The sequence below is a fragment of the Orbicella franksi genome, chromosome 1 (genome assembly GCF_964199315.1).
Source record: "Orbicella franksi chromosome 1, jaOrbFran1.1, whole genome shotgun sequence".
Classification (NCBI taxonomy): domain Eukaryota; kingdom Metazoa; phylum Cnidaria; class Anthozoa; order Scleractinia; family Merulinidae; genus Orbicella; species Orbicella franksi.
Window position 1 is genome coordinate 21,413,949 of NC_138145.1, and position 125,630 is coordinate 21,539,578.

Sequence of the window (125,630 nt, forward strand, 5' to 3'; positions counted from 1 at the left end):
AGTTTTAAGAACTGACGATTATCGAGGTATAGATCCAACCAACTACACTGACATCCCCAGGTAAGCAAAGCCTGCTTTAAAAAATTTACCACAAGCTTCCTTTCAATTTGTAAAACTTGCGCAAAGATTTCTTGGGCATCTGAAGCGACATCGCGCAGATTAAATCTTGTATTTAATGGCTTTTGTAGTAGTTTAAAATTATTATTTTTGCAAAAGTCCACCTAACTACATTTTTTGGTTCTAATATTTTCATACCGTCAAACCCACCAGCAGTCCTCGTTATGCTTGTGGCATGTAGAAAAAGTTCTTACACTGCTTGAAAATTCAGCGACGCCTCTCCACGAGATATGTAGCTGCTGTGACCTGCAGATTTTAATATTTTCTGGAACTCGCTAAGGGCTTAGAACAACTACAGCTAGTAAAGCTTGGCTTTTTCCCCCAAGTACCCTAAATTAGCTAAAGATGCAGCCATTTTGTAAGAAACTAATCTGAAAATACGCCCCAGCGTTAATTCCAAAGCAGGTGTCAGTTTTGCGAGTTTGGCCAGTCTGCAGACAAGCAAGCTAGGCAGACCACTTCTCGTACAGAATAATCAGCGAAATTCTCAAATCATAATACAGTTGTAAAAGTTACCCTTGAATTATTGTTCTAAAAATTCTAATAACTTTGCATTTTAAAGTTTTAGGAAATAATTTGAAGGAAAACACTTCTGAAACCAAGCCCAAGGCAGGTTGCCATGGGAACCACAATGAGCTCGGTGGGCTTGGCCAATAAGCCACCTGCGCTGCCACCAGTAAAACAAAACAACAATACGGTTAGTGGCTGGTTTGCTCTCAAAATATTGTTCATTTCACCAACTAAAGCTGACATGCATGACCTTCTTATTGTCATTTCAATTTGTTTTTGCCATATTATGGCTTCACAGTCTTAATACGCAACCCTTAAAAGTTTCTTCGCAATCAGCCTTATATTCACCTGGCGAATTTTATCAAGATTACCATCAACATAAAAATCATGTTATTTTCTCGAGTGTCAAGAGTTCGTAGCAGATCTGTCTGTTTGCCAATGCTATTTTCATTCCAAGTTCTAGTTGAAAGTTGAGCATTTAGAACACTGGTTTACAGAAGTTGTCGCTAATTTAGTTAAGGTCTGTTAATTCAAATTGAATTTTCGAACTCAAACCAAAATCGGAAATAAATACGGCTTGTCTCACATTCAGAAACATAATATCTAGAATTAGTATGGGTAATCGTATGAATGCGGTTGCAATTAAGGATTGATAAAGTATGACTGATATTGGGTAATTTTCTCAAAATTGCCAGAGCCTTAAGGGATGATTTTCACTAGCGTACATTAAGCATAAGCAACACACGCCGTAAGGTGCTGTTAAGTAGCGCCTTTTGTTGGGAAATTTTCCTAACAAAAGGCGCTAATTATCAGCGTCTTATTGCGTCTGCGTATGTCGGCTTATGCTTATGCGCTAGGGAAAAACCAACCTTAAGAGCCTTGTTCCGTTTAACTTCAAGACATTCAATATTAAAATGCTGCAAACCTTTGGCGTTAAGGCTTAAAGATTCCATAAGATTCAAATTCTCCAGAATACGTTTAGTGGAATATCTCGCCATTTAATCAAAGCAAACCGTTCAGAACTCATGTAACGGGGTATAAAATGCATAAAATGTCTCCATGGTTTCAAACTTAGAGTAACTTTGAAGACCCCATCGTGAAGGTGTGTATGTTCGTTTTGTTTGTTACTTAACGTGTGTTTGAAGTTGTGTGTTGCAGCCATTTTCATGTTCATTCTGTGACTGACTAACTGACCAATGACAAGACAAGGAAAAGACAGCTTCCTTCAATGTTGTGTGGACAGGTGTTTCAAGTGTGTCGTAACGTTATTGTCTGTGTTTTGAGATTGTTGTTGTTAATGTGATATAATATAACTGTGACACTGGTAAGTTTCTCTTGGCGTCTTGTCAAATTCACGAGTTAAAGTAAGTTGTGTTCTCTACATCCACTAAGTCACTAGTTTCCATCATACAACGCGTTCTGAATTACTAGGTGCAGATTAGTTAAACGAGGCCGTCAGTCTTTGTTAGACCTGATGCAATGCTGAGTTGTGGATCTTAGTATAGGCCTACAATACAGTTTTATCTCACTTTTTCATTCAAGTCTTATGAGGTCCCTTCTTTAAACCAGTTTTAGTGAAGTTGGCTTCCCCAATAGAAACTTACCGTAGTTAATTACACTGGTGTGCGTCAGCTCACTTAATACTGCATTAAGGCAACGCGTGGTCATTTCTTAATTAACTCTGCCAATCGAAATAGTGTTCCTAACAGGCCTTCTAAGCCTTTTTCTACTGACAAACCTTCTTAAGGTTATCGCCACCAGCTGTATTCCGTGCATATCATGACACATTCCTAGCCAATGTAGTTTTTACTTTCGTTTTAGGGAGTCTGGACGCGATACCTTTAGAGAGACCTTCCCAACATTGCCGTTAATTTACCTGATTACCCTTGCAAGAACAATCTAAATATTGTAATTTTTTTATATGTACTATAGGTAATACCCACTGCACAATCTCCTCCGGACTACAAGTTTGAACACTTTACCAAGCTCTGCCAGCAGTATCAAGAACAGAAGAAAATCTTACAGGTACAAGAAACTTATTTCTCTCTAGCTCGTAAATTAATAGCTGAGTAGATTAAAACAGAGCATCCGTCCCTACATTCCCGATCCGCACATTATGTTCCTTGAAGCAGCTTGGTTTGTTTCGCCAAATTTAGAATTTCTGTGAGTGCCGTGAACGTTCTTCCCAAGTAAAAGGAAGAGAGAGTGGAAGTGTGAACATTTTTCTCGTGGATATGCACATGCATCAGTAGTGCAAGTACATTTTCTTCGAAATACGTTTGCGTCCCTGGCTCTTCATATAATATATAGATTTAGGCCAGCCTAAAAGCGGAGCTCCTCAGTTATTTTTCGGAATGTTGTTACTAATGAAAATAATCCAACATGTATGAGGTAAATTGCGAATGATTTAATAGTTTCAGCCGGAACTAGTATTATATCAGCAGATCGAGGTGTAAGATGGTGTGATTATGAAATATAGAGCCATGATTTCAAGGATTTCTTGGAAGCCACCAAAAATCTTGATCACATAGGGGGAAAATGCATTCTGTGACTTGAGTTCAATACCGAGTTATTAGCCTCATCTAGAACTCGCAACTAGCCAACTCCCACTGACTGCGCAGGCTTAAAAATTCAGTTCCGTCGGCAGGAAGAGGTTTGCAACGCTGACTTTTCCAGCTAAGGATCTTTCGCAAATTTCGCAGGTACAAGTTCGGACCGAAGTACATAACTGGCAAAAGCTGGCAAAGAACGGTGATGAAGGAACAGAATGTCGTGAGAAGATTCTGGGCTTACTGAGCAAGTTTCGCGAGGCACAGAGACAGCAAGACTTGTTAATAGAGAAAGAGAAGCTAAGGCTTGACGCATTCAGAAACTGTATCAACGAGGACACGACAAACAGAATAAAAAAGAGATTAACTTTCTTCCAAAAACTGAACAAACAGCATGAAGCGCTGTTAGAACACGTGCGGCAGGACATTCAAGATTGCAGAATGATTTGTAAGAAGTTTAACGATTCAAGTGGAAAGTAAGTCCTTTGGCTCTTTTAGGTTTCTCCCATAATCTTCTGGAGTATGGAACGCTTTCTAAATATTGTCGTAAACTGGCATTGCCTGAGAAACGTAGTCACATGCCCAACTACCGTCGTTCTGATTGGTTAAAACATGTGTTGTACATGTGTTTAGCAGACGCAAGATCAATGCAAACAATTATTTTGGGTACTCCCATCTGTTGAAAAAATGCTTATCTAACTTCATTGCGGCTAGGCTCGATTTCAACCACTTTCTCAAGTCTGGTCCACGTTCCACCCCGAGAGTGTCTTCAGGTTAGAAGCGCGGGCTCCCGAATAGCGGCTGGCTGGTAATCGAGCCTACATTGCGGCTAGAATATAGAAAATTAAAATAAAATCAAAACAAAGGCGCCCACAACATTTACGCGTACGCTTATCATGTTTGAGCATGGTATAGTTGCCCATATACTATGATGTCTAAGCCGGTGAAAACTCTTGAATTGCATTATCCAATCTAATGTTTATATCGACTTACATAGTCCTCTTTTCGAAGATCGAAAGGATTCGAGACTTGGATAAAGTGTCCTGCGAGCCCAGCCTATGACTACGGAAGCATTGGAAGCTTATGAGGTGAACTTTTCAATATTTGTTTGTCCTGTTTATTTTTAAACAAGTAGTTCGGCTGAGTTAAAGAGGGTGTGTGGTTGTCACAGTCCTATTTGACAAAAACCGATTAAAGGTGTGGCGTTTTTTTCTCTCGAATTCAAAGTCAGCGGCGTCATTAGTCAGACGAAAGTCCCAGTCACTAGAGTGACAGTAGGCCCAAAGATACCTACAGCGATCCTAGCAGTACAAGACCCCGGTCAAAGTGTGTACCACTCAACAATTATAAGAATGATAACTAAATATGTTCAAGTTATTAAGAGAAGGATCCAAAGGTCGGAGAGTAACTCCCAGTCCCTACATGCATGTTTACTCTTGCCGTTAGTAATCAACCACACATGTATAAACCGTAGTTTTCTTTCCTCTTGTTCCTATAGGATACAAAGAAAAGTCATATTCCTCTTGACTTTGGATTCTAGTGTAAGCTAGCTGGAAGAGTCGGGATACAGGTCATAGAGCGCAGGTGACAAATCTGTAGTACACAAGAACACGGATAAAGGGTAACCTCCAAATCAATCGAAGTAAAACGTCACAGGATAATGAAGAGAATCTCGACTGTTGTAATTTGAGTGTAGGTAATTGGCGTTCTCCATAACGGAACTTGCTTGACCTCGTGTGGTCTGGTACACCACAGACAATCGAAGGGCCGCTCAGAGGAAAGGATTTCGAACAAAATTTGAATAAAACAATCTCATCTCACTGTTAAGTTGCAGTTTGTATGGTGTAATCGTCTGTGTGAGGGTAGTTCTTTAAAGAACTGTTGTGAGTGACTGACGTTTCGACAACCTAAGCGGAAGTCATCTTCAGAGTCAAGTGAATGTGTTTGTCAGTCGATGGTGTTGTAAGTCTGGTCCGTTGAAACTGATTGCTCTGTTACGGTGTACTGCTTCTTCTTTATCATCATCGATCGTCCTCAGCGTCATCATCATCATCATCATCACCATCTTCATCATCATCATCACTGCATATTAGTTCTTCTTTAGGCGAAGCATAGCTGGAGCAGTTAAACATCAAAGATAACTTTGCACTCTATTTGTCACCATTTAAAACATGTAGCTGAGTAAAGCTAAGGGAATTGTGATCCGGAAAAGTTCATTCAAGACATAGCACATTACTGTACTTTGAGTTTAATTTATAAAAAAAAAAAACAAATATTGTAAGCATTACAATGCTGCTCCTGTGTAGGGTACCTTTCAGACTCTCAATGACGTGGTTACGATGCAGACATCTCACTGCTTCCTATTTGATAGTAGCCAATCGCTTCTTTACATGCCACGAGGGCTCGTTATATATTTATCGAACAAAATTATTCAAAACATCTTGCCTAGTACTTAGACTTCTTAATTAGCCAGATGGTAAACTGAAATTCGTTTCCGGTCACGTGAAATTATAGAGAATAATTCACGGTAAAGGCCTCGAAAATGCTGCCTGTGCGTTGAAAAAGCAACGCACCTCAAAACAAGCCTACCTTTGACAAACGGGTTAAATTAAGATGGCATCTGACTGCATGCATTGTTCATATGTTAAAATGTTAATATAGCATTTTAAAGATACAAAATGTAAAATAATTTTTAGCTAATAGAAAGTCGAATGTACCCCTGTGCACCCAACAGTCATTTTCCTCATCCGTCCAGGGTTTATCGCGGTCTCTTTTTCTTTGGATCTACAATCAAATACATTCTACAGCACTACAGAGGAGATCGGATTGCACCACACGTTAATCTTTGTTCTTATCTTTATCTTTTTTCTTCGGTCTGATTCTTCGTTGAATCCAGCGCATGTAATTTTTCAGTTGTGTGTACACACCGTACTTTCCTTGAGTTGCACAACCCTCTCCCCAGCTCGATAAACCAACCACAGCCCAGCTGTCATCTGCAGAACGTCTGACCTGCAGAAACAGAAAGACGTTTATGAATACGATTACAAAAATTGACTAACAACGAGAGACGAAGGTTTGCTTCAACTCTCATGGCCGGACAATCACCAAACCCAAACAAAGGATCTGAGAGAAGCGCAAACTCTCGTCGAGTTGTTAAATTTTGAGCAGGGTTCAAATTTGAGAGAGTTTCACAGATCTCACCTTAAAGGCTAAGTAGCGCGAAATTTCTTAAGGCAAAACTAGACCTTCTGACCAGTGTCTTAACGTATAATGGAGAAACGTGAACGGTGGACGAAAATACGACAGAACGTTTTTTCCTAAATACCTTTTCAAAGTTCCCTTCATGGGCTTTAATTAAACTTAACTTTACACCTGCTTGCAGTTAAACGTACCACGAGAGGTGAACCACTGTCTCCTTTGCAGGCATCCTTCTCTCCACTAGAGTTTCCCGCGCAGACGACTTTATCGTTGATTGCGGCAGCATTGGTGGCATTTTCCCGGCAATCCTTGTGAGATGCGAACTTGATTTGAATCTGCTGAAGCACGGCGTTTGGAGGCCCTGCCAGATCATCCGGAGAAACCTGAATGAAGGAATCATGAAAAACGTAACAGCTATAAAAGAGGTAATCCCTCGCCTAGACTTTATTCCCAAGGTAATCCTCTCGAGTTATTTTAAGACATGGCACCCCGTTCGTCTGCGTATAGAACTTTACCACACGTCTTTGGATGGTTTCATGGAGGATGAAGTCAGGCGTGTAACGCCGCTGCTGTTCATGTGAGCAACGTCCGTGTCACATGCAGGATCAAACTTTAAATATATTTTATAGCTCTATTTTTTAGGAGAAGAGATACAGGCAAAGTAAACGTGCACCAGAATCCAACGTCCTGCTACCTTCTTCTAGCCATCCGCGGGTTCTAAGACTAGAAAAAAATAAACAAGCCGGTACATCTTATCCTGTAGTGTAGACGGACGTAAAAAAACTCTCGATAAAATGCTATTCCGATCTATAAAGGCGAAGTCGGCTACAATAAAAACCCGCGTGTAAGAACCTGGTGGTTTAAGGACCTCTCGGCAGAAATTAAATTTGCCATAGGTTCCTACACACGGGTTTTGACCGTATCTGTGACGTAGGCTAAAACAACCTAAGGTGTATGTAGGATTACGCATTATCGTTTAGCTTTATCTATTTGGAGGGTGTTTCCACGTTGCTCGGCGTGTCTTCGATTTTATACAGACCTAGACATGCTTCTAATATATTAGTTTTCGTTATGCTACACTTACCCGTCTAGAAGACCCCCACCCCGCTATAACACATGACTTGCCCGGTCTAACGTAGAACACATCCGTTGGTTGAGGTAGACACACTGTTCTGACAAAAGGTGAGAACTTCACCCCATGCTTCAAGCGAATCAGGGCCAGGTCATCCCCTAGACTTGCCAAGCTTGCATTTGGATGAAAGATGAGCTTGTTGGCTCGTATATTCTGCTCTCTTCCCTCTTCTACGAATCGTTCGTGCTCACCTAGCAAAGCATAAGTGCCGAAAGCCGTTTAAAAAAAAAACTAATGTACAGTTTTGGAGGATGACTGAGACGTTAAACGGACTTTCGGTTTCTTAGACAAGCCAAGCATTTCGTGCGTTATTGAACTTGCTTTATAGGCACAAAGTATCGCTGTAAGTCCATTCTCATGTTTTAAGAAAGCCATGCACCGAGCATTGTTCAATCTAGGTTGGAATCTTACTGTATAAAGACAAACCTGGATGTTTGTGGTTTAAGCATCTATGAATGACAAGGTTAACGTTGTCCGGTCTAAGTTTGCCTGTAATGAGCACTTAAACGGATTCATTGGAGGCGCACCCTAATCTTACAGTGAGAGACCCCTAAGTCGAGTGTTAAATGTATTGGAATTGTTCTATTCTTACCCATTACAACCATCACGTCTCTTGGCTCCACCTTTCCATCGTAAAAAAAGCAATGAGCCACAGTTAGTACCCAGTTCTCTTTAATGAGCACACCGCCACACCGGAAGTTGCTTTTTACGTAGACAGCAGCTTGCCAAGGCCAGGCTCCTGGTTTAGCTTCACGGCCGCCTACGATTCGGAAGTTCTGTCTGTCTCCATTTCTCATCTGAGTGTCTCCAGCTATACCACATTCACTGTAATCTGAACATAAAGGAAACCAAAGGATTAAGGAGTATCATTCAAATCAGTAATATAGATATTCTCTGGCTATAAGTTATAATAGTTATATTTTGCTTTTGTCTTTACAACAACAAACAACAACAAACTTAATTAACATGGTCTACGCCCTTGTAGTAGAAACTCGTCTTGGTCTATTGCAAATCCACGTATCTGAGTGGTTCACTCATCGTTGACTGGTTTTAATACGCTGATACAACACGATCGCGTTCGCTTGCCTTGGAACGGAAAACGATTTTGTAGATCTGGCTGAAAAATACCAAAGCCTTTAGCTTTTAACTAACAACTTGTCTCTACGAAAACAATTGTACTACTCGCCATCATTGTTTTAAGCGATAGTCAACTCGGCTACACCTCATACCAAACACCGGTTCCGCAGTCTAGTAGTTAAATTCATGATATCATAAGAAAGTCCAAACTTATTTGCAACGAGGAGGGAAGCGATTTTCAATAACATCACAAACTGACTTAATACGAGTTCATGAGTACGAAAAAACAAAGCACCAGACAATAAACATCTAGTCAAAGTGACTGCTTTCTAACTCACCAATTCCTTTGGCAGTTATCAGCTCTTTAAGCTTGGTCAGATCTTCAAAGTTTTTAAGAAGGAAGACATGTGTCCTGAAGGGTTCGGAAGCAATGCTTCGCAGCTCCTGTTCATCCACACTGTCTGTCACGCCAATAGTATAGATCTCGAAATCACAGCTGTCACGCAATATCATGGCATCAGAGGCGGGGTCACCGCCGATATTGGATCTGCCGTCTGTGATTAGGAACAGCGCTTTCTTGCTGCGCTCGCGGGTCTCAGGCACAATTTCTTCAATGGTCTTATTCAGGGCAAGACGTGTAGCAGTTCCTCCGGCAATAAAGTTCAAGTTTTCTAAATCATCAAGAAAGACAAAGTTAGGTTTGACACCTTCATAATGGAGCGAAGTGACCTGTAGGTTATTCATTTTCTCTTTCTGTTGTCATAGTTCGGTAATTCAGTGCACGGGACACGCCCAACTCTCAGTTTAGTGGGGCACCATGATGGCGTCAATACAGAGGAAGAATTCGCAACCTTACACAGAAAATTCCCCCATCAGCACATCAGCAGGCTAAAACTCGCCCTCATTAGGGAAGGGAATTAAAAATATTTTTTCTTAAGTTCAGTCGTGTGTAGTTAAAATCAAGCAAGTCGCTGTGTGCAAATGAAATACACCAACTGTAGCTTAATCAACGTCAAACGCCCTGTCAGCCTCCAATAATTTAAACATACCTGGCTATTGTAACTTCATTCGTTGTATATATATATTGGCACATATAGACGGTTAAAAGTGCTTCCTGAGCCAACAAAGATGCGAACCAAAAGGATCACGAGGATTGACAGTCCCGATTCGGTGAATAATAAAAACTGGTTAAAAAGAGACCGAAAATGGACAACTCTTGGTTTAAAAAGATAAAAAATGTATAAAAATTTATAAAACGTTTCGGTCTCTCGACCTTCGTCAGCTACCCTGATACATATATTAGATATATATATTGGTATCCACTGTGAGAGGGGGTTTCACACGAAGCTGCAGTGGTGTAACCTTTTGACAAATGACCTCGATTTTACCATACTTCTTTATTAGTCTAACTGCTGACTACTAGTGGAGGCGCGGTGGCCTCATGATTAGTTCGTTCGACTCCGGATCGAGCGGTCCGTGTTCGAACCCTGGCGGGGTACAGTGTGTTGTGTTCTTGGGCAAGACACTTTACTCTCACAGTGCCACACTCTCCACCCAGGTGTTTAAATGGGTACCGGGGAATTTAATGCTGGGGGTTAACCCTGCGATGCTCTAGCATCCCATCCAGGAGGAGGTGGGGCGGGGGTGTAGAAATACTCCTAATCGCTTCATGCTATAGAAAACCGGGATAAGCTCTGGCCTGATGAGCCACTTGGCTCATATGCAGAATTAACGTTACCTACAGTCTAACAATGCAGAAGACCTGACTTACCAAGAGTTGCAATAGCCTCGTTTTTGTTGGGCATGGCATTTGTTTTCAGATTGAAAATAACTTTGGCTGTCGAGCTGAATGTAACAACAGCAACTCTTGTCCCCATTGCAGAGTTGGATATTCCAAACTCGTCGATGATCGTTTTGGCGAAAGCGATTCCTTTTTGGAAGTTCTTATTTCCGACGCTTGCCGAGCTGTCGAGCACAAACACCAGATCGAGGCCACCAGCACCGGAGGATAAACCTGCCCGAGCCAAGCTGTCAGTTGTCGTCCAACTCAGTTTGTCGATGAAATGTTTACGCAGGTTTTCTGCAACCTTCTTCAGACTTCTCAAAGGATCTGGAGAAAAAGCGTCGTCAATGACTCATTTGCCTCAGGAAATAGCCGCTAACAATACGAAAATATCGAAAAATTGATTTGTATTACGGTTTAAGCGATTTTTTGGTCATGCAAGAATAAGCAAAGCTAAGGCAAGTGAATGAAAATTAAGCAAAAGCTAAAATAAAAGTTAAACGAGATGCTAACAAGAAATTATAAGCAAATCAAAACAATATTAGTGTCTTGGACTGACTGACTGACTGACTGACCGACTGACTGACCGCCTGCTTGCCTGACTGACTGACTGACTGACTGACTGACTCATTGACTCACTGACTCACTGACTCACTGACTCACTGACTCACTGACTCACTGACTCACTGACTCACTGACTCACTGACTCACTGACTCACTGACTCACTGACTCACTGACTCACTGACTCACTGCCTCACTGACTCATTGACTCACTGACTGACTAACTCACTGACTCACTGACTCCCTGATTAATTGACTGACTTCACGGATCAATATTTGCAAAACTGGCTTGAAACCCAGAATAGGTCATCAACTAGTTCAAGGGAGAAATTTACACAAAAGGAAGTTAAAAATAATTATCAATTTGAAAAGTACATGACATTAATTACAAAGCCAGCCAGTATTAGTCTGACACGGGTTTAGATTAGGATGTCATGCATTACGAAGACAAACTGGCAAATATGAAAATGTTTAGTATGCAAAGAAAATTGCATAGAACATGAACAGCATCTCCTTGGGGTAAACCACTTTAAGACGTGAACTGCATTCGCATATTTTAAACGCAGATACTTGTTACACCAGTTTAAGTGATAACGACAGGACCGAGTATTTACTTACAGCAGACAATAAAGTTACATCTAAAATAACAGGTAAATATATCCATGTTTCGAAAAAGAAAAGAGATTCTTAATTTACAAATGTAATAAGCACTATGAGTTTTCTAATTAATTGTTTACGGATATGGTAAATGTTATTTTGTATTTTTATTAGTTAATGTAACCAGACCAACACCTCCCTTTGGAAAGTAAGGCGCAATAAAGATATACTATTACTGACTCACTGGCTCACTGACTGACCGACTGACTGACTGACTGACTGACTGACTGACTGACTGACTGACTGACTGACCGTCCGGCTGACCGGCTGACTAAACTGCTGACTGACTGACTGACGGACGGATGGACGGACTGAATTACTGATTGATCGACAAGCTGGCTGGCTGGCTGAATGACTGAATGGCAGTTCTAAGACATACGTCATTTATACGCACAAAGACTTAAATGGAGTTACCTATTTTCCGGCAGGTCGGTGTAGTGCCATTCCATTGTACGGTCTTACACGCACGACACTTAGGAACGCATCTGAGTGCACCAAGGCCGACAAGTTCATATCCTTCATTACAGGAGAAACGAACTTGAGTTCCTTCTAGAAACAAACTTCCATCACGGCGACCATTTTTCGGGCTACCTGGATCTTTGCATTTCGTTTCTGAATAAAAGCAACATTAAAAGATGGTTATCAGGTTTATTAACAGTCAAATGCCGTATCAAATGTCAGCGTTTTTATCTTCGTTTTGGATTCCAGTCACAGAGAGAAGTTTGACTACTATTCAAAAGTAAATTATTGCCTTTGGTAACTTTTTCCAACATGGAAATCGTAACTGTTTAAAACTGCACGCCCAAGATCAGTCTAAAAAGTTGCAAGAATCTGGGACACGGTGACAAAACGAGACCTTTATGCATTAACCGAGAGGACATTAAAAAAAATCGATGCTAAGCGGAGAGAATATGAAGTAACCGATATCTCAATTTTAACAACGAAGGTGGCTCCATAAGGTTATCGTTTGTAGTGTTGCCCGTGTTAGCGTTTTATTTCGAAAGTTGTTTTTGGGGTTTGGTTTTACTTCTAGTTCATAATTCAGAATTAGTAGACTATGACTATATTTAGTTACATTGCCTGTGAAAATAATCACTCCTCTATGCAAAAATTAACCTTTAATCTACATGAATGAAGAGACTAGATATTTCTTAAATAAGGTCTTTCAGTTACTTTTTGTACAACGGGGTAGCTTTGTCGGCGACCACTTTCCATCTTTAGTGCACATCAGCTCAGCATTGCCTCTGAGACGGTACTTGCCGTTACAAACGTACTTGACAATTGAACCAACAGTGAATTCATCTTTTTGAGGCTCAAAGTAACCCTGCCTTATACCGTCGGGTCTTTTACATAATGAGCGTCTTACTCCTGTTGTCAGAAAGACGAAAAACAATTCCAGTTTTAGAAACCTCTTAAACGTGTAAGCTATTGAAGTCAGTAAGTCCAAACCAGTTCAAATATCAAACTATCTTTCACGCAGTTCAAGCTACGGAACTAAGCTAGATCTACATTGTATATGGATGTGTTAAAATGTGTGAGTAAAATTTCCGAGCATTAATACAGTTTCGTACCATATATAAAGAATAGCCTCCCTTTAATTGGCGCCAAAACATGCTCGGATATTTGTGTGCGAACATTATTTGTTCCGATTGAGAGCGTAGCTCGAGGAAAACTGTGAGCTTCGAAGAACAGATAATTTCCAAGGACAAATATCACGCATTTTTTCAAAGTTAAATGGAGGCTATTGTGTTCATCATATTTCAAATATTATTCGCAACACGCGGGATCTTTTCAAAATTGGCGAATATCACTAAGATATTTCACACTTTTGGCTAGGGCATACTCAGCCACGAGACGCTTTTAAACCAATCGCGTGCGAGCGAAAATATTATTGTATATTATTATGGCTTTACGTGCCAGCCGTGCGTGTTCTCAGATGGTGCGTGTCCAGAGATGTGTTCCTTACCCCTTTCTTTCTTGTGGCGTAATTTTTCTTGGGTGCAGACTGTCTTGTCATTAAGCACTTTCACACAATATATATCTGTGTCTGGATTTATGGAAACAGTGTTAAAGAAATCACACCCCGCTGAAGCGGTTGTTCTCGTCAGAGAAAGTAGACGATATAAAAATTACAAGGAATGTCAGTCTTTTTTCCTTCACTCTCTTATCTCCCCTTTCTTGATCTTCTTTTTATTTTGTTATTTTATGTTATTTTTCGTCGCTTGGAGTGATTTTAAGGCCTTCAGAAGTCGTGAAATTAAGGTGCGTATGGGTGATTTGGTGCAAAATACTGACACGGTTTTCATAAATCCAGTTATATATGTATCGTGACAACTTTGCACAGCTCACCTGATTGACACGTGGGAGACTTTCCAATCCACTTGCCATTGACACACCTGATAACGCGAATCCCAATTGTCTTGTAACCTCTATTACACGTGTAAAAACCGTATGAATTTCGTAACCTGACTGTTCCATTGACTATGCTTGGTGGATCAGGACAATCCCCAGTCCGTTTTCCACAAGTCTCACCAGTAAATCCACGAGCACAGGTGCATGTGAAGGCATCGACCCCGTTTGTACATGTTCCGCCATTTTGACATGGAGTAGAGTCACAACGGTTGTGATGCAGTTCGCATAATCGTCCTGTCAGGTCAGGTTTGCACACACAAGAAAAACTGCTGTTATGATCCAAACACGTTGCACCATTTTTGCATGGATTCGAATCGCACATCGTAGCGTTACACAGATTTCCTGTACAGGACGAGACTTGGAAGAAACGATTCACATTGAGTATCGTCAAGCATGTTACAAAAAGTCGAACCACTTCTTCACGACGGCCTGGAGTTTTGTCCAGCTGCCCGATCAACAATCTATATGTTCGTTACACCTTTTCACAAAATAAGCCTGTCGCTATATAAAAAAAAGACCTAGTTCAAAGCTATGTATTTCATAATATACAACTGCCGTATATTTTTGATAGTAGCTTCTCTCCAGTTACATGTACCCCTTCCCTACCATTTCTATTTATCTGCCACCTTTACTCCCTATCTGAAACATGTTTAATCATAAGCATCAGCTTAACACGTGAGACACATGGTTCATTTTTGTATCTCTGGAATAATCAAGACCTTGCAGTTTACTGTATTGCTTAACTCTATCAAACAATATGCAAAATCAAGTTCTTTTCTTACCTGCAGCAATGGCGTAAGTAGAAAATCCTGCTAGGAAAATTGTGCTAGGAATCAGTATGGATGTGAAAAATGTCATCTTCTTTATCATCTAAAGAGCAGTAAGAACAGCTTAGATTTGCAATAAAGAAGACAGACTGAACCTAAAATGAAACTGAACCAAAGGTAATTCTCAAATAACGTCGTTACGAATTCACACAAGACCAACTAAAGACACCCCCTTGACCTCGCAGTGGAAGTCGTAACTTTTATCATAGACGAAGTCCCAGTGAAGAAAAGGATACCCGAAGTATGAAGATATCGTGTTATGTCCTTCTAAATTGAGACTCGGTTCTTAATTTTCCCGACCTGACTAGTAATCAACAACATAAGTTTGTCGATTGTCACCGATTTCCGACAGCAGTCGAAAATCGTTTGTTAATTGATTATCGATTTACTGAGCAACTACGCCAGACAGAACCAAGAGGGTAAAGATAGTCATCAACAACGGGACCATAACAAAGGAATTGTCTTGCAGTTGGCATGGTAAATTATATCTAGAGATTTTTCGAAATCTTGGGATCAGTGCGGACCGAGTGAAATCAGGTAAACAGAATGCCAGGAGATCGTCGCTTGATTGTACTGCATGAAATATCTTGCGTGCCTTTCCCTTTTAGCTGACTACAGTGCCATGTAAAGTTACTTGCTATTTCTGCGGATATACAGTTGTGTAGACTTGAAGGGCAATATCTTCGAAGACATAGTCAAGTACTGATGAACGCAAGATGTACTCGGTAGGCTATAAATAAAAATTACGATTACAGCTTAGCCATAACAGATGAAGCAAGACGTTTATAACTGAGCATACACATACCAGTTACAGTGGACGATCGTGGACGCTTAAAACGTAATCCGAGCTTCGGTTTCAGTGAAAATCTTCAGAAACGTGTGGGCTCTAGTCTTCCTTCAGCTCTTGTTTCGATGACGCGTTCAGCTGAATCCGGTCAAAGACTATCAGTTATCTGTCTGACACGTGCGTCACGCCATATTTTTGCTGTAACAATTTCAAACACCATGCTGTTGCAAACAGTCGGGTCGCTTGCTCATCCAAGATTAAGACGAGTTCCATGTTGAAAGCCAATTTCCCAAGTATGACAAATGCAACCTAGGAAGTTTTTTAGTGAAAAATGATGGATGAAAATCAAGAGAGAAGTTGCGAGATTCACTTAGACATTTGTATCTCATGAGGCATTAGCCCCTCGCCCGTTTGTGCCGTCTAGAATTTCTTTTATGTGCTGGGTTGTTTGTTTTAGGGTGATCAGTAATGGTTCCGTTTTCAACAACCTTCACCCAGGTCGGGTTAACAGGTCAGTTCCTTAAACAAATAATAAAAACATGATGTTTCATTTATATCAGCCTGCAAAACTGACTACGTCTTGAGTGGTAACTTGAAGTTTCGTCCCATGCCTAGAGTAATTTTTCAGTTGAACATTACTGCCAGATCCCGGCGAGGGAGAGGGGGGGAGGGGAGGATCTAAAAAAGAAACAGGATAACAACACACTTTTTCATATACCGGTAATTATCATTATTTCTGGTCAGTACCCAAACCAAAGGAAATACAGTTTTGAAACCGCGTTACAAAACCTTTTGATATGTTCTTGTTCTTGTTTTTTTTATGTTTTAGGCTTCATTTTTATCACATGCCGTGTCAACATCTCATTTGAAAACAACTACTCAGCTTGTAAACCCAATGCACCTTTATTTCGATAAGAGATAGTGATTATACTTAACGTGACGCCCTTCATTTTAACGGTGAAAATAGTACATTCCTGCTGTGAAAACAGAGGATACCTTTATGTTAAGTGATAGCCTCAAAACAAGGTCACTATAAAATGTGTAGCTATAGCCAACGAGTATTACATTACATTTTAGGAAGTATCTAAGTTTCACAGAAATTACTGTTCACCAATCGTCTCCCGTAGAAGTTCACTTTAGACCTATCTATACAGATATTGAATAACTAACCTTTTAAAAAAGGTTTATAGTTGATAAAACTGTTATGTAGTATTTCACACGAGGTAAACTGAAAGAAAAACAGATGAAACAAGATCTGATAGCTATTTGATACACCATGAAAAAAAAAAAAAACATTGAATCGAATATTAAAACAATTGTATATACCGCACGTGGTTGCCTACTAACATTACTAAACCTTTGGTCCTTAGGTACATGTAGGAACCGACTAGGGCGTTTTTAAGGCACAGACGTGTTAGAGAAGGACGTGAACCGGCAGTTGAACTTTCTCTTGTTTGGTCCGTATTATTAACTTTTCGTTAAAAATTTCAAGTTCTAAATGATAAGCTGAGAGTTTTCCATCTCACATGTGGAATGTGAATACGCGCCAACAGCAAGAACATAAACTTCCGATGTACCTAAACAGATGTTGAATAACTAATTTTAAGGTTTACAGTTGATGAAAGTAGTCACCACCTAAATTATTCAAAAATCCTAAAAAAATTCAAAAATCCTAATAAAAATTCAAAAAGGTTTTAAAAATGCCCACAACATTTGAAGTGGGATATAATTATATTTGTATTCAAACAATATCACCTGGGCATGTTGCGTGATAACTTTCTTAGAAAACATCAGTTGCCATTTAACTTAAACTGATCTAGGTTGAATTAGTTGTAGAACCTTAAAGCTTGTAACCTCGAAAATTCAACCGATGAAATGATTGTAAATCAATAATAAAAACTTAATTATTTTATTTCCCACTGAAAAAATCCAACCAGGTCATATTTTCAGAAATATGTTATACCGTAAACTGCCACTTATACAACTTCGTAAGGGGTTTTGTGGGGGCTTGGAAACGGAGGGGCTTATAAGTGGAATAAAAAAAAACCGTTTCGAAACGAGTTACAGCAGTGTTAATCGAAATACTTTTTGCATATACGGGTTCTTAATTAAGCTTTAAAACATCGTAATAAATCGAATTCACTTTATTTTAAACTAGAGGGGGGGGGGTTTAAGCGGAAGTAATATTTTAATCTACAAGTAGAATGGTCTATAACCGAAGGGGCTTATAAGCGCCAGTTTACGGTAGATAGAAATGAGTGCACCTTGTCACGCGCACAGTGCACATTAATTGTCACGTGCAGTGCTACGTGGACTAACTGGTGATTGCTATGTAAAACGTTTAGTGTTTGAAATCAAAACTTCAGGATAAACTCAAAGGTAGATTTAGTGGTAGTTCTCCGAGAAACAACTATACTGTTGAAATATGTAATTTGATTCAGATAATAAAAGTTCAATTACCATAACTGAGTCTCAAACTGGTGAATATTTGTAACACATGTTGACGGGTTATAGCCTTCAAATGCGTCATCCTTGTTCCACATTGTAAAGTAGAACTCAATGATCCAACAAACTGAAATGATAATTATATAAGTCTTGCGTGTTCGTGTTTCTATCATTGCTGGGTTCTGAGACTCAAAACTACCAAGAGCCTAGCTAGAGGTTTCAGTAATATTGACACTCCAGACTGTCCTACAGTTAGCATGTACTCGTAACTTTTAAAGCCATTTAGAAATAGTAGTTAGGTCCAGGTGACGAGGAATCGTTGCGTCTCTGTTGGTAGCTTGTGCTGCTGCTGTACACGTGAACTGTGTTTGTCACAGATGAATTTCCTCCTGAATAAGCTGTTTGGTCATCAGCCTGTTAAAGAAGAAGACATTTTCACAGGAAGCAAGGAAACAGTGAACGGTGCAAGTAATTTCCGGCATAAGACTAACACCCAAATTGTGAGCTACTGTTTGTGACGCGCAATTAATCATAATCAAAATCGTAGTCTACTTCTGTTTAATAAGAGAATGCTCCTGGAAAAAAATACTTAAGGAGCTAACCATGGTATCTAACTGAACGGAAAACAGAGGTCGGCCAATGTTTTCTAACCAAAGAAGGTAATGACTTGGTTTTATACGAGTATTTCCCGGCACGTAACACCGGCTACACGTGTTTGTTCCGAGGTATAAAAAGGTCGCATTTTAACTCCTGTACAACTCTTGAACCACAACTCTTGTGTCGCTGGTATGATTTCTGGCGATAGTTTGGATAAAACAAGTCTTTGTGTGTGTGAAGGACATTCATGTTACCTCCTGCATGACTTCAGTTTTCCTGTCATTCAAGTGATCCAGCTTTTCACCCAGTTTCTCAAACTCTTTCTCCAGTCGATCATTGTTTGATTGTAAGGTGTCGTTGTTAGAGTACTTTGAACTTCGATCGGAAGCCTTTAAACAGAATAAACACTAAAAGAGTTAAACATGCATATATTGATTGAATAGAAGATTTTGCTGGTGTTTCCTATTGGAAAGTACAAAAAAATAATCGTTAGAAATGCAGGTATTTAAAATAGTTTTTGAGAATCTGACAACCCCGCGCCCCTCACCCCACGGGGGATTACAACACTTTAAGGGGCGGTTTCTAAGCCAAGCCACATTTGTTCTGCTGGGAAGTAATGATGTCGGCTTGGTTCTTGGTGAATGAAATCTTCGTTTATTCTAAAGACATCACTCCCGCTACAGTGTATTCAAAGCATTAGGAATTTCGAAAGACTATTTCCGACATCCTTGGAGCAAAATTTTTTAAAGAAATGGGTTTTTAAATCATTTAAAAATCGAACACAATGGTTTCGAGCAACGCCAGCCATCACGAAAGGTGTCAAGTTGACACTGAAATCACGAGTGCTTATTTCTCCTCAGACGGGAGCAACGCATTCCAGACGATAACTACAATTGTTCATGAAGTCAGCAAAGATAAATCAAAGGTACCTGATGATTTTTTTCTTTTTCATAGTCCGTGTTTTGCTTATTTTACCGCCTAAGATTAATTAACAATTATTCCATGAAACCGCGTTGGATATGAAGTGATAAATAACCAACGAGCGCGTAGCGCGAGTTGGTTATGATCACTTCATATCCAACAAGGTCGAATGGAATAATTGTTTTAGTATATTCTTAATCGGGTTTTTGCCGCCGATTTTTATTTCAACAATTTTACAGAGCGGAAAATTTTTAAACTTGGCGCACTGTTTTCCATATAAGGTAAAACTCCGACTAATGGCTCATAGTCGGAGTTTTTGAGCCAATCAGAGAGCTAGAAATGCAATAGTCGGAGCTGAGAATATACTAATATGTAAATGGTTTGCCATTGCTGCAACTGCTTAAAGTAAGCTTACATATATAGCTAACATGTATGCAGGCGATTACATGTTCGTTTAAGTACTATTTTCCAAGTTTTTGCTTTTTTTCGTAGGCTTTGATATTTACTTCTGAAAGTTATACTGAAACAGTTGTTCGTCAAAGGGGGAGTGAATAACTGACATTCCCTTCGCCGAATAATGACCAATAATTTGTTAAATAAGTTCTTGCTCTAGTGTACCTGAATTATAATGCCATTTATATCTCCCTTTTTGAACTATTGCAATGTCTGCTTCGAAATCCATATGAACAAACTGTCCTTTATTTATCAGGCCATTCCTCGATTATTAAGTTTGCTTATTTTGAGCTGCTCGTCATTGTTATGGCTAATAAAAAGGGGGTTACATTCTCAAAAAGCAGCTTCACAACCTTTGTTGCCCGCGGCATTTACATTTTCATTCAGCCGCGTTCGCCAAAACCCTTGTTATTATTCCACTGGCACTTGGTCTAATATGTGCTTAAGGCATACCGTAATTTAACGGTACGATTTTAAAGTACATGTATTTACCTTTTGATCTCCGTTGGTGTGTGGTTCAAAGAATGACACAGGAGGTTTTGAGGCTGTTGCTGCATTCAACTCCTGCGCAGTTTTCAACACTGGACAATTCTTTGCACTGTCCCACTGGACGAGCTCTCTGTTGTAGAACTGGGCCTCTTTTGTTGCGATTTTTAACTTCTCGTTTTTGTGTCTTAGTTCTTGGAGTTCTCGTTCCAGGAGACTTTGTTCTTGTCTTCTTGGACTCGTCGCTTGCGGCTCATTCTTAAGCGTATTGATGTCTCTCCCAAGGCTATAGGCAATCAGTTGTTGTTCGGACAAGACGCGTTGAAGTCGCGTCTTGCTTTCCTGGAGCTCGAATATTTCGCTTCTTAAGGTCGACAAGGTATTCTCATAAGTCTTCCTTTCGTCTTGTGATCTCCTGTAAAATTCTTGTTCGAGGAAGATCTTCAGCTCTTTAGTAATCTTTTGTGTGTTTTGCTCGATTTCCATTTTCTCGTGCTCGAATTGGTGCTCCAGCTTGCTTTTCTCCTTCTTAAAGTGTTCTTCTAATTCTGTGACCTTTCGTTCTGCCTTAGCAAGTTTATCTTTTAGCTCGGCAATTGTTGCATCTGTTGTCCTCTGATAAGCTTGAACAACTTGCCTGTTTTCTTCGCGTAGTCGGGTCACGAGTTCTTGTTTTCCTCTTTCGACTTTGTTCTTCCATTCTGCCATGTCCGCTTCGTATTTCTTCTCTAGCTCTCGTTTTTCCCTCGAGAAGGAGTCGGAAAGATGCGTCTTTTCTTCTCTCAGCTTCGAAAGTTCTCGGGACATAGCCTCGAGCGTGACATTTAACAATTCTTTCTCATGTTCCAGTTTTCCTGACAGTTCATCTTTGTCTCTCTGGCTTTGTTGAAGTAAAGCATCCTTCTCTCTTAACAGCATCTCGTTCTGCGTCCTCAATTTCCTTTCCTCGTCCAGCAACTGCTCTTTCTCTGTGCGGAATTCTTTCTCCAGTTTGTAAAGGGAATCTTGCAGTTCCTTCTCACGAGTTGACACTTCCGCTGTTATCTTAGCCTGGTATTCAAGACGGAGTTTCTCTTCCATTTCCTCTCTGTAGGTTTTAAATTTTGCCTCCATATTCAACTTGTCTATTTCAGAACGTTCTATGAGTTCAAGCCTGTGTTTTTCTCTCACATCTGTCAACTTCATTTCTAACTCATACTCTATCTTTCGGCGTTCTTCAGTATAACGGTAGGTCAATTGCTCTTTGGTCCTTTCAATCGTCCTATCTAAGTCGTGGATCCTGCTCTCCAGTTCCGACTTGTTCCTTGTTAGGGTAAGTATCTCGGAGTTATACCTCTCCTCGATTTGAGTATACCTCTTTTTCTCTTCCTGTATTCTTTTGTTGTAGTCCTCGATAAGCTGCTTCTTTTCTGCCAGCAATTGCTGTTGCAGGTCGTTCTTCTCCTTTTCAAGTTCTTTCCGTACCTTCTCTATCTCCTTGCTGGTAACCTCTCTGAAGCACTGCTCGCGCTCATAGCGAACTGTGTTTATCTCGTGTTTGTAGGTTTGTTCGAGTTGGTTCAGTTTTCTTTCACACAGTTCTCTTTCATTTGTTGCTTCTTCTTTCAAATCCTTTAACTGCTTTTCGTAATCTTCCTCTAAAGTTTTCTTTTCCCTTGTAAGAGTTTCTCTTTCTTCTCGATGTTTGAACTGGATCTCGTCTGTTTTTCGTTTCCATTCTCTGCTCTTTTCTTCAAGAATGTAAGACTTCTGTTGCAGTTCTGATCTCAACGTTTCAGCCTTCTTTCTTTCAGTCTCGTACTTCTCCATTAAGCTTTGTAGCTCAAATTTGAAATGCTCCTCGTTTCTTTTCTTTTCTTCAGCAGCACACTCGACAGAATCTTTGAAGCGTCTAATAACGCTCTCTTGCTCACTAATGACCTTTTGCAGTCGTTCCACTTCCCCAAGTGCCTTGTCTTTTTCACTGACGAATTTTCCCCTTTCGGTCTCGTGAGTCTTTTTGAGTTGTTCTATCTCGCGTTTAGACGTTTCCTCTGAGTCTGAAAGCTCTTTAGCAAGTGAATCTAATTCTTCTGTCAGCCTTCTGTTCAGATACTCAAGCTCTGTTATCTTTAATTTTAAGTCGCCGTTTTCTTGGTGAAGCTTGTTCTCCTTGGCTGTCAAACTCTCAAGTTGAGAACGTGAGCGGAACATTTCGTTGAGCATCTCACGGTTTGCTATTTCCAGCTCCACAGAAACCTTTAACTTCGTCTCGTAGTCTTTTATTTTCAAGTTGAGCTCGTTAATCTCCGCCTTATTTTGCTGTTCATTCTCGTTAGCAAGTCGTTCAGCCTCTTCTAATTGCAAACGCAACTGTTCTGATACATTATTCAACTTTCTGTTTTCGTCTTCAAGCTTCTCAATTTTGCTTTTAAACGCGAGGAGTTCCTTCTCCCATTCTAGATTTTGTCTGGTAGCTTCCTCTTCGAGTCTTGCCACAGTTAACGTCAGCTCTCCAACCGTCACAGTAAGCTCCTGCTTCTCTTTTTCCAACATCTCATTAGTTGATGTCTGATCTTCCAGTTTCTTTTTCAAACTAGCCACAGCATCCTCGTGTTCACTTTTTCGGTCATTCATTTGTTTTTCGTGACTGTTCTTTAAATCTGTCATGTTGTTTACATGTTTTTCCTCGGCATTGCTGTACTTTCTTTTCCAATTTGTCACTTCCCTCAAAAGCTCTTGAATTTCATTATGTAGCTTGCCTTTCTCCTGGACTTCTTTGTTCAGCTCGTCTTGAAGTTTCGATACCTGTGACTGACACTTCGATTCTGTCTCCTTTCGCTCTTTGATAATCCGTTCTTCGTAATTACTTATAATCTCCTTCTTGGTCATTTCAAGACTTTGTATCCGACCAAAGAGACCCTTCTTTTCCTTTTCCAACTCGGAGATTTTTTGCTTTAGCGCGGCTACCTGAGCATCAAATTCTTCCTGACTATCTGTTAGGTTGTTTCGTACTCGATCCAAATCTTTTTCTGTTGCTGCCAGTTGCACGTTTTTCTGTTCAAGCTCTTCTTTCATCTGCCCAATAATTTCCTTGAGATTGGCCAGTTCTCTCTCATATTTGATCTTATTGTCTTCCATCCACTTCTCTCGTTTCTTTGTTTCTTCTTTCAGCTCAGCTGTTTCTGTTTTATGACGAGCAGTTTCTTCTTTGTTCTTCCTATCCAGATTTTGGCAACTTTCTGCTAGTCTCTCGTTTTCTTTTGTAAGCTCTGTTATCTTCAGATCATTCTGGTTTTGCAACTCCCTGATCTTGCTCTCGAGATCTCTTACGGTTTGCTCTAGTTTAGAGATGACAGCCTCTTTTTCGCTTTTCAGTTGCTGTAACTTCTGGTTGTGTTGGGTCTTTAACTGTTCTATTTCCTTTCTGAATTGTTTTTCGAGCTCGAAATTCTCTTTTTTGAACTTTTCAGTCATCTCTTCCTTCAAGGCTTTTATCGTTGTCTCATACTGCTCTCTTAATTTTAATGTTTCTTTACGGAGTTTGTCAAGCTGTGCTTGTAGTTTCTTTTTCTGCGCCTCGAGCTTGTCTTTTTCCGCTGTAAAATGGGAATTTCTCTTCTCAAAATCTTGAAGCAAATCTGTAATCTTCATTTCGTACTTCTTCACAATTTCGCTCTGTCTCTCGATTAGTTGTTGTTTTTCATGGTCGAAGTTTTCTTCAAGCTCGCTCTTTTCTTTGTCACACTTCTCTTTTAAGGTGGTTTTAATTTCTGTGATTTTAGCCTTGTAGGTCTCTTCTATTGTTGTACATTTTTTGGTCAGTTCTTCTTCTTTCCTTGAATGAATCTCTTTTAAGGCTTCTTTTTCTTCCCTTAGTTTGTCCAGTTTTAATTTCAGGTCATCTTGCAAATCGGTTATTTTCTTTTCGTACTCAGTTACAGTTTGTTCGTGAGTTTCGGTTAACTGATTTCTTTCATCAGCAAATTCCTTTTCCGCGTCTTCCTTTTCCTTCTCATATTTTTGTCGCAGTTCTTTCTTGGTGTCTTTTATGAGCTGTTCATACTTATCGATACTGTTAGACAACTCTTCCCTTAAACCTTGAATCTTCTCTTTGTACTTTTCCTCATGACTCTCCATGGCGGCTTCTAAATCTGCCAATTTCTTCTCGTATTTCTCTTTGATTCCAGCTATTTGTTCTTCGTATGCTTTCATTGTGCTTGCATTGGAAGCTTTCAGTTCCTCTATCTGTTTTGAAAAGTTTGATTCTAGTTCTGTCTTTTCTTTGTTGCACTTTTCAGTAATTTCTTCTTTAAGCTCCTTTATTTTCAATTTATGCTGTTTCTCTGACTCAGCCATTTCTTGTCTTAATGCCTCTATTGCTTTCTGGTGTGACTCCTTTAAGCTCTTCCATTCATTTTCCATCTCCTCGACTTTTGCATCCAGTTCTTCTTGGAGAATGACAATCTTTTCTTCGTATTCCTTTACCACTGCATTGTGTGATTCTATCAAGGTAGTCTTTTCTTTGGCCAATGTTTCTTCCATTTCACTCTTTTCTTTATTGAATTTTTCCGTCATCTCGTCTTTCGCATCTTTCAGTTGTTTCTCATGACCCTGTTTCAATGCCAGTATTTCTTGTTCCAGTTTTTCGATGTTGGTTCTATTGGTCTCTTCCAGTCGTTCCTTTTCTTTCTCTATCTGAGCTATCTTAACTTCGTATTCTTGCTGCATGCTAGTGATTTTGGTTTCATAAGCTTTGATCTCCATCTTATGACCTTCAATCAGTTCTTCTCGCTCTTTCATAAAGTTTGCTTCAATCTCGTCTTTCTCTTTTTCCAATTTTTCTAACAGCTCTTGCTCCAGAACTTTCATGTCTTCTTTGTCCTTTTGTTCAAGGGTCGTAAGCTTCTCCTGGCACGATTCAATTTCCGCAGCATGTTTATCTATTAACTGTGTTTTCTCTGCCTCCAATTTCGTAATAGCCAACTTGTTTTCCTTTCTTATTTCTTGGATTCGGACTTCACTTTGCTGGATGAGTTTCTTGTATTTGGCGATCAATTCTTGCTTTTCTGTATCGAACTCGTTTTCCATATCATTCTCCTTCTGTATGTACTCCATCTTTAGCTTATCCTGAAGTTCCTTCATCAATAAGTTGTGGTTTTCTTCAAGCTCTTTGCACCTCCTCTTCAACTCTGCTATTTCCTCCAAAGAACTATTGTAACTTGCCTCAAATTTATCCTTCTGAGTTTTGAGTTGTTCTAACTGTTCTTCGTATTGCTGAGTGATAGAAGTTATCTTAGCCTCGTATTCTTCTAGAGCCTTTTCGTGTGCTGCTATAAGCGACTCTTTCTCTTTTGTGCACGCAGCTTCCATCTCACCCTTTTCTGCTTGGAACTTTTCCGTAAGCTCAATTCTCAAGTTGGCCAGCATTTCTTCGTATTGCTTTTCAAGAGCAGAGCATTTCTCGCGCAGTGTTGTTACCTGTGTAGTGAGGCTAGCATTTTTCTTTTCTGATTTTTCTTTGTCGATTTTTAGTTGCCCTAGCTTCGTTTCGTAATCTTGCTGAATCTGCACTATCTTGATCTCATATTCCTTTGTGCTCTTCTGATATGTCTGCAACAAGGCCTCGTTTTCCGCTCGCAGAATCTGTATCTGTTCCTCGAAATTATCTTGCATTTCATCTTTTTCGCTCGAAAACCTTGCCTCCATCTCTCCCTTCTCCATCTTGCACTTGTTCGTGAGCTCTCTCTTTACATCTTCAATCATTCTAAGATTCTCTATCTCCATGGCGGAAATTTTCTGTTTGAGTCGTTGAACTTCTCTTTGGGACTCATTGTACTTTTTCTGCCAATCGTCTCTCTCTATTTTAAGTTGCCCGAGTTTGACTTCGTAATCCTGGATGATCTTTGTTTTGTTAAGCTCATATTCGGTGACAGATTTTTGGTACATATCGTTAAGGGCTTTCTTCTCTCCTTCCAGCGTTTTTATCCTTTGCTTGAGGGACTCTACTTCTGCACTGTTATCCATTGGAATTGTTCCCACGACCTCCATGTCCCAAGTTCCCCCTTGGTCTTCCATTGGCATTTCGTTGGTGACCACAGAGTAGTTAGTAGGCTCTACGTAGTAAGGACCTCCCCAACCATCTATTGGTTGTGACTCATGAATTTCGACTCCAGACATCTCGGTTATTTTCTTGCTAACTGAATTTAGACGATGGCAAAAAATTTATACGTGGATTCAGTAAATTTATAACGATCGTTGCAAATAGCATTATTTATTTAGAATCATTATTCTTAATCTTTGCAACGATATTCTAAAAATAGGTTGGTGTACCCTGCTACTCCTGAGAAATCCAATGAGTTAATGGCTTAAAGGGACATAGTGAGCTGGCGCACATGCTCATTAGATACCATTTTATAGCTAATTTCCAAACTGTTTTTAAGCAAATATGAAAAAATAATATCATAGGATGACCAAAAGCACACTCAAAAACAGATTTTTCAGTAAACGATTGAAAATCAAGTTAAACACTGCGAAGATTGAAGCGGATTTCTAGATGAACTCGACGGGTATCTTTGATTTTAGGTTGAGCTGAACTCTTTTCAGAAAAAAAGTGTCCAGGTCAACGCGATCCCAAAGCTGAATGTGTCCCTTAAATTGACCACATCGCGCTGTTACATATTTTAAATAGCATATCTGCGCAAAAGCAACCATCAGATGTAATGTATGAAAAAAATCAAATGTCGCCAACATCTTAACACGTACAGTGTATTCCACTAAAATCTTTTTTTTCGGTCCATCACAAATATCAAGGTTTAATGGAGGGCTTACAGTTAGAGATAGGTCTATGCTGAGATATATGTTTGATTGCATCTAAATATTTCATGGTAAAATGGTTTTTAAAAAAAAGATTTTTAGAAAGGAAAACGTCAAAAGAAAATTTAAGTGTTGAGATTAACAACAAATATTTTGTCTGAATATTTCATTAACCATTGATAAACAGTTGCTTTTTAAACAAGTATGTTCTGCGGACTAATTTTCGAGATAGGAAATGAGTACCTGTACTTTGAAATATTGATTGAAATGGGCATATTAATAAGACATTCAAAGCTAACCTCGAACCATTTTTACTCCTTCAGCTATACCAAAATCCTAACCCTAACCTATTTCGTGACATGTAAAATGATTATGTCCCGTTATATTGTACAAATGCTATACTGATGAAGCCAAAGCTTTTCGCATATTGTAGCTAACTTACCTGAGTTAAAGTTCTGGTGTTCCTTCTTTAAATTTTGATTCCTTGGCACTCTTTTTTGCGCACTATAGCTACATCTTTATCAAAACTCTCTTATCAAATGCTTTGGAAATTCAAACTGTTAAGAAAGACTCAGTTGTTTGAAACTCACGGTAAACAGCGGACAAAAAGGTCGACTCTGCTGTTACAACTGGAAAGGCTTGTTGCAGGATGTAAACAGTTCGGTTACAATTTATGTTAATATTTTTAGCGGTACCAAATTAATACAAGACATCAGCCAATCAGAATAGCGTTTGAATTCCCCTTATAACAGGTCACGCGGTGCTGTCACTTGATTATATGAATAATGATGATAATGTATTACATAAGCGCGCGGGGACTGCCTGAACCGTCAATGAAGGTTGAAAATTTCTCAAATTTCTATATTGAATCATTTTTTAATTTGTTTTTCTGATGATGAAATACGTGACGGTTTTAACAAACTTTTAAACTGAGACTGGAAGAGAAATATCTGCCAACTGAACCTCATGCAATCTAATTGAAAGCCGTAGGGTATTAAAAATACGTGAAACCACAAAGTCCTGGGGACATTTGGAAGAATAAACTAAAGCCAGTTGCTACTTTTGCTTTCCTTCCTGTTAAGGACGTTACGGAGCTTCCTCTGTACATCTGTATCATTACCCATTAGCCGGTACCATTACTGTTCCTACTCAAGGGTATAATTTCTCATGTTGACTGGTTGGTCATGATGTTATATTAAAGGGAGGTAATTGCTATCTAAAGGGGCGGTACCGGTTTCTGGATTTAGACTACAGGTGGTTTGGTTAATTCTAATTGAACCCCAGCCAAATCAACCATCCAGTGGTTAATCCTCTCCACAACTGAGAATCTGAAGTAACATATCACTATGTAGTCCAATTACCACCAACTGACGCGTTTCCGATGAGCGGACGCTGCCTCGTACGTTTTCAATACAAATAATTAGTTTTTCGTTTTGTGAGTCCATTGAAGAACTGTAAAATCTTTAGAGTTCGCGCTCTAATAGAAACTGATTGATGTTGTTAATGAAACGATTGTTGAAGGGGGACAAATTGACGTCTAAAACGAGCCGATAATGAACAAGGAAGGTGTTCGCAATTACACTTTGATATCTCCCTTTGGAAAATAAGGAAAAATCTTATCGGCGTTTTCCTAACGGTCATTGGCAAAACTGAAAACGGAATGTTTTTTAAAAAAAAATTATAATAAGGTTGGGCTGATACCTCGCACTCGCTCCAAACCTTTCCGTACATCCCAGTTAAAGCGGCTTAGGGCTGAAACTGTTTTCGGTTCAAGAACTGTGAAGGGCAATGAAAATTTGTTTGGGGCCGAAGTGTTACATCTTGCCGGGCCTATCTTGGTCTCTGCACAAATAAGCGACGTGAAGTATTTCGTCTTCCCCTCGATGGGGTGTTAGTCCTTCATAGGGTTACCCACAACATTAAAATTCGCCGGTACCCATTTATCCACCTGGGGAGAGAGAGGCAATGTGAGAGTAAAGTAACTTGCCTAAGAACATGAGGCAGTGACCCCTGCCAGGGTTCGAAGACGCACTCCTTGAACAGCAGGTTTAAGCTTATAAGACTTAATTAGATGTGGAATTGGAATAGAAAATGCTCCAATTATTTGAATTACTTATCTGCAGAAAACATTCCCAGAAATTAATTAAGTACGTAAAAAAGTAATTGATTGATTAATTGATTGATTGATTGATTAACTCGAAGATCGATAGCTACACTAGAGAAGACAAAATTACATCGATGTGACTACTCTGAAAACCCTTTATTTACCTTGAATAATAATAAAAGTAAAAGATGTCCGATAGCGCTTAACAGTGAACAAATTTCTTAACTGGTTACCTAAGCTACAAATTACAAATTATAAAACAATAAATTACAATCATATTATAGCAAAATTTCAATTCAAACAATTCAATTAGAAATGCAATAAAATCCTTGACAATAGGATGGCCTACGACTCAATTATACAATTCAATTATATATTTAAAGATATCAAGTTAATTTCAATAAAACAAGAAAAAAATAACCCATTATATTTGGAGACTGTCAATCAGAACTTGACTTCTAAATATACTAACTATTACTAGCGTAATATACCAAAAGAACTACAGTGGCTTATTTGTTGAAAGGCATTTCATAGTCAAATGTCTCAAGTTTCTAACTGAAACACAGGCATTTACGGAATCAATTCAGCAGCATTTTCACCCTGCATAACAAACCAAAAAAACGAATCTAATCAGTCTTATATTAGTCAAACTAGTCGGTTTTAAAGCGTGTACCTCAAGGAACACGTAATTTACCATCTCTAAGAAAATTCATTTTCTATTGCAAAAGGTCACGAACCACGGCTTTCTGATCTCTGTTTCTGTTCGGTTTCAGTTTTATTAATATATTTTGACAAACAAAAAAGTGTTCTACTACACCCTCACCTTCCCATAATGGCCAGTTCTGTACAACGGACGCTTCCCTCTGTCCACAAGGTGGCTGTTGTGGAAAGGTTCGACTGTATATTTATCAAGATAGTAAAACAACTCTTCAACAAATCAATTTTAACTGACTTACATTGTTAACCCTAATTTCATAACTTCCTTGACGCCTCGTTTTAAAACACTGGATCAAGATATTTATAACATTAATCGGGGCAACAAGCAAAGTTTCAGGATATCCCCAAAAAGGTAACCGAAAGATTTTCGATTGTAATTATCCTATCAGAAACATCAAGAATCATGGCTGAAGTGACACCTAAGCTCCATACCATAGCAAGAATTCTTGTGTTCAATATTTTCCCCAAAAAGAGTGCCCCAAGGCAATTCTTGGACAATAAAGTCCATCTGAGGACGGTATTTGTCTCTCGAGTGAAAAAGATCTTTTAATTGCTGTATACACTACCGAAAGGTAAAGATATCATTTTCTGGCGCTATTTCTTAAGATTAGAAATCTGTCGGAGTAGCGCGCGGGATTTGTACTTAAATAGATTCCTAGTTAATACCCACTTGCGACAAATTTTATCACGAAACGTGATGGCGTCACTAGAGTTGACGCAAAGCTATTCAACACACCCATAAGAAATACATAGAGCGATTTTCAATTGAGTGTCGTAAAACCAAAACCAAAACCAATTAGACTTCTCAGGTAATCTCAAACTGTAGTAAAACCAAAACCAAAACCAAAGTAATTGTCTAATTACTTTCGACATTCAACTGAAAACCGCTCTATAGCGTTAAACTAACATATCCTATCCCAAAAGGAGCGGAATGCGCTACTTCTCCTTCTTTTTTTATGTCTTAACAGCTGCAAGACACGTATTTCATCTTCACTTTCCATCATGAAATACATGGTAAAGTAAACAACCTAATCTATATAACCTCCTCAAATTACTGTAACTATCCAAATGGACTCGCTCAGTAGAACAAAATGAAGTATTTTGCAGACGCACCTCTTTAAAAAACATTCTCAAAAATTGAGACAATAAATAGCAAAAGCGTATCAACATGTAAAGCTCGAACAAAGCGTTATAGCTTAATAAAATTTCCTACAGAAAAATAAATTTAAATAATCTTTTAACGTCAGTGATACAATCAAAATTCCCCTTGGAGATCATCTTTGCAGAGCGTGTCAAATCTTATGTCCGGTGGTGTAGTTTTTTGACTCTACTTCCAATAATTGACTACTAGCTTTAGTTCCTTGTCATTTTTATACATCATTACTACGTTAAAATCCCGCTCTTTGTCACTGCGAGACTTAAATGGCGCCTTTTTTGTGCATTTGATGAATCTGAAGTCATTTCAGGTGGCATTGTTGGTACTAATAGCGATAATTCTCATGTGATATTTTTATTCTAGTTTTTTTTTTTTCCTGAAGAATAATTCATTCTTGTCTTCGTCCTATGTAGCTAAGCCGGAGCTTAAATTGTTGATAATCATGTTAGCTGGGGAGTCGATTGCTGATTCTCTCCTGCACTAAAAGAAGTACTTTTCATGTCTTCTGAAGTGAAATTCCCACCCTCGGTACTCTTTACAAATCGCGTATTTTCGAGATGGCTATTGGCCGAAACATTTCTGCTTCCCAGAGAAGTTCCCATTGCTTGGTTGAACGAGTCAGTGATTGTTGGCTCACTTTGCCGCTGGCCAGTACCCGTGCCTCCAACGACTCCTCCGCTGGATAGTCCACCAGAGCCTGCCAATGGCCTTCCAAGTGCATCCGAAATGCTTCCTGTTGCGTGCATGGTGTATCGAACCCTTTCTAGTATATCGCCATACGATTGTCCAGTACCTATCAAAGACTGGCCATTTGTTGTGTTAAATATGGGACAAAGGTTTGGCTGAAACACCCTGCTCTCAGATCTCATGCTACCAATGTTTGGACCAAGTGAAAAGTCGTTAGCTCCTCTGATATCTGACTCTCCGTAGTATCCTAGATTTGACCGTAGCACATCGTTTCTGCTTATGCTCTGTAGACGAACGTTGTAAAATACATTACGTAAGTGTTGACGCGACAAACCAATTTCAACATTACATAGTAGGTGCAATGTGTTACTTAATGTATTCGAACCTCAGCGTTTTTGACTTGATAAAGAAAAAGTAGACATGCATTCTGCTTCTTGTAACTTTGGTAGACAGAGAAGAGAGATTAAAACGAGTCTAAGATTTGTTTAGTTATATAAAGTGCCTCACCCACTCCTCCCTAGTAGCCGCCTCCAAATCCTTGTTACGTGTTTCCAAAGTCCTCAGTCTGTCTCCCATAACTCTGAGTTCTCTCTCAAGCCTCTCCGTTTTGGCCTGAAGTGTCATGTTCCTTTGCTCCATTAAGTTAATTTGGTCTTTATACTGTCGAACGTCGGATTGTGATGACTGATGGGATATCTCAGAGCTAGCCTGTTGAGAAACCAAATGAAAAACCTTTCAAAAAAGCATCATCAAACACTTTTAAGCAACTTCGTCTGAGTGATTTATTAGTGAACTCACCAAAGCATTTTTAATTGTGTTTGCCATCATATGTTTCCCAATAACATCAGTTCTTTTCTCCATTTCTTCCCTCGCTTTGCTAAGCTTTCGTTTCATCTCCAGTTGTATTTTCTCCAATTCGTCTTCAAGCTCTTGTTTTTCGTTTTCAAGAGTTTCTTTCAATTCAGTTCTTTCTCTCTTCAGTTTATTAATTTCTTGCTGAAGTTCTCTAATCTTCTCCTCCATTGGGCGTTTCTCGCGATCTACTCGCTCGAAGAACTCTTGTTCCATTTGAATTACTACTCTGTTTCTTGACAACTGCTCTGTTCTTGGACTGGAATTTCCCGACAACTCGTTCTTTAGCAACTTTTCCTGAATTTCTTTTCTCTGATCTTGCAAGAAAGAGATTTGCTTTGTTAAGGCCTTTACTGTTTGCTCAAATTTTTGTTTTTCATCATTCAACGTTTTTCTGTATTCCCGTTCCATTATCATCTTTAACTCTTCCTGGCTTTGGATGAGGGTCTTTTCGGCATTGCGCTTTTCTTCCAGGTATCGCGTTTTCTCACTCTTGTGTTGCATTTCCATTTCTTTGAACTTCCGTTCCGTTAATGACATCTTTCGTCTAAATTCATCGATTGTTCCTTGTAATCTTTTCCTTTCAGAAGCCAACCGTCCTTCGTTATCTTCTCTTATCCGAGATAGTTCGTCATCTTTATCTCTTGCAACTCTATCGCGCAAATTGTTCTTTTCTACCTCATGAATTCTGGTAAGCTTCTCCACTTCCTTTTTGTAACAGTTCTTTAATTGTTGTTTCTCGCATTTAAGAGCATTGACTTCCTTTGTGAGAGCATGTATTGTTTCCATTAGCTTCCTTTTCTCGCTTTGCATCTGGTGTTGCAATTCTCTTTTTTCCTCCTCAAACTTTGAATGTTGATCTCTCAGTTCACCTTGGAAATTTTGCCCCCTTCTACGCATTCTCTCATTATCGTCCGTACCATATTGCTTTCTTTGTGGAACCGACATATCAGCCATGTTGCCAGAAGCATTTTGATTTCCATGCTCAACCTGGAAAACATTTCCTTGTCTTGGCATCCTGCTTTCTTCGTTAAAACTGTATTGATTCTTCTGTGTGCCAACAACAGCATCAAAACCACTTTGATTGCCCTGTTCAACTAACCAATTTTGCCTTGACATCCGAGTATCATCGTCAAAATCATATCGGTTCCTCTGTGTGGGTGACACGCCAACCATAGCTTTCGAACCATTCCGTTCCGCAGTGCGAAGTCTTTCCTCGAAGTCGGCCCTTTCTTTGAACAGCTTGTCACTAAGAAAGTCTTGGTCTTTTCTGTGTTTTCTCTTCAAGTCGTCTATTTCGTCTTCAAGCAAACGACGATAGCTTGTGAGCTTCTCTTTGGCCTCTCTCACCTCGTCCTCTAACTTTGCCTTTTCCCTTGAGGCACGATTTAAAATTTCTCTCTTTTCTTCGTTGAATCTTCTCTCCATTTCTTGAATTGTAGTCTCTGGCTCCCCTTCCCTAGACTGTCCATTATAGTTTTCTCTTCTCGTAATACTGGATTCGAAAGCCATTGTATCCCTTGCTCCGTTATCCCTTATTCCACTGGTTGATAGTGGCCCCCAGACTGTGTTTTTGACATTGCTATCATTTCCATATGTTCCTGGGGCATTTGCCGACCTTGCATCTCCCCCCCGGATGCTAGACTCAACGTCTCGAAGCCGCTTTTGTAGACTGCTGTTTTCCTTTTCAAAGTAATCTTCTAACGACTGTTTTTCTCTCTGAAACTCTTCTGACATTCGTCGCTTTTGTGCTTCAAGGTTCCTGAGGTCATCTGCATGCTTTTTATTGACATCTCGTAGCATTGCCTCTAGGTTTTCAACTTCTTGTTTTAATTTGTCATCTTTAGAATGAACAACCTGGCTTCTAAAATCCCCTGATATACCATATGAGTTTAAAGCATGGGAAGACGATGTCCCGTTTAAGCCTCTACTCTGGGGCCCAACGTTCGCCGATATTTGGTCTTCTAACCGCTGAATTTTCTCTTCAAGTTTTCTCGTTGTGTCTGTTTGTACTTGAAGTTTTTTCTCGCAAGCCTCTCTCATTTTTGTTACTTCTTCTACAGCTCTTGCTTTTTCGTTTTCGTAATTTCTTACCAAAGAAATCTTTTCCTGTCTGAAGGAATCTTCAATATCTTGGATTTTGCGGGTGAAGCGTTCAGTTTCGTCTGTAAGCTTCCTGTTACGCCTCTCAACTTCGTCTAGAGTACGAGATAAGTGATCAACCTCGCGAGTTAGATTCCTTTGAGCAGCCAAAAGTTCATCTCGCTTTCGAGTCAGATGGGTGACCTCTTCGTCAAGATCGTCGTTTCTCCTCTTTAGCTCTTTGTTTCGCTTGGCTTCTTTTTTCAAATCCTCGAGTTTCTCCTGAAGGTCTACTATTTCACTTTGTAATTCCTTTTGCGTTATTGCCCGTTCGTTGTTATTTCTTGAAGGCACCTTCGTTTCATTTCGATTCGAAGAAGTCTCATTATTCTTTAAATTGTCAAAAACATCTTCGTTACGACCATTTCTGTTACCAGAGAGAATTTCATTCATCTTGTATAAAAGTTTCTTGTTTTCCATCTCTAGTGTTTCTCGCCGTCGAATTTCGTCGGTTAGCTGTTGCTGAAAATCACTGTTACCCCAACCAGGTGTTGTATTCACTTCCCTTTGACCGCCTGTAAAGCTGAAATTATTTTCCTGGTTGGAAAAGAGCCCACTTTTAAAAGCTTCAGCTTCTTGTCTGCGTTTAGTTTCCTCTATCAGCGACCTCTGCAATTTGCTTATTTGTGTGAGATATTCCTGGGTAATTTCGTTAGCTTGTCTTTCTATCATGGCCTTAATTTCCATTCTTTCGCGAGTGAAATCCTCTTGCAATCTTTGGTTTCTTTCTTTAAGGTCCATGATATCGCTTAGCAAGTACTTCATATCACTGGCGAGTCTCAGCTTACTTCTTCTCTCATCTTCGTACCTTTGACGAGCCATTTCAGTATCTTGGTATTCCACCTCTATCCCATGATATCGATCTCTGCCACTGGTTGATGAAGTTCTCAGCTCTTCTCTAAGTCTACCCCTCTCTTCTTCCAGCCGTTCTATTTTGGATTTTAAGTCTTTTTCTTGATTCTTTGCAAGCATTGTATTTGAAAGCTGAGTTTGTAGTCTCATTTCCATTCCTTGAATTTCGTCTGAATGTCTTTTCTTGAGGTTTGCAATCTCGTCGTCCTTCTCTTCGAGGATTCGTTCGTTGTCTTTTAAAGATCTCTCCAATTTCCGGGCTTTCTCTTTCAAACGAGACATCTCTGTTGTTGATTCCCTTCTTATCTCCTCTATCCTCTCTTGTTGATGCTTGTTTGTTCTTTTCATCTCTTTTATTGTTCCCTCTTGCCTCGCTCTTTCTCTTTTTAGCTCAATAAATTCATTTTCCCTCGCTAAACCAAGCTCGATATTTTTCAGACTTTCTTGGCTCTCGTTCTTCTTGCTCAAAACGTCAAGAATTGCTCTAAATTCTCTGTTTTCCTTCTCTAATACACGGATGTTTTTCCTATATTCTAGGATCTCTTCTCCGTCATCACCTTGGTCTAATGTCATACTACTTATGTCTAATGTGTGGGTCGTCATTCTTGACTTTGCCCAGTCATTCAGTTTGCTCTGCAACAACTCATTGTCCCTTCTTAGGGAGCGAATGGTTTCATCAAATCGATTAATACTGTCCAACATTCCTTGATATCTTTCTTCAAGATAAATCTTTTCGCCGTTTTCATTTCGATATTCTTTTTCAAACTCTTCCTTCTGCCTCTTCTCTGCTTCATATGCTTTTTCCAAACGTTCCTTCTCACGCTTTATTTGATCACATTTAGACTTGTAGTACTCATAGTCAGCTGACATCTGGTTTGAATTTCTAAGAGTTTCTCTTGCACCGCCATGGATATCACAAACATAGTTGTAACCACAGCCACGCACATCGCCGTATTCGTCCAGTGAAACCTCGCGTGAACTTGTGATGTACTCTATCAAGCTGCTGTAATCTTTTGCGATATCGCAGCAATGGTGGTGATCTTGAGGAATGGTTAATTGTTCTCTGTGTGAAATTAACTCTGTTTCTTTTTCATGGCGTAGCGCATCATAACGTGCTTCTAGGAACTCTTTGTCTTTCTCAAGTCTGCTAATCCTCTCCACAAATTGATCTATTAGTATGTCATGATGGCAGGTTACTTTTTGTGTTACGGGAGACCTGATTTCCTGTGTTTGTTTAGACGTATTTGTTTCATCTTCGGTATCCTTATCAACTTCTCCTGATTTCGGCAGGTCCTTCTTGCTCTCGATTTCTTTTCCTGGTTCTGTAATTGTTCCATTCGGTTCTCCAGTCGTTTTTGTAGTTACAGTGTTCCTATCATGTTTTTTGTCATTCTCCTGTAAAGAAGTATCTTGGATGACTTCACTGGAATCAATGAGGCCTACTTCTTCTATGCTCCAGCTTTGGTCAGGGTCTTTCTCGTCTACAGTTCCAATGACTTCCACACTCCAGTTTTGTTCTGGTTCTTTTTCTCCTATCTCTCCTATTTTCTCTATGGTCCAAGTAGATTCTGTTTTATTTGGCACACCTGAATCCTCTAGTTTCTTTTCCGCAGGCAGCTTCTCCTCTTGAATGTCATTTGAGTCTAGTGGCATTTCTTTGACTTCAATCTCTTCCATGGGCAGTTGTTGTTCTTCACTAGAATCAATAGTACCTACTTCTTCTGTACTCCAGCTTTGGTCAGGGCCTTCCTCGTCTACAGTTCCAATGACTTCCACACTCCAGTTTTGTTCAGGTTCTTGTTCCCCTATCTCTCCTATTTCCTCTGTGGTCCAAGAGTCTGCGATATTTGGCACATCTGAATCCTCTAATGTCTTTTCCGGAGGCAACTGCTCCTCTTGAATGTCATTTGTGTCTGATAGCATTTCTTTAATTTCAATCGCTTCTGTGGGCAGCTGTTGTTCTTCACTGCAATCAATAGTACCTACTTCTTCTATATTCCAGCTTTGCTGCTCCTGTGTATCTACCCCTTCCGCAAACCCATTCATCTGACTACTTTGCATATACCCTGGAATTTCCTGCATGGACATTTTTTGCATAGCCATTTCACCTCCCGTAGGCATTTCTTGGACAGTCGTTTCTCCTCCCATAGGCATTTCTTGCACAGTCGTTTCTTCTCCCATAGGCATTTCTTGCACAGTCATTTCTCCTCCCATAGGCATTTCTTGCACAGTCATTTCTCCTCCCATAGGCATTTCTTGCACAGTCATTTCTCCTCCCATAGGCGTTTCTTGCACAATCATTTCTCCTCCCGTAGGCGTTTCTTGCATCGTCGTTTCTCCCAGAGGCATTTCTTGCATCGTCGTTACTCCTCCCACAGACATTTCTTGCACAGTCATTTCTCCTCCTACAGGCATTTCTTGCACAGTCATTTCTCCTCCCATAGGCGTTTCTTGCATCGTCATTTCTCCTCCCGTAGGCATTTCTTGCATCGTCTTTTCTCTTCCCATAGGCATTTCTTGCACAGTCATTTCTCCTCCCATAGGCATTTCTTGCACAGTCATTTCTCCTCCCATAGGCATTTCTTGCATCGTCATTTCTCCTCCCATAGGCATTTCTTGCACAGTCATTTCTCCTCCCATGGACATTTCTTGCACAGTCATTTCTCCTCCTACAGGCATTTCTTGCACAGTCATTTCTCCTCCCATAGGCGTTTCTTGCATCGTCATTTCTCCTCCCGTAGGCATTTCTTGCATCGTCTTTTCTCTTCCCATAGGCATTTCTTGCACAGTCATTTCTCCTCCCATAGGCATTTCTTGCACAGTCATTTCTCCTCCCATAGGCATTTCTTGCATCGTCATTTCTCCTCCCATAGGCATTTCTTGCACAGTCATTTCTCCTCCCATGGACATTTCTTGCACAGTCATTTCACCTCCCATAGGCATTTCTTGCATCGTCGTTTCACCTCCCAGAGGCATTTCTTGCATCGTCGTTTCACCTCCCATAGACATTTCTTGCACAGTCATTTCTCCTTCCATAGGCAGTTCTTGCATCGTCGTTTCTCCTCCCATAGGCATTTCTTGCACAGTCATTTCTCCTCCCATAGGCATTTCTTGCATCGTCATTTCTCCTCCCGTAGACATTTCTTGCATCGTCATTTCTCCTCCCATAGGCATTTCTTGCACAGTCATTTCTCCTCCCATAGGCATTTCTTGCACAGTCATTTCTCCTCCCATAGGCATTTCTTGCATCGTCATTTCTCCTCCCATAGGCATTTCTTGCACAGTCATTTCACCTCCCATAGGCATTTCTTGCATCGTCGTTTCACCTCCCAGAGGCATTTCTTGCATCGTCGTTTCACCTCCCATAGGCATTTCTTGCATCGTCATTCCTCCTCCCGTAGGCATTTCTTGCATCGTCGTTTCACCCCCCATAGGCATTTCTTGCATCGTCATTTCTCCTCCCATAGGCATTTCTTGCACAGTCATTTCTCCTTCCATAGGCGTTTCTTGCATCGTCATTTCTCCTCCCGTAGGCATTTCTTGCATCGTCGTTTCTCCTCCCATAGGCATTTCTTGCACAGTCATTTCTCCTCCCATAGGCATTTCTCTCACAGTCATTTCACCTCCCATAGGCATTTCTTGCACAGTCATTTCCCCTCCCATAGGCATTTCTTGCACAGTCATTTCTCCTCCCATAGACATTTCTTGCACAGTCATTTCTCCTCCCATAGGCATTTCTTGCATCGTCGTTTCACCTCCCATAGGCATTTCTTGCACAGTCATTTCTCCTTCCATAGGCAGTTCTTGCATCGTCGTTTCTCCTCCCATAGACATTTTTTGCACAGTCATTTCACCTCCCATAGGCATTTCTTGCATCGTCGTTTCACCTCCCAGAGGCATTTCTTGCATCGTCGTTTCACCTCCCAGAGGCATTTCTTGCATCGTCATTTCTCCTCCCGTAGGCATTTCTTGCATCGTCGTTTCACCCCCGATAGGCATTTCTTGCATCGTCATTTCTCCTCCCATAGGCATTTCTTGCACAGTCATTTCTCCTTCCGTAGGCATTTCTTGCCCAGTCATTTCTCCTCCCATAGGCATTTCTTGCACAGTCATTTCTCCTCCCATAGGCATTTCTTGCACAGTCATTCCTCCTTCAACAGGCGTTTCTTGTATCGTCATTCCTCCTTCAATTGGCATTTCTTGCATAGTCATTCCTCCTTCAATTGGCATTTCTTTCACAGTCATTTCTCCTCCAATAGACATTTGTTGTTGTTCTTCACTGGAATTAATAGTACCTACTTTTTCTATAGTCCAGCTTTGCTGTGCTTCACTGGAATCAATAGTACCTACTTCTTCTACACTCCAGCTTTGTTGCTGTTGTATATCTCCTCCCTCGGCTGACCCATTCACCTGACTACTTTGCATATCCGCTGGCATTCCCTCCATCGACATTTCTTGCACAGTCATTCCTCCTTCCAAAGACATCTCTTGCATATTCATTCCCCCTTCAACTGGCATTTCTTGCATATTCATTCCTCCTTCAATTGGCATTTCTTGCATAGCCATTCCTCCTTCAAATGGTATTTCTTGCATAGTTATTCCTCCTTCCATAGACATTTGCATATTCATTCCCCCTTCAACTGGCATTTCTTGCACAGTCATTCCTCCTTCAATTGGCATTTCTTGCATAGCCATTCCTCCTTCAATTGGCATTTCTTGCATAGCCATTCCTCCTTCCATAGACATTTCTTGCACAGTCATTTCACCTTCAATTGGCATTTCTTGCATAGCCATTCCTCCTTCCATAGACATTTCTTGCATATTCATTTCTCCATCAATTGGCATTTCTTGCATAGACATTCCTCCTTCAATTGGCATTTCTTGCATAGTCATTCCTCCTTCCATAGACATTTCTTGCACAGTCATTTCACCTTCAATTGGCATTTCTTGCATAGCCATTCCTCCTTCAGTAGGCATTTCGTGCATAGTCATTCCTCCTTCTATAGACATTACAGTAATTTCACCTTCAATTGGCATTTCTTGCATAGTCATTCCTCCTTCAATTGGCATTTCTTGCATAGCCATTCCTCCTCCCATAGACATTTCTTGCACAGTTATTCCACCTTCAATTGGCATTTCTTGCATAGCCATTCCTCCTTGCATAGACATTTCTTGCATTGTCATTCCTCCTTCGATTGGCGTTGTCTGCGTGCCACATTCTCCGGAAGCTGGCAGAGACATATTCTGTATTTCCCCCTGTTGTCCATCAATCATTTGGTACTGTACACCATTTTGTTGTACATTAATCCCCTGTGACTGCATCATGATTGGCATACCTTCTCCGTTCATTTGAACCGAACTTATTTGCTGCTCACCCATCATCTGTGATTGTATTTGAGGGTCCATATTTGAAGTCATCATTTCAGAACTCACCTCAATATATCCTCCGTTTTGACTTTCAATCTGGCCTTCTAACAACTGACCCTCCACCTGAGCCGACATTGCACGAGAACTTATTTCAGAAGATCCTTTTTCCACCAGGCCTTGCTGACCCGTGGTTTCCTTTACATGTAAATTCTTTTCTTTAGGAGTGTTCTCGGTTTGAATCACCTGCAAGGTTTTGTCTACCCTTTCTCCTAGTTGTTTTTAAAACAAATAAACCGCATACAGAGAATTCACAGCAGCGGAGAGAGATTTTTTTCTTTGAAAGCACTTTGTTCCTGAACGTTAAACTGGCCTTTGACTAGCATATTCCTCTTATTTAAAATCATCCATTGAAAACATAAATCAGACCAATTATCAGAAGGATCACTTTCCCGACTTCTTATGCCATATTTAGGAGTGCATTTTGTTTCCTTCCCGATGTTTTGACTCGCCACCGGCAACGTGTTGATACGTTGCTATGTCAGCAAATGAATTACACCAAACATTTCCCAGTCTCGGTTTCTATCATTGTTTGATTGGTTTTTCCCGCTTACAAATTCCTTAAGATTTTAAGCCCATTCTACAGGTTCTTTACAAATGCAAATCAAAGGAGATAAATCACAGAAAAAAAATGTCTCATAAGGTGAAGGATTAGGTTTCCCTAATTTAAAAGTGTAATGCAAAAGACGACAAACACAGATTGGTAAACTTCTGAGCCAATATGGTCTGTTGATATTATACTGTTTTGGTTTTTGTTTGCCTTGAACCTTGAACCAGTTTAACTCTATTTTTGGTTGAAAATATTCGTTTTAATTTCAGAGAAACAGGAACATCGCCAAGATTATCAAGATAACATTTATTTTTTTGAGCTATAAGACCTATTGGCATATAGTTCTGTGGTTAACTTTTTAATTATTCAGGAGCGTCCCTTATTCAAAGTTAGAAAACGAAAGCCAGGTAGAAACCACAGAACTGCTGAGATCTATAATAATTTATGCAACATTTTCATGTCAATCTTTGATTGCCACTTTTTATTGTCTAGGGTTTGCTTGACGTTGGCCAAAGTCCAGGTTAGAATTCGTTAGGGGCAGAGAAAGTCTATTTCTTATCAGATTCATTGATTTTCCTCTCTGTGCTCATTTTGAAACTTAGCGCGTACTTATCATGACACACCTTGTCTTACAGTATCAACTCACTCGGCTCTTTCACAGGCATTCGACAAGATACGATTGAGAGACTGTCATCAAGTCTTTGCAAGAGTTGCTTGCTACGGAGATAGCGACAGGAAATATCAGGGAGTTCAAACAAGCTAAAAAACATCTGACGGAGAATTTTGTACATTACATTTAAAGTGGAAATAAACGTAACATGAAATATAGAGCAGTTTTCAATTGGCGTCATAAAACCAGAACCAATGTAATCAGACACAACGGGACACAGATAATCTAATAAACCAATCAAAACTGAAAGTAAATACATGTAGCTGACGCGAAATGCGGAAAAATGCGAACAAGTCACAATTGGTTTTACTTTTACTTCTTTTTGGATCAAAAAATGGCGCGAGTTTTTTAAGCCAATCGTGTAGCACGGTAAAACAAAATAAAACCAATTACGTTTCGACACTCAACGGAAAACAGCTCTTTGTAAATTTCGTCCAATAGTGCAGAATGCACTTGCCAGCCTTCTGACTACTATCAAAGGTATAGCCCAGCGGACTACAACTACTGCGGCCTAACAAGGCTTTTTGCGCATGGCATGACTATGAACAATTACTACTCCCTATGAATGTTACTGGTCCACCGCATGTTTGACTTACAGGTCCAAACCTAGAACCTTTTTCGAATTATCTTTCTTTAACATTTTCAAAGGAAGGTGTATACCAGCACTTTAAATTACAGAGTTTACGATATATCTTTGACACTTTAATCTCGCTTTTATGATTGCTTGTATACGTAAGCTGCTTATATTAGTGGCCATAGGAACTTGCTTTGTTGGATTGGCTAACAAGGGACATTAAGAAATAGTTAACAAGTGCAAACATTGAATCAATCAAAAATGCTTACATTTATTTTCTTACTCTAGTAGGTTACATTTACAACGTGTAGCAGTAGGTTCAATATCCACATGTTGAATTCTCAATGTGTGTGCGAGATCGCGATAATTTTGGAAAGAATGTCTCCTCCATGCTGTCATCATTAACATTTATTTCATTCCCAGAATGAAACCCTTATGCCTTGCAAAAATTGCAGATCTTTAGACTGATTCTCTCTCTTGAGCGAGTAACCCTGATATATGTGTTACAAATGTCTTTTTCAAGTACTTAGTCCATTTCAAGTACATGTATTTATATTTTGCGTAGTTATACGCTATATTTTAAAACGCTATAATGGTGCTATAATTTTGAAGCGGTGTTACTTACAAATGTTATCATACATTTGAGACGTTATTACTAACGTATTTTATCATACATTATCCAGACACTTTAATTGCCCTTAAAAAACGTTCTCCTCACTGGGGCGTGAATTAAATTATGATGCCATGTATTCAGTAAACTGTTTTACTGTGCGTAAATATTACGTTATGAAAGTTCGATCTATGTATGCAAAGACGTCATTCCCACAAGTGCACAGTATATAATATTGTGACTCAAACGAGGAAGTCTGTCTTCACGGTTTCCTTTTGGAAAAAAAGCTTAAGTACTTAATGCTTAGATTAATGAAACTAGCAAAGGGAAACACGTCTAACGATTTGCGCAGTCCTTGAGCCAAATCTAGTCTGTAAAACGCTGCGAAATCAGTATGGTCGACGCAAAAATATATATCTTTCTTTAAATGTATAGGGATAGTTAAATTAAGTTTTTACATCATGACCATTTTTTTTTAGGTAAACGTGTTTTGTGATTTCGCTGTCATATTCAACTTCATATGAAGGGAAAAGTCGTTGCAGCAAGCGATAATGCTGGGCTCCGAAACTATTAAAAACCAGCTATACTGAATTCGAACTCTCCTGTTTTAATATCTGGCTGAATAAATAAGTAGATAAGTATATAAGCCAACATTACTTGTAGCTAAAATTGTAATTAAAACTATAAATGTGCATTTAAACTTATTGTAAGTTTGCCAATGATTTTAAAGATAAATTCGATAAATTAATGATAAAATCAATAAAATGATCGTATGTTTAAATTACAACGTTTTGATCAAGCTCGAAGAGTCCGGCTTCTTCGCAGAGTTCAGACAGGACCTCCTCGTAAAACTGTTTTTGTTCCAATAATTGCCTGACTTGATTGTCCCTTCGTCGCAGTTCATGTAGTACAGTCTCGTTTGGATCACCTGCCGTGTGATCCATCGTCCTTGTCTCTACTTCCTCCGAGAAGGTGACCTGAAAGATACCACGTCTTCACCGTCATTGTATTCAAAAAAATATAACCAAAAACTATTGGGTAGAGGGAACAATTTAGGTTTGAGACCATAAGCTCTATGTTACTACAACGGTAGGCCCTTTGCAGAAACCAGATGTCACGTGATCTTGTGGGTGGAAATAAATGGCAAGCGCAAGAAGAACACGATGAAATTGCTAAAGATTGCCAATTTGGGCCAGATATCATGGGTGGTTAAATACCAGAATTTAGAGGGGTTTTAAACATATGAAGAATTTAGAACACTTAGTATGTTGGTCGATAAGCTTTGTGATCCAAAAGCTTTTCTTCCACACAGAAACTTCTTGATTTGTGAAGTTTTAAACTACCATAACAGTTTTTATTTGTACCCCAATGGTCTCAAAACTAGCTGGCCGTCTTCTGAATAATTTAGACGCTTCCTTTCTATTTGTGGGCGTTCATTTCTGAAAGGGGTCATTTATGTGAGGGAATCGAGTTTTCAATTTGCCGTAAAATGTAGTTTTGTGGCCGTCATCTGCAACTACTCAAAAGATTTTAAACTGAAAGAAAAGTGAACTTGTCCTTGGAGCGTCCGCGCAACACGAATCTCATTTTGTTTTTGGTACCCACCTTCTTTGGCATTTTTGCTTGAATTTGTTTCATCTTTTCAACCTGTGAAGCAAACAATTTTCTTTAAGTGTACTGTATGTCTAAGCATGAATTACAGTATTATCGGTATTAAATCACAAGGTGCCATATTTTATTGGAGGTGAAAGTTGCTAGATTTGTTTCAGTTCTGCATAGAAAACACTAAGTTAAAAAATCATTTTCATGCGGCTTGGAATTCAGTTTCGAACTTACTATTTCATTCTGTTAAAGCATTCTCTGACGCTCTAAATCGAAACTGCAACCTAATAGTCAGGATAAATTAAAGTACTCGAACGAACATATATTTAAAAATATTGCATAAAACGTACAACAGTTTTTAAAGACATGTTTCGGCATGCTTATGCCATCTTCAGTTTAATAGAGTGACTAATGATACGTGACACAAGTTATATACTACAAAATATGAATAAATTATTTACAATATGCATTACAAAACAGTGGAAACGGAAATTACAGAGTTAAAAAGGTGTTGAAGTGATGTAACTGTTTGTTAAGGTCAGGTTTGTTCTTACTAATATAAAAGGCTTCTTTAAGTTTAAGATCAATAGAGCTATTCGCTGAGTCTAAGATGCGAAAACAAGAAGGTGTGTACATGCCCCTGCATGAAGAAAATTGAGAAAGATGTTTAAAAATATGCGAGTTTTTATCGCTTACTGTATGTTCTTTAATCCTGGTAGAAAAATGGCGACTGGTTTCACCAATATAACAGGAATTACATCCCGCACAAGTAAATTGATAAACTACCATGGATTTTAGAGCATCAGGAGTACGATCTTTAAAACTGAACATATTCTTGATTTTGAAAGAAGTAAAAACTAATTTGATATTAAGATCCGTTTCACAAAAACGTTTAAGTAATTGCCGTAGTTTGAGTTCCGTTATTCTAGAGTACTGGCCGATAAAAGGAAGCTTAAAATAGCGTATATTGTTTTCATCATTAACGTTGCGGCTTTTTTGATCAGAAGGCTTGTTAAGATACCGCTTGAAGGTTTTTTCAATGATGTGTGAAGGAAACGAGTTACGTTTTAGAGTGTCCGAAAGCTTGATCAAATCGTTTTCAAAACCGGAAGAAGTGTTGTTGATTTTATAAGTTCGGTCAATGAGAGTACGGACAAGGCCAATTTTATAGCGAAACGGAGTGAAACTAAAAAAATTTGTTAAGAGACCAGTGTAGGTTTTTTTATGAAAAACTGAAAAAACGCAGTCATGCGAAGAGTTGTCAATCAGAACATCCAGAAAGGAAAGTTTACCGTCGTTCTGTTTCTCGAAAGTAAATTTGATGTTGGGATGTTGAGAATTGATGAATTCAAAGAAAGACATGGCATCCCGCTCATTTTTAAAGACGCAAAAAGTATCGTCAACATAACGCCTATAGAGTAAGATGTCGGCCTTGTTAAAATTATTTAGCCATGTTTCTTCGTGAAATCCAAGAAAAAGATTAGCTAAAATAGGTGCTAAAGGGGAGCCCATAGCTACCATAATATCATAATATCATAATATCATAATTCTTAAGCCCGACAAAGGTAATGGCGTAGTTATTTTAGACCGTACCGTTTATTTAGATTCTTGTTTTAATATACTTAATGATAAGACTAAGTTTAAACTTTTAGATAACGATCCTACTTTATTAAGAGAAGGCAGGCTTAAACGTTTTATTACTCAACTTAAGAAAAAGCGTTCTATCGATGATGATACCTATTGCAACATATTTCCTAAGGGTTCACAACCAGCAAAATTCTATGGCCTTCCGAAATTACATAAGAAACGTGATAATCATAGGCAACCACCTCTTAGACCCATTGTATCCTCTATTGGAGCTTACAATTATAATTTAGCTAAGTACTTAAGTTCTCTTCTTGTTCCGCTTTTGCCTGATAAATATTCGGTTAAGGATTCCTTTTCTTTTGTTGAAGAGCTCAGGAGTTTCGATTTTAACAACAAGTTCCTTATTTCCTTCGATGTTGAAAGCCTTTTTACAAACATTCCGCTAAATGAAACTATCGATACTGCCGTTGACCTTATTTTGAAACATCATCCCAAATTTTCCATCAAAAAACCCGACCTTAAGAAATTGTTTTCATTTGCCACATCCGAGACTCATTTCCTTTTCAATGGTAAATTTTATGATCAAGTCGATGGGGTAGCTATGGGCTCCCCTTTAGCACCTATTTTAGCTAATCTTTTTCTTGGATTTCACGAAGAAACATGGCTAAATAATTTTAACAAGGCCGACATCTTACTCTATAGGCGTTATGTTGACGATACTTTTTGCGTCTTTAAAAATGAGCGGGATGCCATGTCTTTCTTTGAATTCATCAATTCTCAACATCCCAACATCAAATTTACTTTCGAGAAACAGAACGACGGTAAACTTTCCTTTCTGGATGTTCTGATTGACAACTCTTCGCATGACTGCGTTTTTTCAGTTTTTCATAAAAAAACCTACACTGGTCTCTTAACAAATTTTTTTAGTTTCACTCCGTTTCGCTATAAAATTGGCCTTGTCCGTACTCTCATTGACCGAACTTATAAAATCAACAACACTTCTTCCGGTTTTGAAAACGATTTGATCAAGCTTTCGGACACTCTAAAACGTAACTCGTTTCCTTCACACATCATTGAAAAAACCTTCAAGCGGTATCTTAACAAGCCTTCTGATCAAAAAAGCCGCAACGTTAATGATGAAAACAATATACGCTATTTTAAGCTTCCTTTTATCGGCCAGTACTCTAGAATAACGGAACTCAAACTACGGCAATTACTTAAACGTTTTTGTGAAACGGATCTTAATATCAAATTAGTTTTTACTTCTTTCAAAATCAAGAATATGTTCAGTTTTAAAGATCGTACTCCTGATGCTCTAAAATCCATGGTAGTTTATCAATTTACTTGTGCGGGATGTAATTCCTGTTATATTGGTGAAACCAGTCGCCATTTTTCTACCAGGATTAAAGAACATACAGTAAGCGATAAAAACTCGCATATTTTTAAACATCTTTCTCAATTTTCTTCATGCAGGGGCATGTACACACCTTCTTGTTTTCGCATCTTAGACTCAGCGAATAGCTCTATTGATCTTAAACTTAAAGAAGCCTTTTATATTAGTAAGAACAAACCTGACCTTAACAAACAGTTACATCACTTCAACACCTTTTTAACTCTGTAATTTCCGTTTCCACTGTTTTGTAATGCATATTGTAAATAATTTATTCATATTTTGTAGTATATAACTTGTGTCACGTATCATTAGTCACTCTATTAAACTGAAGATGGCATAAGCATGCCGAAACATGTCTTTAAAAACTGTTGTACGTTTTATGCAATATTTATCATTATTGCTAGTATTACGACCTTATGGAAATATTTAAAAATGTTTTCTTTTGCTGTTTTGCACTGTATGTCATGTACAAGCACAGCCGAAACACGACGAGATGTTACAGACAATACCCAGTTGTTAAGATTCCATACCTTGATCTTCTCTGAAGACATGATTCCTTCAAAACTGGACTCCAACGCCTCAAGTTTGCCAGTCAGTTGTCTGACCTGTAATTCAAGGCGTTGATTGTCGTCTCTGAGGGTCATGTTCTCGGATCTAAGTCTTCGTGGTGAGTCTTGTGGACTATAAGGTGACTCCTGGAGTAAAAATAAAGCACAGTGTATTGCATTTGACAAAAGCAATGAACTTAAAATCTTTGCCCAAAACAAATGAATTCTTCTTAACAATACCACTATACGATATGAATGGACAACGAAAGCAGTTGTTAGACATCGTAGTATGCTGCAGAGCCGAAACTGCACCTAGTGTTTTGGTCTTTGGTTCCATTTTATGCAGAACCTTATCCAAGTTTTGTATTTTCAAACTTTTTTGTGACTAGAGTTTGTCGATTGTGAAATTGTTAAAGGTCTACGCTGCGACTTCTTGTGATCAGAGACGTCAGTAGTCGCAAAACATTAGAATATGATTCATTTTACCGACGTATATTTTAAAGCGAAATTCTGTACTCACGTTTGAAATCGGACTAAGGGCTCTGTTTACTTTGTCTTCCATGGCTCTTTTTGTCATATCTCTTTGCAATCTAGTCTCAAGCTTGTTTTTCAACTCTTCTTTTTCCCTTAAGAACTGATTTTCCATTCTTTCTCGCTCAAGATCAAGCTCTTCCTCTAGTTTGGATCGCTCCCGCCTTATCTGGTTCCGCAACTCCCAGCGTTGTTTTTTTAAATCATCGATTTCTATCTGTTGTTCTTTTATAGTCTCTTCCAGAGGCTTCTTCTCGCGAGCTATTTTTTGTGAAACTTCTTCCTCCATTTTAGACAGTATTTCCGTTTTGTAATTCGCAATGCTCTTCTCTATTAAATTTCTGTCCACGAGAGTAGGGTCCTGGTTGTAGATCTTGTCTTGAATGAGCCTACGCTTTTCTTGCAGGTTTCCAATCTCACGCCTTAAGCCTTGCAACGTTTCTTCAAACTTACGTTTTTCCTCTTTAAGCTTGCTGTCATATTCCTCCTCTAAGCTTTTCTTCACAGCCTTTAGCTCCCTTGCATGCACCTCATCATCTTTGTCAATTTTGTCACCCTTGGCTTCTTCGTAGGCTCTAGCACGTTCATTATCGAGGGCATTTCCTTTCAAACGTTCCTCTAGTTCTTTTCTCCTCTGTTCCGATTGGCCCAGCTCTTGTTTCATCTCTTCTAGCTTCGTCTCAAGCTTCGTCGTCTCGCTTGCCAATTTGTTGTCAAAGTCCTCTTGAAGTTTGCCTAGCAAATCTCTCTTGTACTGTTCCCAGTCGTCCTTAAACTTTATTCGATCCCGCTCGTAAATCTCTTCCATAGTTTCTTTCTCCTTTTTGTGAATCATTCTAATTTCTTTTCGTTGTTGCTTTAGTTTAACGACTTCTTTTAAAAGGTTTTGAATTGTGGATTCGAGGGCCTTCTTTTCGTCTTCGTATAATTTCTTTAAAGCTCCTTTTTCACTATCATTTTGTTCAATCAGCTTGTTTTTGTCTTCTTTAAACCTTTCCTCAGCTTTCCGTATATCGTTCTCCACGCCTTCGATCTCTTTGGCATGTTCCTGCAAAATTTTAGAAAGAACTTCTTGAAAGTCAGTTTCCGCAGTTATATTTTTATCAAGTAACTGTTCATAAATCTTTTTCTCGATGGTTGCCGTGATTTCCATTTTTTCTTTAGCAAACTTTTGATTCATTTCCATTGTGATTTCTTCATTCTTTTGTTTGTGCTGCTCGTCATTTTCAGTTATTTTTCTGTTCAATTCATCGTCGAACGCTTTTTGTAGTTTTTCTTTCTCGGCTCGGAAGATTGCTTGTAGTTCTTCTCTTTCCTTCGTCCACTGCTCCTCTTGGTCTTTCAATTCTGCTGAACGTCTCCTTCCCTGCCTACTGAGTTCCTCTTCTTTATCTTCAAATTCATACTTTAATCTCTTCTTCTCCCGTTCGTGTTCTGTCTCTATATCTTCTTTCAAGCGCTCCCTTTCTCTTTGAACAATGTTTTCCAAGTCTATTCGTTGCTGCTCAGCTGACTCTTTTTCTAACTGAAGCTTGTTAGCAAGAATTTCAATTTCTTTCCGCAGTTCATCCTCTTGCTTTGCTTTCTCTGTCTCTATGGATTTGATTTCGTCTTGATACTTGGTCAACGTCTGCTTAAATGCATTTTCTGTTCCGTCAAGTTGTTCTTTCAATTTCTCATTTTTATCTCTTTCGTACAGAAGATTTCTTTCGTATTCGTTTGCTTCTTTCTGCACCAAGAAAATAGTGGTTTCCTCATTGTTGTTGATTTCGGCACTTTTGGATTCGCTTTCGGTTGGAGTTTCTCCTTCCATGGATAACTTTTCACTTGATTCCTTCAGCTCTTCCTGAAGGCTTTTGATTGTTCCTTTAAGATCGTCATTCATTCCCAGCAGCTCTTGTAGCTGAGTCTCGAGTTCAAGTTTTGAAGCCATCAGCTCTTCCATCATCTGCGACTTTTCTTTCTCACAATCCGCCAATAATTTGTTTTTCTCGTCATCGTGATTAACCAACACTTCGCTCAACGCTTCTTTCAGCTCTTTGACCTCCTTATTTAAATGCCTGTTTTCTGTGTCTAGTTCTCCAAGTTTCTTCCTTAAATTGATCATGTCTTCTAATAGTTTTTCACCATCTTTCGCATCATTTTGTTGCTTTAGAAGCATTTCTTTTTCTCTCATCAAGCTATCTACTTCATCTAGCAAATCCTTTTTGCTTTCCTCTATGGAAAGTCTTCTCTTCTTTTCCTTCCTTAAGTCCTCCTGAAGTCGTTTGTGGTCCTGTTTTAACTTGATCTCTTCTTGTATCCTATTGCGCGCATCCTCTGGCGTTTCGTCGTCATCGTCGGCTGCTTGTTTCATCTTGAGGTCAACAATGTCCTGTAGCAGATCCTGAACATCTTTCTCATACTTTTCTTTCAAATGTTTCTCTTCCTCAAGTTCTTTTTCTAGTTCGTTGACCTTGTTCTTCAGACTCTCCAACTCGTAGTTATCACTTTCACTTGCCTCTGATGGTTTTTCGTTCAAGTACATTTCAGCCCACTTTGAATCTGGTTCTTCGCATTGGTCCTCTTGCTTTACTACTGGAAAATCACTGCCAAAGAGTTCTTCCATGTACTCGGAATGGAAATGCTCTTCACGCACGGTAATCTCTACTCTTATGATTTCTTCTTGAACTATTTCCTGATCCTTGCATGATTCTGATTCCATGAATGATTCTTTAGGAGGTATCATGGTTTGTGGTTTGTCCCAAATAAGATCCTCTAAAGCCGCTAGATCCAGATCAATTGGGACTATACGACCATCGGTCTCACTCCTTCCAGCACTTTTGCTTGCAGCAGCTGTGCCTTCTTCATCCTGTGCCAAGTTGGAATCAGCACTGGGAAGCTTGTATTCGCTAACGACCTCCCCCTCACGAATATCATAAATATTCTCCTCAACAGAACACTGATCACTAGGCATAGTCAAAGCTGTCAGTTCGTATTCATTGGCGCGCAGCAATTGGGCACGCTTAATGTCCTCTTTCAAAATGCGACCTTCGACAAGAGGTTTACCAGGATCAGCTTTCTCGTTTTGCAAAGTTCGCTTCAATTGTTTTTCATAGCTTTCCAACACCTGGGCTAATGTCGCTCTTTCTGTGACTACGTCATCAAAAGCATCAAGGTCCCGTACCGAAGAGAACTTGACTGCTGCATTGTATTCATCGTCTTTATCTTCTGGTGGCCTCATCAGTTCCTCTGCAAGTTCTCTGCCTACTTTCCTGGATAATCTTTCTACTTTGTTGCGTAATGTTGTGTTAACATCGACAAAGTTTTTAATTTGCTCTTGATCTGCCGGTGAAATTTCTTTAGGGTCAACAGACCGGTACAAATCAGAATCAATTTCATTCAAAACACCTCCTTGTAGGTATCTGCATTTTTCAAGTGGCTCGTCTTCTGAAACAGTAATTTCGGGCTCGCTTTCACTGACACGAACAAGCTCTGCATACTTTATATCCTCTGTGATAGGCTTTCCCGAAACTAAAGGACCGAGGTCATTCTCCTCACCTTCTCTTAGTCTCCTCTCATAGTTCTGCAGCACATGGGCTAGTGTGGTTTGGCCTTCGCTGACTGTTTTCAATGCTTGTAACTCATTTACAGGTTCCGCTGAAGATTTGTTCTGTTCATCCGGCAGTTTGAGCAATTCATTTGTCAATTCAGGTCCTACCTTTTCAGAAATTTTCTGCAGTCTCTTATTGAACTCTCTGTTCTCCTCTGTTAGTTCTTCGATTTTCTCCTCATAGTTGGATAAAATATCAAGGACTGAATTATCTTGGGAGTTTCCCTTCTCTGTAAACAGGCGAAGGGCCCCGTTTTCCCTTTTCAGTTTTTCCAGTTCGTTTTCGTAGTTAAAAATAACTTCGCCCAACGTTTTCTCTTCTATAGACATCAACTCTAAGGCTTGAAATGGAGGTTTAGTGTCGGTTTGAGAACCCTCGGGTAAATCCCCTTTTAAAAGCTCATTCACAAGATCTTTCCCAATTTTCTCGGAAACCTCTGCAAAATTATTTTCCCTGTTGCTCAGTTCCTCGTTTCTGCTACGCATCAGCCTTATTTCCTTTCCATAGTGTTCAAGAATATCAGCCAGGGGCTTTGCTTCGGCTTCCATTCTTTCCACAATTTCAAGATAAAACTGGTTTACTTCTGGTTTCGGCAGTTGATGTTGCCTTTTCATTATTTCGTCAGTTAGTTCTCTCCCAACTCTACCAGATATCAAGTCCAGTTCATTGGCAAGAATTGCTTTTACCTTCTTGAGTTCATCTATTTCACGTTCTTGGGATGTTGCTATCTCCAGGATGTCACCTGACACCAGTTCCTTAAGTGTCAATATTTCATGCTCCTTCTTTTCCAGTTCTTCCTCGTAATCTTTTAGGACATCCGCGAGTGTCGTGTCTTTGTGTTTCTCCAGCATTTCAATGGCTTTGAATGGGAAATCTTCCAGCCTTTCGCTTACATTTTCGTCCAACGTTGTCAGCTGTCTTGACAAATCTATGCCCACCTTCTTTTCCAGCAGAGCTTGTTCTCGTATTTTGTCATTTAATTTTGAGATCTCATCTTCGTACTTTGATATTCTGTCCATAAACGAAGACTTTTCTAAGTCTTCTGAAACAAGGCCTTTCAATGCGCCGATTTCTCTCTTCATCCTTGCAAGATCAGTTTCGTATTGTTCTGTGACCTCAGCGAGAGTTTTTCTCTCATTTTCCATAATATGAAGGGCATCTAGCGGTGTTGTCTGTCCCTTTTCACCTGGTCTTAGAATTGCACTTGCTAAAGATCCTCCCACTTTCTCACACAATACCCTGAGGTCGGCTTCTGTCTTACGTTTGTCATCTAGCAGTTCTTGAATCTTCTGCTCGTATTCCGAAACAAGATTTGTTAACAACTTCCCGTCCGCGCTTTCTTTGCTCGCAATAGCATTAAGCATTTCATTCTCCCTTGTCAATTTGCTAATGTCATTTTCATATTGCTCTAAAATGGCTGAAAGTTGCTTCTCCTCCTTTTCCATTATTTTAAGAGCCTTTAACGGGGACCTAGGCGTTCTTGTCTGATGATAGTGAATGCTGACAACATCATTTACAAGGTTATCACCTATTCGTGCAATCAGAACCGACAATCTCGCCTCGAGTTCTTTATTTTTATCCTTTAGATGTTCAATTTCATCCTCGTATTGCGAAATGATGTCAAGAGCAGACTGGTCGTCGCTTTCATTGTCATTCACTAGAACCTCCATGGCATTCTTTTCTCTTTTCAATCTCTCTAACTCCTGTTCATAGGTGTCTAAAATGTCAGCTAGAGTCTTTTCCTCCTCCTTCATTTTTTCAACTGCTTCCCATCTTCGTTTTGTTCCTGAGTCGGTCTCACTGAGTAGCAACAATTCGTTTATAAGGTCAACTCCAACTTTTTCTTTTAAAATATCTTTCTCTTCGGAACGTTGACTTTCTCTTTCAGAAGCACTTGTCATAGGGCTGCCTACCCTGTCAGCAACGGCATCTTGTTTACCTTTAAAACTTTCCAAATTTACCAATTCCAAACTTTTATCACCGTGTTTTGTATTATCTGAAGGCCTCGATTCAGCTTCTTTGCGATCAGTTCTAAGGGCTTCAAGTTCCCACTCATAGTTTCGAAGAACATTTTCTATCGTTCTTCCTTCGTCTGTTATCAGTGCCGTTGCTTTCAGTTCACTTGTCAATACTTCAAGAGATGGGTATTCAGTCTCTCCGGCAGTATTCGTTGCTCCTTTATCTTTGACCAACGCTATGGTAGGACTCTTAAAATCATCGGATTGTTTTGAACCGGTAACGTCTTTCATTTTGTTAACTTCTAATAGTCTTTGCGCCAAGCTATCGCCAAGTGTATCTCTTAACACTTTATTTTCTCGCTGCAGATTTTCGATTGTTTTATCGTCCAAAATGTCACGTACTTTTGACATCACATCTTCACCGGGAGCAGTCGACAAAGCCGTTTCGTATGACTGCAGAACATCTTCCAAAGTGACGTTCTTTTCCTGCATGATTCTTGGGGCTTTTAGCTTTGATTGATTGTTGCACGTTTGGGCTTCCATGTCTTCATTAGAATCATCTTTCTTTACATCACTCTTTATTGATGTAACGTCTTCTATCAAGTCAGAGCCAATTCTTTGTTTCAGAACTCCAAATTCATTCTTCAAGCTTTCATTCTCCCTTTTTAATCCCTCGACTTTGTCATGATATTCCTGCACCATATCGGCAATGGTGTATGGGTTTCCTCCTTGCTCTGCAGCAATCTTTCTAAGGGCGTCGAGTTCCTTTTCATAATTTCTTACAATGTCCTCTAAAGTTTTACCTTCTTTCTGCACAACTTTTGTTGCCTTTAAGCCATCCTCGTCTCTTTTCTTTGCGGACGCTGGGCTTTCCAAGTCAGTGACAAGATCTTGGCCAATTTTCAGTGTAAGGTTTTCCAACCTGTTTTGTAAGCTACAGCTCGCTGATTTCAAGCCTTCAATCCTTTCCTCGTAGTCTCTAACAAGTTCTGATATTGAATAGCCCAACTCTGTCTCACTTGGAATTAGCTTAGAGAGAACGTCTATTTCAGTTTCGTAACTCTTCAAGACGTCTTCTACCGTGCTTCCTTTGTCTCTCATTAATGCATTTGCTGTCAAGTTATCCCATGAAGTAGGCACCTCCCTATCAAAAGGCCTCCTGTCTTGTGCCAACTCGGAGACGGTATCATGATGCCCGGCATCTTTACCCTGCATAGAGTCGCCATCATGGCCCAAAGCTTCAAGTTCTTTCGCCTTCGCCATCTCCAGTATGCTTTCGGCCAATTGTTCTCCCAGAGTGTTTTTAAAGATTTTGTTTTCCTCTTGAAGCTTCTTGAATGTTTCCAACTGGTTGTTAGGGACTTTGGCTTTTTGTGTGTCTTCACTGGGTGAATCCGTGCTGTCGAAATTAAACCCGAGGGCCTCTTCATATATTTCAAGAATATTTTCAAGCGTTGAATTGTTTTCCTGCATGGTTTTTGGCGCGTTAAGCTGTTTTCCTGTTCCAGCAGTTTTCATTTCTCCTTTAGTTTCGTTTTCATCCTTGAAAGACGGTTCCCTTTCAATGTCATCCTCGCTTAGCCCCTGAATATCGTTCACTAGATTGCTGCCAAGTCTGTCAGTTAAAGCATCATAATGACTTTTTAGTGCGTTATTTCTGTCGTTAAGTTCATCGAATTTATCTTCGTAGTCTTGGATGATGTCCGAAATAGAAACTTGCTGACCATCCTCTTGGTTAGGAGCTAGCTTGCGAAGAGCATCAAGCTCCTTCTCGTAACAGTTTATAACTGCTTTAAGTGTTTTGTTCTCCTCTTCCATGATAGCTGGAGCCTTTAGCTCACTTCTTATACCTACCAAAACTTCCTTGTTGTCCTTCGTATTCAAATGCTTTTGCTTTTCCATGTCATTCATCAGATCAGGGCCAATTTTGCTCTCAAGAAACTCTAATCGCTCCGCCATGTTGTTTTTCTCCTCTTTGAGTAAGTCTATCTCGTCCTCGTATTTTGTCACTAGACTTGAAATAGCGTCAATTGGTTGTCCCGAATCGTTAGAAACCAGTGATTTCAGAGCATCCAGTTCTTTTTCATAACTTTTCAGGATGTTTTCTATTGTTCTCCCTTCTTCTTTGACGAGACTTTCAGCTTTCAATTCAACTGGCGACAACAGACTCGTGGCATCTTTCTGACTGCTTTCCTGAGGCGAATGTTTAGAGACATTGACGGACTCTTTGAAGTCGAAATCACTGTCCGCGTTTCCGGCCGAGATTTCAGCTGTTTCTTCTTTTTCATAAGAACTTTGCTGAGTTGCACCTTCGTCGTCTTTTGTGATATCTAATAATCTTTGGGAGAGGGCAACGCCAAGGCTATTTTTAAGGATTTCGTTTTCTTGCTTTAGTTCCTCGATAGTACTTGTTCGATCATCAATAAAATTCTCTGAGTTTAACTCATCCATGGTAGACGACGAGTCACTCAGGAGAATTCCAAGCGCATTTTCGTATGTTTCCACTACCTCTTCTAAAGTTGACTTCTTTACATCCATAATCTTAGTGACCTTTAAATCTTTAACCGGATTTTCAGTCTCCGAATCTGACTTTCCGTCTGATTGATCAGTACCTTCAATTATATCATTGCTGGTTTCTTCAAGTTCCTTAATGTCATTGGCAAGATTGGGTCCAATTCTTCTTACTAATCTTTCTGAATCACTTCTCAAACTCTCGTTTACGGCCCTAAGCTGGTCGAGTTTTTCTTCGTAGGCCTTCACCATATCGTTAATGGAACGTCCTTCTCCTTCATTTGAAAATAGACTTCTCAAGGCATCTAGTTCCTTCTCGTATGTTTTGACTACATTTTCAAGGGTTGTTTCCTCTTCTTGCATAATACCTGGAGCCATTAATGTACTCTCGTCTTCATGATCCGTATCGTCTCTTAATCTTGGGTCCGCCTTTGGCTCTCCATTCTCTACTGTGCTTAGTAGTTTCGGGCCAATCTTCTGCTCTATCTTATCTAGTCTGTTGACTAAAAGATGCTTTTCATTTTCCAGGCTTTCGATAGAGTCCTCGTACTTTGCGACCACTTCTGAAATCGAGATTCCATCATTAGTGGGAATTAGTTGCGTTAGTGTTTCGAGTTCCTTTTCGTAGTTTTTTAGAATATTCTCTATGGTTCGGCGTTCATTTCTAATAAGGGTCTCGGCTTTCAAATCACCAGGTGGAGAAGCTGTGCTAACTTCTGTCTCATCATTGTTGGTTTGGTCAAACGGTTGGGCGTACACTTTAGTTAAGTCCTCCATACTTCCTTTGTCGATACGTTCTTTTTTACGTCCCTTTCCTTTCTTTGGTAATGTCGAAGCCATTGGTTCCTCGTTGACTTGCGTATTGCTTTCGTGACTCTGAGCGTCCAAATTCTTCAGGGGAGGCATTTCCTTTTTCTCTGCCACATTCAACAGACTTTTTGCCAGTCTCGGGCCAAGTCCATCTTTGAATGCTTTGTTTTCTTTTGACAAGTCTTTGAGATCGTTTTCCTGGGAAGCCATTATGTCCTCTAAAGTCAGTTCCTTTTCGGTCTTTAGTTCTGGAGTTCCTGACCTTAACTGAGTTTCTGACTGCTTTGCTTCCTGCTGGAAACAAACATTGTCAGAAGTACTTCCTACATCATCTCCCTCTGGGTGCGATTTGTTAAGATCCTTGAAAAGATTACTTCCGATTTTCTCCTCTAGTCTATCTAGGTTCTTACTGAGATCCTCGTTTCGTTGTTGAAGGTCTTCCAGTTTGTCTTCGTACTCTTTGATAACATCTGATCTGGAGCCACTTTCACCTTGTTCAACAGGCACCAGTTTCCTCAAAGCAATCAGCTCTTTTTCATAATTTTTAACGACGTTCTCTAGGGTTCTGTCATCCCTTTTCATCACATTAACCACTTCTATGTCAACCTCTCTGTCACTGGTATAGTCTTTGGCATCGCCTTCTCTTTTATCAAGGTGAAAATTGTCTAACGCATCATAAAGGTCTTGGCCACTAGTTTCAACGAGGTTATCCAACTTCTTCGTTAACAGCTTGTTTTCGCGTTCCAAATTTTCGAACGTGTTTTCGTAATTGTAAATCAGGTCTGAAATTGACATGCCATCTTCTGTTTTGTCAGGAGTTAATTGTCTGAGTGCTTCCAGCTCCTTTTCGTAGTTTTTCAATATTTTTCCGAGGTCTTTCCCTTCCTCCCTCAGAAGATTCGTTGCTTTAATTTCATCTGGACGTGTCGCTGGATCATCCGTTGCTACATCGTCAACGACATTCTGTAACGGCTGCTTCGTATATTTGGAATTTGTTTCTTGGCTCTGCTCTTGTTTATCCGGCAGCTCTTTATTCGATTTAGAAGTAGCTGGCTGGTCGTAGGTTTCAAATTCTTCAGGAGAGTAACTACCTCTGTCCTTCGCCAGTTGCATTAAAGCTAAAGCGAGGCCTTGGCCAAGACCGTCCTTATAGACATTGTTTTCTCTCTCCAGATTAAAAAGATCTTGTTCGTATGTTGCCACGATATCTTCTAGTGGCAAACTCCTTTCGTCCATTATCTTAGGAGCTTTGAACGTTCTTTTTATTTTCATTGCGCTGGTATTCCCGTTCTCTTCTGTCTCGCTCACGCTCCCCTTCGCCTCAGCTTTGCTCTCTGCCAATTTCCTGAGATCTGTGACTAGGCCGTGACCAATTGTCTTCTCAAGTCCACATAACTCATCCTTAAGCATTTTGTTTTTGTCAGCAAGGTCTTCAAGTCTGTCTTCATAGTCTTTTATGATATTTGAAATTGCACCTGCCTCCTCACCTTGAAGTGGAACCAATTTTCGAAGGGCATCCAGTTCATTTTCATAACGTTTTATAACGCCTTCCAGTGTCTTGTTTTTATTTTCCATTAAATTGGGAGCGTGGAGGTCAAAAGGTTTCCTGCCATCCAAACTATCGCTGCCAGATTCTTTATTCGCGCTCGTATTCCCGTTGTTTTCTGTCTCCCTCACACTTTCCGTCGTCTCAGCTTTGCTTACTGCCAGGTTCTTGAGATCTGTGACCAGGCCGTGACCAAGTTTCTCCTCAAGTCCACGTAGCTCGTCCTTGAAAATTTTGTTTTTGTCAGCAAGGTCTTCAAGTCTGTCTTCATAGTCTTTTATGAGATCTGAGATTGCGCCTGGCTCTTCATCTTGATGTGGAACCAGTTTTCGAAGGCCATCCAGTTCATTTTCATATCGTTTTATAATGCTTTCCATTGTCTTGTTTTCATTTTCCATTAAAATAGGAGCGTGGAGATCCAAAGGTTTTCTGCCATCTAACCGATCGCTGCCAGATTCTTTATTCGCGCTGGTATTCCCGTTGTTTTCTGTCTCCCTCACACTTTCCGTCGCCTCAGCTTTGCATACTGCCAAGTTCTTGAGATCTGTGACCAGGCCGTGACCAAGTTTCTCCTCAAGTCCACATAATTCGTCGTTGAGAATTTTGTTTTTGTCACCAAGGTCTTCAAGTCTGTCTTCATAATCTTTTATGATGTCTGAAATTGCGCTTGCGTCCTGACCCTCGCAAGGTACCAATTTTCGAAGGGCATGCAGTTCATTTTCATAACGCTTTATTACTCCTTGCAGTGTCTCGTTTTCATTTTCCATTAAAATAAGAGCGTGGAGATCAAAAGGTTTTCTGCCATCCAAACGATCTATGTCAGATTCTTTATTCACGCTGGTATTCGCGCTCTCATCTGTCTCGCTCACACTCTCCTTCGTCTCAGCTTTGGTTACTGCCAAGTTCTTAAGATCTATGACGAGGCCGTGACCAATTTTCTCCTCAAGTTCAGATAACTCGTCCTTGAGAATTGTGTTTTTGTCACCAAGGTCTTCAAGTCTGTCTTCATAGTCTTTTATGATATCTGAGATTGCGTCTGCCTCTTCCCCTTCACCTTGGTGTGGTACCAACTTTCGAAGGGCATCCAATTCATTTTCATAACGTTTTATAACGCTTTCCAGTGTTTTGTTTTCACTTTCCATTAAAATAGGAGCGTGGAGATCAAAAGGTCTCTTGCCATCCAAATGATCGCTGCCAGACTCTTTATTCGTGGTGTTAAAAGTTTGCATTTCGTCCATAAGACCGGGCCCAATGTTTTTCTCAAGGTCATTTAGCATCTTCAACAAAGTGTCCTTTTCCTTTTCTAATTTTTCAATCCTATCTTCGTACTCTTTTACCAGATCGGACACTGGAACTCCTTCACTTGTCTCACTAGGAATTAATTTGCGTAGTGCTTCAGGCTCCTTCTCGTAGTTTTTGAGGATACTTTCGATCGTTTCTTTTGCATCTTTTACAGGTTCCTCGGCTACCAGTTTACTAACATCAGGACAAATGGCCATACCATCCTTAGGGTCTTGTTGACTTGGCTGTTTCATGTTTTCGGCAGTTTTAGCCGCCACTTCTTTATTTTTCTCTTCAGACTGACCGTTTAATTCTCCTGTCTCACCACCTTCCTTTGATGTGTCCTGTAAATAGAATATTGGATTTATATCTCCCGACACTGGTGGAGTTGCCTCTGCTGTTGCTATAAGGTCTGTTGTTAAACTCTCACCAAGGGCGTCTTTCAAAATCTTATTCTCTCTCATTATGCCGTCAAACGTGTGAATCGTGCCGTCAACAAAGCTGTCATCTGGAGGAGCGGCTTGGCGAGGGAGCAGCCCTAGTGCTTTCTCATATGTTTCCAATACGTCTTCAAGTGTTGAATCGTCTCTTCTCATAATTTCTGGGGCGTTAAATCGACCTTCATTTTTGGATTTGGATGTTGCTTGTTTTGTAGAAAAATTGCTATCTGAGGCATGGATGATGTCTCCATCAGACTCTTTGTCATCCAACAGTAACGTCTCAATATCGTCAACAAGGTCACTGCCAATTTTACTGACAAGTCTGTCGTGTTCGTTTTGAAGACTCTTGTTTCTGTTTTCAAGATCGTCGATTTTGTCTTCGTAGTCGTTAATTATATCTGAAATAGAATTGTTTTCTTCACCTTGGTTTGGAAGCATATCCCTTAGAACTTCTAGTTCTTTTTCATAATTCCTTACAACCTTCTCAAGTGACTTGCCCTCCTTTTGCATTGTCTCAGGCACCTTTATACCATCTTCCCCGACGCCATCAATACCCTCATCGTTTTCACTGCTGTCTTTATGTTCCATATTTTCTAACTTGTTTAGAAGATCGGGGCCTATGATTTCCGTTAGGTTTTTCAAACGGTCCGCGAATGCCTTGTTTTCGTTTTTCAAATCCGCCAGCTTGTCTTCGTAATTCGATGTCAGGTCTAAAATCGAGATGCCTTCGTTATTTTCATTTGGAACTAACTTTGCGAGTTCCTCGAGCTGTCTTTCGTACTTTCTTAAGATATTCTCTACAGTATTGCCGTCGTCTCGTAATAGCGATTTTGCTTTTAAATCGTCTGCTATAGAAATCCCTTCTACCATTGAAAATGATTCCCGGTCGGGTTCTTCAGGGTATTGCTGGTCTATTATTTCCTCTGTTTGGCATGGCTCTACTTCGATGTTTGGTTGCGGGAGAAGAGTATAGAAAAGGTCTTTACCAAGTTTTTCCTTTAAGAGATTGACTTCCTTCTCAAGGTTGTTAAGCTCTTCGTTAATTCTTTCTTCGTAATCTTCTATCACTTCTTCAAGAGTCTTTCCACTTGTTGCCATGATATCGGGAGCTCTTAATTCTTTTGCTGGGTAGTTTTCCTCAACGCTGACTAGGTCTACCATTTTGTCTTGGGCATTTGTTACCTCGTTATCACTTTTCACATCATTGTCTTCGTCGTCAGCTTTTCCTTGCTCCTTTTTGCTTGGTGCTTCTTCTTCTAATTCCTTTGTAGGTGTCTCTCTCGTTCTGTGGTCACTATCTTCAATTTCGCCGGTGGTTAGGTTTTCCATAGATAGCAGCGTATTTGTCAAGGACGGTCCTAGTTTAGACTGCAACGAATCAAGTCCATTTTCGTAAAACGCTATGACATCAGCAAGAGTTTTGTTATTTTCAATAGCGATACTTGGTGCCTTTAATATTCTTTTATTTGCGATATCTTCTTCAGGAAGGTTTCTCTGTCCTGAGTCGCTTTCGTCATCCATTATGATTGCAGGCTTTGTCATTGGTAAAAATTCATTACTCAGATCTTCCTTTTCTTCTGCTTCAGGGGACGTGTGTTCCTTGACTGGCTCGCTCCTTTGTGTCAATAGTGATTTTTCCTCAGCTTTTCTTTTGTCACCCTCCTTTGACTCGACAGGGCCTCCAGTATCCGATTTTATCAGATATTTTTCTCTTTCTCTGGCTGGGACGTCATCGGTCGTTGGATCATCTAAGTGATCTCCTTCTCTCTCTTCAATCAAGGCATAGACTAAATCCTCTCCAAGTCTCTCTTTCAGGAGACGCAGCATTTCACTGTTCTTCTCTTGGGCTTTAAGAATACCTTGAATCGTTTCTTCTTCTTCAGGAATGCCATCGAGAGACCTATCATCACCGCCTGTTCTTTCGTTTGCAGGTCTTTTAAGGTCGTTTTCGTACTTAGCGATGACCTCCTCAAGTGTATTACCACTGTGTCTCATTATTGTCGGCGCCTTTAAGGATCCCTTCGCCATTCCTTCCTCTTCATCGGAAATCTCGGATGAGCTTTTCTCCAATGGAGAACCAAAATGTGATTCAACAATGTTACTGAGTCTGGGACCGATGTTAGACTGTTTCATGGATGGTGCATTCCCTTTTTCTAGTCGAGTGTCTGTAACATTAAAGTGATCTATGTCTTCCACTTGCTGGTTTTGCTGTCTCTCAGGTTCTTTAATTTCTAATGTCTCGAGCTCCGGAACATCGTGACTTCCTATGCTTTCCTTCGCCGTCCTTTCTGTATCACTACCGGTGTCACCACCTGCAGCAAGTTTAGAAACCCTGTCTGAGGTTTCTTGAAATGGGAGCACAGGCCCTTCAACAAAAGATGGAGAGTTGCCACTGATTCTGACGGCTGTTGAGAGAGGTTTCCCGTCAAACTGTACTTCATCAAGACCTCTCTTTCTATCTTGTGTGCTAAATGGACTATGCGGATTCTGTTCTTTGTTGTGTATGCCCACCTGAGGTTCTGGTAGTTTGCTCATTTGTAGAAGTGCTCGAGAGAGATCTTTGCCCAGCTTTTCTTTCAGCAGGTCGTTTTCTTGTGAAAGATTATCCAGCACTTTTTCGTACACAGCAATCACATGTTGGAGATCTTCGTCGTATGTTTTCATTATGGTGGGAGCCATAAGTTCCAAAGCGGAACCTGCATGATTGCTCGTGGCAAGTGGGTCGTCTGTCCTTAAAACAGCACCTAAGAGGTCTTGTCCAAGCATATCATTAATTAAGTCCATTTCTCCCTTTTGTTTCCGTAATAAGCTTGCCAGCGTCTCCTCGTTGTCCTGAACAGCGACTATAACGTCTCTAAATTCCAACTCGTTCTCTGGCTGATTTTGCTTCAGCAGTGCTTCAACCAGTTCCTCTCCAATTTTCTCCTTGAGCGTTTCCAAATCTGAACTGAGTTCACCATTCATGTGTCTTAGTTCTTCATTTTCGGCGCTAAGATCATTGAGTATGTCACTGATGGTTGCCTCATTACCTTGTACTTCGTCTATACCTGGTCGGTATTCAGTTCCTTCGTCTGGTTGAATGTCCTCAGGCCCGATTGATGTTATAACGTTAAAAAGATCGTCACCAACTTTGGACTTCACCAAGTCAACCATATCTTCCAGACGTTCCCTTTGTCTTTGAGAGGCAGCTTTTATGTCCTCTTGCTCCTTTATCAACTCAGTCAGTGTCTTTTCATCTCTTGTCATTTCATCTAAAATTCCTGCGATATAATAACGTGGCATTTTACTTTCTCGTTGTTCCCTTTTCTCCGCCAGTCTGCCTACTACTCCCGAGCCACGTATTTGTTCGGAGACATCTCGTCTTCTTTCTTCTAGTTCGTTTTTTAGTTTAGCTAACTCCATCATCACTTCATCCATCTCTTCATCTTCAAATTCTACGTCCAACTTTGTTCTTTCCTCTCGTATTTCTTCCAGCTTAATTTCAACTTCCTTCTTTTGAGTCCGTAATTCTTCAATGTTAGTGGGAGCTGCTTGCTTGATAGCATCGGTTTGACTACTATCAAGTGTCACGTCGATTTCAGCTAAGTACTCTCTTAAATTCTCTTTTTCAATTAGCAACTTCTCAAGGTTCAGTGCATCTCCAGGAATGGCAGCTTTTCCTTGGCGATTTTCCTCCTTGAGAGCATTTAACTCTCGTTCCACTTCTTCTGCCTCTTTTCTGCATAATTCAATCTCATCCTGCAAGACCTGCAATTCTTGTTTAAGTGCCTGCTCTTCTTCGCTAGAAAATTTCTCGTGTTCACTGATGGTTGTGTTTAATTCCTCTAAGCTGGCCTCAACTACTCGTCTTTCCCCGTCGATTTGTTCTTTTAAAATTTGTATTTTTGCGTCAAGTGTTTCTTTGTCGCTGTGTAGCTCATTTAATCTTTTTTCCTTATCTGCCCTTTTCGCTTCCATCTCCAGCATTTCGTTTTCTCTACGATCAACTAACTCATTCAATTTCTTCAGCTCACCTTCGAGTTTTCCTTTCCTCTCCCAGTGGTCTTTCCAAGCGTCCTTTCCACAAAGTTGTTCCTGTAATAACGTTTCCTTCTTGTTCAACAGGTCTTCTAATAACTTTGTTTGCCGTAGCTCTTCTTTCAGCTTTACTTTTTCAGCAATCAGAGATTTCAGCTTTTCTAGGTCATATTTCTCTAACTCGTCAGAGGGTCTAGAGACCTGTAACATATTGTTTAGGCGATTCTCAGTTTGACGTAGGTTGTTTTTCAGTTCTCGACGTTTGTCATCCAAGTTTTCTTCCGATTGTTCTGAATCTTTGTCTGTCTCATCCTTTTCATGGGTTGCAGTCAAAGAAAGTGTAGTTTCACTAACATTATTGTCATCTTTAAGAGGCTCTTGACTTGATGTGTCTACCAATGTATAATCTCCGATTAACTTATCGAGTGCGTCTCCGTCCATAATTGGTTCATGTTCCAGTTTCTTCGCTTCGGTTCCTTCTTCTTTCTGTTTTTTGCTTGCAAACGATAAAGGAAGTCTTGTTCCTCTGCTTTCATACTCGTGTTCACCAATTTTTTGAAGTTCTTTATCTACAGGTATCTTTTCTCTGATGACTTGTTCAAGAGAACCTTCCACCTCATCTAGATCGTGCTCCAGTCGTTTAGCTTGTCTTAAACTTTCTGCTTTTTCCTTGATAATTTCTTCCATCTCTCTTTGTCTCTGACACAGTACTTGTCTTTCTTGAAGATCAGCGGACTTGGTCTCCGATTCCTCAGTAAGAAGGGCTTGCTTAAGAGGCTCATTCATTTCTTTTGGAATGTTTGCATTACAAGAATATTCTCCCTGCAACCTCTTTACTTCTTCTATTGCATTTTCTTTAGTGTTTCTCAGCTCTTCATTGATTGCACATTTCTGTTTCAGAAGATCTGCCAGCATCTCAGCCGCTCTCATTGTTTCCTCGTCTATTTTATCCTGTAGTTTCTCTATTTCTTCTTCAAGTTTCACCTTTCTTTCAACGCATTCCTCTATAAATTCAGACTGCGATCCTTTTAAACCACCTGCACTGAGACTCTGTAGAATCTTCTCGTTGGTATCTTGTAGGCCTATCACTAACTTTCCTTTAGTGTCAAGAAGCCCCTTGATATTTGATTCTGATTCTGTGTTTACATATCCAGTTATCGTGAATTGTCGGGCATCAAGAAAATTGCGCTGTTCATTACAGATTTCACCGTCCAGCTTGGAAATCTTTTCTTCTAAGCTTTCCTTCTTGAAGATTAAGTTTTCCAGTTGTTCAACAAAAGGGTAGTCCTCTTCATCTCTGAATCCGTCCACACGTGATTGGTAATTATTCAGTTCCTCAATTTCGTTTGTCAAATTTTCTTTTTCTTCCAAATCTTCAATTAGTTTCGTGGGATGAATGAAACCGGCCTCTCTTAGTTTGTCTTGTTCGTGGAGTATTTTTTCTTCCAGGCATTTTAAGTCCTCCTCGGTATGCGGCTTAACACGATTGACGATACCCAGTATGTCAGCTGCGGGAATTCCTTCAATGATTTCTTTCTCAAGCTCGCGAGGTAATTTGAGGCTGCTGATCGCAAAGTCCAGTTCTTCAATTTTCGCGTCGATTACTCCATGTCTTTCACTTTCAGCGTCATTGTTATCTGAAACGTTATCCTTGTCCACTAACTGAGCCTCAGTTTTACTTTGATCAGATGCTTCAACACCGTCTTTCACGTAGTCTCTGTTTTGTTTTGAAACTTGTTCGCCCTCATTACTCACTGTTGAATTGACCCAGTCGAGGGAGTCTTGGATGCGTGTTCTTTTTCTCTTAAAGGGCTGTAACCTATTTCTTTGTCTTTCCAATATCCTGCCGCATCTCCCAATATCACTCTCTGCTCTCTTGATTTCCCTTTCTAACTTTGCTCTCTGATTCTCGGCGTCTTTTTTACTTTTGACCAAAGACGTGGTTTCAGGTGGTAGTTCTTTACTGCTCTTTGCTGGATAAGCATCGTTGTCACTTTCCTGCAAGCCGTCCTCTAAAGCTGCAAGTTGAGCTGTCAAGCTGTTTAACGAGTTTTTCAATTTCTCTTTTTCTTTCCCAGATTCGTCTGTTGCTTTTTCCAACATCTTTGCTTTGTAGTTAAGCTGTCTTGCTTTTTCGCATAGATCATCCTTTATTACATCCTTCTTACACATGAGTCTAGGAACAGTATGGGAGTCGCTGCTTCCTGGCTCTACCATTACTCCTTTCTGCTCGTTTAGCAGATTGTTAATTTCGTCCAGCTTCATACATACATCTTCTTTTTCCTTTAAAAGGTGTTCTGTTAGCTTTTCATCTTCATTCATTTTAAGACTTTTGTCAATTTCTCCCAGTGAATGCAAGAGCCTCATTTCCTCGTCATCCAGCCGCCTGTTGAGATCCCTAAGGTTGTCATCTCCTGCTTCAGAGAGCTCCTTAATCTGTGCGTCCACTTGCTTTAAGTCATCTGTAAGTTGTTCCTTTTCTGCATATAGATTATACAGACTTTCTAGCGCTACCAAGTTTTCTTCTTTATCTTTCTCGTCGCTTAGTTCTGGAATTTCATCCACAAATCCTTTGCCTACTAATTCTCGCAGTAGATTGAACTTATCTTGAAGTATCTTGTTATTCCTGTTTAGCTGTTTAATAAGATCTTGGTCGCTAACAGGCGATGTGCTACCTTGGCGATGAAGGTTCTCAAACTCCTCGTCTGTTGCTTGGGATTGGGTGTTTGACCTTTCAGAAAGTCTATCATGTTCTGGGGTGTCATTCTTCTTGACGATCTCACCTTCTTTGGTCAACATGTCAGAAGGTTCAATTTTCATTTTTAACTCATTGGGGTTTCCCAATTCAGACTCGCCGTCCAGCTCTTCAGCATGGTCCTCAGTTTTATCGTCCTTACTTGTTTTCTCGTCTTCTCTACATTCCCCTTCATGATCAGAAGCGACCCATTTTTCATCCAGTGGTGTATGACTTTCGTCTTCTTTATCAATGACAGACTGTTCCTCTTTTTCTGTAACTTCAAATTCAGTGTCTAATACTTTCGTATCCTCGCCAGCGTTCACTCCCATTGCGTCTCTGTCTTTGCTTTTCTTTTCAGCAGAGATCCTTTCGTCTTCTGTTGTTCCATTAAGATGGTCTTCACCTTTTGCTTCCGTTAAAATGTCTACGTTCGCAGACTGTTCTTCGCTGTCTAATTTTTCCGAGTCTTGATATTCCTGAATACATTCCCTGTCTTCCGTGGGTCTCTCGCTGCTCTGGGTAAAAGGTTCCTCAAAAGTTGCAACTTTGGCGTTAATCTCCGCTTTGATCTCTTCTTCTATGATCTCTTGTCTTTCGCCGACATCTTCGTCCACGCCTTTATTGCCCTGGGAAGCCTCTCCTCTTTCTTCCGTAGGCCTCTCAGGTTTCTTATTCAATGGCTTTTCATCAGAAGGATCTTTGCCTTTGATCTCTGGCCCTGAACTTTCTCCGTCAATGTCACCTAAATTCTCTTTTTCCGCTAGAATGGGCTCTTCGTCGCCTTTATTTCCCCCGTTGTTCTCTTGAGCTGGTTTTTCAAAGGACTCATCCCTGACTTTGACCTCTGGTTCTAAATGTGTCCCATTTGCATGCTCTCTTTCCGCCAGAATAACCTCTTTGGCAAGTTGATCTGCATTGGTATCTTCTTCCTCACTTTTCTTTTCTCGGGAAACCTCTCCTTTATCCCCCACGGTTAATTTGTCGTCTTTGGAAACCGGCTTTTCAGACGATTTATCTTTGGGTGTTATCTCGGCCCCTGAATCGGGTTCTTTCTCCTTATCGTATTTCAGCCCTTGACTTCCAGTAGTCTCGAGAGATGGAGAAATATTGTCCCTTTGCTCTGTCATACGTTCTTCATTAACTTTTTCTTCAAGTAATCCAGGCTCTTTTAACAGCCTAGCTTGGCTGTCTTCGTTTCCCTCAGTTATACCTGAGTCACTTTCTGATTCAGTTTCTGTTTCGTTTTTGTGAGCAATAGTAGCGTTTTCGTCGTAATTTTCACCACGATGACGATCTTGGTTGTTCTCCTTATTCAAGATGACTTCATCCGGGGGTTTATCTTCGATTACTTCCTTTACAGCTTTTGGACTTTCATCTTCAGGTAAACATGGTTGTTCAAGTGTTTCTTCGGGAATTTTCTCTTGAAAATTGTCTTTCTTCTTTTCTGTCTCGTCGTTTTCTATGTCGCCATGGGAATTCTCTATTAACTCATCGTCTTCCTTGTTGCTTTCTGTAAGTTGTCTACCATCAATGTCGTCCTCTGTCCTGTCCTCGTGATCAGTGATGACTGCCTGTTCCCCTTCAGGGGTTTGTGCACCTGGGCCTCTTTTGGATAATTGTCTGTCACCAAATTGAGTTCTCTCGACGAGCTTTTGGATCCCACTAAGCATGTCATTTTCCAGGTCCTTTCTCTTATTACGGAGAGAGTCCTTGGCCTTGGCTAGTTTCTTCATGGTCTTCCTCAAGCTGTCTCTGTATTCTCCATAATAGACTCTTCCAAGGTTGAACCTCTCGAGATTAAAGGCAAAATCCAGTTCGGCTTTCTTGATGTGTAATGTATCACCTTCGCTCGATTCAGGCCCGGAATACGCTCCTTCGTCGCTTTCTCCGTTCACGGTCGTAGGACCTGAATCGTCTGACTCCAGGTCTGAACTCGCACCAGAGGTTGTCTCCGAGTCATAAACTGAATCTTCGTCATCGTTCAGAACTTGTTCTATGAGGTTTTCTAAAGCGGCCTTTAACTCATCCTTGCTGCAGATGTCGTCTTCAGATAAAAGAAGTTGTTTAGCTGGTTTGATACTTCTCTCACTTGTTTTATCTTTAGGCGAGTTAACAGGCGAAGTAAGCGGATCCTCGCTAACAAAACTATATCGGTCAAGTTGTTGCTCGTCTTCACGTGGGAATGATGCCGGGCTGGACATCATCTCTTTTATAAGATCGAAGGCTTCTTTAAGATTAGCAACGGCTACTTCATGTTCTTGTTGCCTTTTCTTCTGTAACTCAGCTATTTCTTTCTTAAGAGGAATTTTATCCTCGAGTTTTTCTTTTTCTCTTTCAAGTCGTCCTTTTTTGTTCCTTTTATCTCCAGCTTTACCTCCTCTCTCAGGGCTCTTTCGTTTTTGGCTGGCTAGTAGCTTTTGCATGGTGTCATTTCTGTCTTGCAGCAGCCTGAGTTCCATTTCTCCTTTCTCGGCAAGCAAGCTGTGCAAGTCTGTAATTTCACTTTTGTATTTTAAGACAGTGTCCATCTTGTCGCGCTCGAAGTCTCTTTTCATTTTTTCTTTCTTGCGACAAAGAATATCCTCCAGTTCTTCTTTCATTTCCAGGTAATAAAGTCTGCTTAAATAGAATCGTTCGAGATTGAACGCCTCTTCTAAAGTGGACTTTTGCTTTAGGAGATTTTCAATTATCTCCCCATCAGCGCTCATCACAAACTCCTTGTGCTGTGTCTGGAGTTTTTCCATGAGCTCTTCCTTTTCTTTCATGAAACTCTTCTCCAATTCAACAATTGAACGTCTCATATCTTCTTTCTCTCGTCTCAGCTCTTCCTCGATGTCTGAAGGAGTTTTACGGTTTTCTCTACCAGTCCTTGTCTTTCCATTAGGGCTGCTTATGTCCTTCCTGCAATCAAGATCATCTGTTGATGTACCTTTTTCTTCAGTTGGCGGTTTCAACGCATCATAATTCTGAAACTGATCCCCACTAGGGTCTAGCTGTTGAAGGCATCTCAAAGTCTCCAAAGAGTCTTGTACTCTCGCTCTCTTTTCATCGGCAACCTCTTTCAGCAGCTTCTTGATTTCTTCTTGGTGCTCTTTTTTTAACTTTAACTTTTCCACCTCATGACATCTGTGCGCATTTTTGAAAATATTTTTCAACTTCTCGTTCAATTGATCTTTACCAGATTTTTCACTTCTCCCGCAGAAGTCGCCTTCGTCCAAAACGTTCTCCAGAGCAACAAGCTGATCTTCAATAGAAAACTTTGGTTGGTCATCCCTCAGCGAGGCAACTTCATGCTCATCCTTGCCAGCGCACAGATTGTCAATCTCCATTATCGTCTGGTTGATTGCGTCCTTCATGCGCTTATTGCGCATTTGAAGATCTTTCAAGGTGTCATTCTTTTCCTCATTGGGGATGCAATTCCTCAAGTTTTCCCTGATTTTGTGAAGAAACGCATTTACGTCGTCCATTGTGTTACTCTGAACGCGTCCTTCTTCTTTGCCTTCTGTCTTCTCCAATAGGCGTTCGACTCTTTGTTGTTTATCCGCTAGGACTTTTTGCCCTTCTTTTTCTTGCAATGGGCTCTTTTTCCCTACGTGGTCTGATTTCTCTTTCCCCATTGCAGGGCTGCGTTCTTCATCTGATGCACTGTTTCCAACAAGATCACTTTCTAGAATGTTCTCACTGCTTGTGAGAAATGCGTTTTCTGGTGCTAGTTGGATCTCTTCCAGCTTTAATTTGAGCGTTTCGTTTTCCTTTTGCAAATTCAGCTTTTCATTTTCCAGTCGTTTCTTTAGTTCATTTTTCTCTCTCGTAAATTCCTTTTCTTTCTTAGAGATTTCCTGCTGATGCAATGCTTCTGCTTCCTTCAAATTTTTCTCGTAGGTTTGGAGATTTTTATCTATCTTCTGCTCTAGGTTTTGGCTTTGATTGTTCTCCTTGTGCAATCGCTCTTCAATCCTGCTCTTCTCACTAACAAACTCTTCCATTTCACAAGCCAAGTCGCCCAGTTTCTGTTTGGAGACCTCCAGCTCTTCCCGTTGTTTTTCTACTATTGATTTAAGCTCATCAAGCTCTCCCTCGTACAATAGTCGCATGTCTTCTTCCTTCTGTTGAATTTCCATTTCCTTCTCGTTGATAATTTCTTCATATCGTTGGTCCAAGTCATTTCTTTCAAACTCGAAACTCTTCAACAAGTTGAATTGCTCATTTCTGAATTCTGCTTCCAGACTTTCTTTCTCTGTCTCGAATTCCTTTTTCAGTCTCTCGATTTCCTTGCGATGTTTGAGTTCCAGTTCCTTTGTAGGTTGCTGTCCCCGCTTAATCACCTCAATCTTCTGTTTATGTTGTCCATCCATCTCAATCAACGCTTTATCATGTTCCTGTTTCAATTTTGCAATTTCGTCGATGAGAGCAACCTCCACGTCTTCTTTGGTTACCCCATCTGGATTTGTAAGCAACGAAATTTCACGGTTATAAACTTGGGCTAAACTAAACCTCTCAGTGTGCAATGCATTAAGCAATGCCTCTTTTTCTTTTTCAAGTTCATCAATAGCTTCTTGTTTCTCAAGAAGCCTCTCTTTGAAACCAATCTCTAAACTCTCCTTTAGCTCGGTTATTTCGCGCTCAAATTGTTGGATCATTCTCATTCTTTCAAGATCACTTTTCTCAGCGAGCAATCTTTCCGTTACTTCTAGTTTAAACTCCAATTCCTTTCGATGATCTTGTTGCATTCTCTGTTTCTCTTCATCAAAGTTTGCATTCATTCGTTCAGCCTGATTCGCAAAAACCTGCACAATCTTCGCTTTCTCTCGATCACATTTTCTCTCAAGTTCTAGCTTTTCAATTTCAAAGTTATTGCTGGCGCGCCTTAACTCATCTTCGTGTTCGATTCGTTTAATATAAATACCATCGTCTGGCGAGGATCTGGTTAAACCGTCTCCTTGATGCTGTACGCGCAGCAATTCTCGTCGCAGTATTTTTATTTCTTCGTTTTTTTCCGCGATAACCTCCTCGTACTCTTGTCTCATTTGAAGCTTCTCATCTTTGTATTTCATTTCTACAGTCCTTTCAAACGATCGGCGATCCTTGGCTTGTTTTGTTTCAATTTTTTCTCGCTCGCGTTGAAACTCGTTTGTCTTTTCCACCTGCTGTTTTTGAAATCCTTGCAACAGGTCTTCTTTTTCTAATTCAAATTCATGTCGCAGATATTCTTTTTCCTCCTCAAATTTTTCGACTAGGTTATTCATTTCTTCCCTGTGCATCAGTTCAATTATTTCTTTCTCCTTGAGAAAACCGCAAATAATGTCATTTTTTTCCTTAGCAAATTCCTTGGCGAGAGTTTCTGCAGCAGTTGCACAGGACGCCTCAAACTCCTCCATGTTTGCAAGAAAAAAATTTCAGTTTCACCCGCAAAACTAAGTATATCCTCAAGAACTATTTCGTTCGACAGCCTTGCTTAGCTCTTTCTAGGGCAGCAAATCCTGATTGGAAAGGAATCCATCTGCCATGAGTGATGTTAAAACCAGTATAGCCGATCAAGCAAAAGTGCGTCGAACTTCAGTAAGTATAGTAACGCGCAAAAGGTATACAAATGTGCTGCTAAAGCGTTTTAATAATTGATCACCCACCAGCAGGACAGGTGAGATAAAGATAAATATTTGACTCATACAGCGCAATTTCAAGTCATTTCTTGGACACAAATCGCAGCCTCTCACAGGGCTTGGCGTACAAATTTTTTCTCAAAACCGTAAACACCATTTTTGAGTTTTTGCCACAATGCGGTTTATTGCATTGATGAGTTCATTTTTGTCTAGATCCTGCAGATGTAAATTGGTTTCGATTCTAAAAGCGATTCTATAGCGAGTTCACTACGTGTGCAGAGCATAGTTGACTTTAAGGAGCAAACAATGATGTGTTTTGTGTTTTTTTTCGTTTGAAACACCTAGTGTATGACACATCTATGTTTTCCAAAGGAAAGCAACGTCATTTTCTATCACCATGTAAAATATCGTCACGACATGTCTTGGGCTTTCAACTAAAGACACGGGAGAAATATAAATGTCTTGAGTCATTCTTTACCTTTGCTATGCAGATTTTCCGGCAGTGACAACTCCCTGACTTAATCCATGGCGTAATTAAGGCTGCAGACTCGTTTAGCCCTTATTACGTGCACTGCAGTGCGATGTTGTGTCTTATAGTCGACTGGGACATCCGGGACCTGTCACTGCACAAACTCTGACTTTTATATTTGGTATTACAGGTTTGTTTTCGAGAACACACACACACAAAGTGAATACGCCTTTGATGGATTTCTGCCAAAGTGGACTCGTGAGATCAGACATTAATGTTGTCTCGCTCAGCCACAGTTGCATTAATTGCCTTAAAGTGAAAGTTTCGTCTAATTGCCTGTGCAAACAGTTGTCTGACCACATTTTTGTTTTGCTTGCCCTGCCGACTTTTCTTCCTTCTGTGATTTCTTCTTTTTTTACCCAAAATAAAGGGGGGCCCGGGCCCCTCGGGCCTCTCCCCTAGATCCGCCAATGTTATGACATGGAAAGAGATGATGATACACGTCAAACTTTAATTAATAAGAGATATGAGACCTAAAAAATATTCCGAGCTCTTGCAAGAGAGGTTCCATTGACGGTCTGGAGTTCATATAATTAGACGTTCATATAGTGAGCTAAAAATATTTTTTCCTGTATAACCTATGTCACTGTCTCACTGATTGATTTTAACATCTTTTTACATTAGGCCGGGCGTGTTGAAAACCTGATATCGTTTCTCCACCTTGTCGAACCGTGACTCAAATTCAATACCACAGAAAAATTCGGGCCGGGTTGTTCCGAAAGCCCGATAACGCTAACCCAGTATGTAATTTAAAGTTAACCGAGGTATTGTTTTTGTTTTTTGAATTACTCTATATGAAAATGTTCTTCAGTGCTAATGTTTTGTGTGGTTTAAGATTATTCAAACTCAGCTTAAAATTACAAAACTGAAATCAAAACTCTCGCTTATCCTGGGTTACCTTAATAATATTAATCGGACTTTGCCAGGTGTTATGCTCAATTTAACTCTCATGTGCATGCGTAGGGACAACTCTTTTTGAATCCAACTTAGTCTTCTAAACCGAAGCAGCGAGCATATAATTCTTCTTTTAAAAAAGAAATCTTTTATAGAAATAGGTTTTTCTTTCCATTCTCGTCTCCCACAAGTGAGTGGCGGCTACATGTGCAGCAAATAAATACATCAATTTTTCGTTCCATAGATTGGTCCCGTCGGTATTGGTGCACCACTGACGGGGCTCGACAATGAGCGGCTGGTAGGTGGAGAATTAAGGAGGTCACGTCCATTCCAGGAAGTGGAGGAATGACAGATACAATCTACAAAGCCTCAGCTACATGGTTAATGCAATGAAATGGTCAAGCAATTCAAATCATAAATCGCAATTTCCATGGCCGGTTGCTGTCATTATTTTGTTTTGCTTTTAAACTCCTGTTGACCTGGATTTTTATTTTGTTTCCTTTTTTGATGAATAGGCATAAATGTTATTGAACTACCATGAGGTCCGTACTGAAGAAATGTTGGTCTCGTTCTTTTTTTTTTTTTTTTTTTTTTGCAGTTTTATGAACCGAGCTGCAAGCGGACCGTATTGCAAAATTATGATGGTAAGGGAACCAATCAGAATTCTTCTCTTCATCGCGGATCAGTTCAGTCATATAATAAAGAAGAGTTTTACTGATTAATGTAGCTCTAAAATGTGACGTTAGCTTCACTAATGTAAGCTTCGCGCATGCGTTATTTGAAGGGCTTTTAAAAACGGCTCTAAAGAAATTTAAAAAATGTTTGTTCTTATTTTTTTCAAGAAGCTTTTCACGTCTCATACTGTTTCTTTGCTGAGACAAACTAATTGCCAAGGTTGCGGCTCTTGCAGTTGGATCGCTTACCACAAGTGTCCGAGCGTTACGTGTGTGCCATATAAATATTCTGTTTCTCCCTGATCATTTACGGATGCGTCAGACTAGTGCACTGCTGGCGCATCCCGACGGTTCGCCACGGGTAGTATATATCCGCCTGTACCGTGCCATGCAGGCCTGGAGGCCCGGTGCTGTGCGGGTGATACTGCACCGTGGGTCCCGACGTCTCCTTTTGGCTTTTATTTCGATGTTGTCTTTTATTTCTCCTTTCTAGAACGCAACATCTCTTGGATCCTCAGGTACTAGCCGGATGCGTTTGATTCTGTCTGTTCCACTATTATCATGGCGGACTGATCCGGAGGATTTTACGGAAAATAGAGAGTGGTTCATATTTTAATTTTACAGCTATTCATCCAACCGAGGATTTCAAGAGAAATCCTAGGAACCTTTTACTAGTATACATTCTACTAACTGGAAAGTGTGGCAGCTCTTGTATTAGCTTGTAATTCTATTTGTCGTTATATAGTGTAGCAACTGTTATTGTTCTGGGGCTAGGGGCATGTTTCTGTTGTTTGTTCTATTGTTCCCTTAGAGACCTTAAGGGCATGTGAGGCCTTGCGAAAGATGCTACCTGACCCCTGGAAATGCATAAGTAAAAGTTATTCAACAGTCTCTAGGCTATTAAATGTTCAAAATGGCCGTATTGACAACTCACTGGTGTAAATGGTTTCATCTCTTCTTCAGCCTACGCTGGTTTACCGAATCCTGAAGTCCACAGTTTACACTTCTTTGAGGTAGGCATTGTTAACCTTTAATTAATCGGTTCGTTTGTGTCTGGTGCCACCGCTTGAACTTTTTTCTTGTTTTTGTTGTTCTGAAACGAGCCTGTTACGAACTCAGTCTATCCGATATTGTTGATTTCCGTACCGACTGAGACCACCAGCTTTCCGTAAGTAAGACTTCATTCATTGTGACTGCTGCCTAGACAGTTTCTTTACATATCAACAACAAATTTTATAATAGAACACGATCTCATCATGTGCAATGCAATATTTTTGCATGTCTTGACTTGTACTATGGATAACTGCTTGATTCGTTAGCCGTATGGTTGTTATAGGCAGCTAATACCTTATTTACAAGCTTCAAATTGTATTGTTCTGTCCTTTTTTGGTAAAAATAAATGTTTTTGTTCTTGCTATTGTACTGATCCATGACTAGATTGTATTTGAATTCATAGGGTGTTGCTTGTTTTGTTAGGTCATTGTAATGTTAGGAGAAGTACTTGTGTACTGTTCAATTTGAAACTTCAGTGTTCCCCCCAGGCAAACCCCTGAGCATTTATGTTTGGTCAACTTTCCATCTCCGATCCGAGGGCCAAAGATTGCATTGAAATGCTCAGGGTTCTCATTTAAGTGCCAGCAGCCAGCTAGAAAACCATGCAGCTACTTCGATTTCTGAGCCACCTACTTTTTGTGAAATAATGTGTAAGATGTAAGGAAAAATTTAGGGAAAACACAGGTTTTTTGGAATGTGACTGAACCTTGACTGTCCCTGTCACAGGACAGTCAAGGAGGGGGCTTGGGGTCAGGGTGTGGTATACATTTTCAGTTATGCTAGCGCTGTAGGTTAAAAGTTGCAAAAAGTCTGTAATCCCTTAATATTCTTGGCGTTTTGACCTTTCCCAAAACTGATTTGTTTTAGGAAATGTCGTCAAGAGAAAATTATGTGTAAAATAGCATTTCAGAGCCTCTCAATTTCAAAACTTTTGTTAGGAACATGCCTCCATATCTCCCTAGTCAGGCTTGTCCCATTGGCATTCAAATTGGTGTCTGCCGTCTACCTCATTAAACTAGCCCTCTTAAATCCCTAAATTAATGAGAACCTGCTGCTCGTAAGCCAAGCATACTTTTTGCATATTAAATAGCGTTATGAATTTGGAAATATTTAGAACTGAGACTTTGTGCCAAAAATATAGACACAAATAATGTCAAAATAAAAAAAAAAGCTCACAAAATTTTAATTATTAAAATATATTAATTAAAAATATATCATGTGTTGCTTTCTATCACTATATTGTGTTTCTACGTAATTCAAGTCAAGATTATATACAAATAATATCGTGTGTCAGGCTATTGACACATTAGATTCCTGTGTTTGACTGGCTGTATTTTTGGAAGTTGCTTATGTTTTAGTGCAAAATGGTTTCTGCTGCCATTCTTCTTCATTGTCTACAAGAAAGTAACATTTGTAAAGTTAAGTGACATTTCTAAAGTTAAGTTGCACATACCTGGGAATCAGCTCCATGTAATCTAATACCAATATGAAATTGTTGTCATTAAATTATGTGTGAAATTAAATATAGTTAAAAATGTAATTTAACATAGTTAACCACAACAAACAAGAGGCATTTGTTGGCATTTTGTTGGCATTTGTAAGTGTTTCCAGCATTCTGTTGGTGTCAGTGGTTAAGTGTTTAAAGTGTCTTTGACAGCTGGGGCATCCAGGCAAGTCTCAGTGTGTATTCCTATGGTTAGTGGGCCTTCAGGTTCCACTCCACAACTAAATGGTCAGGGGTTTCAGTTGCTGGGTTCCCAGTCCTAGCAATGGTCAGCCATCTTCTCTGTGGCTCAGACTTGCATTGCACCATGCTCATATTACAGCTTACCTTGTACGCTGCATTGTACCACGTGGGCGTTTGTTCGTTCTTTGTCTTTTTCCCTTCCAACCCTCCCTGGTGGGATTTTTAGTGGATTTATTTATATTATTTATCAGTATTTCCTGGTTATTATTTTATTTTCCACTGAAATTCTAGTTTTAGTGTGACTGGTGCCTGGGTTTTCTGCAGGTGTGGGGGACTTGTGGCTGAGTTGCAGGCAATGCCTGCCATCTTACATCTTGGATGCAGGGCAAGCATAATGAGTTTGTTTTCCCTGGGCACCTAACCTTTGCTTGCAACAAATGTTTTCCATGCTGTTGTGCATCTGTTCAGAAACAGATCACCGATGACATTGAAATGGATGTGGTGGGATAAAAAAAGTGTCACACAAGCAACTGGGCAAGTGTGTCACTGATGTTCTTACCACATTTTGATGTCTTCTGTGATCTATTACTGAACAGATGCATGGCAACATAGGATACATCAATATTTCATACAGGAAAGAAAGAAAAAATGTTAGTGACGTCATCTATAGATCTATCCTCCAATAGATCATAAGTAAGAACTATTCAAGATGCAAGTTAGAATAATTTGACCTATTTTCTGGGTACTAGCCGTTCCAACCTCATTTATCTGGTCTACAATGTGTCTCACGTATTAATAAATAGACTGAGGCAATTTCAAATGGGTATTTGGTTTGTGGAGCTACTAATTTCATAAAGAAACAAGGTGTGTATTAAATTTAATTTTACAGAAACATTGCTACTTTCTTGCACCAAGAGAATGACAAAGTAGAATCGTTGTACATGTAGCAGAAGCTGTTTTTGAGCTAATTCTGAGCTATTTTTCAAGGGGGTCAAATGCTGGAACTTTGTGTGTTAACCTACTTCTTGCTAAATATTATACATACATACATACATACATACATACATACATACATACATACATACAATAGACTTCATTAATGTGTTGGAGATATTTAGCCAAAAATAGCTAATTGGGGATGTACATGATGGGATACATGATAGGATACTTTGACCAAAAATAACTATTAAAATGCATGTGACAATAAAGCAATAGAAAGCAACACCAGATGTTGTTTAGTGAACTTTACTTCATGATTTTGACATTATTTATCTCAGTTCTAATGTCCATACAAATTCTTACATTTTCAAATTGACATTAAATTATAAGCAAATATTTTGTTTAGGTTACATCCGGGACGTGACTAAAATGAGTAATGGAAAGGAAAAATATATTCAACCTTGAACAGTCCTGCTGTTAACTTTCATATTTGTCTTCCAAATGTTGCTTTTATATAATCACCGAAATCATCATTTAATGTCATGCAATGCAAAAGCTTGGAAATTCAAACTGCTTTAATGCAAAACAAAGAACTAAAATGTTGTAAAATGTCAAGTTCTTAGAGGGTCTTATGATTTCCGAACACCTGAAATCTTTATATTTGTTTCAGAAAACTCCTTCTTCTCCTTGTGGTACTTTTCTCTTTAGAACAAAAGCAACTTACTTTAGACACATACAGAGATTAGTAAGCATAAGTGTTGACTATATGTTAGGTGGCGCTGTTTACCACCAATACTTCTCGTTGAAACACTTCCCAGTTCTATATTTAATCGATATCATTGTGTCTTAATTTTAAGTGGTGTTATTGGTAACAACAAAGGTGGCAACAGAATTGAAAGGTGCTATTCCGTGACTGTTTGATAAGTAAATTAGTTTTTGTTTATCACTGAATAGAAAAATTGGATTTTTGAGTAAAAGAAAGTTGTTTGTCTTCCATTTCTTCATCAGATATTTAACTGGATATTACTAAAACTGGGAACGGGGAACGGGGAACAGGAAACCGGGAACGGGAGTCTGGGAACGAGTGTACAGCGGTAACCCGCCTGAGAATTCAACATGGTGGTCAAAGGAAAAGAAAAGGGAACAATCACATGCCATTAGGGACAGCGCGTCTCCCAACCCCAAAATGCATCGGGAATGAAAGAATATCGAGATCGAAATGTATTGTGGGCCAAAATATAATCAGATAGTGGGAGCCTGGTCTCTAACACTTCAAACGCCTGGTTGATTTCAGCTTTAAAATGCAGTTAGCGACCACCAGCCCACGTTTTCTCAAAATATTTCTGAAAGGAAACGCAAATTATCCCTTGAACGTCTCAGTCACAGAAATTTTTGCTCATCAGATCAGTTGTGCACCACGGTATTTATTATCTTGCAATTCATTGACCTATTTGTTACTAGTAAACGAACCTTAGCTTGTGTTGTGTATGTAGAAATTATATGTAGTTTCTTTAATTTGATTAACAATAATCATAATGGCTTGTCGTGTATTTAATGTAGTAATACAGAATTTCATACCGTAATCCCATAATAATTCCACACACATACCAACATTGAAAGCCTGAAAATATATAATATAATATATAATAATATTTATCTGTTTTTTTTGTTTCTGCATGTGATGTTTGTTTCAGATTTGTTGCTTAAAAGCAGTAAAACCTCTAGAACAATATGAAATAACTATATGACAGTATTGAAATGACAGTAGATGTCAGACATGTACTCAGAGTCCAATTTTCCTTAGAATGTTACTCGAGCCATGTATGGCAAAAAAAATATTAAATTAATAGTAAACTTGTTGCAAAATCAATATAGTTCGCACTGTGCCGTTCAGTACTTACATGTACATGTACATGCATATATCTGTCGTGGGGATCAAGTTGATAAAAATCCTACGGAAATGAGCTGATTGATCGAATATTTATGCAAAGCACGATGCCCAGTATTGTGATAGCTCACTGAAATTAAATGTGTGAAACACAAGACTAGTTTCACCTCATGCCAATAAGGATTTCACATGCTTATCCCTGTTCTATTTTACAGAACATCAAAAACATGGTCTAATATTATTATTAATACAAGCTGCTGGAATAGTCTTGAATGACTGCTCTGTCCTTTTTTTGCTAATAACAAAATGATTTCAATTGAAAGAGACCTGGCATGTTCCATATAGGTCGTCCAGAAATAGTTAGAATCAGCTTTTAAAAGTTCACTAGTCTGACCTGTAATGATTTCATATATTTTCTAGTGTGAAAATGTTTCCTGCACTAAATGCTCTAAATAATGATATCATCTTCTCTATTTAACACAGCATCAAACAAACAATTTTGCCAAGGGACCTGTAGATCCAGGTTTTCATTATCCCTGGTGATCTTTTTCATTTTGATAGAAGTAAATTATGATGATGTTCTTCACAATGAAGAAGCTAAAGACCTGTGGATAACATAAGCCAATATCATAAGCCAATATGGCAGTAGCCTGCTAGAAGGTTAGTGTCAGGTTGCACAGTTATCTCTAGCTGTTCAAATCGTCATGAAAACATGTACAGCCTGCTACTGATCATATCACAAGGGCCATTTTAGAGATGAAAACTTAGGTCAAAAGATTTCTAAAAGCACTCTTCTATCTTTGTACTACACTAACCACATGTCCTGCATTTTTCATGGGGCAGTGCATTTGGTTCATGCTAGAAGGAGTATTCCTTCCCAACATTGTTGTCTTTCTGTTGTTAAAGGATTTTGTGTTTGCAAACATGTGTTGTAAATATCAGAATAGTACTGGAAATGGGTCATGAAATAGGGTTTTACACATAATGCTCAAATTTGTTGTCATTATGCAAATGTTTGATGATCAAAAAATCTCACTATATATTATGCTCAAAAGTCATCGGCCAGTTTTTGTCACTGTTATTCCCGCGTAATGCTAGATTCTTTTGCCTTGCTATTATGCTCAAAATGATGCCAGCACAATGTGTAAAACCATATAATGACCACTAATGGGGGTGAGGGAAAGATGGAGTGGTCATCAGTGGAAGTTGTGGCACTTCCACAATAAACAAACTAAAAATTTGTTTCACACTGACAAGAATACGGCTTCGTCTCTGCTCATGGGCGACACAAAATATAACCAGTATTGGGTCAGGTGTTGCAAGAAGATCGATTCTTTGATCACTGGACCCATTAACCATCAGAAAAGAGGGCTGTGCAAGGCTACCACAGCTGCGTTCACCAGAGTAATAACACCACATATATCAGTGCAACTCTGTAGGGAATAGTTACGGCATCGCCAGTCACATTAATGACCCTGCCAATTAGTCGCTCTGGGAGAGTGGGCAAGTACCAAATGACTCTTTTTGTGCGTTCCAACTTGTGGAATGTACCATGCAAAATCATTGACGACATCAATGATGTCTGGGGGAGGTTGCCAAGCCAGCATCTTACAGTATATGATCTTCATGAAAGGTCGCAGCTCAACATCTACCAGTACCCAATGATTACCACCATTTTGAGGGTTGCCAATGAAAGTTTTGCCATTCCTTTGTCCCACATTCAGAGTGAAAACCAGCCTTTTTAATGGTCCAGGGTTAAGTAACTTAGCTTTCCTCATCATCTCGTTGTGGATATTAACAACGATATTGGGCATAGTAGCATGGTATCATTTTGCATGTCATTAAGCTGTTTTAAAACCCATGTGACGTGATCAGTATAGACCCAGCCTTGCATTCCCGATGCAGCAAGACAGGCAAGCTCATCTGCAGTCAATCCTGTTAATTAGTAACAACATGATATACTTTTCATCTGGCTTTATTAAATATTTTCTAAGGGAGAGGGGTAATAGACCTCAAAAAGTAGAGTTGGAGTGGGCTGCTAGCGGACAAAGATGTATATAAGATTATAAAGTTCTAAGCGTCACTGCTTTCTAATTCAACAAAACTGTGATACTGTATTGGAGATGGCATCCCCCAACCCCCCCCCCCCCTCCCAACCCCTTTCCACCCTTCGACACCATGTCTAAAACCCTAATCGCATTTTTTCAGCTACAAAATAAGCATATCCCATTTTCTATTTTACATCATTTTACTTTTTCGGGCCCGTGCACGCATTTTCGTTTTGTTTATCTTTAAAATTACATAAATTTTATTGCATATTTTAGCCGGTTCCAGTACTAGTTCAGGATATACCCGGAAAAATAAGCCTACACATCACGACATCACTCCACATGAAGTCATTTCTTAATTTTTCTTTTAAAAAAAATTACCATAACTTGGTAGCATATCGTCAGTAGGACTGTCCCAGATCATGGCTTTGAATTTGTCGATCGATTTCTGGCCGAGTTTTGGGCTGGCGAAAAGCTTTCGAAAACCACCTCATCTCAGTATTGTAAGCACTGGGTTTGCCCTGTCGACGGCTCAACTTTGCAAGGATCATTCTACACATAAATATTGAACAATGCTTGGAGCAATTCAAGTGAAAAATTTTATTCAGGATTTACCTTACCCGCTAAAAATGATAAAATTAACCAGACCTACTAATGTTAGAGACCAGGTTCCCGCTGTCTTGTTATATTTTGGTCCATAATACATTTCGACCTCGATATTCTTTCGTTTCCAAAGCACTTTGGGGTTGGGAGACGCGCTGTCCCTAATGGCATGTGGAACAATCTGGGGAAATGTGAAGAAGTGTTACGGTTGTAAAAGTGAGTTTCTACTGGCTGTGCCCCCAGATCATGTACCCTATACGTTGTTGTTAGAGAAGAGTCCGATTGGTACTGGGAAAAAGCATGAAATGGCGCCTGTGGTGAAAATCGAATCAGTTAACTATCACAAGCTACGTCCCTAATCGGTCAGGCCACAGTCGTTCTTAAGTAGAATTTCAAGCCATCTTCCCACTTTTTGCGCGAGCTGTCATATCAATATTTAAAAACAGCAAGACGCAATGTAACATCGAGGACAAATGATATAACACATGACCATCTTTGAACGTTCGTCCGCTGTCTTTGCATTCGGCAGCTAGCATGGCGGCCTTTCGGTGATCGGCAAGTCAGCTGGCAAATCAGATGAGAAGCGGATAAATAACCTGTGGCCTGACCGCTTTGTTAAAGAAAAAATATATGAAGAAACGAGCAAGGCATATTCCACAGTAATGCTAATGTTGGTGAAAGATGACCGCGGCAAAGTGACTGCGTGACACTCAGTATGTTTTTAGGTGACATGTTGTCACGTATCAGACGAAAAACTAGCCTGCGAACAGGCTCCCAGCGAGGACGGAAAAAAAAATAGCCGGTAGAAACTCACGTTTACAACCGTAACACTTCCCCACATTTCCCCAAATTGTTCCCTTTTTCTTTTCCTTTGTCCGCCATGTTGAATTCTTAGGCGGTTTCCCGCTGTACACTCATTCCCAGACTCCTGTTCCCGGTTCCCGGTTCCCCGTTCTCCGTTCCCCGTTACCACTTTTAGTAACATCCTATTTAACTTTCGTCCATTTGTCTCCAGCGGTGAAAAAAAGCACATATTCAGTGTGTTTTGGAGAAAACTAGGGTTTCATGTTACATACCTTTGGAGGAAAAACAAAAGTATCAAGTTACAAAGTTGGCGTGAAATGTGAAATTGTCACATTTGTTACTTTAACATATTTATATTGAAATAAATGGACGTAGTGCGGGAAACTTTCAGTTAACCCAAAACATGACAGAAAGCTGAAATCGACTCGCCAATGAACAAGCCACTATTTTACGATACCTTTGATCGGACGAAAAGAAAATTTTTCTGGCGAAACGTGGAGTTTCTTTCTTGATAACATCCGAAATGATTTCCCGAATATCTATGGCTCTCTGAAGTAAATTAAAATGAAAGTTTCCCTCCCAAATATGATCCAGAGAAGTATGGCCGATGCAACAATGTTCGTGTAAGAGCACAGCAAAGTATCTCAGAAGCTGCTGTTCGCCGATTGGGCAGAATAATACAAAGACTTTTTCTGCCCAATCAGGAGGCAGCATTGGCAGAGCCGTTTGGAAATGGTCTGGTAAGAGTCGGTTCTCAGAGGCTTTTCCAGCCTTACTTGTAAACCTGCGACGCTTCATTTTTTTTTTTTGCCCGATTTATTTCCTCCCGCCCCAACTAACTGCCCCTGGGTCTCCAAGGATGCTGTTAAGCGGACGCGGACACCAATAAAAAAAAAAGCCATTTTGTTGTACAAAACCTGCAATAAGCGGACACTTCAAGGGCGTTTTACTTCTAAAAGCTCAGCTCTGACTTCATAAACATCGTTCTGCGATGTCGTTTCAAAGCTAAGTAGATTAATATTCCAGACTGATGCATTGACTGACTGGACATAGTGTTATGAGCAGTCTTTGATAATTATCTCCTGATGTCCCCTCCCACTCACCCGAAGACAACATCGACCACCAGCGAATCTGTTTGGGCATCTTTATTGAATAAGCGAGAGGACCTGGGGCCTCGAGTGGAGACCCCAAACCAAGAAGAGGCCCAAGCAAGATTCGCAGGGGAAGATGAAGAGGGAGAGGAGAAGGAAAAAAAGGGAAAAGAAAAAAAAAGGAACGGAACAAAAAAAAATACACATATGTGACAGGTCAATCATTCTGAATGAAACGAAGAAACTGCGTGTCCGAGTATAGACAAAAAACGGAAGCGCGGGGAAAACAAATCAGTGAATAAAAAAAAGGAAAATTAGAAAACAGAAACTGAACTAGAACGACTGAATGTGCTGAGACACGCCTTGAGACAGCACAAGTCTGTCCGCCAAAGGCAGTGTCAAATACAGCATGTAGGCGTCAGATCTCCAATCGCCTTGGACTTTGATGAGTTCGGAGGGATTCCCACATTGAAATGCAAAGGTGGCACCCCCGCGACACAAGCTGTGACCAGAGAAGTCCTGTGGATCAAGAGACACCAGAGACGCCAAATGCTTGATGCTATTGTTCAAGGATGTTGCTGTGATGCAGTCATGCTGATGCGAAGCAGTGGTGAAAGTGAAGAGAGGGTAGCTAGCCGGGGCGGAAACTGAGTTGAGCAACGAGTACAGGGCAGCTGTGGGGCAGAGTGGAGATCCTGGAATACGAGGAACTGGGACCACAAGAGCAGTGTCTCCGTCCTGACGTGTTTTGGTGCGGGTAACTGTAAGGAGGGCACCTGAGCGGGCAAAAGTGACGCTGCCCCTGGACAAGACTTGATGAGTGGAGAACTGTTCGAAAGACCGAGGGACGAGGTTGGCAGTTCTGAAGAAGGGGAAAAAACCCACAAGCAAGGCGTACCACAAGGCGAGATGAGCAGAGTCACAAATATTGAGATGGCAGTAAAATTGAAGCAAAATGGCCGGTGTGAGAGGAGCCTTGGGATAAGGAAGGTGGACCATGGACTTCTCCAAGCCTTTTTGTGTTAATTTGACATGGATAACGTCGAAGGCAGAGGTATCAAAATGACAAAACACATGTAAGCGCCGAAGGGCACTCAAGTAATTATTAACAGTATGATGTGACTTCACGGAAAAACTGAGCAGGGCGATGAAGGCAGCGATGGCTGATGGAGAGGCTGGAAATGGAGTGATGGAGCAAAACTGGTAGAATTTCAAGTAAGTGTTCCAAATGGAATGATAATTGCGTTTGGTGGAGTCAGAAAGTGTGAGGGCTTGTATCCTGGTGACGCAGAGTTGAAGGTCGTCGAGTTGGAAACCTGCAACCAAACAGAGAGATGATTACCTTAGACATTCGAAACGGAAGAGGTCTGAAGAGGGTGTCATAATGAAGAGAAGCAGCCTCATAGAAGGTGGTGCGAAACTAAGGATGAGTGTCCCAACGACTAAGGGCATCAGCGATAATATTGGCATAACCAGGGATGTGAAGTGCGCGCAGCTCAAAAAGCGACGCGAAAGCGAACGAACGAACGAAAAGCAAAGATATCAGATGACAGCGCGTGATAAAAAGAACAACCGAGGTGACGAACCGCGAGGGCCTGGGTCTAATTAAGTTATTCCTAGGAATATTAACCTTACACTGACTACACTGTGTTACAAAAGGGTTTATAATTAACTATTAGTGCACAATATATTAGAACCTGTTCAGAGCTGACACCCTGTGTTATCCGGACACTAGTGAGTGTCCCAAGGGTGTCCGCTTCATAAAGGTTTCACTGTACCACTTAAAACGGAAAAGCCTTGATTCCAGCCGGTATTCATGAAAGTAGCCTGCACTAGAGCATCCCCGACTTTTTCGTATGGGATCGGAGTCCCCCCTACCGGGAAGGTAACATGGGAATCACTTCAGAGAGCTGGGGCTAACTGCTGTGTTCCTATAGGTTTTGTGAGTACCTTGATGTGCAATTACATCTACAGATTGTTCACAGGATTTTTTGCGTATCTTTTCAATGTTTGTAAATTCCTTATTTGGGGCCAGGGGAATGATTTTCACTTCTTCTCTGAATAACGAAACGCCTTCAAGCTCCTTACGTGCCTGAAGTCCAGGGCCAGCTCTTACCTACCAATGTTTGGGGCGCTAATGGCGTGGTAGGTCTTGTTACTGGGGATGTTTTCCTCTTTCATTTTAATTGTCTTTTATCTTGGCTCTTAGCGTTTTCTGCTTCTTCAACTGTAACCCTGGTCGCCTTGGGTACTCTCGCATGGTCCTAACTAATCTGGGCGTTGTTGTTATCTACCGCACGGTTCCCTTGTTTGGTTGTACTGTGTGGCTTTTTGGTCTGGGGCCCGTTTCTCGAAAGGCCCGGAAACTTTTCGGGCCCGCAAAGCCATTCTTTAGTTAATCTGTAACTAAAAACAAACAAGTGTATACGCCTGAAACATCTATATGAAAGGAACCTCTGTTCATATTAAGAATATTTGAGTAAAACAGCTCTTTTTCAGCTCTTTCAGATTTTGCTACGGGTTTCCGTGTGCGAAAACGTTTCGGGACCTTCAAGAAACAGGCCCCTAGTTTTTTTTCGTCGCATGGTCGCCTTCACTGGTTGTACTTTACATTTTGTCCTAATGTGGACGTTTTACTCAATTTGCTTTTTTCCTAGTCTGTTTTGTGTCTGAATCTAGATACTCTCATGCTCTTTCCGACGGTCGCCTCATTTGGTTGTACCGATGTGGAATGTTTTTCAATCCTTGTCCTAATCTAGACTTGTCACGCGTTTTTCCAGTTTGTTTCTATGCAGTTTGCTTTTTCATTTTGTGCAAAGTATCTACGTATAGTCTGTAATCACTTTTAACTCTCGGATTACTCTGTTGGTGAGGCGGGGTTCGAGTTGGCGGTCCGGCCTCGTTTAGAGGATGCCCCTTTATACCTTGGCGGTTCATTTAGTATTTTTAGCAGCATGTTTCTCTGTATTGAATGGAAGGAGAGCATTGAACTTCCGCGCATCAAACCGCCTGAAATACAAAAAAACGGTGAATCGGTCCCGTCGGTATTGGTGCGCCACTGATGGGACTCGGCAGTAACCGTCTGCTAGAGGGAGAGTTAAGAAGGTTATGTCCATCCCAGCTTCTTCCTCCACTCTCCTTTTCTCCTTTTTGTACTCTTCTAGTTTTGTTGTTGTTGCTTTTTATTTTTCATCTCTTGAAGTGATTTTCAGGCTTTTAGGTGATGTAAAATCAAGGTCTGTAGCTCACTTGGTGCAACTTTAGGAAATAACTTTTTATTAACACCGTTTTCATAAATCCAATTTTTGGCTTGACAGTGAGGGTTGTTCTCATTACGTTGCTGCAATTTTATGATATGAAATACTGAATGAAAACTTTGCGAATATATTCAAACTTTATTCAGCTCAATACTGAAGTTCAAAACCCAGCTTAACGATTGCGTTTTATGCTTCTAAAAAAAATAGATCGAAGTCCTCCTATCGCAACACACTTGACTTTTGACATTTTTTTGAGAGGTCCGCAAAACACTCAATTACACTAGCCCGCAGTTTTATCCAGAAATACTGAGTCACTTTGCTGTCAACCCGCGCTGCTTAAAGTAGTTGTCGTGGTTTGAAGCGGATTCAAACCTCTCTTCACAGCGCTGTGACTGAAGAAAGCTTGTGCTCCTTGACAATTCTTTGCATACAGACGCATAAGGATGGGCACATTGGTAATTTAGTTTCACAATTTGCCCGTCTAAAGGGGAGACGTCCCGCCCTTTGCTTGTAAACGCTTTCAAAACTAGCCTCTCCAATTAAAGCTACTATCAATTATCCCAAAGATTGGATTGACAGCAAAGAAACAACACAAGTTACTAACTGTTCAACGTTTACCATGTGTTGATTTATAAACGTGGGAAAATGAATTTCTGAGCACCTAAAATTAGAAATTTTTACCTTTTTTTTTGGGGGGGGGGGGGGGCGTACAAGCCCCCAAACCTTTAGCGGTCGGCACTCGATTACCTTTAACATAATAAAAGCTTTATCCAGTATCAATAGACATCTATATGTCGGAAAAAGGTTAAGACGAAATCCGATAGGAAATCGAGCAATTTCAGTTTTTAATGGACAAGTACCTTTTACCAGAATAACTTTAAGTATTACATTCCTTTCTGCATTTTATGAAAGCTAAAGATGTAAATCGTTGCCTGGAATAACACCAAAAACAATCTCCCGTGGGAACTCAAGAAAATAAATTTCAAAGTTCAGAGCAATAGCACTTTTCACGGTTAACTTTGCTCATTTGCATTACAATGAAATCTAGCATGTATGCGAGGCAATTTCGGGCCATTTTGTAGTTTTAACCCGAAATTGCCTTGCATCCACGTTAGATTACATTGTAATGCAAATGAGAAAAATTAACCGTGAAAAGGGCTATTCTGCAATCACAGGTAAAATTTCCTCATCAGTTTCATTTCAAAGGTATTTTCAAGTGTTTCATATGTACTTCAAATCTTTTTTCGTCATTTGGTGTCGCTAGAATAATTTCTTTAAAAAAGATATTTAAAACAGTGTCACACAAGTTTGCAATACAATTGATAAAATAACTGATATACTACGCGTGCTCCAGGGGCGGGGGAGAACACTCTGCGACGCCTGGCACTTTTTTTGTGTTTGGATCATCCAACAAAAAGTGACGTCACATCCGGTAAAAAAGCGGGCTGAGCGGCGAAATAAAATTTGACTGCGACATAATCGTTCTCCCTGTAAGTAAAACAGCAATATTTCGCGATCGGCGGGATATTTCTAACGTTTTATTTGGCCATGATAAACAAAATTTTGTCTTCTTCCTCGCCATATCGTTTGTTTGAGGAACAGAACAATTATTTGTTCAAAGAGACGTTGTTTTGAAGGCGTGTGTTTTTACGAAATGTCGTCGTTTCTTCGTAACTGAATTCCATAGGAGTCATCGTTTACGTGGAAGTAATCAATTCTAGGTAAGTTGCACTCAATTCAAATATCCTATTCTCTTAGGTAGGCATTACACTGAGAGAAAAGCGCCATGTCAGTTTTCTAGCCGTGGGAGAACCTATTTAACAGAAGCCCATTTTTTGAAATTTACCATTAACAAACACTTGAGAGTAATGGAGAGCTGTTAATCGTATCACACTGTAAAGATCCACACACATAACGGGGCGGAACTTTCTTGCCAATCGACACTAACTCAAATTCTTGTTCTTGCTTGTGACTCAAACTGGCATTATAAATTCTGTTACGATTTGTTAAGAACCTTAAACGAGATATCTTAATGTTTCCCTTGGTAATCCCGTAATAATGGTAAACTCTTCCTTTAACATGTACTTTAGCAGGCCGTGAACCCCTTAAATATAAACAAAAGGATATTTTTATGGGCGATTCAGTAATCGGGGCATGTCGTGTTTTTTTTTCAGTTATAATGTAATTTATTTTTCTGTTTCAACAGTGTTAAATGTCAGTGACACTATAAAGTTTCAATACACCCGCCCCCCCCGCCCGATCCTGTGAGGTCAAACATGCACCTTTACTTGCTTCGATTCCTTTCAATTTCCTTGTTTACCGACCAAGTTCCCTATCTTTTAATCCCTAACTATCAAATGTCTTTGCAACTTATTTTGAAAGGTTACTTAGACATTTTGCCCTATTTTCAGTTTGCTTTCTCTATATAAGATTACATCAAGACATTTCAGTTCCAGAGAATGAGAGAACCCTAGCAATTCTGACAGTTCTCTCTCATAGAGTTCAATTATTTTAATTCATCACGCTTTCAATGTGCGATCTTAACAAACTGTTTGCAAACAGTAATGAAATATCATGCCCCAACACCCAGCCATAAAAGGAAGTCTGGGAACAGGTAATAGCAACAATGACACTACCAGGCTGGTGAATGTTACAAGCTATTATGAACTCATGTCTGACAATGATGAGTGACCATGAAACATGGTGTGGTGAAACTGAACAACCAGACTGCAACTGACATTGCTAGTGTTAGTGTTGTGAAAGTGATTGCTGGCTAGTAGTGTCTGTGAACTTGGACCAGACCAGAAAAGAAAAGGTTCCATACTAGAAGTTGACTGAGAGTAACAAGTTTGTTCTCAAAAACTGAAGAAGCTGCCTTATCAGACAGTCTTAAAGCCAGCTTCATTGCAACTTGTCAAGAGTTCCTGGATTGTGTATGTGGGAGGACTCCTTGTAAGGATATATATCGGGAAGCTCTGCTCAAAAGTTTTCAGGCTTCAGATATAACTATTAAAGGGTAAGGGATTTCTGACAAGTTGAATTCAGGTGTATAATGAAAGGGTACGGAAATCTTTCTTTTAGGGATTTCCTTCTTCTAGTTCTAAAATGTTGTTGATAATCTCTCATTTACTCTCATGAGCCAGAATGAGGGGATTCTGATATATTGTTCAAAAAGATATTTTAAAACTACTTTCTAAGGGTTTAGAAAAGGGATACAGTATTAAGGGGTTGGACCTTGGGGTGCAGCTTCCCCATTTAAAACTATGTAAAATACCTCCCCCCCCCCCCCCCCCGCCTCTCCTTGTGTAAAAAGGATGTTCAAATTGTTTTCTGGAAAAAAGCAAAAAACAAAACAGTGCCAATTTAAGGGATTGTGTGATTATCAATGTAAGTTCCCATTTGTATTTTGAATTAAAATGGGCCTAACGTTATCCACAACAGTATAAAATAACCATACTTTGCAGCTTCAGAGAGAAACTCAAACTGATAACGAAAACAACTTTTATTTTTGCCCCTTCCTTTGTACCTTGTGATATTTTTAGGGAAATTCTCAAAACGTCTCTGCCCAAAGAAAATAAAGAATATAAATGAAAATCACTTTTTTTTTATCTTGAAAATGATCTCTGAGACAAAAACGTCCTTTGTATGGCTAGTTATTATCTTACAATGTGTTGAGAAGAAACTGCTTATAGGAAAATATAAATGTTCAACAAAAAAAATGAACAGAAAAAAAAACAACAAACTTTTGCAGAGGAGCTCCTATATTCTTCAACTTACATGTAGGGTAATAGAATCTGTTTTTACACTTTCACACCAAAGAAAACACCACAGAAATGAGAATTATTGTTATTGTGTCCGAACTGCATATTTTTTGAATGGAAACACTTCCCATAAAATTTCTACATTATATTCTTGCCAGTACATGTACGACAACATACCAAATATATTTTGGAGAGAGGAGTACTTATAAAATTAATACAAACTGGTGTAGTTTAATTTTCCATTTAATTTTTGTAAACCTCTTACAGAATGCAACTTTTGGTTAGGTTGCACTTCACTGTCAAGGAAGAAATCACACCAAGGTGGCTTTGCATCTTTATTATGATTTCTATTATCAGTAAAAAAAAATCACACTTGGACAGGTCTCTTGATCATGAGCGTATTTGCTCATTTACCACCTATAAAAAAACAAGATATAATGTATCATTTTTACCTGTACTGTAAATTTTTCAATTGAAATCAGTTTGTTTTCACTTATAGAGTGGTTTTTAAAAAGGATCACAAGCACACCACCCACCCCTCAGTCCCTATTCCTACCCTACAACAGTACAGCCAGGATCCCATATCAACCCCCCAACATAAGTGATAACTTACCATAATACTCCTATACTACAATACAATCTTTGTACAGACAGACCTAGATTCAAACATCAGATCTCTGACTTTTTGGTCCACTTCATCTCTACTAAGCCATGAAAGCAACCATTGCAAAGGTCCTTATATTTGTTGGTCTAATTTATTGTTGCTCTCAGATTCCCCCTTCCCCTTTGATGAAATTAAATTGGTTTTAAAAAATAAACTGGTTTAAACAAATTAAAGCAGAGGTAGAAATTGAACCATAAAATTACTATAATTTTAGTATGAGGATATTGAAATATAGCTATACTATTAATATCCTTATGTTCTATTGTAAAGACAGTGTAACTGCTCAAATTGACCTTCATTGTCAGAGACAAAAACCTAAAAACATCTAAACACAGGTCAGTGAGCATACTGCCAGTTTTGCTTTTGCCAACAACCATTCTGCCTCAAAAATATAGAAAATAATGACAATAATAACAGAACCAACGTCTGTCAATTCAATAACCACACCAAATTCCCCTCCAAATTCCTTTCGACACCTTAGAGTAAAATTTTGCCAACAGCATAAATTCAACTCAATGCTTTAAAGTGCTTCTATCCTTAAATTTTCACTCCTCGAGTCAGAATTTTCAGGTGTATCACCTAGAATTCCACAAAAGATTAAAAATGCTGTTTACCTTTTGCAGATATCTGCATCAGTTCCAAAGATATGTAGGTTTGAAAAATAGAAATATGCAAATGAGGTGACTGATGTTGTCATACACTTAACCCAATATTACATCAGGTTGGTAGGCTTATACTTAGAACTACAGGAAACACACCTATGGCTATAAAAATTATATACAGCCTGTATTTTCCCATGGCAACTTGCTCTTTTCCAGTCCCCTCTAACCTGATTTCACTAATTCAGTGATTTTCAGCTTGAAAAACGTTAAACGAGGCTACGACTTTGACCTTGCATGTTAATACATGTATGCTTCCTAGATCGTGCTGATGAGGAACCATTGGCAAATATCAAAATGGAAAGCCAAAGGTGGCCAGAAAAGCCTATAATCATCAGGAAACGTTGAAACCCAGTATGTTGCCATGGTAACAAAACTGTTATGCTCATATTATGGAGGACATCCGCAAATTTCATCATAATAGCACTTTAAAGCACTGTCCCTAGGAGCCCATGGTCCCTTGTATCTGGACAATAGTTCAAAACTTGCCTGGGATGGATGATCTAAATGGTAGGTGGGAGACTCCCAGAATATTGGGGTGAGTTGCAAGAATGATTGTATAATTATCTCTTTGCAGGAACTCATTAGACACTAACACTACTAACATGACTGAGTTTGGACAATATATATTTTGTTTTTTGGATACATGTATACTGTTACTGGTCATACAAGAGGTACCTTGCTACTGAGGTAAGTCTTAATGTGTGTATTTTAAAGGAGAAGGTCACTCCAAAAAACATAAATTTTATGTCAACGCTAATGAAAACCTTGCACTAAGGTTAGCCACTCACAGAAGTTTCAGCGTCTGAAGTGCAGGTTTTCCTTATGAAGTTCGCCTCCAAAGAAGCACCCAAGCCAAGTTTTCATGACATCATTCTGTCTGATGGATTTTGTCCTGATAGCTTGCGACAAGCCTTTTGACTACCACTCTGGGTTATGGCTGCTCTTGAGACATATTATTTTGAGCTAAACAAGCTCTAAACTCCAAAATAATAGCATTGAAGATAGTGAAGAGGATAATTGCTTGGAAAAAAAATAGATTTTGCTGACCTTGTGACGGATGCCAAGTCAGTTGCAGGTTCTTCTCCTTCCCACCAATTTCGAGTTGGACAGAATGAAGTCACATAAACACAGCCTCAGGCTGCCAAGACAGTTGCAAAATGGTGGCCTCCGAAGTCGCTTCTTAATTTCGAGATGAATTTCTTAAGGATAGCAGGCACTTCAGAGGCTGAACCTTTGGGGAGTGGAAATGCTGAATATTCACTTGCTATAAGTGAAGACAAAAAAAGTAAGCTTTTTGGAGTGACCTTCTCCTTTAAACTGAAAACATGTGAGCTTAATGCAACAAAATGTATATTAAACTTGGGCCAGTTCAGTATGATTTATTACAAGGTTTAAATCAGCCACAAAAAAATTGTTAGCAACTGATATTACTTTGTGAAGGCTTCTGGAAGGGTTTTACTTTTATAAAGCACCTGGCAGCAAGTACTATTTTGGTTTACTAAAGAAAGACTCTTGTTACTGCTTAAGGAAACTGTGTTTGGTACAGTAGGTGTCAAAATATGGCTTTGATGACATGATAATAGAGATGTCAGCCTTGGTAATTTCAGGGATACTGGATAACCAATCTCCAAATAATAGTTATGGGACTTCACTATCAAAGTGATGCCTGATGCTTATTATAAATTTTGTATATTACTCCTAAAATGTACGATCCAGAATTTTGTTTTGTGGGTAATAGCTCAAATTCATTTTCACCTCTGTGAGGTGCAAATATTCTTAAAACAACCAACACTGACAATTTTAAATTACAGTGGAACTCTGTTAATCCGGTTACTGGCCCACAAAAATCTGACCACATTAACAGTGTGGTTAAAGGGGTTCTTTTAAATAAGAAAATGACCGACTGACTGAGCCTTTGTTCAAGCCAGAATCAAGTGGCTGTAATAACAAGGTGGCTATGTGAATGGGGTGGCCATAAGGCAGGGTTCCACTGTAGTGATGAACATATAAGATGATCCTCTCAAACACCGACCCATAAAGATTTTGGAAAGTATAGTTTGTATAATCAGTTAGACAACACACAACTTGGGCCCAGAGCTGACTAGAGATATTCCATTTTATATCCACACCCCCTTCCCCCAGCCACACTCACTAAATAAGTCAATATTTACCACCTAACAGAAAAGATAAAAGTGCAGAAATAACTCTTTCATAGCTCCGTCTAAAGCTCATGTCAACAAAGGAAGAGGGAGTGTGGAAATAAAATAGAATGGCCCTACTGTATATGGTCTTGGGTACCCAAGACAACCCTTCTCCTGAGTTACCCTGGCCAAGCTAACTTTTCATTTATTTCTTTGAAAATTCAACCAGCTGTTTACATATAGGATCATGAACCTGTCTCGCCTGCAAGACAACAGGGGTGGGTGAGTTGTCTAGCCTTGGCTCATGTCACGCCTTGGCACCCTGACAGGCAGGGCAACTTTTCTTTATATAAACACTTTGGCTTGGCTAACTGGGACAACTCTTCGCATGGCGAGTGTCACATGATGCCTAGATTTAGAATTTAAAGCTGAAATATCAATTTACAAAGAAAAGAAAATTAACTCAGCAAAACCCACTGTGATTGAATGACTGAGGGAAACTCAAACAAAGAGGGATATTGCCCATTTGATTATTCAATAAGGGTTTTGAATAGTCATGCAGGGTCATATTCAGCCAAATGCATGGGGAAATAAACGGCAAACAATCACTTTAAGATCAGACCAAGCTAGAATTCTCAGCCCACCCACAATGGAGCAATCACAACTGACCTTTGTGAATTATTTGATGCATGCATATGAGACAGCCATTTTTCATTCTTTCTTTACAAGATGGAAGGTAGATGCCATTTAAACATTGATCAAATAATGAACAAAGATCCCATTGCTACAGAGCTACATTGTATCTCCACCAGATTAACAGAAGATGAGGTGTTGTAAACAGATCTTTGGAAGAACTAAAAAAACTGTGAAAACAATCACCAGCGGCCTGTGTTCCCTCTTGTTGAGGCAATTTGATATATAGAACATATCTTTAAAATCTCAAAATAGTCGAATTAACTAATTATGACTACCAAAATCTGCGATTCTCCCTACACTATTTATTACCAGAGTAAAAATTCGATAACCTATTTACCACCATGGTAGCTGACACAGTTGCCCTAAACATAATTTTTGACAGCCTTTTGTTTATGGTCTTATCACTAATGATGAACAAGTAGCTTCTTCTAAACAACATTACCCAATTCAAGACTAGAGTACGAAACCCATATCCTATTTAAGGCCAAAATGGCCAAAACTGATACCCTATTTATGACCAAAACGACTGAAAAACCATACCTTTTGGGGCCACACATACCCCTATAGCGCAAATAACGGAGTACCCCCGCCCCGGGTCACAGTAGAAGTGGGTACCTGTCAAAAGCGGAGGCAAAGTTAAGGGCTAAGGAGCTAACCCTATAAACAGGCCAACCCCCCTCTTTTGTAACTGCCCAAAGAAGTTGATCCCTAGGCCAGCATTGCAGTTCAGACAATACAGAGGAATATACAATTGACCACTGAATAAAATTTGAATTCTGTCCAGCATACATGTATATTTATGAACAGTTTCACAGTACCCGGGGGGGTACTCCCAGAAAATTTGGTGGGAGAGTGCTTCACCCCTTTGTTGATCTCTTCGGGGAAATCTGATATCTCCAAAGCTCGCCTCTAACTCTCAACATTGCTTATTTCTTACAGAGAAAAAACGTATTCAGCAAGAGATACGGAAATAGGATACTAACCTTGAGTATACGCTTCAGCATGTCTTTTCCACCACACGCACGTGGATACAGAGCTTCAACTGTGTTCACTTTCAGAAAAAAACGGCTTCTGTTAAATATGTTCCCGTTGTGCACAGTGCAAACTATGGCCAGCAATACTTCATCCAGGTTGTTGTTAACATTATAGGCTATTGCACTTAGTGTTATCACCGAATCACGAACAATAAGAACCAAAAGTCGGAACAACACCAGTTTTGAATATGTGTAAAATCCGCCATTCGATAACACAAGGCTCTCCGTTATTTTCCTTCAAAACAATACTTAAGTGTTCTCTTTTGCCAACAGTTTTGCTTCAAAAGTCGAAGAAATGTGCCTTCACGATATTTCTATCCTCAGTATGGAAGGACACGGACCTGATGGTTTGCAAATAGAAGAAAATCTTCCCCAATCGAAACGCCATTTTTTCGCTTTGTGAAACGAGCTGCGCGGCACCGTTTAAACCGGATGTGACGTCACTTTTTGTTGGATGATCCAGTACAAAAATTTCAGGAGTCTTCTGCCCCGCCCCTGGCGTGCTCTCATTGGCCGATAGTTGCGTTTAGATGAGAGTATGTAAACACGGCTGTGATTCGCGCTTATTTTCGAGAAATATTTTATCTCATCTAAACACTTGGCCGGTAAGGAGAATTCTCGAAAGTTATGCAAACCCTCGACTGCCTCTCGGGTTTCCATAACTGTCTCTAATTCTCCGAACTCCCCTCGTGTTTAGATGAGGCTATGTGAACACGGAAAAAGTTTACTTAGTCTCGGTGCAAAGTTTTTGTCCGCTTGTTACTCGAACTTGTGGTAACCTGCGATCAGGCGTTCTTTCTTTTTGGTGGATTCTTAAAATTTAATCCTTCTTAAAATTTAAGAAATACATACATATGTATGTACAATTGAAATATATATAATATATATTAAATCCTATATAGTGCATTCATGCTCATCAATATCTAAATTTCTCAAGTACTTAAATAAACTTAATTAAATAAAATAGTAATCTTCCTAAGCTTAGAAGGTAAACAGTTCCAATCAGAGGAGGCTGCGATTTCGAAGGTTCTTTGCCCAACAGATGTCTTAGCTCTTAAAATGTTTAAATTACCCTTTTCCCTCAAATTTCTAGAGTGAAGCTGATTCCTTTCCCTTCGTGTACGCGAAAGATGTACGCTACACCCTGACCCCGAGGACACCGCGGAAATACGTTTTTTGGGGCGCGATACAGTATTTTGCTGGTCAGCGGTACACCTTAACAAAACTACAAAATGCCTGCAACTTTTACATTGTTTTTGCAGCGAGTCTTATCGACAGTCAAAAAGATACAAAACTTAGAGCGCACACTGTAAACTTAGCTTTTAAACTCCGCTCATTTGTTGGATAGTTCTCAGTTAATATTATATATTGTGCCAAAGCCAAACTGAACTTGCACACGGTGTGAAATTGTTATTGTTTCGTGAAAGTTCATGCACGCAAGCGGCGAGCCAGTGGCAATTTACGTTACGATGTGCGCTAAGGCTAAAACTAAGCAGCTTTTGTGTTGCTGTAGCGGTGTTCTGAGGACATCAACTTCTCAAGTTTGTTGAATTGATGGGCTTGAACCGTGTGAGTCGGTATGTCAACGGCATTTCGATCAAATTCGTCGGGAAGACAAGGTCGTGTTCGTCCACTTGTTCGATTGAGGGCACTCGCGTAAGTAAACACGGTCATCCTGTCTCCACTCGGTATCACCGAATTATGGACCAAGTTGGCCGAAATCGAAGCAGTGCTTCGTATAAATCTTGGACACGTTGGTGTAACAAGTGTAGGACTGAATCCCCAAAAGGGTTCAAGATCTGGCCTCAACTCAAGGAAGAATTCACCGAGGTATGTTTTCTCATAAAATATCCAATTTTAATTATACTGTACTTCAGGAAGCTTGAGGCTGGCGAAAATAAAATTTTAAATTTTTATGTTTATTATTGTTTCTTTGTTTCTTGTCATAATTTCGAATTGTTGCAGTTCTGTATTTTACTTTTAGTGCCTCTAAAGTGTGAAAATTATTTTAAACTAGTTGCATAGCTGTTAGAGTTTAGAAAAAAAGCTATTTAGCTATTAAAAAAACCACAAGAAGTACATTACATCCGATTATCTTTAGATGGCAGAAGACATGGAATACAAAGCTGTTAAAAGGGTAATTAAAAATACATGCATATAAGAGAATAAAATTACCATAAAATCTGGGTGATAACAACTTCCAGTTAAAACTCAATAAATGAAGTTCATTTTTAGTTATAAATAGGCTATCCCCCCTGTATTCACACAACAATCTTCTGATTATAAGGCCACCCAGATAATTTCTGACCTCATTACCTTAGAGCCCGAGACTCTATAACTTTGTAACATTAATATTTGTTTACATATTACTATTATGCATTCAGCCATCTGTTAATGGTGGGGAGAGGTAGGGGGCAGGAGTCCGGGAGAATAGGGGAGAAATGCAAAATGCTAATTTTTGTCATTCATTAAGGCTTCAAATACTTTCAAAAACAAAAACTGAAAATGTTACGTGACTTTCATTTAGTGTCTTTAGAGACTTCTAGACCGACGGGCAAAGAAAAATTCACCCTTGGGCTCAAAATGAGGCTCAAAATGAAACCCTTTGACAGTGGTTACGTCATAGGTCATTCACTTGAAAGACGTGGGTAAGAGTAGCAAGGCTGAAAACAAAGGAGCATAGGAAAAGGAAATGCCTAAGGACTGTGCAGCTAAATGACTAGGATGTGTTTTGAGTCTCTTAATTTACAGGGGACAGGAGCAGGATGAACAAGGGTGGGAGTCAAGAGATAGAGGTATGGGAAGTGGGAGGTTCTGACTTTGCTTTCCCTCCCTCCACTTGATGCAGTACCTTGTCCCTAAGTAAAAGGTAAAGTCTGCATAGAGCCAAGTGGCCCATCAGGCCAGGCTTATCTCGGTTTCTGTAGCATGAACCAACTAGGAGTATTTCTACTACCCCCTGGATAGGATGCTAGTCGATCACAGGGTTACCCCCAACATTAAATTCACCAGTACCCATATGTACACCTTTGTGGAGAGAGGCACCGTGAGAGTAAATGTGTCTTGCCCAAAAACACAACACAATGTCCTTGACCAGGGCTTGAACACGGACCACTTGATCCATTGCTGAGTGCACTAACCATAAGGCCACCGCACCTCCCACCTTGTCCCTTAGGCCTAACCTTAACCCTAAACCTAAAAAAAAGGAGTCTGTAGATTTCAGTCAAATTTACCTCTTTTATCACTTGTGTATTTGAGACAATTTCTAATTTCCTCGCTTTGCCATTCAGTTTACAGCACCAAAGCCTGATTTTAAGTGATTCGCAACTACTGACGGAACTTGTTTTTGCAACTTAGAACTTCAGACTTTGCACAAAATTTCTCACTAGAGAAAAGCAATGTTGTAGAACTTAAGTGATGAACTAAATGCAATAAATATTAATTTGTAGGAAATGTATCTGTTCTTTAATACATGCTTTTGTGTCTAGTATCCAAGTTAGATGTAGCCAAGATATATTACCAATGGTTTGTAGACAACAACAGTAAGCCAATTCAGAGACACAGTGGCATAAACAAACCCACTTGTTAGCCAATTTATCACAGGAAAAAAAATAAATACATATAATAATATTATACATATATAATTTATTGCCATCAGGTGCTATAATGTCTTGTAATAAAGTGGTTACAAGTTAAGTAAGAATCTTACAGAAGGGAGGATGATACAATACTATTACTAAGGCGATCATAATTAATTTCATATTGATAAAAGCACGTGATGTGTACATGTATGATTACAATGTAAAAATTATTTTGTAGTGATTGAGCAGAGCTCATCTGAATTAAATTAAATGAAAGGAAAAACAACAACAGTCCATTATTTATGTAAGTTGATACAATGCACATGTAAGATAGGGAAATAGGAATCGAAAAGCTTCAAATGACTGAGTAAACAAAATAAACTAATGGGTTTCACTGAGGAGTTGATTACTGCCTCTCTGAAATGTTGAATGTCTTTTCAGCATCAAAAGAAGTGAAACTTGACCACATCCCATAAGTGGAAGCGGTTTCGTGTAAACAAATACAGGTGTTTGGGCATTTTGAAATATTTAGTTACATGTGCATACATGTACAGGGAAACGGTCTTGAAAAGTTCCATGTACTATCAACATTTAATCGATGGAAACAAAAAAGACCTCAAAAAAGGAAAAATTGTCAATGAACCGAAGATATTGAGCGGTCTTAAATGTTTTCAGTATTTCCAGCGTTCGCTGCGGCCAACAAATCACAATATTTTCGATTTCTTCTCCCTTCGCAAACGCCACCATTATATAAATGTAGGCTTAAACAATCTTTAATGACAGAGAAATATATTGTGAGTGAAATGAACAAATGTTTTATTCTTACAGCAAACGGCAGGTACAAAAAAATTATTTCACCCGTTCCAAAAGGCGCAGAAAATCAGAAAGGTGATAGAAACGCCAAAACACCAGTCTTAAAAGACAAATTCTTATCAAAGTTTCTTTGACGCGTTGCGAAATAATCTCAATGAACAAGCACCACATGTCGGCGCAAAGTGAGTGTGAATAAAACGGTCCCGACTTACATGTACCTTAACCATTTCGTGCAAATTACACTTTAAATCCAACCAGTCTTCAAAATCCTTGCAAAAGCTGCATACAGGACAAATTTTCTGCTTTGCTGGATACCCATTGTTGATTTTCACAATTCTGAGGCGAGGGCGGCTGAAGCAACACGATCCACGCTTCGTCCGCTCGAGCTGGCTCGAGTCAGCAAACTACACATTACTCCACACAAAATGACTCCCCTGTACCGCCATTCTTTACGAACATTGCTTGAGTATTAAAAACCCATTTAAGGACGTCAAACTCACTAATAACGAGAAGTATCAAGGATATTTTCGACCTTAAAACGAAGCAAAATACCGATCTCAGAGACTCCTCGATCGAAGGACAGCACAGCCCGATGGTGATGACCACTGACCAGTTACTGTGACGTCAAAAAACGTATTTCCGCGGTGTCGACCCCGAGCGCCTGACATATTCAAAGCAATGAAGTTCAAGTTGTCAAGCAATTCAAGTTGTAAATCGTGATCTCCATTGCTGGTTGCTGTCGTTATTTTGCTTTGCTTTTATTCTTCCGTTGACCTGGATTTTTATTTTGTTATCGTTAATTTTACTGGATATGTGCTTCACGCATGCGTTGTTAGAGGTGTTTTTTGAAAACGGCTTCAAACAAAATAAAATGCTTCCTCTTGTTTCAAGATGCTTTCACGTCTCATACAATCCTTTGCTTTAGTTCTTTATTGCAAGGTTTGCGGCTCTCGCTTGCACAGTTGGATGTTGGTCGTTTACCACAAGTGTTCACGCGTTACATCTATGACAAATAAATACTTTTTGATGAGTAACTTATTCATAGCTGCGTCGGTATTGGTGCACCGCTGGCGCAGCTCGGCAGTTCCCGAATCCCAAAGGGTAGCGTGGATTACGCGTTGTTCGTATCCCGATGGCGCTGTCGTCATATTATTGCTAAAATTGATTATCCTTTTGATCTCTTTGTTCAAGATCCCTTGTATCCAGTAATCCTCGGGAACATTCTCTCATAGTCGGATGCGTCTGACTCTCTCTTTTGTAATTACAAGTTTCATGGCGGAGTGATCGGAAGGATGTTGCGGAAAATAGAGACTTGTCGCCATGATTGGTCCATTTCATTTTAAAATTAAACAGTAATTATTCACCCGAACCAGAATTTTGATTCAATCTACCTCAGGAAATCCCATCCTCGGAGACCCAGGGGCTGCTAGTCGGGACGATGCGATAATTTCGGGCGAGCTATATTTTACGGGTGCGAATTGTCCTTCAAAAACTCTGGGTCTCGCAAAATATTTGTCGAATTTCACGAGTCTTGCAGTCCCGTTTTTTAGCGGTTATGCGCGTCTCGCAGTCTCGATTTTTCGCAAGGCTCAGGGTTTCAAAATTGGCAGGTACATTTTGCAGGTTGCAGGTTCCAGGTTGCAGGTTGAAACGACCTGTTTATTTCAGGTGAAGTCGAACAAACCTCAGTATAAAGGCTAACCGCAAGCAACCTAAGCTAATTTAGGCTAACCGGAGTGCTCTTCAGGCTAACCGAAGTGCTAGGTAGACTCACTCGGACTTAAAAGTCGATTTTTCAAGCTGCAACCTGCAACCTGCAAAACATACCTGCCCCTGTGAAGTCTTGGTCTCACAACTAAAAAGTCAAAATGGCTCGCAGAGAAAAAACGCTTGTCTCGCATTTACCGTTCGCCACCACTTATTTTCGGGCGAAAGTTTGCTTCAAGAGCGAAAGGGCCGCTCTTCCGCTCTTGAAGCAAACCTTCGCCCGAAAACATAGTTCGTCCGAAATTATCGCATCGTTCCGCTCTTCCGCTCTTAAAGCAAACTTTCGCCCGAAAGTATAGCTTGCCCTAAATTATCGCATCGTTCCGACTAGCAGCCCCTTGGTCTTCGAGGTGAGGAAATGCATCGTAAGCAAAAATTAGTCACCAGTCTCCATTATATTTCCTCAGGATAATTGTTCAAAATGGCTGCGGTGACAACGTGGTGTAATGGTTTCATCTCTTTTTGTGTTTACGCTGGTTTACCGAATCCTGAAGTCCACTTTTACACTTTTTTGAGGTAGGGACTGTTAATCTTTAATTGTTTTTGAATGTGGAAGAACCCTGTTTTTAGCAGCAGCCTCTTTCTTGCCCAATGTAGTTCTAGACTTGTTCTGTGCAGCAAGTTTGTTCCGAGTTTTCCGAGCACTTACCGTCTAACTCTTACTACCTGATTATTTTGATATCCGTTAGACCACATGCTCACCTTACGTAATTTTAACGTCATGTATTTTGATTGCTGACTACAAAACCTTTTCGAGGTATCAACAAAACATGTAGAACACGATCGCATGACAAATTTAATAAGTCTTGCATGTCTTGTCGGTACTTAAGCGTATAAATGTCTGATTCATAAGAGTGTTTCTTTTTTGCTGTTCATATTTTGAGAAAGATCCATCATTACTTATAAATTTGTTAACTGAATAATTTGTTACCCCCCCTCCCCCTGAGCTTAACTGCTTGCTTATAGAAGTATTTAAACTTATGATTTACCTGTCAATTTGGAACTTCAATGTAGACTTCCTATAGAGTGTGAGTTGGAAAAAGAAACTTGATTTCCCTCAATGTTTTCCCTGTAGAGATTATGTACTTATTGACTGAGTGGTAGGGCCGGACGAGAAAATATTTGGCTAGAGGTCCGTATGTCCTGACCTCGAGCCAAATATTTTCCCGTTTGGCCTGAACTAACTCAGTCAATAAGCATTATATAACATCAGACGGGGCACGCACAGAACAACTACAGTTAAGATTCTACAATAAAAACTTGTCATTTATTTCTTCACGTCCAAACAAGAAACACACAATTTATTGAAAAACACGACTTGTTTTTTAATTTTTATTTTTCAATGTAAGTCCTCAACTACAGTTCATGCTAATGGGATTGGCTAACCTGTTTGAAAAATCAACAGAAAGTTGACATAAAGCTCTCAAAAATATGTCAAAACCATCGAAACCTTAGCAAGTGACAAAAGTTCGCTTCACGCTTCACTGAAATTGTTCACAAATCTTCTTCGTCCAAAGACTCAAGAAAATGTTGGCGTCGTTTCAAGCAATTTGTCGACCTCTTCGATTCTCTTGAACAAGGGAGAACCAGCAACTGAATATTAATGACACCAATGTTGGCTCCCGCAAACAGTGTCTAGGTTTGCTGACTTTGCTGGCTTTGCTGTGTAGTGGAAATTACACTAATAAACACAAACGAGTTTTATTATCTGGATAAACTGTACGGTAATGAACTTGTGTTTGTACTCAGTTTTGTCTCTTCAAACAACACTGATGTAGAAATTGCAGAGCAATTTATCCTACTGTACACAAAGGTATGTTTGTGATTTCGCTTCTCACAACTCTGGAAACTTGAAGAAAACATTTATTTTGTACTTTGTTTTCTTCGCAACTTGCCGATTTTCTTGCTTTTGACCCACAATGAATTCTTGATGCTTTCCACTGAAAGAAGTTTTGCCTCAAGACTGTTTGCTTATTCTGAAGGTTAATTATCAGACAGTTCATACAGAAAAGTTGTTTTCTTGACTGCCTGTTTGCTTGTTGTTGGCTTCTGAGAAAGTTGTGAACTTCTTCATTTGTGAGGAGTGTTGACTTTATTTCTGTGCCTTTGGAGTGAGTTGGTGACTGAAGTAGTTCTGCATCGGACAGTTCGCCTGGATAATAAAATTCACTCTCAGAATGTTCACTTTCATCACTCACTTTGAGGAGAACAAAATTCTGCAGTGACCAAATTGTTTTATCATTAACCCATATCAAGTTTCTAGTAGGGCCGTACGCATTTCTAGCAGGGCCGTATGTGTTTTTCGGGCCCTATCACTTCGATGCATACAGCCCTCATACGGGACCTTTTTTCTTATGGTTTTCTAAGGAAATTGTGCACGGGGCCATATGGGTCATATGATAATTGCCATTATTGGTACTGTTAAAATAAGGCTTACTTTTTTGTTGTAATTTTTGGATCAAGGCGTTACCATGGCAACATCTCATCTAATGACAGGCAGATGTATTTCTCATTTCGGCCTAAACTCCTTAATATTTATACTTTCCTTTGGTGAAATTTTTTCATATTTTCATACTTTGCCACATCATGGAAATGATATTGCCTGACATTTTGAATTGGTAAAAAGTTAAGGTTGTTTAGACGGTTGTTCCAATCGTCTGTAATTTGTCATTAACCGCACGGCCATGGGCCGAGCGTGGTTCATGGTTTACCCGTGGTTTTTTTGTTTTTTTCGATTTGTAGGCGACCAGACCCAAGCTTCCACTCGGCCAAATTTTGAGTCACGCAAACCTGTGATGTTTACTCGCCAAAAGCTGTTGGAACATTAATAAGTCTCATCTCAGATACTGACTTTCGCAGGAAAAAAATTAAAAACCTAGCACTCGTCAAAAATTATATTTTTTCAGCAGAAATTTCGCTCGGAACGTATACGTATTTATATTCGTTTGAATCATCGATGAAATGACCTTTTCCGGATATTTTTTCCTTCGGGGTCAACAAAAACCTCCGGTTACAAAATCACGTCGAACCCACACATTGCAAAAAAATCTCTTCAAAACCCTGATTTTGAAGCGATATATCACTTAAGCATTAATAGCTACCACACATCGGCAGGCGGTAAATCTATTCCTTAACAATCCAGCTTTATCGTGTTAAAATTTCAGCGAAATTGAACAAAACCAGAATTAATTGGAATTTTTTTGTGACCTCACTCCCCAGACTTGACCTAACAAAGGAAGCCACGGTCGCCCATAGCAACTGAAAAACACGAACATAACAAAGCCAACGTTTCGGCCAAAAAACTCCAGAATTATCGCCTGAGAGCTTAAATGTGAATGGGAACATCTTTTCCGAACTTTTTTCAACTGATTTAGACGAAAGACTGGCCTCGGCGGACTACAAAAAAGACCAAGAGAAAAAACAGAACAAGACAGCAGAACAAGCCGATAATATTTCATCGCGTGGCTTTCGGCACGAAAACAAAAATACAGCTTACTTCTGGATAAATTCAGCCTTAGAAGCCAGCAACTGGTCCCAAATTACTTTCTGTATCCTCACAAATGTCCTGATTTCCATCTCCGAAAGATTTTGCCCCAATTTTGAGCAAATAAACATTTCGCCGAGGGCGACCGCCATTACGGTGGCTTGCATACTAAATTAGCTAACTTGACAAAATTCTCCTGAGGGGGGGATATGACAAATTTGGTTAGAATCAAAAGTAACGCCAATTTTCTGTCACGTTTTCAATCTGTGGTCACTGGAGTGACCAAAATCGATACATCAGTCGGGATAGGGTTTTTTTTTTATATGAATTGTGTGACTACTTTGCTAGCCCTTTACTCATGGAAAACACTAATTAAATTTAATTATGACTTTTAAGAAAGAAAGCTGTTGTTAATAGTGTTATTATTGTGTCGTTCATATTGTTCATGCCCATACATATCCCGAAGAAAGTTCTAGATTAAGACCATTACGTCATCGGAGATTTGTCAACGGCTACCACTGATGGTGCAATAATACAGTTTGTGTTGATCAAGTGATGTGATGTCTACAGTAAGAAAAGAATCATCAATGACTGCTTTGGAATGTCCACTGTGTTCCGACGGTAGTGCTAAGCGAACAGTTAAATTTTAAAAGCACGGTTATAAGATCTAACAGATCTTCTTGTTTCTTCTAAATACATTAGATTAGGTGTGACAGATTTTAACAAAAATAGGGTCTTTTATAGGAATTGTATGTGGTTACAACTGAACCTAATTTTAAAAAATATTCACTTAAGGAAACACGAGAAAATTCACTCTCAGTTTTGCTTTTTGTGCTCATGTTGACGTCATAAAATCAAAAAACACCTACGTTTTTCATGTGTAAGTTGGTTACGTGAGACATTTTTTCGCGCCAATAAATTCTCATTCTTTCATGCCAATCATTTTAAAGGGGTGGTAGAGCATAAACAATGGTGTGACTACAGTCGGATGTTTTTTCCTCACATGCTTCGTGCTCATGGTTGCACTCTGCACTCATGTATCGCGTTTCACTCGCTGCCCTGCTAATCTGCCTGTTCTGCAGGCTACAAGTCAAATGAAAGAAAACTCTCAACAACTACATGTACATGTATAATTTTGAGCAAGTTTAAATTTGATATGAGCTACCAAATTTCAGGCACAAAAAGAAGGCTTATTGCAAAATACATGTACACCTAATTAAGTATTTGACCAGTTTGTAATGCCATGCAGTTTAAATTGACTCTGGAACCGTCTCCAGGGAACTATAATATACAGTGGAACCCTGCCTTATGACCACCCCGTTAATACGACCACCTCGTTATTACGGCTACTTTATTCTGGCCCAAAAAAAGGCTCAATCAGTCATTTTCTTATTTAAAGAACCCCTTTAATATGATGACCTCGTTAATAAAACCAATTTTTCATGGCCGAAAGTGGTCGTATTAACGGGGTTCCACTGTAATATTAGCACTGCATGATACTGGATCTTACTTAAAACCTCACAATTTCTTTCTTTTTATTTAGATATAGGGGCCCGCTGGCAATAATTAAAAGAAACACCAAACTACTGATAAAGTAAATATATATTTAAGAGAATGGATTATTTCTCATTTCCAATTTTTTAAACTAGAATATGAAGCACTTACGTAATTACAGATAAGATGTTAGCTTAACATCTAAATATTGATATTTGGACTAGAACGCAATGATCCTTTTGTAAGATTCCACGCCATAGTAGCAATGGGTTTCACGAAAACTAAGACCCCATTGCAAGCAGTAGTTATATTATCACAGAGGTTTTTTCCCCATGCATTTACTGGCCATGAAAAATAGTAAAACAACAAAAGGTAAGAACAAATTTTAGCATGTGTACTATAAATGTATCTCACTATATTCTACGTAAAAATTAAGATACAAATAAGTTTCATACATGTTTTCTCATTTCCTGGAGCATTAATCACAGCTGTGTAACAGTAACAGCAACAGTAACTTTATTATTACATAATTGGGTTTCAAGCCTTAGTAGCTCCCAGCTAGTAAAGCTATTCTGGGCAAGCTACTAGTACTTTAACAGTATTATATACATGTGGTTTAGTTAAAACAGAGAATAAATTTAAAGAAATTAAAGAAATTTGAGTGGATAAACAAAATTAAACCAAAATATTATATATAACACATAATGTAGAAATTAAGTAGCAAAACATGGTTGACATAAGACAGTAGAGCAAGTTAACAATTAGTAATTGAGAATGAAATTGGAAATGAGGACCATATACATGTACTAATACTAATTAAAGAGCGAAGCTGTGAAGTTATCTAAGGTGATAATGGGTTGCAAAAACAATGTTCAAACAAGCCTTTGCAACTATGAAGTTATCTGAGGTGCTGCAGACTACTGTGTTCCTATACTGGGTCTTGTGAGTACTTTGATGTGCAACTACATCTTAGGAATACTAGTCCTGGATTTTGCGATCAAAGGAAAACTTGACCTTTAAATGGCGTGTTGCTTGGTTGATGCATATCATAGCCGGCTGCTGGGTTTTCTTCTGTTGCGACAACAGGTTGTTGTAGGAGTTTTTAACCCATGGGTTTCAGTACTGGCCATGAAAAACTAGTAACACAAGAAAAGGTCGGTACAGGTCTAAATATAATTAGATGTATCTTTGTTTATTTACATGCAAACTTAGAACACATCATGTTTCATTTCTTGGAGCACTAGTCAGACTTGTGGGCAGACATTGTGAGCAGTAGTTTTTCTAGAGGGTTTGACCCCATGCCCTCACTGGGCATGGAAAAAAAAAATGGTAAAACAACAAAAGGTAAGTACGTGTCTAAATTAGTGTAGATGTCGCTTTCTTAAAGATGTTCAAACCAGTTGCTACACCCATGAGTTTATCCAAGGTGCTGGCTGACACAACATGGGAATCACTTCAGAGAGCTGGAGCTGACTGCTGTGTTCCTGTGTTCCTGTATAGGTCTTGTGAGTACTTTGATGTGCAACTACATCTGCTGATTTTGAGATCATAGGAAAGCTTGGCCTTGTAATACTGTGTTGCCTGGTTGAGGCATAATATAGCGTGCTCCTGGGTTTTCCTCTGTCGTTAATACAAGGTTAGCTATCATAGGAGGTTTTCACCCAGGGCTTTACTGGCCATGAAAAACTAGAAAAACAACAAAAGGTAAGTACAAGTCTGAATATATGTAAATGTATCTGAAAACTATTGTGTTGTGCCAAACATATCGAATTTAAATACTCTATTGTAGATTGTCAGACTACTCTATCCCTGAGTATTTATTTTGTTTCCCTGCTTACATGTACTTCAAAAATGACAAAATTTTAATTTTTAAAACTTTTGCAGCATGACTTCCTAGGAAGAATTCCAAGTGGAATGTGATGATGTGGGAAGGATTGTGGACAGCTAGTCCATCCTCTATCAAAGTGAGTAGACTGTCTTTGTTGAAGTTTTCAAGTGAATAACCGTTTAGCATTTGTAAGTTCATGTAGTCTGGAAACTGTTTTCTTTGTATAAAAGTCAAGGCTAACCAAAGTGTTAATACAAAGAGAGAAAAGAGAAAAATTTAGAAATTTTCTTTACTAGCCAACCCCAGGGAATATTTCTAAGCATTAGTTTTACATGTTCATTTACATGTTGATGATATTCACTAAAAACGTTCAGGTTCTTTTACAATTAATACTGCATTTCTGTTTGCACTCAGTTTACACTTGGCATGCTGCTTTGCGTTTGTTCCCTTATGTTTAACCAAGTTACACGTGGAGACAAGGAGGTCAAGCTTTTGTCGATTTTGTTCAACCCTTTTTGCTCTAAATTGCTGGGGCTCTATCTTGATATTGCACATGTAGGTCCACATCATCCCACCAACTGCCACTACTTGTTAACCTACGTGTCAATAAGATTGACTGGGTTTTTTTTCCTTTTTAATTAGAAAAATGATAAAGAACGAAAGTTCGTTATGATATTCGATTGGGTAGTATTAGTATTTCCAAAATAGTGAGTTGTAGTCTAGTGCAATGTAGAAGATGCAGGGCAAGTAAAATTCTCAATGAAAGTGAAGAATGATCATCGCAGTAAATTTTCCAATATGAATTATTTCATATATACTTCACATTAAAATTCTCAATGTTCGAGACAGAGGAATAGACGGAAGTGTTTAAGTTTTGTCACGCCATGTAACTGTCTGTGAGAAATGCAAATTTTACCCCTTTGAGACGTTCTGTTAAGCAGTGTCTATATTTTGTTTTCTTTCACTTTTTATCTCTGCCCGAACTGAATGTCTGAATTAAGGTAAACTTCTCAGTTGTTCTTTGAAAAGTCGATCGTGTAGAGTAGCTTGCTGTTACTGTAAATTTAAATTAAAACCATTGGAGAAAACACGAGGCGAGTTACTGAAGCCATTTTGATGTAAATTCAAGGTTGCAGCGACCTATCGCAGACAGCCGAGTTTAATCAGTTGCCATATATCAAACCATTGTTTTATACGCGCGTGCGTATCCAACAATTACAATTCTTTCGTTCTCGGAGACGTTATTGAAACGTATTTAAGGAATTTAACGGACTGGAGACGTTCTTAGATTATAGACTTGTTATGGACGAGTGGTTTACTGCTTACACACGAGCACAGAGTAGTAGCTGTATCTCCCACAAGTTAGCGGAGGTTGTGTTTTACAACAAATAAATAGTCTGTGCTTCTTCAGAATGTGTAGTCACGCTAGTTGTTAAGCGGAGGATATACCACCGGTCTATCAACTAGCGTGACTCGGCAGTGTACCCCGCCACTGCCGTCAGTCTTTTTTCCAGTACTGCTTGGTTATTTTTAGTATTGGTGTAACCATGTTTACATGAAACAAGGTAGTTTAAGGAAACTAGGACGGCAATGACGGCGACGACATTTTCTGATCAATAACTGAATTTAAAAATCGGTTTAGTGACAGCGTGCGAGTGTGTGTTCTGTGGCTAACTGTTGTTTTAAGTTAAGTTTAATAATACTTTGTCATGCTACATAGTATAAGTAAATAAATCACAGAAATTACAAAAAGTACATGACTGGAGAATAATTGGGGGAAACTAAATTCCCATATAAAGAATATTCTCCGATATTAAACATTCTAAAAAATTAAGAAATAAAATTTAAAATTTAAGTGCGACCCAAAACTAGCCTAATTAAATTGCACACTAATATTGACAAAACTAGCCTAATTAAATTGCATAGTAAAATTGACACTAAAAAATTATGAAATAAGATTTAAATACGGCCCAAAGTTAACATAATTAAATTGCATACATGTCACTCACGAGTTACACCTGATTCAAAATTGACACAAATGATCTAATAGACCTTTCCCGCATTCCACGTCAGTGCGTACGAACAAAAGCACCAGAGCGAGGTTGGAGTGGACATTTTCATACATTTGCTGTATTTTTGTCCACCCTGACCTCGACTCGGTGCCATTGTTTGCTGGAATGCGGAAAAGGTCTATAGATAGGATTTAAAGCTGCTTAATGAAGGTGCATGCATAATGTTCGATGGAATATCATTACAGTCAGTTATGTAGCGATTAAAAAATGAATATTTAAAGTAATTTGTTAAATATGAATATTTAAGTAATTTTGTAAATATTCTTTGTACTGTAGCAGTAATAGAGAATAATATCGATTGGTGCAGGATTTATATGATAGTCACTGGTAGATCTAGGATAGTGGGCCAGTCTTTCCCCTTTTCCCTTTTTGGTTGAACATATAAGATCAAAATCGATGTGAAATCGGGAACCGTCATACACCACTTTAAAATTGTTTTCATTCGTTCTTGTTAATCTGCATCTCTTTATCTATTCTTTTGTTTCGCCAATGATAAAAAAAAACCCCTGTAAATGATGCAGGTCGCTCCTCAGTACCTTTTGGAGCGATGCATACCCTTATTACAACTAAGCTGATCCACAGAGCCAATAACTAAAACCAACGAATCAGATTTGCTTGTTCATTATTTTTCAAGTACATCATTGGACCGACCCCGACCCGAAAGAACCCGTGCAACCACTCTCAAAAGGGGTTTTTTTTTTTTTTTTTTGTAGTTTTGTGGCTGTCTTTTGTTAAAGAATTAACTTACACGTAACTGATTCTTCCAACCATCTTTTCCTTCTTGTTTTGAAAATGTTTTATTCAGAATGGCGCGCTTGAAGTTTACGTCTCGCGGGAATTTGGCAAATCATTTTCATTCCCGTAATAAATCTCTTCTTAACCAGGCTTGCTCCAGACAGTACTGGGAGAGTATTGGTCGTTGGTCTTTTTATATACTGAGTTCGTGGCATTTTCAGTCTCGGTTTGAACTCTTGAATATTCAGTATTCTCTCAGGGTGGAGGCCCTATAGTTTTGTTACCTATTCACGAAGTATAATTTCATTAATAAGTATGGGTTATTGACCAAGTGTGAGGTCAGGATGGCTGGATATTGAGTTCTTTTTTTGTGCGTTTATGGACCGAGACGGAGTCGAGGTCCATAAACTCGCAAAAAAAGAACGAGGCCAATATCCAGCCATCTTGACCGAACAAGCTTGGTCAATAAAGGTTTTATTATATGGCTTTCGGGGAAATTTTTCTTGCGGGACGCGGCGGGTAGTCGCGAGCGGGCAAGATAGCTCCATCTTGCCCGCTCGGGTAGCCAATCACAGCGGAGGATTTGATTCATCTTGCCCGCTCACGGAGCTAGCCATATAATAAGTATTGTTACGAAATGCTTTGTTTTGTTATAGGTTTGATTCCATGTAAGAAGAGTGCAGTCGTGGGTGAATTGCTGATCCTCTTAAAGCGTCTTATCATACATTGTGTGAAAGTTACGGACGGATCCATTCATGTGACTTGCAGTAACAGGTTAGATAGCTATAATTTCAGGAATCATTAGTCAATCTATTACCAATACCTTGGTACGAGGCAGGGCTTTTGACTATTTTAGTCTGGAAAGGATAGGAAGTAAAGAATACAGATACTTTGTTCTGAGCTGGTTTGTCGGCATTCAGAAGGGAAAGGTTTCTGTTACAGAATACGCGTTCTTAGCCGCGAGTAACGTTGAAATTTTGGCACACCTCGCTTATTTTCACCTCCTTCAGTTGTTGGTATTTAAACATAGCAGTTTCTAGTCGCACTGAATAAACCTTTTCTTTTAATACTTTATCGCAATATATTTTGTAAGATGACTGACAATGATTTCAGCAGTATTGAACACTTCTACTTTGATGGATCCATACGTCCTCTCCTTTGGCATTTTATACTGATTGATTTAGTATTAGCTGAGAAACATTGAAAGAAGTGGTGCAAAGTTGTGGAAAGTACTAGACGCTAGCCACCTAAAGAAGAAACTAGTCGTCCAAAGGCGTCCTACTGTAACCCAACTTTTTGGCCAGTCTTCCTTGCAATATCCCTCTTATTCAATGAAACCTGATCGATAACTTTTGTCTGTTTCAGGTTTGACAGACGTCATTCAATTCTGAGAGATATCGTCAGGATCTCAACGCAGATTGTGAAAGTAGATTATCTCTTGTAATAATAGGTTAGATAGTTTTCAAACGAAGACGTTTCAATACAACAAGCTATCTATTATTGTTTAAAATGATTTTTTCGGCAAATCCGCGGGGTTTTTTTATCGTTTTCACTCATCACTAGCACTTGTGTAAGATAAAATTGTTACACTAGTTCTTTACTGTTTGAATTTTTTTAAAAAACTGAAATTATTCCAAGAGAAATATATGTTATTAGATGTTTTGGTGTGCAGTATCGCTGCATATTTTTACGAGTTGTACCGTATTTTGACGAGCCCGCAGGGCTCGTCAAAATACAAACAACGAGTAAAAATATAAAGCGATACTACACACCAAAACATCTGATAAGAGACTTATTATCCAACCGCCTTATTCAATAAATTTATCAATGAAAAGAGGGAGAGTGTGACAGGTTTGCGTGCGCGTGCCAACCTGTACCGCAATCAGGGTTTCTACTGTACAAATGACTATACAATATCGCTGTATAATTGTACTGTTATTTGGACGGTATGCGCTGCAGTTGGATAATAAAAGCGTTTATTTAACTTGCTGGAAGACAGTATTCTTTTTTCGGCATGATCCAGTATGAAGGTGGTTCTTGATTGCGTGTACATAAGATAATTGGAGCGAATACTAAAAAAAAAAAAAATTAATAAAACTTTCCCTTATTTCTTCTGTAGAATTACACTGAATCGTTACTAGAACGAGTGATTTTTCAAAACCTGCGAAAGAAAATATGCCACAAGTACGTGTATTCTGGATCTCTTATGTAGCTGTCAAAGGCAAACAACGATTTGGAGCGAGAAATGATATAAGGCCATACCCTTTTTTTCTCTGTTTAGCGTCGTCCGACCGACCCAGATTTTCGCGTTTTCAAAAAAAAAAAAAAAGTTACACAGAGGGCAATGAAGGCAATGACCCACATTTTTCAAAAAATCGTCACTTTAATCTGAAACATAAGCAATTTTTTGCGTTACAGATTTTTAGTTTTTCCCTGTTCTCGTTTGATTTTAACGACGTCGACTTTTTCCTTCCTTCACTGCCGCGATGTTGACTTTGTAACCACACCTTGTTGTTTCCAGGCTCCACGGATATTATGCTGAGGTACCGGGCCTCCTAGCTCCAGACTCCTCTTCCAATTTTATTTTTGTTGTTTTTTTCCTTTTCCGACCGACCGACCCAAAATCAGAAAACGCATTCGACAATAAACAAAAAAAAGGGGGGATGGCCTATTTATCTAGGATCTCATGCATGTCACAGGTTTTGTAGCATCACTCTATCTTGTCCGTGTAGCGTTAACACGCACTCTAGTTCAACAGCTGAAGCAAAAAGCAATCAAGTGTTGTTCAGTCAAAGAACAAATGCATATTCACATGGATAATGTACTCAACAGGGTGGTAGTTTTTAGAGCAAAAGTCATGGAAACTTCGTCAACTAATCAAGCTTCCTAAACTAAGCAAGCTCTTACTTCATTCCCGTTGTCTTTGTAGTAAAGCGATGGTTATGTTCGCTGAAACTAGTTTATGTGTAAATATTCAATTGATCTGTGTACGTTTCAAATATTGCAAAATAAACGACCTTATTACTTAACAGAGTTATCGTTCCAATTTACTTAGACGATAAATTCGTTCAGAAGCCCCTAAAAATACAGCCGTGAAAGTGGTATGGAATGGTTGTCTTGCTTTAGGACCCCATCGAAATACAATGGCCAATTCCCTCTATGAGATATGCCTGCAGGGAATTATGATAGCTGGATTCATCATCTTGGATTGGATATTTGTTTGATAAACAAAGGGTCGGAGGTCGAAGCTCATTACAAGATTAAAATGTAATGAAAAGCCCAAATGTAGTTTAACAGCTATGTTCTAACGTGGTCTGACCTCGTGATAGTGTTTGTTTTTCAACTCGGTCTACCAATGGACATGGAAAAAAGCGGGTTGGTTTTGGGCTAAAAATAGCTGTAAAACCACATCTGGGCTTTTTAGATAGTGAGATAAATCGCTTTATTTAAGTGTCAAAGTCTTCAGCACTACTATGCTAATTGAGGACACTGAAATGAGCAAAAAAATTTTGTAAATTGAACAGAAACTTTTTGAAAATCCCAACTGGCGGGAGACTGACCAGTTGGCTATTTACAAAGCGTGGAGGAGTTGAATCTGGGACCACCAAACACAAATCCATCCAATGGCTGGGAGAAGGATTTGAACCCGGGACCTCCGGATTACAAATCCAGCACCCTAACCACTAGGCCACGCTGCCTTCACTAAATCTTGTATTGTAAGGAACTTCGTCCTCCGATCCTTCGTCAATAATAATAATCATAAAAAAATCAACTTCCACCATCTTGATTAGATATAAATTAGTGTTATTTTTAGTGACCTCAACCTCTAAATTTTGCTTTTTTTTTCGAGTAATTAACCCTTTTCCCCTCCCCATCGTTTACGGAACTCTTCTTTGTGAGCTGAAGACAGGTAATAGTCCAATTTCGATATATTAAAATTCAGCCTAAAACAATAGACCTCAGCACGAGGCTCCGCAGAATAAACTCCACAAATTCTGTAGTTATTCCCCCGAGCCTCCTGCTGAGGCGTATTGTTTAATATATCGAAATTGGTCTATTGCCATGCCAAAGGTATGGTTTTAGAACTGATTTGGATTGTTTGGTCTGACATAGGGTTTAGAGTTCGCCTTTTTTGGCTGAAATAAGGTATGATTTTCAGTGGGCGCCGAGTTGCGTCAAGACTGGACAAAAAAAATAAGAGAAAAAGTATGAATAAGTTCACCCCATCTCGTTCACTCAACTGGAGTGCGTAATGGACTCCAGACAATGTCTTTTTCTCTTTATTTTTACAATGGCGAGTTAATCGTCCGAACAAAAAAATCTGCGATAGAAGAAAAGTTATAAAGTTATGGAAAAAAAACTATACTAAATCCGACATTTCGACGTTAGCTCAATACAGGTCTTGTACAACCCGCCATTGAAATGGTAGGGGTTCGAAATAACCGAGTTTCAGCAGTGCTATTTTAATAAAATGCGCCTATTTGTTGAAAGGGTGAGAGGGAGCCTTGTGTTCTGAAACAGCTGGAGGTCCAGCGCGAAGTGCCGATGAGGCCATCCCCTTATTTTTCGTTTAGCGTTGAATGCGTTTCCTGATATTGGGTCGGTCTGTCGGATTGAAGAAAAAAAACCTAGAAAAAAAGAACCCAAAATCAATATGACGGAAAAGTTGGTTGATGTTATTGTAAAATTAAGACAACGCGGGACTAATTTTAGACAACTGTTTTTCTCTATGCTGTTACTTTGCTCGTTTATCGGACTAAAAGAATTATTTAAAGTGAAAAATGGTTGAACTACGTCGTTACTTTTCTTTTTTGAAAATGTCAAACATTTGGGTCGGTCGGACGACGCTAAACGGAGAAAAAAAGAGGATGGCCTGAAAGAAATTCTGATACCTTTTTAGGCCTATGCGTTGAAAATGTACGAGTTTCTTAGCATCTTAAAGAAGAGCAACGTACTATACGTTTCCTCTATCCAGCTGGCTGCTGCCTCTTCAGAGGTTTAAATGGAAATTCTACATCTATATTCATTTAGAAAACAGTCCTCTGTAAGAAAAATACACGTGCTGATTGGTTAAAAATCGTGTTTTTTTTAAATTAAGTAATTAGATCATGAGCTCGAGATTTCTATTTAAACATTAGTATAAATCTACTAGCGTTCTATCACGAATGCCGTCCTCTGATTGGCTATGCTACTCACTTTCTATTCTGTGATAGATAGTGAGTGGCGTGGCAGCGTGCGCTAGGGGCCGTTTCTTTGTGTTTTCGAAGTGTCTTTGAAGAGGATTTAGATGAAAGTTTTGAACGACTAGTAGACTTATACTAAAACAATTAGATTATTCGCTCTCGATTTCTATGCGTGATAGAAATCTCGAGCCCATAATCTAATTGTTTAATAGATAGTGTGTAGCGTAGCCAATCAGAGAACAGCATTCGCGATAGAACGCTGGTAGAAAAATACTAAAACTCGATAGAAACACGGAGAACATGCTTTCTATTTCTTAAATGTTACCCTTTCTATTTAGGCACCTCCTCTCCACCTTTCTAATGACCCTCTGTCACAAATCTATTTCGAAGAGAATTAGTAGGATTGGAAAATAACTAAAGGTGTATTCATTAACTGTTTCTCATAGTGAGAACTATCCCTTAACTGAACATGTATACATTCGGAAAACGTAGTGCCAGTTTACCTTGATTATTTTACGACTCGGTTTTGCAGACGACGCCTGAGAGGATATTCTGGTTTGGATTTAACTGGTGGCTGAGAATAAGTCAGAATGTTAACGGTCAGCTAAGGAATCGAATAGGTAAGGGTTGAGGGAATATTTTCAACAAAAAAACTAGCGAAATTAATAAACGAGGTTTCGACATCGTCGGATGTCATTGTCATTGTCATAGTCAAGTAAATGTGAAGGTTAGTTTTTGCATTGTAAATAGATCTACAGTTAAGTGGCAAAATACGTGACGTAACAACAAAACAAGAAAAAGTGACTATTAGGAAACTATGTTAATTACACAAACAATTTTCCTAAGAAATGAAGCGTTTTTAAACTGAAAGCTGATATTCGAGTATGGAATATTTACTGATTGCGGAAAAATGGGCTGAAATTATGACTGATAGTTGAGAAATCGCAGAAAATATAGCTGAAAACGGAAATTTCCTGGGAAAATTTCCGGAAAAACCAAAAATCGTTGAATTTCTGCGATTCAAAAGAGTACGGTAGGCAATTCAAATGCGCCAAAAATACCCGGTCAGAAATTGTCAAAAGTTTGCCTCGTAAGGTGTTCCTCTTCTCTGGAAAATCTGAAAAATCAAGAAAATTCGGGTTTGCATTTCCGGAAATTTCCAGTGGCGAATTCCGGAATTCCAGGAAAAGAGGACAACCTTGGCGAGGTATACGGACATTTTCGGAAATTTCTAAACGGAAATTTTTGCTTCATTTGACTTTTCCGGAATTTTCCGTCGAATAGCTTGCTTTTCGGAAATTCATCAATTTCCGGATTTTTATGGAACCTTTCCCAAGAAAATTCCCGTACCATTTGTTCCCGTTTCAAACTTTTCAGAATTCTTGGGTTGAATGGAAAGCGCTTTTTGTGTCATTGAAGCCAGAGCATTTGAAGCCAGAGCATTTGAAGCCAGAGCATTTGAAGCCAGTTGAAAGCAGATCTAATGAAAGGAGCCAATCAGAACTCAGGACTAACCCACGAGGGTCAGCGTCATTGTGATTGACAGGTCCTCCTTGCCTCTTGAATAATATCGCTAAAAACACGTAAAGTAAGAGAAATGGCGCATTGTCAAAGAACGTGCAGTTAATTTGCTGAAAGGAACGTTTTTTTGCACCCAAAAACTTCAAAATCAGTTGCAAAAATAATTTATTCAAAAGTTGTTTACCAAGTCACACTAAATGACGTAGGATGGAAAGGCCGTGCCACCGAGCAAACCAATCAGAGAAGAGTATTAACCCACGTGGTACCGGGAAGAACCAGGCGCAAATCTGGCACAAGTTTCATTCTCGACAAACAAATTGCTCCCTTCGGAACAATTTCGTTTGGAGAAGCTCGTAATTTTTCGTTCTTCGCCAACTACCGTCAGGGAGGTAACATTTCTCAAATTAATGAAGCGAATAAAGGTAAACAGGTGAGTACCTTTGCTGTTGAAAGCCTGAAAGTGTTTTCAAAATGACCTGTTCTTAGCCGGTGAACTCTGTGTAAGAAACACGTGGTTTCATGCTAAAGCAAATTCAATATTTGCACACGTTACAATGTTTTATTGTCGACCTACTTTGCCACATTAGGTATTCTTTACCAAATTAATTTAATGTTAATTTTTTTTACAGGAATTTGAAAGGAGAAACGAAGAAACATTTACCTTGAGCGCCTTCGTTAAAAACGTTGCCGTCAACACGCTTTTGCAGTTGCCCGCACACCGCAGTGGAAAAAGATGCAGGCATTTTGAATGGTAAGAATTACTTCACTGTAATTCTTAAAACAAAATAAATTATTTAATAGCTTTTTATCATTGTGCAAAAAAATTGCAAAAAGTTCCCTTCGTAATTCAAGAAACGAAGACAAGCAAGCTTCCCGCGCAAACTGAAGAGACAATTTTTGCTGCTGTGGTGCAAAATAAAAGTACCACGTTTCCAAAATGCTTTTTTCCCCTGATCATTAGTCTGTGGGCTGACTATATCTCTGTTTACAGGATTTGCTGGAGGACTTGAGAAATTTTTTCCCGCGACTTCGTTAGAAACGCTGCTGTCAACATTCTTTGCAGTTGCAGACATCCGCGAAGTGGAAAGACCCGACAGTGTAAACGTTTGAAAGGTAAGTCTACTTGTAATAAAGTAATTATGAAATGCCTGTTTTTATCATTCCACACACAAAATAAATTTCTTAGTTCTTTTCATAGCACAATAAACGCGGGCAAGAAAGGTTTCCGCGCAAACCGATCAGGCAATTTTAACGCGACTAAACAAACATGTTTGCAAAATGTTTTATTTCTCCTGTTACTTTGTAAATAAAAGCATGCGCTTCAATTTTTTAAACATTGGATCTCTATAAGCTCTGTCTGTGCCAAAACAAACGAGTAATTTTAAGTAAGGAAAGGGTGTCGGAACTCGAGTGTATTCACAGTTTTTTATTGGAGTGGGTTTCATTACAGAACTGCAGCAGCTCTCTTAAGCTGCTATTGTTTTATTGTTTGGCAAACATGTTTGTCTGTTATTGTTTGGGTCTTGGGTCATTGTAGTGGTAGATCTAGGGGAGGGGCCTGGGAGGCCTGCCCCCCCTTATTTTGGGTAAAAAAAAGAAAAAATCACAAAGGGAAGAAAAGCCGGCAGGGCAAGGAAAACAACCCCCACTCCCCCCTATAGCTCAACATCTGGATCCGCCACTGCATTGTTTATTGTTGTTTATTGTTTGCTGTATTGTTCCCTTAAAGAATATCGAACCATTCATGTGAGACTTTACAACAGCTGCTTCATGAATGACCCTTTCATTATCAGAATTTGAGATGACAATAATTAAGGGATGCACTGGTTGACTTTTGGGGAGGGCTGGTTGATTTATAAAAAAAATTCAAACACATTCAGTGAGATGAAAAGAGCATATTATACCAAGGCAAAAATATCATGCATACACACATCCTCAATAAAGTTTTCTACTACATGAAAGGGCGTGTACCAAATCACCCACAACCCCCTCAAAAGTCAAATGGCTCACTCCTAAACAGTGATGGTTCCAGACCTTGAGCTGAGCTAGGAGGTGAGGGGGGGGGGGGGGGGCATTGTTGTGCTTGCCCCGCTGGCTTATCTTCCTTCTGTGATTTTTTCTCTTTTTACCAAAAATAAGGGGGCCTGGGCCCCTCCCCTAGATCCACCACTGCTAAAGCAAATTAAACTAAACTGGTATAAGAAACATATTTTATGAAGTACACTCTTTCTCTTGGGACTACCTTCATGGTCATATACCTTTTTCATTTTTCCTTAGTTCCTGATAAGCAGACAGTAACTGGTTGTATCTTCAGCTTTACCAATACAAGATATCAGCTCCACCCACTAAAGAAAAGATCTGACTTGGACCCGATCAACACGAATGGGGACATTGTAAGATGCAGAAGTAATGGTAGGGTTGGGAAGAACAGAACTCCTCTCTTTCCTCCTTCCCATTATCTACTGCTAATTACAATTTACTCAGAGGAGAAGAGAGGGAACGAGTCAGAGTGAAGATTCTGATGGAAGACTTGAATACAATGTTGGTTGGTGAAATTACTTGTGGGTTGGGTAGGGAGGGTTAAATAGAGCTCTGGTTGAACCTTGAATCAAATTCCAGCCAGAAGTCAATGTACTTCTGATTCGGCTTAACTTAATGTAGTTAGATTAGTTAGCTGGGCCCCTGGTTTGGGATGGCTCCTCCCTTCAGGTTTTTCGGACAAGTTGTGGCTCTACATCACACTACTTTGGCTCAGCTTTGACTGTACTCCAATACTGCATCTGCTTTATGTCAGCATTACTTCGACTGTACTTCAGCTCTACTTCAGTTCTACTTCGGCTCTACTTCGGCTCTACTTCGGCTCTACTTCGGCTTTGCTGCATCTCCCTGCTTAGTTGTGAAATACAATGAAACTAATTGATATGCACAAGTTTCACTCAATGGCAGTGAATCTAAGCTCTGTGATTGAGTGAAACTATTTCAACCAAAATCATGTCTTAAAACTTTCTGAAAACCATTTTGGCATTAAAGGTTCAACCAGATATTTACTGAATAATTGTAGGTTACTGGAGAATTTAAGCCTTTAAGCTGTTAGTGGTTTATCTCCAGTTGTAGCCATTAAGGCTCGGGCAAATGAGCAGATAGAAGGGACTATACATACACCTTTGCTAGGATCGTTCACAAAAACACTTAAGCCAATTGTCTGATGTCATATTTTGGCAGTTTGATGGCTGCCAGTCAAAATTTTGGGCCATTATTTGTGTTTTCATTTTGTTTTAATATCATTCTGTGTTTCATTTGTCGGTTAAATTTTCAGAAAGTCATTAATTTTTCCAGAGTACTTTGTAAGCTCTCAGTTTCAACACTGGCCCACATGTTTGTTTTCATTTCAAACTCTTAAGCCAATTGTCTGTCATGACAGTTTGTCAGCTGTCGCCAAATTTTTGACAATATCAAATCTATATCATAAGTTTGCATAAGCCATCCACCCACGCAAGGAAAGGAAGGTCTACACCATGGATTGAGGTATGTGGAACATAGTTACCATAACATGTTGTTTTACACTGGAATACACCATTCGCTTCTATTCTTAGCTTTTGCCAAATTTAGCACAGGTGAAATGGTAGAAAAAATCATTTGATCTATTTTTTACCAAATTGCTATTCAGACAATATTAATTGTGTCTGGGATACATGGCTTAGTTTGGAATGAGTGGTGTATTCAGGTTCTGAACAACGGATCTCTAGTTTCGGCTTTCAAATCGGTTTTCAGTTCGGCTATTGGTTCAGCTATTGGTTCGCCGTTCGGTTCAGAACACAATTGGCTCAAATTTGGTGCACAAAGGCTTGGTTGTGACTATGAATCGTTAGCAGGCCACTAAATATGTTCATATATCATCTGGGACACCCTGAGTGTTCCAATTGCAGTGCCAACTGGCACAGGAACACTTGAGGTTTCTATGGATGCTAAATTTTTCAAATAGGAATGCGCCCCCTCCTTGATACTTACTTAGGTCCTGTGGATTAATGTAGAAATGATGTAATGGATACTCACTAAGAATAAAACAAAAAAGCCTGTGTCTCTGTGTCATTTACTTTAAATTTAGTTTTAACTTAATTGCTGTGTTTGTGTCAATTCTACATGAGAGAAATAGATCGAGATCGATCGAGCCCATTTTCGGGGGCATACGGAACATATGCATTTTTATGTAGGTCCTGTGGATTATTGTAGAAATGTCTCATTCATTAATTTTAAGGCGTCCCTGCTATAACCATTTAACAAAATCATATTCAGGAACACTCTCTGCTCTTAAAAACTGGAAAATTTCAGGAAGTGGTGTTCAAAATGTGCCTTTGTTTTGGAAATGATGTCCTGTAGAATAATTAATGTAACACTAACGCCATATCTGGTAACAATAAAATACCCCCAACCTTGTTGTCTGTGTCATTTTCTTTAATTTTAACACAACACTCCTGTTTGCTAACAATTTTATTTCAGGATCTTCAACTTAACCATGTCTATTTTTGATACCGCTAGTTACATTTGCATGTTCAGCACTACAACAAATTCCACCAGTTAAAGACAAAATCAAATACACATATCATATTGTTTACGGACCAGTCCACTTTCGGGGACTAGCTCATTTTCGGGAGCATCATCATAACACTCTGTTTTTTTGCATCTGCTAAAATCTGAAACAATGATGCAGTTACTAACTGAAACTTTTAATGCAGTTGTTGCAGGTATTGTCACCAGCATAATGTCATGAAAGCTAACCTAAGGAGAAACTGAGCAGATGAGGTCTAAAAACATGTCCTTCTTCAGGCATGGTAAGTTGTATGCTTTAAACAATGTGGCCACAAAATAACATGTTTTGTTTTAGTTTGCAGACCACCTACTCAATGTCAGTCTAATCCCAGAATGAAGA

General features: G+C 39.4%; 6 protein-coding genes and 1 long non-coding RNA gene across 13 annotated transcripts in view; 2 read left to right on the plus strand and 5 right to left on the minus strand.

The window, feature by feature from the left end:
* LOC145497010 (uncharacterized) overlaps positions 1–4,762 on the plus strand; it is a 5,266-nt gene extending 504 nt beyond the window's left edge. The window contains exons 1-6 of the mRNA XM_081476789.1: positions 1–60; positions 680–814; positions 2,560–2,652; positions 3,330–3,652; positions 4,188–4,264; positions 4,675–4,762. The exon at positions 1–60 is cut by the window's left edge and continues 504 nt beyond it. Coding sequence (XP_081332915.1) covers positions 737–814; positions 2,560–2,652; positions 3,330–3,652; positions 4,188–4,263 — 570 coding nt within the window. The 5' untranslated portion in view covers positions 1–60; positions 680–736 and the 3' untranslated portion in view covers position 4,264; positions 4,675–4,762. The remainder of the gene's footprint in view (positions 61–679; positions 815–2,559; positions 2,653–3,329; positions 3,653–4,187; positions 4,265–4,674) is intronic.
* Positions 4,763–6,014: 1,252 nt separating this feature from the next.
* Positions 6,015–16,685, minus strand: LOC145496997 (complement C2-like). 2 transcript variants are annotated; one of them, XM_081476770.1, is made up of 11 exons: positions 15,630–16,685; positions 14,780–14,867; positions 13,935–14,354; positions 12,759–12,953; positions 12,000–12,197; positions 10,355–10,693; positions 8,922–9,254; positions 8,099–8,338; positions 7,459–7,697; positions 6,569–6,757; positions 6,015–6,185 (listed from the first exon to the last, which is right to left on the minus strand). In XM_081476770.1, exons 2-11 carry the CDS (start codon positions 14,865–14,867, stop codon positions 6,015–6,017), a joined length of 2,412 nt encoding a protein of 803 aa, XP_081332896.1. In that variant the 5' UTR covers positions 15,630–16,685. The 2 variants fall into 2 exon arrangements, with proteins under 2 accessions (XP_081332896.1, XP_081332905.1); XM_081476779.1 differs by lacking the exon at positions 15,630–16,685 and having other exon boundaries at positions 14,780–15,617.
* Positions 16,686–18,284: 1,599 nt separating this feature from the next.
* On the minus strand, positions 18,285–26,672 carry LOC145487215 (uncharacterized). Its single transcript, XM_081465976.1, has 3 exons — positions 20,520–26,672; positions 18,908–19,042; positions 18,285–18,470 (listed from the first exon to the last, which is right to left on the minus strand). The coding sequence occupies exons 1-3, from the start codon at positions 26,670–26,672 to the stop codon at positions 18,339–18,341; spliced, it is 6,420 nt and encodes a 2,139-aa protein (XP_081322102.1). The 3' UTR covers positions 18,285–18,338.
* A 5,053-nt stretch (positions 26,673–31,725) lies between these two features.
* On the minus strand, positions 31,726–41,630 carry LOC145487299 (uncharacterized). The gene is made up of 4 exons (XM_081466090.1): positions 40,843–41,630; positions 32,771–40,782; positions 32,480–32,680; positions 31,726–32,256 (listed from the first exon to the last, which is right to left on the minus strand). Exons 1-4 carry the CDS (start codon positions 41,318–41,320, stop codon positions 31,726–31,728), a joined length of 9,222 nt encoding a protein of 3,073 aa, XP_081322216.1. The 5' UTR covers positions 41,321–41,630.
* A 1,681-nt stretch (positions 41,631–43,311) lies between these two features.
* On the minus strand, positions 43,312–74,685 carry LOC145497021 (uncharacterized). 3 transcript variants are annotated; one of them, XM_081476817.1, is made up of 5 exons: positions 74,279–74,685; positions 49,297–72,641; positions 48,759–48,923; positions 45,252–45,293; positions 43,312–44,623 (listed from the first exon to the last, which is right to left on the minus strand). In XM_081476817.1, exons 2-5 carry the CDS (start codon positions 72,553–72,555, stop codon positions 44,423–44,425), a joined length of 23,667 nt encoding a protein of 7,888 aa, XP_081332943.1. In that variant the 5' UTR covers positions 72,556–72,641; positions 74,279–74,685; the 3' UTR covers positions 43,312–44,422. The 3 variants fall into 3 exon arrangements, with proteins under 3 accessions (XP_081332943.1, XP_081332933.1, XP_081332925.1); XM_081476807.1 differs by having other exon boundaries at positions 49,297–73,680; XM_081476799.1 differs by having other exon boundaries at positions 49,297–74,685.
* Positions 74,686–75,870: 1,185 nt separating this feature from the next.
* LOC145497277 (uncharacterized) lies at positions 75,871–118,155 on the plus strand. Of its 4 annotated transcripts, none has more exons than XR_014050673.1 (5): positions 75,871–76,415; positions 76,861–76,910; positions 104,794–111,328; positions 114,656–114,773; positions 115,365–118,155. It is a non-coding gene; the product is annotated as an uncharacterized LOC145497277 (long non-coding RNA). The 4 variants fall into 4 exon arrangements; XR_014050675.1 differs by having other exon boundaries at positions 104,794–109,736; positions 109,964–111,328; positions 114,656–118,155; XR_014050676.1 differs by having other exon boundaries at positions 104,794–104,902; positions 109,414–111,328; positions 114,656–118,155.
* Positions 81,311–87,930, minus strand: LOC145497203 (uncharacterized). Its single transcript, XM_081477017.1, has 2 exons — positions 83,894–87,930; positions 81,311–83,399 (listed from the first exon to the last, which is right to left on the minus strand). The coding sequence occupies exon 1, from the start codon at positions 87,007–87,009 to the stop codon at positions 86,344–86,346; it is 666 nt and encodes a 221-aa protein (XP_081333143.1). The 5' UTR covers positions 87,010–87,930; the 3' UTR covers positions 81,311–83,399; positions 83,894–86,343.
* Positions 118,156–125,630: the final 7,475 nt, after the last annotated feature.

Coding starts and splice junctions, on each gene's coding strand:
- LOC145496997 (XM_081476770.1), bottom strand. CDS start 14,867: ATGATAAAGAAGATGACATTTTTCACATCCATACTGATTCCTAGCACA. Junction 14,355..14,779: donor TACTTACGCCATTGCTGCAG/GTAAGAAAAGAA, acceptor GTTTCTTCCAAG/TCTCGTCCTGTACAGGAAAT. Junction 9,255..10,354: donor CGAGGCTATTGCAACTCTTG/GTAAGTCAGGTC, acceptor TTGATGATTTAG/AAAACTTGAACTTTATTGCC.
- LOC145487215 (XM_081465976.1), bottom strand. CDS start 26,672: ATGTCTGGAGTCGAAATTCATGAGTCACAACCAATAGATGGTTGGGGA. Junction 19,043..20,519: donor ACACCAACGGAGATCAAAAG/GTAAATACATGT, acceptor TTCTGTTTAAAG/GCTTCCGATCGAAGTTCAAA. Junction 18,471..18,907: donor AAACTGAAGTCATGCAGGAG/GTAACATGAATG, acceptor CTTCTTTAACAG/GCTGATGACCAAACAGCTTA.
- LOC145487299 (XM_081466090.1), bottom strand. CDS start 41,320: ATGTCGGCTCAGGTGGAGGGTCAGTTGTTAGAAGGCCAGATTGAAAGT. Junction 40,783..40,842: donor GCAAGAAATGCCAATTGAAG/GTGAAATTACTG, acceptor TGCCTACTGAAG/GAGGAATGGCTATGCAAGAA. Junction 32,681..32,770: donor ACACAATTAAAAATGCTTTG/GTGAGTTCACTA, acceptor GTTTCTCAACAG/GCTAGCTCTGAGATATCCCA.
- LOC145497021 (XM_081476807.1), bottom strand. CDS start 73,578: ATGGAGGAGTTTGAGGCGTCCTGTGCAACTGCTGCAGAAACTCTCGCC. Junction 45,294..48,758: donor TGTCTTCAGAGAAGATCAAG/GTATGGAATCTT, acceptor TTTGCTTCACAG/GTTGAAAAGATGAAACAAAT. Junction 44,624..45,251: donor AAGCAAAAATGCCAAAGAAG/GTGGGTACCAAA, acceptor GGTATCTTTCAG/GTCACCTTCTCGGAGGAAGT.
- LOC145497203 (XM_081477017.1), bottom strand. CDS start 87,009: ATGGTCCACCTTCCTTATCCCAAGGCTCCTCTCACACCGGCCATTTTG.